Source organism: Eublepharis macularius, chromosome 4 (genome assembly GCF_028583425.1).
Source record: "Eublepharis macularius isolate TG4126 chromosome 4, MPM_Emac_v1.0, whole genome shotgun sequence".
Lineage (NCBI taxonomy): Eukaryota > Metazoa > Chordata > Lepidosauria > Squamata > Eublepharidae > Eublepharis > Eublepharis macularius.
In genome coordinates this window covers 175589790-175720745 of record NC_072793.1, presented here as the reverse complement: position 1 = coordinate 175720745, position 130956 = coordinate 175589790, and the positions used below count along the sequence as shown (strand labels likewise).

At 44.2% G+C, this 130956-nt stretch overlaps 5 protein-coding genes across 5 annotated transcripts; 1 reads left to right on the top strand and 4 right to left on the bottom strand.

Moving 5' to 3' along the window:
• Positions 1-13144: 13144 nt before the first annotated feature.
• On the bottom strand, positions 13145-28242 carry LOC129327199 (zinc finger protein 436-like). The gene is made up of 7 exons (XM_054975684.1): positions 28160-28242; positions 25731-26242; positions 25384-25432; positions 23489-23568; positions 22098-22218; positions 21013-21102; positions 13145-19205 (listed from the first exon to the last, which is right to left on the bottom strand). Exons 2-7 carry the CDS (start codon positions 26163-26165, stop codon positions 18091-18093), a joined length of 1890 nt encoding a protein of 629 aa, XP_054831659.1. The 5' UTR covers positions 26166-26242; positions 28160-28242; the 3' UTR covers positions 13145-18090.
• Positions 28243-30500: 2258 nt separating this feature from the next.
• Positions 30501-47052, bottom strand: LOC129327195 (zinc finger protein ZFP2-like). Its single transcript, XM_054975679.1, has 7 exons — positions 46977-47052; positions 39263-39774; positions 38916-38964; positions 37420-37499; positions 36401-36521; positions 34881-34976; positions 30501-33475 (listed from the first exon to the last, which is right to left on the bottom strand). The coding sequence occupies exons 2-7, from the start codon at positions 39695-39697 to the stop codon at positions 31821-31823; spliced, it is 2436 nt and encodes an 811-aa protein (XP_054831654.1). The 5' UTR covers positions 39698-39774; positions 46977-47052; the 3' UTR covers positions 30501-31820.
• A 15380-nt stretch (positions 47053-62432) lies between these two features.
• On the bottom strand, positions 62433-95070 carry LOC129327899 (zinc finger protein 420-like). The gene is made up of 8 exons (XM_054976647.1): positions 95011-95070; positions 92800-93311; positions 92463-92511; positions 90943-91022; positions 89836-89956; positions 88317-88412; positions 63464-64662; positions 62433-63371 (listed from the first exon to the last, which is right to left on the bottom strand). The coding sequence occupies exons 2-8, from the start codon at positions 93139-93141 to the stop codon at positions 62652-62654; spliced, it is 2607 nt and encodes an 868-aa protein (XP_054832622.1). The 5' UTR covers positions 93142-93311; positions 95011-95070; the 3' UTR covers positions 62433-62651.
• Positions 68809-77531, bottom strand: LOC129327217 (putative SCAN domain-containing protein SCAND2P). Its single transcript, XM_054975706.1, has 4 exons — positions 77449-77531; positions 70774-71110; positions 70244-70292; positions 68809-68826 (listed from the first exon to the last, which is right to left on the bottom strand). The coding sequence occupies exons 2-4, from the start codon at positions 71031-71033 to the stop codon at positions 68815-68817; spliced, it is 321 nt and encodes a 106-aa protein (XP_054831681.1). The 5' UTR covers positions 71034-71110; positions 77449-77531; the 3' UTR covers positions 68809-68814.
• A 24625-nt stretch (positions 95071-119695) lies between the features above and the next one.
• LOC129327898 (zinc finger protein 345-like) lies at positions 119696-128080 on the top strand. The gene is made up of 6 exons (XM_054976646.1): positions 119696-119944; positions 120633-120750; positions 121680-121744; positions 121957-122083; positions 124507-124602; positions 126354-128080. The coding sequence occupies exons 1-6, from the start codon at positions 119696-119698 to the stop codon at positions 128078-128080; spliced, it is 2382 nt and encodes a 793-aa protein (XP_054832621.1).
• Positions 128081-130956: the final 2876 nt, after the last annotated feature.

Below are 130956 nucleotides of genomic sequence, written 5' to 3'. Positions count from 1 at the left end.
TGTTACTGGACTCTTTTTGATTTTGGTTCTAGCAGAGAGTTTGTCTCCTAGTAGACCTGATCGGAGTATATGGTGCTGTGTTTAGCTAATGAGGCTTTAACTCTCCAAGGACTGAATTCAGTGTAGATCTCTAGTTGGGGTACGAATAAAATAATCTTTCAGTATAAATTGCCCAGGACATTTCAGCAAATTGTGATGCCACTGACTCTCAGCATCCCTCTTCTACTGCTTAGCTAGCTCAGAAAGGTACAGTTCAATTTTCCAGTGGTTCCACTCGTTCTTGGAGGGCAGGAACCAGAAAGTCAAAGACGACTACACTTCACTTGGCCTGAATCCTGTTTCTTATGCTGTATAACGTATTCATGGAACTGTTGTGAAGTGGTCAAGATGTTTGGGCTATTAAGTTTCACTAAATGAGTGGTACATACCTCTGTCTCCAAAACAGGCTATGGGTTTGTGAAAGTCATCATTTGGTTGGGTGAAGGCTGAAGAAGGTGTCACTTAGTCCAGACAAGATGGCAGTAGCCCTGGTGGGAGATGTAGGTGATCCAGGAAGTGGCTTGTGTGCAGGCTATTTTGGGAGGGATTGTATGGCTGCAAAAGTTCATATGAGGAGCTGGGGTGTCCTGGGCCTGGCCTTCTCCTGGATTCCCAGGGCTGTTTTGCTCTACGTTGGCACTGCTGATTTCAGTAGCATCTACAGGAGATAGTCCTCTGTTCTGCTTTTCCGTTTCCCCCCCTGCTTTGCTGTGATCTTTCCCAAGCCTGGCTTGGTACCATCTTTTGGTCCCAGGTACAATCCCCAGAATCTCGCAGTTAAAAATCAGATCATAGTTCATGTGAAAGACCTTTGCTGAGACCCTGGAAAGCCGCTACCAGTCTGAGCAGGCAATACTGACTTGGATAGACTGATAGTCAGACTCTGTATAAGGCAACTTCATGTGTTCAAAGATTGCTATCAGCACTTTGGATGCTATCTGAACCTAGTCAATGAGAATTTTGTGGGTTATGTCCACATCTGCATCACTTTATTCGCTTCTGCTTCCAGCTGTCTTTCCTCACCCACCCCACACACTTGGAGGGCATTTTAAAAAATAACCAGAAATTTCTTAATTGCTATAACACTATTGCAACCATGTACTAATTTCCAGCTTTTTTAAAAAAAAAGGCCTCTAGCCCTTTTGATCCCAGATTTATAAGGGGCAAGTTGCAAGCAGCACTATTACAACTCCACAACCAAAAGGCGTAGAGACTTACATTTTTAATGTTGGATTTGATCAATTGTACATTGTTGTAATAATGCTATAGAAGTCCAGCAGTTCCCAACCTCAGCAGAACAGAACGGGGAGGAAATGATAGTCATGAGGGGTGTGTGTGTGTGCGTGTGTGTAAAAAGAAGGGGCTGTGTGGATGTTCTTTTGCCGCTGCAGATGCTTCTGCAATTCCCTGCAGCAACAAGAGCTACAGAGAGTTGTTTCCATGTGGAAGCAGCTCTGGAAGTGGCTGTCGCCACAAGTGCCACTGACCAGCTGTGGTTGATAAAGTACAGTCATTCCTGGAGAAATCTAACCCAATCATGATTATACACATAGAATTATAGAACTGGAAGGAACCCCAAAGGAAATACATACCTCCCCCGCCCCCAGCGACCCCTGCTCTATGCCCAGAGAAAGGCAAAAAACCTCCAGGATTCCTGGCCAATTTGGCCTGGAGGAAAATTGCTTTCTAACTCCAAAGTGGCAACCATCATTATCCTGTGCACATATGAAAAGACCACAAGAGCCTGACACAGGTTGGACGCTTGTCAGCTTCCTTCAAGTTTTGATGGGAAATGTAGGCATCCTGGTCTTGCAGCTTGGCTCTCCATTTAATTGAAGTTTACAGAGGGGCAGTCTATGGGAGGGAGAACATGGGATCAGGAGGGGAGTGCAGGCGTTCGGCTCTCGCTGGACGCCCCCCTTCCCCTCCACTGTGTGTGTGTGTGGGGGGGGGGTTCTGTAAACTTCAATTAAATGGAGAGCTAAGCTGTAAGACCAGGACACCTACATTTCCTGTCAAAACTTGAGGGAAGCTGACAAGTGTCCAACCTGTGTTAGGTGTCACTTGTACTTGGCTCTCTGAGACACCCCCCCTACAATATAGCTATCTGAGTAAAAACCTTTTTGAATAATTTGGTTTTGTATCGTTTGCAGAAAGCCAGGAGAGTAGGGGCTCTCCTGACCTCCTCAGGCAGGCCATTCCACAGGGTGGGGCCACCAGAGAAAGCCCATGTACGGGCTGCTGTTGATTTTGTCCAAATGCAGGCTGGCACCTGCAAGAGACCCTATTCAGATGAGTGAAGCTGCCATAGAGGAACATAGGGAGGGAGGCGGTCCTCTAGCTATGCCGGACCAAGGCTGTGAAGAGTTTTGAATGTAATAACCATAGTCCTGAGCACAGTTACTGATAGGTAGCCAATGGCATGACTGTAGAATGAGAGTGGTGTTCATGCTCCTGCTCGCTCCTGATAACAATCAAGCCACAGCATTTTGCACCAACTGGAGTCTCTTAGTTAACTTAGATGGGAGACCTCTATATAGTGCATTACAATAGTCAAGCCTTGATGTTACCAGCATGGATCCAGGTGGCCAGGTCAGCTGTGTTGAGGTATACCAGAGTCTCAGAGATCATTACGCAGTCAGCTTTGGGACTGAATCTTTCCCTGACCCAGGTCTTGCTGAACTCCTTACTAGTCAGAAGCTCTACCGAGACAGCGCTGCTCATGTATTTTTATTTACTATGTTATAAATGCTGGAGAAAAAAAAGTCCTCTGGGCGGCAGAAAGGAGGAACTGAGCCTCTAATTATGGATCTTCCTCTGTTGAAAGTATATCTGGACACAACTTTCTGGGGGTCAACAACAGGGAAAGATTTGGCCTCTCTGTACCGTTTTGAAGACCATCTGGGAGAATTTGGTTGGTCAGTGGGAATAAGTTGAACTAAACAGGCCTTTGGTCTGATCTCACTGGGTTGTTCTTAAGGCCTTTTGGCACTTTCTTCCATCTCTGCCCTCTGATACAGGACTCTTCTGAGCTATTTCTCACTTGGTATCATTAGGTTTACCCTGACTTGGATGGTTCAGGCTAGTCTATCTTGTCAGCTAAGCAGGGTTGGCCCTGGTTTGTTCTTGACCACCAAGGAAATCCAGAGGTGCTGCACAGAGGTAGGGAATGGCAAACCACCACCTTGGGAGCTAAGTAGGGTCAGCTTTCAATGAAAGCATGCTCCCTTGCTCTAAAGTCTTGCCCACTTTCAGATATCATTTCATCTGCATTTGGACTTTTGCAATCTGCTCTTTTGTCCCTCATTATAAAAAAAAGTCCCCCCTACATTAATGGATTCTCCCTTTCTGGCTATCTTATCTGGTTTCCTATATGAAGCCATGAAAAGAATATGTGTTTATTTACATAATTTTTTTGTATGTTCACTTTTCTCACTACCCTTAGGATCCAAGGTGGATAACAAAAATGTAACACAGTTTGATGAAATAAATATTAAACCAACAGATGTAAAAAACAATTAAAACCAATATAAAACATCCTTTGTCCACATCAACAGGACATTCCTCTTTCACCCAACCTCAAGGTACTCCAAGAGCTCGCTGAAATAACTCTGTCTTACAGTTTTACCAGGAGGGAAAGAGCTGCCACAACTTCTTTCAGGAAATTCTCCAGAGGAAGGGGGCAGCCACAGGAAAAATCCAAGCCCAAAATGTGTCTTAAGACAAAACTCACAATAGTTTACATAGTGTGCTCCCACCCTATGGAATGGCCTACCTGAGGTCAGGAAAGCTCCCACTCTTTCAGCTTTCTGCAAACTGTACAAAAATGAATTAAGCCGGAGGGCCTTTCTACTCAGGAAATAGGACTGTGCCATAAGAAATGGCTCAGAGAGATGCCTTGGTAAAGGAAAGGGACTGTGAACCATTCTACTGGGCAGTCTCTGCTGATGTAGACATGCTCCTGCTGAATATTTCTGAAATCGTTTAAAGATGTTATGTTTAATTACTCACATTTTGTTTCAGAAATGTTTCATCTCCGTGTCTGGATTTACTCGTTTTCAAACTTCTGCAACTCATACCCTACTGTATTTGTTTACCCAATGTCCTAGCTGTTGATCATATTGACTTGCAGTCTGACCTGCCTTGGGTCTCAGTGAGAAAGGTAGCCTATAAATAAATAAATAGAAATAAGAAAATAGAGCTTGTTGAAAAGAACCAAAGTGACACATGATGATGTGCAGCCTATCAAAAATGTGGGACCCAGGCCACAAAAATCCCTTCCTGAAGGCTAGATAATTTAAAGAGGCTAAAGAGTTTAGATCAGTGGTAGTCACTCCGTGGCTCATGGAGAGCCACATTTGCACATACCATCAATTAAAAGAACCACATTTACTTCCACCTCTTCTGGGAATTCAAGGATACCTGCAGTTTATCTCCAGTGGCAGCTGTTTCAAGATGGAAATCACCAACCACAAATGCCACTAGGCAAGGGCATGCACTTTTTCCTGAAACATGGAGCAGGTCCCACATTGGGGAATAGTACTCATAGGAGCTACAGGTATCTCCTGACCCACTGAGTATCAGTGATTTATATGATAAGGGAAGGAGGGACAGTAGAATATTCCATTTTTCTCTTTTGCAACTGATTGACTTTTTTAAGCTTCCCATATGCCCCCCTCCATCCCCTGCCCAAAGGACTCTGCACTTTTGCAAACGGTTGCAGTTAGGCCACGTTTTTCCATTAATTGCATTAGGGTTGCCAGGCCCCCTTATGCAGTGGCGGGGAGAGGAATCTGGCACTCAACTCTTTCTGTTGGAAATTGTATTATTGGGTGGTTGTTTTTAAAAAATGTATATGACTCCACAGTCCAAGTGTTATACAGCATGTCAAAGCTGACTAAAGGTGGCTTTGAACTTTGCTAATTCCCTCACATGATGCCTGGGATCCTAGGGGGGGGGATGCATCCTGGGGGGAAGCCTATTCTTCCCTTTTAAAATTATGACCAGCATAGAGTAAGGGAGGGTTTATTTTTAAGGAGAATATTTTTCTCTCCTTTTCAGGGAATGGTGACCTTTGAGGACGTGGCCATGTCTTTCACTGAAGATGAAGGAGCTTTGCTGAATCCAGGTTAAAGGGCCTTGCACTGAGAAGTCAAGCTGGAGAATTATGCTTTGTTTATCAGGATTGCCTGATAAGAAGGGGGGAGAGGCTGCCGCAAGAAGGCTGAAGCTGAGCCAGTTAACCATTTACTGATGAAATTCATCCGCCTGTGCTCTGTTTGGCCACCCTTGCCTCTGGGCTGTTTGCTCCTTTGTCTGTTTCTCTTTGATGTCACAGTGACAAACCATATAGTCAAAGTCAAAAGAGTTTATTGTCTATAGCCATAGGCCATCACAATTCACCAAACATTGACTAATAAAAAATTAAATCCCTTATCACAGTTTGTATAGGTTACTAAAATTAATTAAAACAATACAGTATGCCAAACTATCCCAGGAGTCCTGAAACAGCCTCATTCAGTACCACCTTAGATCTTTATCTTTTTGGCTGCGAGTGCAAACTGAGAGACTCTATAGGACACATGATTATCAGTGTCAGATAACAAAAACACAATCTTCTCGATTTCAGAGTATGTGTTTGTCACTGATAGGATTCTAGCCAAAAATTTAGCTCTGGGTACACTATATAATGGACAATAAAGTAGGTAGTGGGAAAGGTTCTCCACTGTAGGTAATCCACAAATGCAGGTGCGATGTTCCATAGGGGTGTGAGAATAACGCCCTGCCAAAAGAGCTGTCTGCATCATCTGAAAGCGCAGAGCAGTGAAATGAGAAATACTGGCTAGGTAGGGAGATCTTGAATGGTCAAATTTGATTAGTTTATACCAAGGAACTGCCTTAGATTTTGATAGCTGATCCATCACTGCATCTAACTTATAGATCCACTCCTTAAGTGGGAGGTTGTTGGCTGAGACCCCTAACAGGTCATCCAGGATGGTATACCTTTGGCAAATGGTGGATAGAAAGCCAGACGTGTGGGGTATTTGGATAGTAAGTAATTTACTGATTGTTGTGGGTTTTCCGGGCTGTATTGCCGTGGTCTTGGCATTGTAGTTCCTGACGTTTCGCCAGCAGCTGTGGCTGGCATCTTCAGAGGTGCGGTGCTACACCTCTGAAGATGCCAGCCACAGCTGCTGGCGAAACATCAGGAACTACAATGCCAAGACCACGGCAATACAGCCCGGAAAACCAACAACAACCATTGTTCTCCTGCCGTGAAAGCCTTCGACAATACAATTTACTGATTGGCAACTTAAGGAGTCAGAACTGGAAAATTTGATCCTTTTCCAGTATTTTAAAACTGCAAGGTGTACCCATGCCCTAAGGGAGAAGAGTCCTGTTTCGGCCCTCATCAGAGCGCCAGGAGCGCCTTTGGGTAAAGACAAAATCCGTCTCAAGAACTGGTTTTGGATTACCTCAAGGCTGGTTAGACTGTCTTCCTTCCAACCCCACACTTCAGCTCCATATAGGAGATGAGGGACTACCTTGCTCTTACATAATGTCAGTGCTGAATCTATCAGTCAACCCCCCTTTGTATAAAAGAAATGTATGATTGACTCTGACAAACCATGTAAGAATGACATTATTTTGGACTTGCCTGCTGTTAGCAGTGGAAAATTTGCCTCAAGAATAGGCAAGGACATAGCTGTGGGCGTGGGAAGCAGAAAAATGAATGTCCAGTTTCATTCAGTCTGGATTTTAATCAACTGCAAGCCACATTACTGAAACTCGTCTGTGTAAAAGAACATATGCCTCTGAGCATGAGCTGAATGCATTTCACTAATCGATTAATAATCCCCCCCCCCAAGCTAAATTTAAGGACTGAAGGGAGTCAAGCAAGCTTCATCTCCAGAAGCTCCCGGCCTTAAACTTCTGATTACATAAAAAATTATCAAAATCATTTTCAGTCATGACTAATCCACGTTCTCAGGGCCAAAGCATCAAACACTCTGCACATGTGCCACTTTGACAGTTCTGATGAGGGCAACCTGTAATTCCTAACTAAGATACATAGCTAGACAAAAGGCTCTCTCTCACCCTGACCCTCAACATTTCCCCTCCAAAACCTCTCCTCAAGGCATGGAGGGCAGGATGGAGCGGGTCCTGCATCCTGATTGGCTGGTTCTCTTCTCAGCCAACCTCTCACTGGCTCTCCCTAGTGCCTGTCTTATGGGCATTGATTGCAGTGGATTAGTCTGGGTTGAATCCTGAGATTCATTAGATAGTGTGCAACATTTGAAGTGGGAAGGGGCAGTTTTTATTCTGTTGTACAAACTGACTGTGGACAGGTAACCCTGTTTTACAATAAACAGTTATGCCCTTCTGAGGATGAAAACTGTAAAGGAGGAAGCAAACTCCTCCCCCACCCCCGCCAGTTTTTCCACTAAAACTTCTCCTCAGAGCACAGAAGATGGGACTTAAAGGCTCTTGCTTCCTGATTGGCTCCTGCTCCTCGCAGCGGCTCTCCCATTGGCTTTCCCCAGTGCCAGTCTTATGTGACTGTTGGGCTTGCCCATCTTCAGCATCTTCCGTTTTAGTTTTTTCCTTCATTTTCTGAGGAGATAAAGTATTATAGACAGAGCCTTTTATTTACAAAGGTTTACTTCATTTATACACCATCTTTCTTCCCAGGGGGGACCCAAAGCAGCTTGCGTAATTCTCCTTTTCTCCATTTTATCCTCACAACCATCCTGTGAGGTAGATTCGGCAAGCTTAGTGGGAATTTGAACTTGGGTCTGCTAGATCCGAGTCAGACACTCTAACCAGTATACCTCTTTGTTTTGTGCAGGAGGGAATATTTTCCACACTCCCTCTCTCTGTTGCCTTAATCACCAATATGGACTCCAAGTGGCTTACATCATTTTGAAGCTCTCCTTTTTATACTGACAGCAACAACCTTGCGAGGTAGGTAAGGTTGGGAAAATATGAAACACACTTCTGTGGCACAGGTGGGATTTGAACTCTGGTCTCATTAATCCTAGCCTGACACATTGTCCACTATATGCTGCCTATGATAGGTCGGGGGTACCCTCCTCTTGTAGAGAAGGGGATATTTTACACATTCCCTCTCCGCTGCCTTTGTCCCCAGTGTGGACCCAAAGTGGCTTACATCCTTCCCCACTCCTCCACTTCATCCTGTTAACAACAGCTCTGTGAGGTTGTAGATCCAGAGGAGTTAGCCGTGTTAGTCTGTAGTAGCAAAATCAAAAAGAGTCCAGTAGCACCTTTAAGACTAACCAATTTTATTGTAGCATAAGCTTTCGAGAATCACGTTCTCTTCGTCAGATGCATGGAGGGCAGAAGGAAACTGGCCAAATATAGAGGAGGAGAGGGGGGGAAGGGGGGAAGCAGGAGAGGGGGGATGTCAACATCTCCTTTGATATGGAGATGCAGACAGCTCCTTTTGGTGTGGGGATCAGTTTGCTTGTGTAAAGATTCAAAGGAGTTTGCCGTGTTAGTCTGTAGTAGCAAAATCAAAAAGAGTTCAGCAGCACTGCAGCACAAGCCCTCGATAACCACAGTCCTCCCCGCCAGATGCATCTGACAAATGCATCTTTGTCGTGATTCTCGAAAGCTTATGCTACAATAAAATTGGTTAGTCTTAAAGGTGCTACTGGGCTCTTTTTGATTCTGTGAGGTTGGTTAGGCTGAGAATGTTTGAATGGCCCCTGGTCACCCGCTGAGCTTCTGTGGCAGAGGTGGGATTCTAAAGCTAACCACTGGCTCTGTTAGGTCATGGGCATTCTCCAGGTTTTTTTTTTCTGGGAAAAGAGGTGGTGGAACTCTCAAGAGGGAAATGAGGAAGAAACACACGGGATTCTTTGAAATAATATTATTTTCAAGCACCATTGTTGAGTACTTTCAAGAAGTGCCAGAACTCCGCTCCACCACATTCCCCCTGAAAAAAGCCCTGCTCCTCACACACGCACACTCCCCTTGTTCTGTAATGGAGGGGATTGTTTTCAACCTTTGCTTGCTTTGTTGCTTCCACCTTCAAGACGTCTTATGACTAAGCTTTTGCTTCTGTTGCAAATATCACTGGTGGGAGTCTGGCTATAACCTGGGTCAGAATGTTGTGTTTTCATTCATTTTGGCACTTCATGAGGCTACTGGCTGATTTTGAGGCTCCTAGCTTTATTTCCTGAAGAGTTATGCACCCCACAGATGAACAGAGAGACAGACAGACCCATCTTTTTAGAGAAAATGAGAGAGAGCTTGACTTGGCTCAGAAGGGTAGTGATGGGGAGGAGGGCCCACTGTGTTGGATTTGGACCAGGTGATTCTGGGTTCAGATGTTCCCATTTAGGCACTAAGCTTGTTGAGTGACCTTGGGCCATTCACACACTCTCTCAGCCTAAACTTCCCCTCAGGATTGTTGACAGGATAGAATAGGAGAACCAAAAACTTCTCTTTACAAGGAATATCATAACTGGCAGTCACTGGCAAAATGGGATGCTCAGAAAAATCACTCGCCTTCAAAGGTTCCGGGGAGTAGCCTTTCCTCACAACTCTAAAAATCCTTAGGAACCAAAGATGAAAAGGGCCCACACCAGACAGAGCTTTTTTTGCTCCTATCGTTATCAGAGAGTCCCTCTACACAAGATGCCTCAGCAGCTGTTTGTCAAGTGTAGAGAGATGCAAAGTTAGCCAGGAAGCGTAGTTTAAAAAAACAGAGCTGGCAGAGATTGCTCCTCAGAAGCTTTGTTAATTTCATCTTCGCCTCCCCCAAGGCTTTGTCAATTTCACCTTTCCATTCTAAAACTGTGTGGGATGGCAACCAGAGGGCAGCGAGAAATGGAAGTGGGCTAGAGCTGCCTTCCAGAGCCAGGCTTGGTCCTAGAGAGGTTATAATGGTCTGAAGTTGCCCTCCTGGCATTTCACAGCCCCTTCATATGGCTTCATACGGCAAAGCCTTTGCCCTGATGCTGGCTCTGTCTTTTAAAACTACCCTTCCCGGCTACTATTGCATCACCTGACACATGGGCCGATTCCGCATGGCTTACCTGAAGCTGGAACGTTGCAGGACGTTGCGGAACATGCCGGCAAAAACACGAAAGATCACGTTTTCTCACATGAGTTTTGCACGAGAAAACATGATCCTCTGCATTTTTGCCAGCATGTTCCGCAACGTCCTGGCTTCAGGCAAGCCATGCGGAATCGGCCATGTTCTTCATATGTCAGATGTCTCATGTAGAGAGACTCAAAGTCAGATACATATAAGGAGGGGCTTTTCTTATGTTCAGTAAATGGCCAGTCTTGGTCAACCAGCTTCTCAGCTGCTTCCCAAGCTCTCTCTCCTCTAGAATACAACAGACTCTCCTCAGAAACATTTCAAGGTGTTTCTCCCCTCTATCTCCCCTTTCTTCCCAGTATGACAATTTCCCTCCCTATTACCAGGAAAGTCATGACAGAGACTGTACAGAAATCACCTCCTACTAGCTATTTTATTTCTTCCCCAGGCTGCGGAAGAAATCAAATATTTCTGAAAAGTTTGCATATTCTTAAAGAATAGAATAAATGTGATGTATTAATGTATCCAGTACATAAGAAAGGGAATATATTAAATGAAGATATTCGTGCTACTTTTATGGTGACTGTTTTTATACTGATGTTAAAGTAATTTTTGTCATTCAAAGTCTTGTTTTACATGTAAGCATTCAATGTTATTATTTATTAAGCTTTCCTCCCTGTGAATTTTGGTCTCTGCATCCTCTGGTGCCCAGTAGACTCCCCGAAGAGTCCAACAGGCACGCAAGGAATATATTTCCCCTCTATTTGCACTGATCAATATTACTTTCAAGATAGTAGGTTCAGCCTTAGTTTTGATTGAGAAAAAAAATCTGCAAATATGAAGAAGAGGATAATTAAGGCCTGACAATGAGATCAGCTCATTTTAATTGATTACATGCAGTTGAAGCAACAGAAGGAATTCAGGTTGGCCTGCTGTTAGGGTTAGGTTAGTCTTTAATTGGTTGACCGCCCAACTTCTTATGCAATATGCTCATTCCATGTAATGTTTCTTTCTCAAACACATTCCCTTGCTGAAGGGGAGGTGTACTTCCCTTTAACCTGTATCCCCTTCTCACACGATTTCCTATTGGCAGCCTCTATATGCTCACCTTTCCCTACTTTCTTCTAAGCCCACTGAATTTTTCATCTGCCCTCCATCTTCACCTTTTACCTACATTTCTATACAGCCTTTCTCCACAATGGGGACCCAAAGCAGCTTACATCATTCTCTTTGCCTTCATATTAGACTCAAAAAGGGTTGCCAGCACCAGGCTGAGAGATACTTGGGAATTTGGAGAGTTAAGCCTAGGGAGGGTGGGATTTTGGGGGGTGGCTGGAGCTCTGCTGGTTTTACTGTCATGCTCTAAAGCAACCATTTGCTCCAAGAGAACTGATATCTGTAATCTGGGAGTTGTAATTCTGGGAGATCTCTAGGCCCCATTTGGAGGTTGGCTATCCTGTTCTTACAACAACCCCGAGATGTAAGTTAGGCTGAGAGTGTGTGACTGGATCAAAGTCAACCAATGAGCTTCCATAGCAGAATAGTAGTGATTTGAACCTTGGTCTCCCAGATCTTAGCCACTACAGTACACTGGCTGCTGTTGAACAGTAGCAAGCAGCCAGGCCTGCATAAGCCATGCAAGTCATGTGGTATCAATTAGTCTTGTGGTTGCTTCTGCATCTGGCTCCCATGAGTCCTCCCTCAGAGGTCAAAAAAATCTTGGATAGGCCCTCTCCCTTTTACTGACAGAAACCAAACATGGAACAGTGGCTAAACTGTGATGGATGCCCACTGAGAGCATTTGGTTAAAGCTGCAGGCAGTCCTTTTAACATTCCCCTCCCATTTTTTAATTTTTTTTTTAGATATTTCTGCAAACGTGGGCCATGTTTCAGGTGTGTAGAAAGATTTGCCTTGTCTGTTCATGATTCTAATCTCTGGATTTAAGAATCCAAGGTCAGGGCTTCTAAACTATTAGTATACAAAATATTAATTTTTAATCTGGGACAAGATTAAGAACTGCACATTCTCATTTGAACCTCCCTGCTAACTAAGATCTTTAGCTAAGGCCTTCCTTATGTTGTGGGTGGCAACCAGCGACAAGGGCCTTTTCTGTGGTGCCACCCTATTTGTGGATTCCCCCCCACCCCTGCACTCCAATTTGCCTTTTTGCCTGTGCTTTTAATATATGTCGGGCACAGCTTCTGAAATTTAGAAATGTTTTATCATTTATATGTACTTCTACATTGTAATGGAAAGGCAGGACTAAAAACCCTTAAAATAACCAAATAATAAATGCAACTGGATTTCCTAAAGTATGTGTATGTCAAAAGATGGCAACTATTCTATCCTTTTCCTGCTTACTGGAATTTTGCAATTCATTTATCTTATCTTCTTCCTACCTCCAAGCCTATCACTTAATTAAAACTCATACAATGAATCAAATCAAGATTATATCTGTTTGAAGGAAAAGGTAATTGTTCCCTTGTTTACAGATGGCTCATCGACATATCACACTTTAGAAGAGGAATTCCTGGTAGCTGTTTGGAGGTAGGAAGGACTTAAGGCAGTTATCTGTTGTTGTTCTGTTGATTAGCGCTGCTTATAAATGTGAAGTTCCAGTTCCTCATAAATTGCTGTGTAGTGCTCTGTCCATTTGATGTGTCCAGCCTAATGGAAGACCCCTCACTCCTCCATGAGAGAGAATTGAAAAAGAGTGTTGTCTACAAGAAGGCCACTTGGGCTGCATTTTCTTCTGTTCCATGCCTTCTGCCTGAGATCGTGCCACTGGCTTGTGCTGGAGGCACCATGTCATGGGGGAGGGCCATTCTATCAAGGCCTTAAAGTTGGGGACTAAAGCGGGGGTCCCCTTTTGTGGTTTTTTGTTTCTTGTATCCTGTGGTTCTCATATAAATTCTTAATTATTTGACTAAAGCAAGATACACACTGAAAAAGAAGGGTGGTCTAAATTGAAACAGTTATTAAATCGAGTATTTATATACTGCAGTGTTAAATGAATACCAGAACTGCACAAGAAAGGTTAAACGCTGTTACAATGTTAATAGTACAAAATATCAAGCCATTTTTTTCAACAGAAAGTTGAAATTGTTTTACAAACTTTAATACACAGATGATATTACAAGAAAGGAGACAGAACATATGCTACTGATGCATAATGTAGATAAAACTTTCTGGAACATAGTCAAAGCCATTTAGAATAGTGCAAGAGTATCTTAGTAGTATATTTGCAAAACCCATTAAAGCCCGTGGTACAAGACCAGTATGTCCTCTTTCAGCGCTGTTGTTTGCAATGTACACAGAACCTTTAGCAGGAATAAGTCAGTGGTTAAAGGATTAACCACAGCCCATAATGAGTTTAAAATTTGCCTCTGCACTAACGATATTTTATAAACTTTAGCAAATCCAGTTAATACTGTACCTATTGGCTTACAGTGCATTGAGAGTCATGGCCAGTTATCAAGATATACATTGAATAAAGACAAGTCAGAGATGATTGGGGTTGATGAGAATTCTGAAGCTAAACTAGAAGAAATCACCAAATTGATTTGGTATGGTCAACAGATGCTGGTCGACAGTTGAGCATGTGGTTGTCAACTAGTACAAAGTACAGGAGGGTATAATGTATGGGTGGAAAAAACATCCAGTGAAACCACCTGGAGCCCACTAATAAAAATAATAACTATATGCAAATAATAAAGATGACAATACCATTAATGATAGCTATAAAATTGCACTAAATTGCTACATAGAATATAAATATAGTTTAAAATAGTGAACAAAGAACTAAAGAGTTGACAAATGAATCAGTCTAATATAAATCTGTCAGAAGTCCATAAGGCAAAAGTCCAAAAAGAATTACGGTTTCCTAGTAGGTTGTGTTTTGGCTAGTCTTGTTCAGATAATTTTGATAAAAAGCAGTTTGAAGGCTTCTTGCCTTCCTTTTCTGTACTTCAGGTCAAAAGGGACAGTTGGACTCATCTAACTGTAACTGGGAGAATCAATATAGTAAAAATGATGGTCATTCCAAAGCTACTTTTCCAGTTTGAAAATCTGCCATCAAATTGGCTCAATTAATTATTAGATCTTGGCATGCAGCTCTAATGACATTTATAGGGGCATATTAAAAAACCTAGATTATCTACAGGGATCCTACAAGAGAAAATGCAAAGTGGTTTGGCATGTCCCAATATCTTTAAAACCACAGTTTTGAAAAGCATTTATAAATGGCTGCACACAGAAAAAAATCATGCCATGGTATAAAATCAAACAAGAAAGCTGTAGAATTCCTTTACAACATTGTCTTTAGTATTCACAACATTTAAAAATAACTGTAAAAGATTATCTACCACACATGCTACTGATGCATAATTTTTAGGTGGAGGGTGTAGTATACCTGGAATAGAATTTATGTTTTCATTAATTTCACCTCTACAATTTTTCATAGATCACATGAATTTCAAAAGAATGACTCCTTGATAAAAGATTGTTAGATGTATTACTTGATGGGAATTGTTCTGATTGAGAAATTTAACCAAGAAAAAGTGGTTTCTATATTTTCAATTGAGAAACTTTAGAGACTCCAAAAGAAGACTACATCAGCTAAAAAATATATTAACAAACTTTGGTCACAGTTACAAGGAACCTATTTTAAACATGTGGTTGCTATGCTCAATAGTAAAGAATTTCTGGTATAAAATTATAGAGGAAATAAAACACATAACAGGATATAAGGTATTAGACCTTCAAAAATGTTTCTTCACAAACTGGAAAACTTATTTAGATTGCTAGCATGGGAAGCTGCAATTAACAGTTGATTTATACAACTGAGCAACATTGTTTTAACTCACTCTGGTGTGACTTTAGGATTTGTTATTTAATCTCTATGTGAATTAATATGAATCTTCTGAATTGTGACTATAGTAACTAACAGTATGGAAAAAAATTGTTCCATAGGTGAAATAAGTATGTATGCAATGTAGATTGTGATTTTTGACTGGCTTTTGATAATCTTTTTTTGTATGGACATGGCAGTAAAACAATGAAAGTGTAAAGAAAAGGAGAAGAGAAAGAAGAGGCATTCCTTTCAAAGGAAGGCATTTTTTCTCACCAATAATTAAGTGCAATTCACACAGTCTGTGCATGTCTGCGATTTCCCTTCAGTGTGGATTCCCTGGTCACTATTAAGATTTTCTAGCTGAAACTTTCCTCACCAGCTGGGCATTTGTGCTGCTTCTCTCCCTTGTGGGGGCTCATGGTAAGGAGCAGTGTCCAATTAGGAAGGAGATCAAGTTGAAAATTTTTCCAACGACATAACACTTACAGGCTTTGCCCTCCCCTGTGTAGTCTCTGATGGTTTGTAAATTGGAATTTGTTAATGAAATATTTTCCGGCAGACTGAACCCTTCTGTGATTTCTTCAACGCATGGGTGTTTTCTATTGCAAGTTTTATATTAGATTTGTGTTTAGGTTTCCATAACCCTATTGGAATTATATTTAGGTTTCTTGGTTTGAAACTATAGTTATGTGAAACCTTTTATAGTAACACAGCAGAGTAACAGCAGAGTTATTTAGGCAGAAGCATTTAAACCCCAAGAATGTTCATTAATTAGTCTTCAGACAAAATCAGAGAAAGACTAAGAACCTCAGAGGGGAGCAACCAAGTAAAAAACTGGGCTGGAAGTATCTGAGTCCTTCCAAAGTAATTTGTGGGATAAATGATGCCACTGTTGAACGTAACCTACCCAGGAACTTGAAACATGAACATCCTGCGTTCCATTTTAGTTTACTCAAAAGGGATTCTGGGCCTGACGAGTGGCACCCAGAACTGGTTGCCGCACCTCCTATCATGATTGGGGGCCAACCTGACCATGAAGTAGAACAAATACTGGATTCCAAGTGGAAAAGGGGCATATTGTTTTATTTGATTCAATGGAAGCATTTTGCCAAAAGCCAGGCAGAATGGGTTAAGACCACTGATATTCATGCTGACAAATTAGTTAAAGCTGTTCATAAGAAGTACCTGGATAAGCTCAGGTGTGTGTGTGTGTGTGTGTGTGTGTGAAACTTTGGGCGGGCAGAATGTCTCCTGCCATACTGTACTACTACTCTGCATGACCTCTGTATAATTTGGGTGCTGATCTCTGATGTTAGAAGCACTTTGCTGGGACTGTGTAGGTCTGATGCTAGACGCTGTTCTCAGCTTGGAATGGGCCAGCCTGCTGTTATCTCTCAGCCTGCGAATTATCCTTCACCTGGGAAGCAGGTCTTAAAATCTCTCAATTGCCTTCTCTGCTGTACTTTGCTTTTCATTCATTAAACTTAGCTAACTGTATGCTGAACAGGGGTGGGGCTGGGCTGGGCTTAGAATACTATATATATTGTGTGTTGATAGAGAAACACCATTCCTGACAAGGATTGTAATAGGGAAATAGGAAAATAAAATGCTTTAACTCATGCAGTTCCTGGACTCATGCTGTGAAGTCTTTGAGAGTAACTTGACAAAACTTTACAAATACACTGAGGGATATTAAGTGTCTACTCTGAACAAAGCTCGTTCCAAAGTCCACACATTTATAGTGTTGTCCCCAATATGGATTATGCATACACTGATGGACCGTAAGCTGTGCACTGTCAGGAAAGCTCTTTCCACAGCTCACACATTCATATGGTTTCTTCTGTGAGTGGATGTGTTGAAGGATAGTAAGGTTCTCCACTCTTAGCAAAACTCTTTCCACAGTTCACACTTTTATATGGTTTCTCCTCTGTGTGGATGTGTCGATGGGTAGTAAGTCTGGAACTGTGAGAAAAGTTCTTTCTCCCTTCCACACACTTATAGGATTTCTTCCCAGTACGTGTCACGGACTTCCAACTTAGATCTCAAGTAACTTTAGTGCACGAGTCCAAGGATGCATGAATTAAAGCTTTAATAATAATCTAAGTACAGCACCATAGACTTTTCTTGACCGGAATGCCTGTCCCCTCCCCCGGCTAAGCATTAAACCCTTCAAGCACAACCCACTCTACTTCCTTCCCTCGTACCCAAGCTCTAATTTCTAATTTCCCATCTATGCAGTGAAAGCAGACAAAGTAGAAGTAAACAGGCTTGTTGTGTCTTTCTCTGACCAACTGGCTGCATCTCCATAGCAACGCTATGGACACCTGATAACCACATTCCTTCTGACTGCTTCTCACAGCAACATGTAAGGTTTCTCAGGCAGGTTTACTACACAGGCTCCTATAGCACTCTAAAAACATGGCATCAAAGATCAGGTCTATAGCCCAATCCCCCAAATTATGGCACGGGCCACCCTGACAGTACAGATACATTGATGCTCTATATTCTGAGCATAGCTCTTTCCACATTCTGCACATTCATGTGTTTTCTTCCCTATGTGGATGTGTCAATGGACAGTAAGGCCTGCACTCTTAGCAAAGCTCTTTCCACAATCCACACATTTATAGGGTTTCTCCCTGGTATGGATACATCAATGGAAAGGAAGACTGGAACTGTGAGCAAAGTTCTTACCGTAGTCCACACATTTATAGGGTTTCTCCCTGGTATGGATATGTCGATAGACAATAAGCTGTGAACTCTGAGGGAAGCTCTTTCCACAGTTCGCACATTCATGTGGTTTCTCCTGTGTGTGGATGAGTCGATGGGCAGTAAATCTGGACAAGAAAGCAAAGTATTTTCCACAGTCCACACATTTATAGGGTTTCTCTCTGGTACGGATATGTCAATGAACAGTAAACTGCGCACACTGAGCAAAGCTCTTTCCACACTCTGCACATTCTCCCTGGTATGGATACACTTATGGGTATTAAGATGTCCACACTGAGCAAAGGTCTTTCAACAGTCTGTACAATCATATAGTTTCTTCCCTGTGTGGATGCATCAACAGGCAGTAAGGCATTCACTCTTAGCAAAGCTCTTTTCACAGTCCACACATTTATAGGGTTTCTATCTGGTATGGATACGTCGATGAACAGTAAGATTTGTACTGTGAGGAAAGCTCTTTCCACAGTACACACATTCATATGGTTTCTCCCCTGTGTGGATGCGTCGATGGGCAGTAAGTCCGGAAAAGACAGCAAAGTTCTTTCCACAATCCACACATTTATAGGGTTTCTCCCCGGTATGGATACGTCGATGGACAGTAAACTGAGCACGCTGAGCAAAGCTCTTTCCACAGTCTGCACATTTATATGGTTTCTCCCCGGTATGGATACGTCGATGGACAGTAAGCTCTGTACTCTGAGCAAAGCTCTTTCCACAGTCCACACATACATAAGGTTTCTCCCCTGTGTGGATGCGTTGATGAATAGTAAGGGCTCCTTTCCTAACAAAGCTCTTTCCACAGTCCACACATTTATACGGTTTCTCCTCTAAGTGGGTACGTTGATGGACAGTAAGTACTGAACTCTGAGCAAAGCTCTTTCCACAGTCCGCACATTTATATGGTTTCTCCCCAGTATGGATACGTCGATGGACAGTAAGATCTGTATTCTGAGAAAAGCTCTTTCCACAGTCCCCACATTCATATGGTTTCTTTCCTGTGTGGATGTATTGATGGACAGTAAGACGTACACTCTTAGCAAAGCTCTTTCCACAGTCCACACATTTATACGGTTTCTCCCCCGTGTGGACACCTCGATGGACAGTAAGTTCTGAACTCGTAGCAAAACTTTTTCCACAGTCCATACATTCATATGGTTTCTCCCCTGTGTGGATGCGTCTATGGACAGTAAGTGCTGAACTCCTAGCAAACCTCTTTCCACAGTCCACACATTTATACGGTTTCTCCCCTGTATGGATACGTTGATGGATATTAAGGTTTCCACTCTGAGCAAACCTCTTTCCACACTCCATGCATTTATATGGATTCTCTTCTGTGTGGACATTCCTATGGGAAGTGATTCTTATACTGTACGGTAGGATGTCCTGAGATTCAGCAACTTGAGAAGGAGATGATTCATTCCCCCTTTTCCATCTTCCATTGCCTCTTCTCTGCTGTTCCCTTTCCAATGGGAGCTGTTCTGGCTCTTTCTCAGGCTTTTTATGGGGACCATGAGTCTCTGGAAAGAAGGGGAAAAACTAGTGAAAACACAAAAGCATAATGAAGGAAAAAAGTCTATTGATGGCTGCCGATAATGAGATGGAACAAAAATCACTTGAAAGGGGGAAAATCCTGCTCTGTATTAACTGGTTGTTGCGTTTTCAATTACAACGAACATAAAAACGTATAGCTGAAATAGGCTCCATGGGTCATCTAGTCCAACCCCCAAAACTATGCAGGAAATTTACACCTACGCTGGTCCATTCTCCCAGTGACAACTAAGCAATGCCCTAAGGTAGGCAAAAAAATCTCCCAAGATCTCTGGACAATATGACTGCGAGGAAAATTCCTTTGTGACTCCAAGGGCCAATTGGAATTACCCTAAACACTTAAGAAAGGGCCACGGGAGCCAAATTACAGCTCACGCCAATCTGCTCCTCTTCCAACTATCTACCCAAGTATATACTGAGTCAGGAAGTCCTTCCTGAAGATTTGTCCAAAACTCCTTTGGTTTAAATTTAATCCACTGATTCTGGTCTGACCTTGGAGGTAAGAGAGTACAACTCTGCTCCTTTTTCTATGTGACAGCCCTTCAAATACTTGAAGAGGGCTATTATAGTACCTCTCAGTCGCCTCCTCTCCAGGCTAAACATACCCAGCTCCTTCAACCTCTCCTCATAAGACTTGGTCTCCAGAGCTCTCACCATCTTTGTTGCCCTCCTCTGGACATGTTCCAGCTTGTCAACTTCCTTCTTAAAATGTTGAGCCCAGTTAAAATGTGAGGGCCAGTTTGGTGTAGTGGTTAAGAGTTTGGGACTCTAATCTGGAGAGCCGGGTTTATTCTCCACTTCTCTGCTTGAAGCCAGCTGGGTGACCTTGGGCTAGTCATGGCTCTTTGGAGCTCTCTCAGCCCCACCCACCTCACAGGGTGTTTGTTGTGGGGATAATAATGGCAAACCTTGTAAACCACTCTGAGTGGGCATTAAGTTGTCCCGAAGGGCGGTATATAAATCGAATGTTGTTATTATATTATAAAACTGAACACAGTTGTTCAAGTTTGGTTTAATCAGAGCAAAGTAAAGCCATACCATCACACTGTTTGATCTGGACACTATACTCCTGTTGATGCAGCCTAAAATCAATTTGCCTATTTAGCTACAGAATCACACTGCTGACTCATGTTCAATGTATGATCTACTAAGACTCCTAGATCCTTTTCACATGTACTAATGCCAGGAGAAGTCTCACAGTAAGCAACAATTAAAGGAGTGAGCCTGCTGCTCCACCCAAAATATCACCCACCTGGGACTCATCTCACCCCTGGTCCAAGCCCCTCTCTCTGATGCACCAATACCACTAAGAAGAAAAAATTCTCATCTAGGTGGACCAAGTGGAGCATCTGCAGTGGCCCTGGTTCTACACTTAAGGTCCTAAAGGGGGATGGAGTACTTGAGGGGCTACCTCCTGTCATACTGTGTCTCCCCCCAATTAAGGTCTGCCTCCCAAGCCCTGCTCTCTGTGCCCCTCTGTAAAGAGGTCAATGGTCACCAGAGACAGGGCATTTTCGGTGGTGGCTTCTCCCTTCAAGAAGCTTGCCTGGAGCCTACCTTGTTATCTTTTTAGTTCGACACCAAAACATTTCTTTTTAACAAACCAGGCTTTTAGCTAAAGGGTTTCATTATTTTTAGGTGCTCTGTGGTCTGCTTCTCTCTTGAGGGATATATATAAATGAATGACTGAATGAATGAATGTTGACTACAACTGGGTAGGGTATAGAAATTTCCACCAAGATTAGGCACAAGGGGAGGTTAGAGAACGGTTCATACCTGCTGATCTCTCTCTTCCTCTTGGTTCCTGGAAAGATAGATTTCCATTTCCTTGCAGCATGGAAATACAGTCAGGTCTGGGAAGTCCTCCTTGCGGAGGAAAGAAACAGAACAGATACTTCATAGGAGGGCAAGGCTTTGATCCAGAAAGATCTGTCTGCTGATCCCAGTAGTGACCCACAGCAGAGGAGGGATCAGGGGATTTCAGCACAGGGAAGATCTAGCTCAGACACAGCAATTGGGATACAGTGTCTCAACCCCCTCCAAAGGCAAGAAGGATCCAGCATCGCTTTCTGATACCATCTAATGTGGCCTTGACAAAGGGCCTTGAAGGTCTCTTCTCCCCTTCAAGATTCCCCATACTCCTTGCAGGTGGGAAAAAAGATGTTCATATGTCCCTTATAAATATGATAGCTCCATTTTGGACATTTATTATCCTCACAACAGCATTTTCCTCTAGACTACCTCTTTTCTGGAAGGATGTGCTCCTTTGTTTTTAACAATCTGGTACACACAAATTCAGTAGGCAAGGCTCTCCATGATATAGACAAAACTTACTAAACCTGCTAAAATCCACTTTTTCATAGTCTGTTCTTCAATGCTCTATCATACCCTATTTCTGTGTAGGTTGACCATGCCTAACGGCTGCACTGGTGTAAGTAGAATGAATACCGTGGAATGTCCCCACACTGTTATCTTTCTCATGCAAACAGAGGGCCATAAAGGCCTGGGAGCAAGGAAGTGTTTTATAGTACATTGTATAATACACAGCAAGGTCCCTGTATAAATAGAGGTATTATTATGGGGATTATAGAATGCTTCTTTCCTTGACTGCTCTGAAAGGCTGATGAGACCCCACTGACAACCCATAAGCTGTTCCTTTCAGTTTACAAACTAACATTTTAATTTACAAACTAAGGCTAGGTGAGTCAGCTATATATGCAGAAGATCAACTTCTGCCTGGACACTGACCTGCCACACTCATGTACTGGGAATCTACGCAGAAAGAGCCCTACAGGAGCCCTTCTTAGAAGGAGCCATTTCTGCCTTCAACCACAGTGAATAAAGGGAAAGGGGAGCCTTACCCAGAGAGGCCACAGTCTGACAATTGTCCTCCATGACTTCCCTGTAAAGCCTTCTTTGGTTCAGATCCAGTAGAGCCCACTCCTCCTCAGTAAAATGAACAGACACCTCTGCAAAGGTCACCTGAGCCCAAAAAGAGAAAAAAGAAACTTTTTAGATGGGTATCAAACTGGCTGGATAACTGGACCCAAAGAGCAGTTGTCAATGGCATGACGTCAGATTGGAGGGAGGTGTCCAGTGGAGTGTCACAGGGCTTGGTTCTGGGCCCAGTGACTTTCAATATTTTTATAAATTATCTGGATGAGGGTGTGAAGGGATTCTTCAATAAATTTGCAGAGGAATAGCAAACATCCTTGGAGATAGGGACAGAATTTAACAAGATCTGAATACACTGGAAAAGCCGGCAGATTTGAATAAGATGTGATTTAACATGGATAGGTGCCATGTTCTCCACCTGGGTAACAGAAATGCAAAGCATGCATACTGGATGAGCCATACACTTCTCGGTAGCAGTGTGTGTGAACAAGAGTTTGGAATCTGGTGAATAAGAAGTTAAATATGAGCCATCAGGGCGATGCAGTGGCGAAAACGCGAATACAGTCTTTGGGTGTATCAACAAAGACATAACATCCAAATCACACGATGATACTGTCCTACTACATACCACATTGTTCAGGCCCCACCTGGAGTACTGTGTGCAGTTCTGAAGGCCTCACTTCAAAAAGGATATGGACAAATGGTAACGGATGCTGAAAATAGCAACCAGGATAATTAGTGGCATGGAGAACAAGCCCTACGTAGAAAGATAGAGGGATCTGGGGATGTTCAATCTGCAGAGGAGGCAGCTGAGGGGAGGACTGCACTCTTGAAGTATTTGAAATGATGTCACGTAGGGGAGAGAAGGGTGCTGTTCCTGTCAGTAACACAGCATAGGGCTTGAAGCAATGGGTTTAAACTACAGGAGGGAAGGTTCTAGATGGATGTTAGGAAAAACTTCTTCCCGTTAAGAGCAATCCAGCAGTGGAATTGGTTGTTGTGTGGTGGATTCCCCTTCACCGGCAATCTTCAAGGAGTGGCTGAATACTTGCCGGGGATGCTTTAGGCTCTTCTTTCATTGGGGAAGGGGTTGGACTAGATGGTCTGTTAGACCCCTTCCAACTCTGATTCTCATATGATTCTCTGATTTTCTCTATCCTATCAAATAATGGAATGATTCTTCCTCCTCTAAGCACAATCCAACAAGATTATTATTTGACAGTTGCACACAGGATGCAAACTACCACCAGAGGCATTCCATGTTTCATCTAGTAAACAGTATAGAAAGGAGAAAAGAGAAGTAGAGAAAGAGGTTCAGGGAGGCACCCAGGGTCATGATTTGTAGTTCCACACTTACCCCATCTGACCATACAGAATCTGCTTTCTCTCTGATGGAAAGAGATGATAAGGAATACACCATTGGTTTGAAGGCCTCGCCTGGAGAGATCAAAGGTAATTGGAAAACGTTTTAAACTCTCCAAGAATTTAGCATTTCACTTTTTCTTGTATGGGAGGAGAAGGTTCTCCCTCTCTTGGCTCATGGTCACAACTACACTTGCATCCTTATTTAAGAAAAATGTTTGATTTCAAATGTTTGGAAAGTCTACTCTTGCTATGGTTACATAGACAAAATTATGGCTTGTTTCTCCAGTGGTACAGAATTCACAGGCTGAAGAAGGAAGACCTCTGAAATGCAAGGAAGAGGCAGTCCTAAAACCACTGACAGAATCGCAGCTGCGACACCCCAGAATCTTGTGTCACAAAGCAAGATGAGCTCATAGGGAAAAAGGCAGCCTTGTTATTGACGAAGTACCAAAGCCCACTTTGCACAGAGGCATTCCCTCTCTGTCCGTCTCCCAGCAAGGGTCATCCACCAAGGCGACCAAGGCTGTTTCACTCCTATCAGCAAGCCTAAAAGGAGATTGAAAAGGATCTAAAAATTTGCCTGGCCGTAGAAAGCCTGAAGCTGTCCTGCCACCACCCTTTCAATCACCTTCTTCAAAAAAGAACATTTGAAACAGGTGGAGTGAGACCTCCTGGGTCGGAAACTTCAAGGAACCTGCCCACATCCTAAAAATGAATGAGAAAAATGACAAAGAACCCGACAAGTTGGCATACTGATACAATCTGACCACGGTCACTAGTCACCCAGGGTCAGATTGCGCAGAAGACATTTTATCTGAGAGGTGCTGAGCAAAATATCTGCAGCCCTGCGCAGAGTGTGGGGCCTGTTACTACCTGAGGCACCCCCCTGGTTGTCATGGAGACCAGGAAATCCTGCAGTGCTCTGGACCAGGTAGCCTCGGCATGAATTATGTTACTTTGCCATGTGGTCTCTTCGAGGATTATAATTTTGATCCTTTTCTTTTTGGCTCAATGAATTCCTCTTGCCAATTTTAAAAATTAATTTACATCAATTGTCATTTTTTGAGTTAGGAGGCAGCTTCCTTCTCAATGTCCCTACTGCTGACACCAGAGGTAAGGTGGGCTGGAAACATTTTCCTCATATTTTCTCCCATTCATTTATACTAGGCTCTCATTGTCAAAATGATCATGGTTAAACTATAAATCCCTATCATTTTTCTTTATTTTTTAATAATATTTTTATTGTTTTTTCAACACACATATATACAAACATGAGACAGTTATCATTTTACTTATTGATATTTATTATCTATTTCTTTATCTCTTAGATTCCATTTTATTACTTCAATTGTGAGTTCTATTATGTCATTATACAGTTAATCTTAGTATCATGTTTATGTTTACCGATTATATATGTCATCCATTTGTAGAAGGGATCACATGGTACAGAGATCTCTTCTTCCACTTGCCCTTTCATTAACAATGTTAATTTATCCATTTTCACCATCTCCATTACCTTTGTTATTAATTCTTCATGCTGGGGGATTCTTTGTTGTTTCCAGTAGGTTGCTAATAAGATTCTAGCCGCTGCTACTATAAAATCCCTATCATTTTTCTTTATCCTTAACCACAAGCCTACTGGCATTTTTCGAAAGTAGTTAACTCAATCGGTTAACCATGTGAGCTTGGCACGAATATAATATACTTGGAAATAGGGTATGGCTTAAATCATTCTTCAAGTTATTTAGTCAAGATTATGAATCAATTCTCTTTTTTGTTCTTCTCCAAATGGATTTTTCCCACACTGGACTGGGGGGAGGGGGTAAAAGCAGCCCACCTACACTTAAGGAGGAACTCCACTGGGTACAACAATTCTTTTGATCTTACCCGGAAAAGCTGCTCCCTGGTAAAGCTCCTGCGTGATGTTTTCCAGCATCTGAAAAAGAAGTGGGGATCCCAGAAAGGGGAGACTGCTGAGAAAAGGAGCACGAAAAAGACTGGGAAAAGGGGGTCCTTAAAATGTTGGAGCAATCTGATTGATTGATTGATTGATTCATCTGCTCTCCATGCGAATGGGCTCAGAGCAGATTTATATCAGAATCAATCTGAAACATTGGTAATAACCATAAAACACAGCCATAAACATAAACAGGCAGCTCATATCAGTATGGATTTTGAGGGTATCCCTGATCATATTTTGTCCCCCACTTATTACCCAGATGAGTCCCTCTCACCTGCTGAACCTGATTCTTGGCATCTGCCTGGCTCAGGAGGAAGCCTTCTGCCAGGGCCACTGCCTGGGAACTGGTCTCCGGTCTGCATTCCCTGACCCAGCTCTCTACCTCCGGGGGCAGGACGGCCAGGAACTGCTCTAGGATCACCAGGTCCAGCATCTGCTTCTTGCTGTACCTTTCTGGCTTCAACCACAGGCGGCAAAGATGGTGCAGTCGGCTGCAAGCCTCTCGGGGCCCTTCTACTTCCTCATAGCGGAAGTGCCTGAATTGCTGGCACTGCATATCCGAAGGGGGAAAATCTGTTTCCAGGCTGTTCTGCATGGTGCCTTCCCACAGTTCCCTTTTGCTTCCAGCCTTGGTGCCATCAGAGTCTTTTCTTGCTTCTCGACCAACTGATTCTGGCTCTCCCCTCATCCTCCCTTCCTCTCTGAACATCCTCCACAAGGACCACTGAATCGCCTTCCTCCTCTGTCAGATTCTTCTGTAAAGGCAAGTACCGGATCTGTGCCCTCCTGCAAAGAGATGACATCGAGGTGACCATTGACTCGCGAAAGCTCATGGAACACAATGGAATCAAGGGTGCTCGTAAATAAGGAGCCGGACAAAGCATGTGAAGAGGAGCATCCACTCAGCGAATAGAAAGGCTCTGCTCTGCTTAATAAAAGCTTTGCTAAACTATAGACTCAAGATTGTTGAAGCATTCCAGAGCAAGAGGACATTACACAGTACCAGAGGTGGGGTGCATATTTGCAAAGTGGTTGTTGTGAAATTAGAAAGAATGGCAGAGTGGTGTACCAGAAGCAGAACGGAGCAACTTCCAAGTCCCAGAGATTCTGGATCTCTCTAATCATTCTAAAGGCAACTGAAGATTTCAACAGCAGTTCATGGAAGCCAGCAGAGCCACAGAGGAGCCAGAGAACAGAAAGAGGCCCTAATTTTGATAGGGTGTATTCAGTCTGGAAGCTGTTACTTGTTTTCACTGAAGGATTTTTGTTTTTATACTCCGGCAGGTTTTTTATCCCGGCTTTTCAATTAACAAATTTTGATCTGTTATATTTTCACTATTATGGGCTATTTAAGTCACCTCAGCCAGGATCTCTGGCGAGGCAGAAGAGAAATTCCCTAAAGAAACAAATGTCATTGTCATACAAAAATACAAGGCCAAGCAGAGAACTTTCAGAGCTCTGTGGCTGATTTGAGAAACCCAAGCCTGACTTAGCAGGGTTTGGTCACTCATTCTGAAGGGATCAGGTTGCCCCAGGTTTCCGTGATTTTGAGAGGTGAGGTGGATTTCTAGAAGCCAAAGATCTTACTTTAGGAAATGCAACTGAAGTGCACCAAGAGGCAGAAATCACCCAGTAGATTGAAGAGCTGATGACAAGGAATACTTGGACTGAGCTGGTAGGCAGAATTGTACTTTCAGTAAGACAGAATAGGGAAAGGGAAACTCTCCAAAAATCGAAGTTTGCTATTCCAGAACTGCAAGTCAGAGGCAGAAATGCAGTGTGGGAACACAATGGCAGTACAGCAAATTTAGGCTCATGAAAAAATTATGGAACTGCCTATCTATGCTCCAGCATGGGAGTTTCCCTGACCCAGCTCTCTACCTCCGGGGGCAGGACAGCCAGGAACTGCTCTAGGATCACCAGGTCCAGCATCTGCTTCTTGCTGTGCCTTTCTGGCTTCAACCACTGGTGGCAAAGATGGTGCAGTCGGCTGCAATCCTCTCGGGGCCTCAGAACTGGGTCTTCTGCAGGTACCAGTCTGAAGAGGGGCATGTACACGAGCATTCTCTCTATGGTGGCCCCTGCCCTGTGGAAGGGTGTACCTGAAGAGGACAGGGAAGCCCCCCCCTCTCCTGGCTTTCTGCAAACTGTGCAAAAGTGAATTATTCAGAAGGGATTTCTACTCAGCTAAGAGGCCTGTGTTGTAAGAAATGGCTCACAGAGTTCCTCTCGAAAAGGGACTGAAACTGTAGGCTGTTCTACTGGGTTCTGCATATCGGTCCTCATATGCAACTTCTGTCGATGAAAATGTTCATATCAAATTAGTTTTTTTTTCGGATTTATGCTTTGTTTCAAACGTCTGCAATGCATACCCTGTTGTACTGTGTACTGAATATCCCAGCCACTTATCATATTGACGTACATTGTGTCATTGTCCTTGTATTTCAATGGGAAAGGCAGATTATAAAGAACGTAAATAAAATAAAATAAAAATAAGACCGGAGTTTGCTGATAGCAACACGACCGAGAAAGAATACGGCAGAAGGCGCACTCCTTATTCCAGGAAGAACTCAGCTCCATCTCCGGTGAAGAGGAGCTTCCAGAAAGCAAGCCGAAAAGCCCTTCTGATAAACGGAGCCCTCTGGTTCATAATGTCAAGAGCAGGGAGGGATTCCGCAAAGGAAATATTATTGCATTACTTACCGATTTTGCAAAGAGGCCTCAGGCGCTGCCGATGCAACACTCACGTGGGACACTGGAGCCGGAAATGATTGTCCTAGATCAGGTGACCTCTCGGCGCTCTCTAGGAATAATAAGTCCATCCCTTTAACCCTTAGGTGCACTCCAGAAAGTAAGAAGACCCACTTCTGGTTTCGCCCCGCCAGAGGGTGCGTTTGTGCATTGAAGCAAACAAAAGCACGGTCAGGCTGTGGATCGTTTTTCATTCTGTATGCAGCACCCACCGTTTTAGAGCGCTGTCCCGGTGCAGAAACATGAATGCAAGGCACGGATCCTCATGATTTTTATATGGGGTCCCCCGAACTCACCATCAAGCCCATTGCTCTGAAATGGGGCTCTGAAGCAAGGGGTTCTCACATTTCTTGTGTTCAGCCCCCACAAACCCACGCGGCCTTGGATGTGTTGAGTGGCATAAGGATGACTTCGGAGGAACACCATGTAAGAATCCCGAGGAAAAGATTCTCCATGTCTTGGATCCCGGTGTTTGCTCGCTCCAAGGTGGTGCCAGAAAGGAAATGCTCAAGCTGTTTAGGGACCCTTCTTTGACCTCTTTTGAACACACCATCTGCATTCTGTTGAGTCCCCATGAAACACCAAGGATAATCTTTCTGGCTTCATGCAAAGAACATGGTGGTTGATTGAACAACATTCCAGTGCACTGGCATGTTACCCGGGGCCTTTTCTTTTAATTTGCCAGGCTGTAATACTAAGGGTTTTGCCAAAGACAGAGGAGGCCCCTAAGATTTACAATTTGGAGGGGTGTGTAGAGGAGAATCCAGGGTGACTGTTCCCTTCAGCCCTTTGCTTCCTTTGAACGTGTCCTTAACAAATGCCCCAGATCTTGAAAATTCTGGTTTCCTGGAACCCCTCTGCGAGCAGTTCCCTCTCTGTGTGCTTTGGCAGGGTACAATTTCAATTGATTCCCCAAATGTGACACCTCCCTCACCCCATCATATGCCATCTTGGGAAATGCCCTGAGCATTCAGGAAAAGGGGACTGGGAGGGGGATGTCAGCTGTTGCCGACTGACATTCCCCCTCCTATGTTGCTGCTGCCTGTGATGTACTCGCTCTCTCTCTCTCTCTCACACACATACTTTGTGGTGGTCCTTCCGCCATCTGCCATTCAATGCTGGCTCTCTATCGGGACAAGAATGTTTATTCTCTCAATCACTAGCCCAAAAGGCCCGGGGAAGTTCTGCCCTGATTTGAACCCAGGCCGCCTCTAATACTTCACTTCCTGAACTTAACCAATTACTATTAGCCAAATCTCCTGAACCCGAATCTTACCGACTCCTGATAATTCCAATTTTATAGCAGACAAAAGAAGTGTTCTCAGAAATTGTGTCCTATTGATGTGTTTTTCTCTATGTATTCTAATGATCTTTTTTCTCCCGCTCTGGCTCATGAGGCCCAGAGGCTCCCGGTCCCACAACTGGAAATTCATTTTACCAATGGGCCAAGAAACTTTGTGCTTCTTGCAGAAGGGGGGAGATGAACTCTAGATAACTGGGATTTCATAGTCTGACAGACTAAGAACCTCAGAGGGGAGCAACCAAATAAAAAACTGGGTTGGAAGTATTTGGGTCCTTTCAAAGTAATTCGTTGGATGATGTCATTGTTGAACGTAACCTACCCAGGAACTTGAAACATGAACATCCTGTGTTCCATTTTAGTTTACTCAAAAGGGATTCTTGGCCTGACGTGGCACCCAGAACTGGTTGCCCTGCCTCCTATCATGATTGGGAGCCAACCTCACCATGAAGTAGAACAAATACTGGATTCCAAGTGGAAAAGGGGCATATTGTTTTATTTGATTCAATGGAAGCATTTTGCCAAAAGCCAGGCAGAATGGGTTAAGACCACTGATATTCATGCTGACAAATTAGTTACAGTCGTTCATAAGAAGTTCCTGGGTAAGCTCAGGTGTGTGTGTGTATGTGTGAAGCTTTGGGAGGGCAGAATGTCAGAATGTCCTGTACTTCTACTCTGCAGGGCCTCTGTATAATTTGGGTGCTGATCTCTGATGTTAGAAGCACTTTGCTGGGGCTGTGTAGGTCTGATGCTAGAAGCTGATCTCAGCTTGGAATGGGCCACCCTGCTGTTATCTCTCAGTGTGCAGATTATCCTTTACCTGGGAAGCAGGCCTTCAAATATCTCAATCGCCTTCTCTGCTGTACTTTTTCATTCATTAAACTTAGCTAACTGTCTGCTGAACAGGGGTGGGGCTGGGCTTAGAATACTATATATATTGTGTGTTGGTAGAGAAACACCATTCCTGACAAGGATTGTAACAGGGAAACATAGGACAATGAAATGCTTTAACTTATGCAGTTCCTGGACTCATGCTGTGAAGTCTTTGAGAGTAACTTGACAAAATCTTACAAATACAGTGAGGGATATTAAGTGTCTACTCAGAACAAAGCTGTTTCCACACTTCACACATTTATAGTGTTGTCCCCAATATGGATACGTCGATGGACCGTAAACTGTGCACTGTCAGCAAAGCTATTTCCGCAGTCCACATTCATATGGTTTCTCCTCTTTGTGGATGCATTGATGGACAGTAAAGTTCTCCACTCTCAGCAAAGCTCTTTACACAGTCCACACATTTATATGGTTTCTCCTCTGTGTGGATGTGCCAATGGGTAGTAAGTCTGGAATCATGAGAAAAGTTCTTTCTCTTGTCCACACACTTCCCAGTATGTGTTTACTGCATGAGTCTAATGACGCATGAACGAAAGCTTTAACAATTACAGCTCCATAGACATTTCTTGACCAGAATGCCTGTCCCCTCCCCTACTAAGCATTAAACCATTCAAACACAACCCACTTTACTTCCCTTCCCCATACCCAAGTGCTAATTTCTAATTTCTCATCTATGCAGTGAAAACAGGTAAAGTAGAAGTAAACAGGCTTGTTGTGTCTTTCTCTGACCAGCTGGCCGCACCTCCATAGCAACGCTACGGACACCTGATAACCACATTCCTTCTGACTGCGTCTCACAAAATAGTGTAAGGTTTCTCAGGCAGGTTTACTACACAAGCTTCTATGGCACTCTTAAAACATGGCATCAGAGATCAGGTCTGTAGCCTGACAGTGAACCCCTAATCTCCCAAAGTATGGCAGGGGCCAGCCTGACAGGATGAATACATCGATTGACAGTAAGGTCTATACTCTGAGCATAGCTGTTTCCATAGTCCTCACATTTATATGGTTTCCCCCGTGTGGTTGTGTTGATGGATATTAAGACGTCCACTCTGAGCAAAGATCTTTCCACAGTCCACATATTCATGTGGTTTCTTTCCTATGTGGATGCGTCAATGGGCAGTAAGGCATACACTCTTAGCAAAACTCTTTCTACAGTCTACACATTTATAGAGTTTCTCTCTGGTATGAATAGATTGATGGATAGTAAGACTGGAACTGTGAGCAAAGTTCCTTTCACAGTTCACACATTTATAGGGTTTCTCTCCGGTATGGATACGTCAATGAACACCAAGCTGTGAATTCTGCGAGAAGCTCTTTCCACAGTCTGCACATTTATATTGTTTCTCCCCTGTGTGGATGCATTGATGGATAGTAAGGCCTGCTCTCTTAACAAAGCTCTTTCCACAGTCCACACATTTATACGGTTTCTCCCGTGTGGATGCGTTGATGGATAGTAAGGTCTCCTCTCTTAACAAAGCTCTTTCCACAATCTGCACATTTATATGGTTTCTCCCCAGTATGGATACGTTGATGGCCAGTAAGTACTGAACTCTTAGCAAAGCTCTTTCCACAATCTGCACATTTATATGGTTTCTCCCCAGTATGGATACGTCGATGGACAGTAAGATCTGTATTCCGAGCAAATCTCTTTCCACAGTCCCCACATTCATATGGTTTCTTTCCTGTGTGGACACGTTGATGGATAGTAAGTTTTGAACTTGTAACAAAGCTCTTTCCACAGTCTACACATTTATAGGGTTTCTCCCCAGTATGGATACGTCGATGAACAGTAAACTGTGCATGATGAGCAAAGCTCTTTTCACAGTCTGTACATTTATATGGTTTCTCCCCAGTATGGACACGCCAATGAACACTAAGCTGTGAATTCACCGAGAAACTCTTTCCACAGTGTGCACATTTATATGGTTTTTCCCCTGTGTGGATGCGTCGATGGGCAGTAAGTTTGTAACAAACAGCAAAGTTCTTTCCACAATCGGCACATTTATAAGGTTTCTCCCCAGTATGGAAACGTCGATGAACAGTAAACTGTGCACGCTGAGCAAAGCTCTTTTCACAGTCTGTACATTTATATGGTTTCTCCCCAGTATGGATACGTCGATGAACAGTAAGCTCTGTAAACTGAGCAAAGCTCTTTCCACAGTCCACACATTCATACGGTTTCTCCCGTGTGTGGATGCGTTGATGGATAGTAAGGCCTGCTCTCTTAACAAAGCTCTTTCCACAGTCCACACATTTATACGGTTTCTCCCCTGTGTGGATGCGTTGATGGATAGTAAGGTCTGATTTCTTAATAAAGCTCTTTCCACAATGTGCACATTTATATGGTTTCTCCCCAGTATGGATACGTTGATGGGCAGTACGTTCTGAACTTGTAGCAAAGCTCTTTCCACAATCTGCACATTTATATGGTTTCTCCCCAGTATGAATACGTCGATGGACAGTAAGATCTGTGTTCCGAGCAAATCTCTTTCCACAGTCCCCACATCCATACGGTTTCTCCCCTGTGTGGATGCGCTGATGGATAGTAAGGCCTGCTCTCTTAATAAAGCTCTTTCCACAGTCCACACATTCATATGGTTTCTCCCCTGTGTGGATACGTCGATGGACAGTAAGTGCTGAACTCCTAGTAAACTTCTTTCCACAGTCCACACATTTATACGGTTTCTCCTGTGTATGGATATGTTGATGGCTATTAAGGTTTCCACTCTGAGCAAACCTCTTTCCACACTCCATGCATTTATATGGATTCTCTTCTGTGTGGATTTTCCTATGGGAAATAATGTTTGTACACTGGTCAAAGGTCTTTCCACAGTCCACACATTTGCATTTTTCCCACTGCTTATCAAACACAGATTGAGAAATGATTTTTTCCCCACACACGGGGTAAGTGATCCTTATACTGTATGGTAGGATATCCTGGGTTTCAGCAACTTGAGAAGGAGAAGATTTATTCCCCCTTTCCCATCTTCCATCGTTTCTTCTCTGCTCTTCCCTTTCCAATGGGAGCAGTTCTGGCTCTTTCTCAGGCTTTTTATGGGGACCTTGGGCCTCTGGAAAGAAGAGAAAAAACTAGTGAAACATTAACACAAAAGCATAATGAAGGAAAAAAGTGTATTAATGGCTGTTGATGATGGAACAAAAATCACTTGAAGGGGGGAAAGTCCTGCTCTGTGTTAACCAGTTGTTTTCTTTTCAGTTACAGCAAAGATAAAAATGTATAGCTGAAGTAGGCTACATGGGTCATCTAGTCCAACCCCAAAAACTATGCAGGAAATGTATAGGTACGCTGGTCCACTCTCCCAAGGACATCTAAGCAATGCCCGAAGGTAGGCACATAATCTCTGAAGATCTCTGGACAAATTGACTGTGAGGAAAATTCCTTCCTGACTCCAAATTCCAATTGGAATTACATAATTCCAATTACACATACGAAAGGGCCATGGGAGCTGAATTCCAGTTCATTCCAATCTGCTTCTCCTCCAACTATCTGCCCAAGTACATACTGAGTCAGGAAATCCTTCCTGAAGTTTAGCCCAAAACTGCTTTGGTTTAAATTTAATCCACTGACTCTGGTCTGACCTTAGAGGTAACAGAGTACAACTCTGCTCCATCTACTATGTGACAGCCCTTCAAATACTTGAAGAGGGCTATTAAAGCACCTCTCAGTCACCTTCTCTTCAGGCTACACATACCCAGCTCCTTCAACCTTTCCTCATAAGACTTGGTCTCCAGACCCCTCATCATCTTCGTTGCCCTCCTCTGGACACGTTCCAGCTTGTCAACTTGCTTCTTAAAATGTCGAGCCCAAAATTGAACACAGTACTTTAAGTTTGGTCTAATCAGAGCAGAGTAAAGCCATACCATCACATTTTGTGATCAGGACACTATACTCCGGTTAATGCAGCCTAAAATCGCAGTTGCCTTTTTAGCTACAGAATCACACTGCTGACTCATGTTCCATATATGATCTACTAAGGCCCCCAGATCCTCCCAACACATCCCCTGCCCGGGACTCATTACACCCCTGGTCCAAGCCCCTCTCTCTGATGCACCAATGCCGCTCAGAAGAAGAAATTCTCATCTAGGTGGACCAAGTGGAGCAGCTGCAATGGTCCTTGTTCTACACTTAAGGCCCTAAAGGGGGATGGAGTACTTGAGGGGCTACCTCCAGTCATACTGTGTCTCCACCCGATTAAGGTCTGCCTCCGAAGCCCTACTCTCTGTGCCCCTTTGTAAAGGGGTCAATGGTCACCAGAGGCAGGGCATTTTCTGTGGAGACTTCTCCCTTCGAGAAGCTTGCCTGGAGCCTACTTTGTTATATTTTTAATTTGACATAGTGGTCTGCTTCTCTGTTGAGGCATATAAATGAATGAATGAATGTTGACTACAACCGGGTAGGGTATAGAAATTTCCTCCAAGATTAGGTACAAGGAGAGGTTAGAAATTGGTTCATACCTGGTGATCTCTCTCTTGCTCTTGTTTCCTGGAAAGATAGATTTCCATTTCCTTGCAGCACGGAAATACAGTCAGGTCTGGAAACTAGAAGTCCTCCTTGCGAGGAAAGAAACAGAACAGATACTTCACAGGGCGGCAGAAGGCTAAGTCTTTGATCCAGAAGAGTCTGTCTGCAGATCGCAGTAGTGACCCACAGCAGAGGAGGGATCAGGGGAGTTCAGCATAGGGAAGATCTAGCTCACACACAGCAATTGGGATATAGTGTCTCAACCCCCTCCAAAGGCAAGAAGGATCCAGCATCCCTTTCTGATACCATCTAATGTGGCCTTGACAAAGGGCCGTGAAGGTCTCTTCTCCCCTTCAAGATTCCCCATACTCCTTGCAGGTGGGAAAAAAGATGTTCATGTGTCCCTTATAAATATGATAGTTCCATTTTGGACATTTATTATCCTCACAACAGCTTTTTCCTCTAGACTACCTCTTTTCTGGAAGGATGTGCAACTTTGATTTTACTAGCAATCTGGTACACACAAATTCTGTAGGCAAGGCTCTCCGTGATATAGACAAAACTTACTAAACCTGCTAAAATCCACTTTTTCATAGTCTGTTCTTCAATGCTCTATCATACCCTATTTCTGTGTAGGTTGACCATGCTTATGCCTACACTGGTGTACGTAGATTGAAAAAGAATGCAAACAAAGAGTAAATAACAGGGAGTAAACCTAATAGCTATTATTCACTGAAATTATTCATTGAAGAAATTGTTTATGGACTGGCACCGCAATGTATGATCTTGAAGCTTTCACACCACTTCTACCTCATTGCTCCAAGGGAAGATATTTACAAAGTGTTTTTTGGACTATGACTATATGATTTCTCTTGTATTTATTGTATATGAAGAAGTACCTGGATATTTGTTGCTTTTGTACCAGCTTTTGTATATATTTATTGCATATTTTTGATGTTTTTATTTTGAATGTATTGATGTTTTCAAGATCATTGTCTATACAGAGAGCACTTTTTGCACTTAGAATATATTGATATTGAATGATTGGTTATTGACAGTATGCTTTAGCCCCACTGGGGAGTTCAGATTAGTAAGTAGACTGAATACAGTGGAATGTCCCCACTCATGCAAACAGAGGACCATAAAGGCCTGGGAGCAAGGAAGTATTTTTTCATACTTTGTAAAATGCACAGCAAGGTCCCTATATAAATAAAGGGATTATTATGGGGTTTTTAAAATGCTTCCTTCCTTGGCTGCTCTGAAAGGCCGATGAGAACCCACTGACAACCCATAAGATGTTTCTTTTCAATTTACAAACCAACATTTTAATTTACAAACTAAACTATGACTAAAACTAGGTGAGTCAGCTATATACATAGAAGAACAACGTCTGCCTGCACACGGACCTGCCCCACTCGCCTACTGAGAGTCTACGTGGAAAGAATCCTACAGGAGCCCTTCTTAGAAGGAGCTATTTCTGCCTTCAACCACAGTGAATAAAGGGGTGCCTTACCCAGAGAGGCCACTGTCTGACAATTGTCCTCCGTGACTTCCCTGTAAAGCCTTCTTTGGTTCAGATCCAGAAGAGCCCACTCCTCCGTAGTAAAATCAACAGACACCTCCGCAAAGGTCACCTGAGCCCGAAAAGTGAAAAAAGAAAGCGTTATAGATGGATCACAAACTGGCTGGATAATCACACCCAAAGAGCAGTTGTCAATGGCTTCACGTCAGATTGGAAGGAGGTGTCCAGTGGAGTGTTACAGGGCTTGGTTCTGGGCCCAGTGACTTTCAAAATTATCTGGATGAGCGTGTGAAGGGATTCTTCAATAAATTTGTAGATGACGCCAAACTGGGAGGAGTAGCAAACATACTTGGAGACATGGACAGAATTTAACAAGATCTGAATACACTGGAAAAGCAGGCAGATTTGTATAAGATGTGATTTAACATGGATAGGTGCCATGTTCTCCACCTGGGTAACAGAAATGCAAAGCATGCATACTGGATGAGCCATACACTTCTCGGTAGCAGTGTGTGTGAACAAGAGTTTGGAATCTGGTGGATAAGAAGTTAAATATGAGCCATCAGGGTGATGCAGTGGCAAAAACACAGACACAGTCTTCGGGTGTATCAACAAAGACATAACATCCAACCAGTGGAACTGGTTGTTGTGTGGTGGGTTCCCTTTCACTGGCAAACTTCAAGGAGCGGCTGGATGAATACTTGCCGGGGATGCTTTACGCTTTTCTTCCATTGGGAAAGGGGTTGGACTAGATGGTCTGTTAGACCCCTTCCAACTCTGATTCTCATATGATTCTATGATTTTCTCACTCCTATCAAATAATGGAATGATTCTTTCTCCTTTAAGCACAATCCAACAAGATTATTATTTGATGGTTGCACACAGGATGCTAACTATCACCAGAGCCGTTCCATGTTTCATCCAGTGAACAGCATAAAAAGGAGAAAAGAGAAGTAGAGAAAGAGGTTCAGGGAGGCACCCAGGGTCATGATTTGTAGTTCCACACTTACCCCATCTGACCATACAGAATCTGCTTTCTCTCTGATGGAAAGAGATGATAAGGAATACACCATTGGTTTGAAGTCCTCGCCTGGAGAGATCAAAGGTAATTGGAAAACGTTTTAAACTCTCCAAGAATTTAGCATTTCACTTTTTCTTGTATGGGAGGAGAAGGTTCTCCCTCTCTTGGCTCATGGTCACAACTACACTTGCATCCTTATTTAAGAAAAATGTTTGATTTCAAATGTTTGGAAAGTCTACTCTTGCTATGGTTACATAGACAAAATTATGGCTTGTTTCTCCAGTGGTACAGAATTCACAGGCTGAAGAAGGAAGACCTCTGAAATGCAAGGAAGAGGCAGTCCTAAAACCACCGACAGAATCGCAGCTGCGACACCCCAGAATCTTGTGTCACAAAGCAAGATGAGCTCATAGGGAAAAAGGCAGCCTTATTATTGATGAAGTACCAAAGCCCACTTTGCACAGAGGCATTCCCTCTCTGTCCGTCTCCCAGCAAGGGTCATCCACCAAGGCGACCAAGGCTGTTTCACTCCTATCAGCAAGCCTAAAAGGAGATTGAAAAGGATCTAAAAATTTGCCTGGCCGTAGAAAGCCTGAAGCTGTCCTGCCACCACCCTTTCAATCACCTTCTTCAAAAAAGAACATTTGAAACAGGTGGAGTGAGACCTCCTGGGTCGGAAACTTCAAGGAACCTGCCCACATCCTAAAAATGAATGAGAAGAATGACAAAGAACCCGACAAGTTGGCATACTGATACAATCTGACCACTGTCACTAGTCCCCCAGGGTCAGATTGCGCAGAAGACATTTTATCTGAGAGGTGCTGAGCAAAATATCTGCAGCCCTGCGCAGAGTGTGGGGCCTGTTACTACCTGAGGCACCCCCCTGGTTGTCATGGAGACCAGGAAATCCTGCAGTGCTCTGGACCAGGTAGCTTCGGCATGAATTATGTTACTTTTCCATGTGGTCTCTTCAAGGATTGTAATTTTGATCCTTTTCTTTTTGGCTCAATGCATTCCTCTTGCCCATTTAAAAAATTAATTTATATCTGTCGTCATTTTTTGAGTTAGGAGGCAGCTTTCTTCTCAACACTCCTACTGCTGACACCAGAGGTGAAGTCAGCTGGAAACATTCCCTCATATTTTCTCCCATTCATTTATACTAGACTCTCACTGTCAAAATGATCATGGCTAAACTATAAATCCCTATCATTTTTCTTTATCCTTAACCACAAGCCTACTGGCATTTTTAGAAAGGAGTTACTCCATTGGTTAACCATGTGACCTTTTCATGAATATAATATGCTTGGAAATAGGGTATGGCCTAAATCATTCTTCAAGTTATTTAGTCAAGTTTATAAATTAATTCTCTTTTTTGTTCTTCTCCAAATGGACATTTCCCACACTGGACTGGGGGGAGGGGGTAAAAGCAGCCCACCTACACTTAAGGAGGAACTCCACTGGGTACAACAATTCTTTTGATCTTACCCGGAAAAGCTGCTCCCTGGTAAAGCTCCTGCGTGATGTTTTCCAGCACCTGAAAAAGAAGTGGGGATCCCAGAAAGGGGAGACTGCTGAGAAAAGGAGCACGAAAAAGACTGGGAAAAGGGGGTCCTTAAAATGTTGGAGCAATCTGATTGATTGATTGATTGATTCATCTGCTCTCCATGCGAATGGGCTCAGAGCAGATTTATATCAGAATCAATCTGAAACATTGGTAATAACCATAAAACACAGCCATAAACATAAACAGGCAGCTCATATCAGTATGGATTTTGAGGGTATCCCTGATCATATTTTGTCCCCCACTTATTACCCAGATGAGTCCCTCTCACCTGCTGGACCTGATTCTTGGCATCTGCCTGGCTCAGGAGGAAGCCTTCTGCCAGGGCCACTGCCTGGGAACTGGTCTCCGGTCTGCATTCCCTGACCCAGCTCTCTACCTCCGGGGGCAGGACAGCCAGGAACTGCTCTAGGATCACCAGGTCCAGCATCTGCTTCTTGCTGTACCTTTCTGGCTTCAACCACAGGCGGCAAAGATGGTGCAGTCGGCTGCAAGCCTCTCGGGGCCCTTCTACTTCCTCATAGCGGAAGTGCCTGAATTGCTGGCACTGCATATCCGAAGGGGGAAAATCTGTTTCCAGGCTGTTCTGCATGGTGCCTTCCCACAGTTCCCTTTTGCTTCCAGCCTTGGTGCCATCAGAGTCTTTTCTTGCTTCTCGACCAACTGATTCTGGCTCTCCCCTCATCCTCCCTTCCTCTCTGAACATCCTCCACAAAGACCAGTGAATCGCCTTCCTCCTCTGCCAGATTCTTCTGTAAAGGCAAGTACCGGATCTGTGCCCTCCTGCAAAGAGATGACATCGAGGTGACCATTGACTCGCGAAAGCTCATGGAACACAATGGAATCAAGGGTGCTCGCAAATAAGGAGCCGGACAAAGCATGTGAAGAGGAGCATCCACTCAGTGAATAGAAAGGCTCTGCTCTGCTTAATAAAAGCTTTGCTAAACTATAGACTCAAGATTGTTGAAGCATTCCAGAGCCAGAGGACATTACACAGTACCAGAGGTGGGGTGCATATTTGCAAAGTGGTTGTTATGAAATTAGAAAGAGTGGAAGAATGGTGTACCAGAAGCGGAATGGAGCAACTTCGAGTCCCAGAGATTCTGGATCTTTCTAATCATTCTAAGGGCAACTGAAGATTTCAATAGCAGTTCATGGAAGCCAGCAGAGCCACAGAGGAGCCAGAGAACAGAAAGAGGCCCTAAGTTGATACGGTGTATTCAGTCTGGAAGCCTTTCTAGACGCCAAAGATCTTACATTAGGAAATGCAACTGAAGTGCACCAAGAGGCAGAAATCACCCAGTAGACTGAAGAGCTGATGACAAGGAATACTTGGACTGAGCTGGTAGGCAGAATTGTACTTTCAGTAAGACAGAATAGGGAAAGGGAAACCCTCCAAAAATCGAAGTTTGCGGAAAAGGCATACCAAAGAATTGAGTTGTTTAATTTGAGGCTTGAGAGTGAGAAAAAGCTAAAAAGAGCAAAGAAAGAATATTGTTTTGCATACCTGTGGTTGGGGAGATAGCGACGTGGAGGGCGGATCGTGGGAATCGGAAGAAGCGCCGCGAGGCAGGAAGTGGAGGATAATAGAAGGAGAGGAGACAGAGACAGAGCGGTGAGGGAGAGGTCAGGAAGAGCCGGAAGGAAAACAACACTGGAAGAGGGGGTGAAGCGCCCATCATTGAAAGTAAGGGAGAGGAAGCGGAAGTAAAGTGCCCACCATTGAAAGTAAGGGAAGATCATTGTGGTGACATCATCACCATAGAGAAAGATCGCCCGACATTTTATACCATAGAAAAACATCGCCCGACATTTTAAGGGTAAGGGAAGCCTTAACCGCCATTTTAACAGAGGGCAGACGCTTAAAACTTTGATATATAAGAATAGAGACTTGAATTAAAAAGAAGACGGAGTTAAGAAAGAGAGCAGATTCGTGGGGGCCCAAAGCAAGCCTGATGGCTTCCAAAAAAGGAAAGGACTGGCAAGCTGCTATGGAGAATTTGGATAAAAAAATAACGGAGGGAAATAAAGAGATTCGGGAAATGGTACGACAACTACAGCAAAATTTAATGACGGAAATTAAAGAAGTGATTAAGTCAGAAATAACGGAGGTTAAAAAAGAGATGGGGGCAATAAAAACAGATCTACAGAATACCCAACAAAAAGTGCAAGAAACACAACAGATGGTGCAGGATGGGGAGAAAAAAACAGAGGCTATATAGACAGAGACTCTGGGTAGAATTGTGATGATAGAATGTAAAGCAATGGACAGACAAATTTGTATGAGGGCTGTGCCAGAGAAAATGGGCGGATGTGCTCTGAAACAAGTAGCTGAAATATTGGCAAAATTTTTGGGACAAACAGAGGAGGAAATGATGACACATCTGGATATTGTGTACAGAGTCAACTCAAAGTATGCAGAACAAAAGAATTTACCAAGAGATATTATTGTCCAATTGACCACAAGGAGAATGAAGGAGGAAATTATTAGAAGGCATTTTGAAACTCCACTGGAAATAGCTGGGACACGGGTTCGAATGATGAAAGAAGTACCAAGAAAAGTGCTCCAGGATCGGAAAAAATATAGAGATTTGATACAAAAGCTGAAGGCAGCTGAAATTAGATATAGATGGGAGTTGCCGGAAGGAGTGACTTTTGAATTCCAATCAGGGAGACAAGTGATTAAGTCAAAATATGCAATGGATGTCTTTCTGATGGAGAATGGAAAAGACTTTCCCAGCTCAAGTAGATTACAATTATGGAGCACAAATTAATTTCATGGAATGTTAATGGACTCAATTCACCCTCCAAACGAAAAGCTGTGTTACATTGGTTATCTAAACAAAGAAGTAATATGATTTGCCTACAAGAGATTCATATTAGAGATCAAGATGTTAAATATCTATTTAATAAGAAGTTAGGAAAACAATTTGTTTCGGCAACAAAACAAAAGAAGAGGGGAATTGTTATATATATTAAGGAAGAATTGCAACCCAAATTAATAGTGTCTGATAAAAATGGAAGATACTTGGCTGTGGAATTTTTATGCAATGCTAAAAAAATGTTGATACTTGGAGTATATGCACCGAATGGCTCTAAGGATTTATTTTTTTAAAGATTTAAGAGAACAAATGGAACAATGGACTTATGATCAAGTAATTATAGCTGGAGATTTGAATGGAGTGGTGGATTTACAGTAGGATAAAAGTTCATCATCAAGTAAAGTAAGGGCGGGGAAATTACCGAAGTCATTTTTTGAAATTCAGGAACAAGAAAATTTAGAAGATATTTGGAGAAAATATAACCCGAAATCGAAGCAATATACTTTTTTCTCAACTAGCCATCAATCCTTTTCTAGAATAGATATGATCTGGGCGTCTAAAGAACTGGCAGTATTTACTAAAGAGATTGATATTTTACCGAAAATTAGCTCAGATCATAATCCTGTGATGTGGAGATTTGGAATGAGAAATAAGAAACGGAGATGGAGAATTAATGAGGATCTTTTGGGAGACCCAGAATGTGTGGAGGTGCTTAAAAAAGAAACAAAGTTTTTTATTCAGTGTAATGTTGATAAAGGTGTGTCAACACATAAGGTCTGGGATACATATAAAGCAGTAATTAGAGGTGTGTTGATGGACTTAAATGGTAGAGACAAAAAGAAAAAAGAAATGAAGTTAAAAGAGATTCCGGAAAAAATTATTCAAGTAGAACAGCAATTGAAAAAGAGACCAGGTAAAAAGAAATTGTTATATGAAATAAAGTTATTGCAAGAACAAACCAGGGTTATGGAAAATAAGGAAGTGGAGTGGGAATTGAAGAAAATGAAGCAAAAATCATTTGAAGGAGCTAACAAACCAGGGAGATATTTGGCATGGCAATTGAAGAAAAAGAGAGAGAAAAGAACAATTAGTAAAATTACGGAAGAGGGGAAGGAATTATATGATCAAGGACTGATTGAGAGAGCATTCTATAAATATTATGCAAGATTATACCAGAAAAAAACAGTGGACTATGAAAAGATAAGAGACTATTTTGACACGATGGATTTGCCTAAGGTGCCGGAGAAGCTGAAAAGGAAGCTTGGTGCTGAAATAACAACATTGGAAGTGGTGCAAGCAATACAAGCTACTACATTTGGTAAAGCTCTGGGACCGGATGGAATTACAGCAAAATTTTATAAAGTGATGGTAGAGGATTTAAAACAACTGATGCAAAAAGTGATGAATGAGATATTGGAGGGGGCAGAGATGCCAGATACATGGAATGAGGCTAATATTACATTGATACCGAAGGAGACATTAGATTTAAGTAATGTTAAGAATTATAGACCAATATCTCTAACTAATAATGACTATAAAATATTTAGTAAGATATTAGAAGAAAGACTTAAGGTGTGGTTAGTGGAATTTACAGAAAAAGACCAAGCTGGTTTTTTACCAGAAAGGCAAATAAAAAATAACTGACGAGTGTTGCTGAATGCCATTGAGTACTATGATAAAAATCCAGTGAAGCAGGTTGGGGTTTTTTTTGTGGATGCGGAGAAAGCGTTTGACAATTTGAACTGGGATTTTATGTTTGCAACAATGGAGAAGATGCAGTTGGGAGAGAAATTTATACAAGCAATAAAGGCAATATATAAAAATCAATCTGCAAATATAATTGTTAACTCGGATGTAACAAAAAAGCTGGAAATAAGAAAAGGAACAAGACAAGGGTTTCCGCTTTTCCCACTTCTATTTGTAATGGTATTGGAGATTTTACTCAGGCAAATAAGAGAAGACAATTCAATAAGAGGACTGAGGACAAAAGGATTTGAATATAAAGTGAGAGCTTTTGTCGATGATATAATGGTGATAGTGGAGGATCCAATAGAGTGCATGGCTAAATTGATGAAGAAAATGAAAGATTTTGGAGATTTAGTGGGATTTGTTATAAATAAGGTGAAGTCCAAAATATTGTGCAAAAATATGACTAAACAACAACAAAAGGAGTTGATGGACAAGGTAGAATGTGAAGTAGTGAACAAAGTTAAATATTTAGGAGTGGAAGTGACAGCGAAAAATATTGATCTATATAAGAATAACTATGACAAGTTATGGCAACAAATAGACAAAGATGTGATTAAATGGAATAAAAAGAATTTGTCATGGTTAGGTCGTATTGCAGTAATCAAGATGAATGTTCTTCCAAGAATGATGTTTCTACTACAGACAATACCTATTGTTAAAGATAGTAAACAATTTGAAAAGTGGCAGAGAATGATACTAAACTTTGTTTGGGCTGGGAAGAAATCCAGAGTCAAAATGTACTATATGATGCAAAAGAAAGAGGAGGTCTACAACTACCAAATTTTAAATTATATCATGAAGCGGTATGTTTGGATTGGATAAAGGAATGGGTGACATTGAAACATTTGATGTTGTTAGCATTGGAAGGATATAATAAACTATTTGGATGGCATGCATATCTATGACAAAGTAAAAGCAGAATCTATGTTTTTACATCATTATGTAAGAAGAAGCTTGTTTGCTGTTTGGATCAAATACAAGAAATATATGGAAGAGACTATACCAATGTGGATTATACCTGCGGAACTAGTAAATCCAAGAACAGAATATGCAGGGGAAGAGTGGTTGACATATAAAGAAATTCTTGAGATAAAACAGAACAATTATTTGCTTAAAGACAGTGATGAATTGCCATTCCAATATGGATGGTTTCAATACATGCAGATAAAAGACTTGTATGAGAAGGACAAAAGAAAAAATGGTTTTAGGCTACAAAATTCCGAGATTGAGAACTGTTTGCTTCAGTGGGGGGAAGAAAATGATTTCTAAAATATATATTATTGAAATGGTTTACAGAGGAGGAGGTTGTTAAAGTTCAGATGGTTAAATGGGCAATAAACTGTAATAGGGAAATCTCAATGGAAGCTTGGGAAAAGGTACGGAAAAATACAGTTAAAATTTCAGCATGTACCACAGTGCGTGAAAATGTTTATAAGATGATGTATAGACGGTATTTAACACCAAAGAAGTTGGCCAATGGTAATAGTCAGATGTCTGATAAATGTTGGAAATGTAAACAACATGAAGGTTCATTTTATCATATGTGGTGGTCCTGTGAAAAAGCAAAACAGTTCTGGGGGGATATAGTAAAGGTTATGTCAGATATTTTACAAAGGAATATAATTAAAACCCCGGAATTGTTGTTATTATGTATGAATCTAGAAGACTTTGATAAAATGGACAGAGTTATGGTATTTTATATGATTACGGCGGCCAGAATGTGTTATGCACAGTTGTGGAAGACTCAGGAGATACCATCTCTGGAAGACTGGATTTTGAAAGTTTTGAACATGGCAGAAATGGACAAATTAACAAGGAATCTGAAAGAGCAAGAAGTATTGGAATATACATTAAGTTGGGAAAAATTCAAGAAATATGTGGAGAAAAAGTGGGACATGAAGGGGAAATTGTGGTCTTTGGATAGTTGTTAAGGGGGAGATAGAAACTTACTTAAAGTTAAAAGGGGGTATATTTTACTATATTTTATTGGATTAGTATAGAGTTATAGTATTATAGTATTATAAAGTTAGGAGTAAGATAGAATATCTATATGGGAAGTAGTAAGGTTGAATAATAAGGTTCTATAGGTAATGGGGAGTGAATATGATATTTTAGTGATGTAACAGAAGTAGTAGAAGTCTTTTAGTTAGTATATATACCTAGTATACACTTATATTTTTATACTCTTAATTTAGATAAGTATTAAGATAGTTAATACAATCACATAGATTAGATTAGTATATATTATATAGTTATATATTATATATACTATTATAGACTTTAAGAATTTATAGTATATATTCTTTAGGTTAAGTTGGGTGTGGAAAACTGTTGGGAATCACTAGAAAAGGAAGGGGGGAAATGCAGTGGGATGGAAAATGATAATGATTATTATGTTTATGTTTGTAAACCCATCCAATAAAAACCCTTTAAAAAACAAAAATCGAAGTTTGCTATTCCAGAACTGCAAGTCAGAGGCAGAAATGCAGTGCGGGAACACAATGGCAGTACAGCAAATTTAGGCTCATGAAAAAATTATGGAACTGCCTATCTATGCTCCAGCATGGGAGTTTCCCTGACCCAGCTCTCTACCTCCGGGGGCAGGACAGCCAGGAACTGCTCTAGGATCACCAGGTCCAGCATCTGCTTCTTGCTGTGCCTTTCTGGCTTCAACCACTGGTGGCAAAGATGGTGCAGTCGGCTGCAATCCTCTCGGGGCCTCAGAACTGGGTCTTCTGCAGGTACCAGTCTGAAGAGGGGCATGTACACGAGCATTCTCTCTATGGTGGCCCCTGCCCTGTGGAAGGGTGTACCTGAAGAGGACAGGGAAGCCCCCCCCTCTCCTGGCTTTCTGCAAACTGTGCAAAAGTGAATTATTCAGAAGGGATTTCTACTCAGCTAAGAGGCCTGTGTTGTAAGAAACGGCTCACAGAGTTCCTCTCGAAAAGGGACTGGAACTGTAGGCTGTTCTACTGGGTTCTGCATATCGGTCCTGATATGCAACTTCTGTCGATGAAAATGTTCATATCAAATTATTTAGGGTTTTTTTTCGGATTTATGCTTTGTTTCAAACGTCTGCAATGCATACCCTGTTGTACTGTGTACTGAATATCCCAGCCACTTATCATATTGACGTACATTGTGTCATTGTCCTTGTATTTCAATGGGAAAGGCAGATGAGAAAGAACGTAAATAAAATAAAAATAAGACCGGAGTTTGCTGATAGCAACACGACCGAGAAAGAATACGGCAGAAGGCGCACTCCTTATTCCAGGAAGAACTCAGCTCCATCTCCGGTGAAGAGGAGCTTCCAGAAAGCAAGCCGAAAAGCCCTTCTGATAAACGGAGCCCTCTGGTTCATAATGTCAAGAGCAGGGAGGGATTCCGCAAAGGAAATATTATTGCATTACTTACCGATTTTGCAAAGAGGCCTCAGGCGCTGCCGATGCAACACTCACGTGGGACACTGGAGCCGGAAATGATTGTCCTAGATCAGGTGACCTCTCGGCGCTCTCTAGGAATAATAAGTCCATCCCTTTAACCCTTAGGTGCACTCCAGAAAGTAAGAAGACCCACTTCTGGTTTCGCCCCGCCAGAGGGTGCGTTTGTGCATTGAAGCAAATAAAAGCACGGTCAGGCTGTGGATCGTTTTTCATTCTGTATGCAGCACCCGCTGTTTTAGAGCGCTGTCACAGTGCAGAAACATGAATGCAAGGCACGGAGCCTCATGATTTGTATATGGGGTCCCCCGAACTCACCATCAAGCCCATTGCTCTGAAATGGGGCTCTGAAGCAAGGGGTTCTCACATTTCTTGTGTTCAGCCCCCACAAACCCACGCGGCCTTGGATGTGTTGAGTGGCATAAGGATGACTTCGGAGGAACACCATGTAAGAATCCCGAGGAAAAGATTCTCCATGTCTTGGATCCCGGTGTTTGCTCGCTCCAAGGTGGTGCCAGAAAGGAAATGCTCAAGCTGTTTAGGGACCCTTCTTTGACCTCTTTTGAACACACCATCTGCATTCTGTTGAGTCCCCATGAAACACCAGGGATAATCTTTCTGGCTTCATGCAAAGAACATGGGAGTTGATTGAACAACATTCCAGTGCACTGGCATGTTACCCGGGGCCTTTTCTTTTAATTTGCCAGGCTGTAATACTAAGGGTTTTGCCAAAGACAGAGGAGGCCCCTAAGATTTACAATTTGGAGGGGTGTGTAGAGGAGAATCCAGGGTGACTGTTCCCTTCAGCCCTTTGCTTCCTTTGAACGTGACCTTAAGAAATTCCCCAGATCTTGAAAAATCTGGTTTCCTGGATCCCCTGTGTGAGTAGTTCCCTCTCTCTGTGCTTTGGCAGGGTACAATTTCCATTGATTCCCCAAATGTGACACCTCCCTCACCCCATCATATGCCATCCTGGGAAATGCCCTGAGCATTCAGGAAAAGGGGACTGGGAGGGGGAATGTCAGCTGTTGCCGACTGACATTCCCCCTCCTATGTTGCTGCTGCTTGTGATGTATTCTCTCTCTCACACACACACACTCACACACTCACTCACTCTCTCTCTCACACACACACACTTGGCGGTGGTCCTCCCACCATCTGCCATTCAATGCTGGCTCTCTATAGGGCAAGAATGTTTATTCTCTCAATCACCTGCCCAAAAGGCCCGGGGAAGGTCTGCTCTGATTTGAACTCAGGCCACCTCTAATACTTCACTTCCTGAACTTAACCAATTACTATTAGCCAAATCTCTTGAACCCAAATCTTACTGACTCCTCATGACGCCAATTTTAGAGCAGACAAAAAAAAAAGCATTCTTAGAAATTGTGTCTTATTGATGTGTTTTTCTCTACGTATTCTAATGATCTTTTTTCTCCCCCTCTGGCTCATGAGGCCCAGGGGCTCCCAGTCCCACAACTGGAAATTCATTTTACCAACGGGCCACATGTCCTTTCCATTTCTTGAAGATGTTCATTGAAGGCATAGAAATCACGGGGACCAAGGGAGAAAAGGAGATGGACAGACCACCCCCTGCTCTGCAGTGCTCACCCCTACCAGAGAGAGCCAGTTTGGTGTAGTGGTTAAGAGCACGGGACTCTAATCTGGAGAGCCGGGTTTGATTCCCCACTCCTCCGCAAAGCCAGCTGGGTGACCTTGGGCGAGTCACAGTTCTCTTGAGCTCTCTTAGCCTTGATTGTTGTGGGGTAATAATAACACTTTGTAAACCGCTCTGAGTGGGCATTAAGTTGTCCTGAAGGGTGGTATATAAATCGAATGTTATTGTTATTATTATTATTACCAATACCTTAGCCTTTGCCTCTTCTGGGGGGAGGAATACTCTGATGCCTACTCGAAGTATTCCTGGATTTCTGTCCAGATGCAGAAATGGGGTGGTGGTGGGACTAAAGCAGGTTTAAAACAAGGGGCATCTTCTAGTAAAAGGCTTGCTTCATTGTTAAAGAAATAGGCACATTGAGTGATGCTTTGGGAGGTCTTTTCCAACTGAACTCTTTAACCAGGGTCTGGCAACCTCTCTGTAGGGACTTTTGCCCCACCCTTTCCTTCAAGGAGCTCTGGGAGATGTCAGGCTGCATTCCCCCTCTTGCCCTGATTTATCCCTAAACAAACCCTGAGTACCAATATCACACCAGAGAATCATCCAACCCAAAATGACGCAAGGGTGATGGGGAAACAGTCTTTCATCTTGAAATACAGTTCAGTAGGTTTAGGCAAAGTGTTAATCAACCCCAACTACCTACATCATGACAATTTTCAGTCTAATTTATTTCAAGAGAAAAGATGCAAAACAGGCTTATATCTATCACTGAAAACAATGTCTAAAAGAGCTAAACTTGGCTGGATAGAGCCTTGAGCTTTTAAAATAAACATGTTATTCCACATGGTACAAAAGAGAAAGGCAAAAAATTCTAGCTAGATTTCGGAAGAGAAAAAGAAGGTCTTATAAATAAGCATTTGCTGACTTCAAAATAGATCTAGAAAGATAAGATGGGCTATTGTTTAGTAACCTTACCATTACTATTCTAATTTTCTGTTATTTATTTGAAGTGTTCCTCTTGCATCAGTTTGGTTTGGGGTGTGCGTGTCCATTTCCTTGCTTGAGTTTGCTTCTAGTTGCAAGACTGTCCTTTGCTTCAGTTTGATTTGGGTGATTCTCTGATGTGATGTTGGTTCTCATAGGGAACAATAGAGAGTGGCTGGTCAGCCTGCTCAGAGGGATGGGTTTTTTTTGTGTGGGGGCTTCAGTTTGTTTCTGTTAGGCTGTCTGGTTTGTAGACTAATTGGGAGTGTGCCTCTGGCCATGGCAACCATGATCCATGTGCTTCTGCAATGGGAATAAGTTTTTCCCCACAATAGAAACAAATGGGGTGGCTGGGGGCACCTTCTTTGTGGAGCCATAGAATGCACCCCCAGGGTCCAATCTCCCTGAGACTTGGAGTGTCTTTAGAGGATAGTTAGGAATAGGTTCCCTGCAAATTTGGTGAACTTTTCTGGCAAAATGTCACTCCAGCCCCCTACATAGCTCCCTTAGTTTTTCCCATAGATAATAATGAAGATTGGAGGTGGCTGGGGGCACCTTCTTTGGGGGACCATAAAATGGCCCCTTCTGTGGAGGTAGCTTATATGAGCCAGTATGTCTGGGATATTGTAAAGTGGTATTGAGAGCAAGTCAATGGCAACAGAGATGGTAAGCTGTTGTACCCCATGGTTCCATCCATGAGCCTTATAGGAATACCTCCTGCTCTTATCATTAGACCAAGCCCTGGCTGAATGAGTGGTCCCTTTCGTGACCAGGCCATGTGCTGATGTGATGGTCAACACGTTGTATTCTGAGGGAAGTTATAGCCACCACACAGAACCCTGTGGCTCACATAGTGGGCCTAGTTCTGCCCACTCATCCCCCTTCCTCATAGTTCCAGAACCAAAGACCAAGAATGGCAGTTCTATGTGCTTATGGCACCTGTGGTAGCATGTGGCCAATGGTCCATGGACCTACAGGAAATCTTGGAGCTCCTGCTCCAGTTAGCCATAGTGATGTCCCACGTGGCTCAGCTCCTCAGGGTGCAACCAGAAGATGACTTAGCACAAAAGAAGCAAAATTCCATTGGGAAAGGATTTCAGACACAGCCCAAATACTACTGAATTATTTTATTTCAGACGTAAAATGATGAAGCAAACAAGATTCATTGGTTCATTGCAACTTATTACAGCGTCCCCTCAACCCAACAAGATAAATTCTCCAAAACAAATTCCAAAAGATAAATTCCCCACTAGTCCCTCAACCAAGAGAACTAGCCCCCTCCCACAATAAATTCTAGCATGCCTTACCTCAATGCAAAGTCTTTGCAATCCCAGATTGTAATAATCTCACCGGTTTCCAAGAACAATGTAATAATAGAACAAGTTGGCCAGCTCTCATCTAATTTGTGCTATGGGACTGAGGGATTTTACACCAGCATTCTTTAGACTTACTTGGGAGAGGAGGCAGATGATAGCCTGGAAGAGAACAGAGAGTGAGAGAGGCCAGAAGTCTTCTCCGCTACACACTGGAGCCCTTCTATTTTTTTTACCTTATTCTCGATCCCCTCCCCCATTCTCGCCTCTTGGATCTGATGTCCAAAAATGTAATTCTGTCCCCCAAATACAACATCTTTGGCCATGTGGTTTTATACCCAATTCTGGATTTTTACCAACTTGTTGAGATCTTCCAAGTGTTAAAGGTCTTTCAGCCTGGTGTTTCACTATAGAGAATCATTAATTGCCCATCCTGTGACTTCTAATTTGGCCATGGATCTTGGCTCGGGCACCAACCATACACATTCCGGGCAGCCCTTTCTTTGCTCGGGTGGCTCGCACTATGGCCGGGGTCTCTTCACCACAGTCATCATATCAGGCTCAGCAAGGGTATAAAGGAAGATCTAAGGGTGTGGCTGGCCTTCCTCACCCAATATAATGGGGTGAGGAAGACAGTTGGGAGGTATCCTTTGAGCTGCAGGTGCATTCTGATACGGCAGGCAGCGCCGGCTTTGGAGTTTATCTCCGGGGCCAATTAGGAGAATTCTCCTAATCAGCATCTTATTGTTCTTAATTCTGGGTCTCACTGTCCTTTTTGGCTCTGTTAGGTCATGGGCATTCTCTCTCACACACACACTCCCATTGTTCTGCAATGGAGGGGATTATTTTCAACCTTTGCTTGCTTTGTTGCTTCCACCTTCAAGAAGTCTTATGACTAAGCTTTTGCTTCTGTTGCAAATATCACTGGTGAGAGTCAGGCAATTACCTGGGTCAAAATGTTGTGTTTCCATTCATTTCGGCACTGCAGCTCTCACAATCTTCCTGAGGCTACTGGCTGATTTTGAGGCTCCTAGCTTTATTTCCTGAAGAGTTATGCACCCAACAGATGGACAGAGAGACAGAGAGACCCATCCTTTTATTATTGGAGGAGAGAGAGCTTGACTTGGCTCAGAAGGGGGTGTTGGGGAGGGGGGCACTTTTTACAGCTGCATGTAGAGTATTCCATTTACCGTTGACAAAAAGCCATAGTATGGATCACTGTGTTGGATTTGGACCAGGTAATTCCGAGTTCAGATGTTCCCGTTTAGGCACTAAGTATGTTGAGTGACCTTGAGCCATTCACACTCTCTCTCAACCTAAACTTCCCCTCAGGATTGTTGCCAGGATAGAATATGAGAACCAAAAACTTCTGTTTATAAGTAATGTCATAACTGGCAGTCACTGGCAAGGTGGGATGCTCAGAAAAATCACTCACCTTCAAAGATTCCAAGGAAGAACCAAAGATGAAAAGGGCCCACACCAGAGAAAGCTTTTTCGGCTCCTATCGTTATCAGAGAGTCCCTCTACACAAGATGCCTCGGCAGCGATTTGTCAAATGTAGAGAGAGATGCAAAGTTAGCCGGGAAGCGTAGTTTAAAAAAACAGAGCTGGCAGAGATTGCTCCTCAGAGGCTTTGTTAATTTCATCTTCACCTCCCGCAAAGCTTTGTCAATTTCACCACTCCAGGCTAAAGGTGTGGGATTGCAACCAGAGGGCAGTGAGAAATGGAAATGGGCTAGAGCTGCCTTCCAGAGCCAGGCTTGGTCCTAGAGAGGTTATAATGGTCTGAAGTTTCCCTTCTGGTATTTCACAGCCCCTTCATACGGCTTCAGTGTATAGCAAAGCTTTTGCCCTGATGCTGCTTCTGCCTTTTAAAACTAACCTTCCCGGCTACTATTGCATCTCCTGACACATGTTCTTCATGTGTCAAATGTCTTATGTAGAGAGACTCAAAGTCAAGAACATACAAGGAGGGGCTTTTCTTATGTCCAATAAATGGCCAGTCTTGGTCAACCAGCTTCTCAGCTGCTTCCCAAGCTCCCTCTTCTCTAGAATACAACAGACCCTCTTCAGAAACACTTCAGGTGCTCTCTTTATCTCCTCTCTTTCTTCCTGGCATGACAATTTCTCTCCCTATTTCCAGGAAACTCATAGCAGAGACTCTACAGAAATCACCTCCTACTTGCTATTTTATTTCTTCCCCAGGCTGTGGAAGAAATCAAATATTTCTGAAAAGTTTGCATATTCCTGAAGAATAGAAGTAATGTGATTTATTAATGTAGTCAGTACATAAGAAAGGGAATATATTAAATGAAGATATTCGTGCTACTTTTATGATGGCTGTATTTATACAGATTTTAAGGTAATTTTTGTCATTAAAGAAGTTGTTTTACATGTGAGCATTCAATGTTATTATTTATTGTTTGAAGCTTTCCTCCCTGTGAACTTTGGTCTCTGCATCCTCTGGTGCCCAATAGACTTACTGAAGAGTCCAGCAGGTACACAAGGAATATATTTCCCCTCTATTTGCACTATTCAATGTCACTTTCAAGATTGTAGGTCCAACCTTAGTTTTGATTGAGAAAAAAAATCTGTGCAAATATAAAGAACAGGATAATTAAGGCCTGGCAATGAGATCAGCTCATTTTTAATTGATTACATGCAGAAAGAATTCAGGTTGGCCTGCTGTTAGGGTTAGGTTAAACTTTAATTGGTTGACCGACCAACTTCTTATTCAATATGCTCATTCCATGCAATGTTTCTGTCTCAAACACATTCCCTTGCTGAAGGGGAGGTGTACTTCACTTACCCTGTATCCCCTTCCTATCCCGATTTCCTATTGGCAGCCTCTATATGCTCACCTTTCTCTACATTCTTCTCTTTCAAGCCCACTGAATTTTTCATCTGCCCTTTTACCTGTTCATTTATATACAGCCTTTCTCCACAATGGGGACCCAAAGTAGCTTACATCATTCTCTTTGCCTTCAGATTCAAAAAGGGTTGCCAGCTCCAGGTTGAGAGATACTTGGAAATTTTGGCAGTTAAGCCTAGGGACTGGTTTTACTGACATGCAGTCCACCCTCTAAAGCCACCATTTGTTCCAGGGGGACTGATATCTGTCATCTGGGAGATGTAATTCTGGGAGATCTCTAGGCTCCACTTGGAGGTTGGCAATCCTATGCTTACAACAACCCTGAGATGTAAGTTAGGCTGAGCGTGTGTGACTGGATCAAAGTCAACCAATGAGCTTCCATAGCAGGGTAGTAGTGATTTGAACCTTGGTCTCCCACATCTTAGCCACTACAGTACTCTGGCTGCTGTTGAACAGTAGCAAGCAGCCAGGCCTGCATAAGCCATGCAAGTCATGTGGTATCAATTAGTCTTATGGTTGCTTCTGGATCTGGCTCCAATGAGTCCTCCCTCAGAGGTCGAAAAAATCTTGGACAGGCCCTCTTCCTTTTACTGACAGAAACCAAACATGGAATAGTGGCTAAACTGTGATGGATGCCCACTGAGAGCATCTGGTTATAGCTGCTGGCAATCCTTTTATCATTCCCCTCTTTTTTTTAAGACATTTTTGCAAACCTGGGCATGTTTCAGGTGTGTAGAAAGATCCGTCTTGTCTGTTCATGATTCTAATCTCTGGATTTAAGAATCCAAGATCAGGGCTACTAAACTAGTAGTATATAAAATATTAATTTTTAATCTGGGATAAGATTAAGAACTGCACATTCTCATTTGAACCTCCCTGCTAACTAAGCTATTTAGCTAAGGCCTTCCTTATGTTGTGGGTGGCAACCAGCGACAAGGGCCTTTTCTGTGGTGCCACCCTATTTGTGGATTCCCCCCCACCCCTGCACTCCAATTTGCCTTTTTGCCTGTGCTTTTAATATATAAGTCGGGCGCAGCTTCTGAAATTTAGAAATGTTTTATCATTTATATGTACTTCTACATTGTAATGGAAAGGCAGGACTAAAAACCCTTAAAATAACCAAATAATAAATGCAACTGGATTTCCTAAAGTGTGTGTATGTCAAAAGATGGCAACTATTCAATCCTCTTCCTGGTCACTGGAATTTTGCAATTCATTTATCTTATCTTCTTCCTACCTCCAAGCCTATCACTTCATTAAAACTCAAACTACGAATCAAATCAAGATTATATCTGTTTGAAGAAAAAAGTAATTGTTCCTTTGTTTACAGATGGCTCATCAACATATCACACTTTAGAAGAGGAATTCCTAGTAGCTGTTTGAAGGTGAGATGGACTTAAGGTGTCTGTTGCTGTCCTCTTGATTGGGGCTGCTTATATATGCAAAGTTCTAGTTCCTGATAAATTGCAGTGTGATGCTCTGTCCATTTGATCTGTGACCAGCCTAATGGAAGATCCCTCACTCCTTTGTGAGAGAGGAATGAAAAAGTGTTGGCTACAAGAAGGCCACTTGGGCTGCATTTTGTTCTGTTCATCTTCTTCTGTGCTTCCACACATGGGGGACTGCGCAGGCGCAGGCTAGCCGCCGGAGAATTTTCTACAGCTTCTATAGCTCCAAAGGGGCTGTTTGTCGTGCGCCTCAGCGACCGTTTTCCTGCCCAAACGGTCACATGCTCCTCCTGCGACCAACGGCCCCTTCCCTCAGTTCTCTTCTTGCCGCCGCTTGGAGAGAACGTGAGCTTCGTTGCTCTGTCTTTGTTGTGTGCTTCTTGAACTTCTTGATTGATCTTTTGGCGTGACTGGAATTCGGACTCTTGACTATGGACTGTTACTGATTTGGACGTTGTTTGACCTCGGTAATTACGACTCGGACTGTTTAACCCCTCTTTAGCCTGCCCCTGGAGATGGCCTCAAAGGCGCTCTTCAAGCACTGTGTGAAGTGCCACATGAAGATGGCACAAACTGATGGCCATGATCTGTGCCTCTTTTGCCTGGGGGAGACCCATAACGTGACCGCCTGTAAGGTCTGCCAGGGGTTCACCCACAAGGCCCGGCAGGATCGCCAAGCCCGGCTGAACTCCGCCTTGTGGAAGTCCGTTATGTCGGAGGCCACCCCGATGCCCTCACCCAGGGCCAGCCCTAGCCCCTCTGCCGAACGGCGATCTAGAGCGGGTTCAGTGGCCTCAGCGAGGTCGGGGTCGAAATCGCGGCCCCCAAGTGCCTCGGCGTCGAGAGCGGCCTCACCGGCGCAGGGTTTGGTAAGGCCGCCCCGAAGCGCGTCTTCTACCCGCTCGGATCCGAGAGCTCCCACTTCGGAACCAAGAATCGTGGTGCCGAGCCCCTGGTCGGAGCCGACGTCCGGCTCGATTCCGATCAGCGCGATGGGGTCGAAGCCGAGCTCCACTTCGAGGCCTTCAAAGGGCCCCTTGGTTCCGAGGTCCTCGTCGGAGCCACCGGCCAAGAAGAAAAAAACTAAGCATCGCCACCGATCGCCGCGTCCGGTTCCGGCAGAGGACATCTTTGTAATCCATTGCACGCCTTCTCCTCACCTGGGTTCTCCGACCCCGGAGGAGGTACCGGAACCGGTAGCTTTCGAGGTCGTGCTGGGCGAGCTTTCTCCTGTGGCGGACCCGAGCCCCTCGGTGAGTAGGAGCCGACCATCGCCTGCATGTCGTTCCCCAACTGTTCCCAGCCGTGAACGGCATCAGTCTGCGGGGAGTGTCGGTTCCGAACGCTCCATTGCATCTTGTCATCGCCAGGCTTCCTATCTCCCCCTGACGTACCACTGTCAGTGGGAAGGGGCACCTGCCAGCTTCTCCTACCCAGAACCGAGGCCTTCCACATCAAGGCAAGCGTGGCTCCCTCCGCCGGTCCCAGGAGAGGAATCACAACACAGTTCCGAGGGGGAAGAAGTTGAGAGCATGGGGGACGACCGTTCCGAGTCCTGGTCCGAGCTGTCACCGGATGACAGCGTGGCGCCGAGCACCAGCTCACCATACGAGGATCTGAGAATCTACTCAGATCAGATGGCCCGGATGGCTCAGGCGCTAGAGATGGACATCTCGTCGGCGACCCCCCAGACCAAGGACAAGCTCCTAAAGAGGATCTACGGGGACAACCCAGCATCCATCGGCTTCCCCATGTTAGAAGGAATTGAGGAAATTGTGGAGAGGGTCTGGAAGGTGCCCTGTGACCAGCCTGCGACTTCCAAGAGGATCAAACAGCTTTATAAGATCAAACAGGGCACCTGGCAAGCGCTGGCGAAACACCCTCCACCCTCCTCACTGGTCACGGAGGAATTCCATCCTCGGTGTTCAGGCCCGCCTTCTGCACCACCTGACAAGGAGGGCAGGAGGCTTGACGCACTTGGCAGGCGCCATTACTCAATCGCTTCTCTGAGCCTCAGGATTGCCAACTACCAGACAATCATGGCTGGTTATCAACTTTATCTCTGGGAAAAGTTGGCATCCTATGTTGGGGACCTCCCACCTGACAAGAAGGCTGTGGTCTCCCTTCTACAAACCGAGGCTGTGCGGCTCTCCAAGCAGCGGATGAACGCGGGGAGCCACGCTGCCGACACTGCTGCGCGAGGGATGGCTTCAGCAGTGGTCCTCAGGCGCCACTCCTGGTTAAGATCGACCGCCCTCTCACAGGAGGTGAGGTCCAGGGTTGAGGGCCTGCCCTTCGAAGGGGACTTGCTGTTTTCCACTTCTACCGACGAGGCCCTAAAGAAAAAGAAGGACAGGCAGACGGTGCGGTCCTTGGGGCTGGCCCCGGAGGACAAGCCCAACTCCAATCCACGGTACGCTCCCCGGTACACCCCGTACCACTACCAGGCCAGGTACCAGCATCAGCGGCCGGGCTTCCAGCAATATCCTGCCTACCTGCAGCGGCACTACCCTCCCGCACAACAACCGAGGAGGCGTAGACCCTTCAAGCCTCGCCCGTCACAGCCACCAGCCCAGCAGAGGGATCAGCAGGGTCCCGGGAGGCAGTACTGACGGGGCATGCCAGCCGTATCCCCAAATTTTTCAGACAGACTGAGGCCTTTCCTCTTCAAGTGGGAGTCAATAACATCTGACTCATGGGTCTTAACTATTGTTGATAAGGGATACGGGCTGGAATTCATTGAGCTGCCTAGGTGCAGTTCTCCCCTGACAGCTGTGAATAACACTATGGCCGAGCTGGATGCGGAGATTGTGTCGCTCTTGGCCAAGGCTGCTGTGGAAGAGGTGGCCTATGAGGAATCAGTGAAAGGGTTCTTCTCTAGGTTCTTTCTGGTACCCAAGAAGGATGAGGGTTTACGTCCCATTTTAGATTTGAGGGGCCTTAATGCCTTTCTCAAGGTTACCAAATTCAGGATGGTCACGCTGGCAACTGTGATCACCTTGCTGAAGAAGGGGGATTGGTTTGCAGTCCTTGACTTGAAGGACACCTATTTTCACGTGGGGATACGGGAGGAGCACAGGAAATACCTGAGCTTCGTTTATCGGCGAAGGGTTTTCCGGTATAAGGTGCTTCCCTTTGGCCTATCCACTGCCCCACGAGCGTTCACAAAATGTGTGGCTCCTGTCGTCTCCTTCCTTCGGGAGGAGGGCTGTACCATCTTTCCATACCTCGATGACTGGCTCATCGTGGCTGAGTCGGAGGCTAGGCTGGTGCGGGACATTGGCTTAGTGCTTAGCACTTGTAAACGCTTGGGGCTCTTGGTAAACTTTGAGAAATCCAAGCTGGTGCCCACCTGCAAGGTTTCCTACATTGGTGCACTGTTAGACTCCGTGGAGGGTAAGGCTCTACTCCCCCTGGAGAGGGCTAGGTCCCTAAGGGGTCTTGTGTCCATGTTTAAGAGGAACCGTTTCCAATCTGTGCGCACTATCCAGTGCCTATTAGGTCATATGGCAGTGGCCACCACTGTGGTCCCCTTCGCTAGGCTGCATATGCGCCCTCTCCAAAACTGGTTTGTACGGAGGTACGATGCCATGCAGCACCCTCCGTCCCTCAAGCTCTCCATCCCACGGGTCATCCTGTCTTCCTTGGACTGGTGGCTGTCTGATGGTAGTTTATTTAAAGGGACCCCTTTTGGCTATCAGCATCCTGACATCACGGTGACCACTGATGCCTCTCTGCTGGGATGGGGGGCTTATTGTGGTGATGTATGTGTGCAAGATGTCTGGTCTGAGAAGGAAAAAACCCTCCATATTTATGTGCTTGAACTAAGAGCCATTCGTTTCGCACTTGTGTCCCTTACAGCACTGCTGAAAAATCGCCGGGTGTTGGTACAGACAGACAACACGACGGCCATGTACTACATAAATCAGCAAGGGGGCACAGTGTCCCTGGCTCTCTGCTGGGAAGCCACGCTCACTTGGCAGTGGGCAGTCAGGAATGGCGTGATGCTTTGAGCTATACACGTGGCAGGTTCAGACAACACTCGGGCAGATGCCCTGAGCTGGGTCCTCTTGTTGGACCACGAGTGTGAACTGAACGTAGAGTACGTTGGGCCGATCTTTCAGATGTGGGGCCATCCGGACATAGATGTGTTCGCAACTACGGGCAACACCAAGGCCCAGAGGTTCTGTTCGAGGGCTGGGACTGACCCCCTCTCTACTGGGGATGCGTTCCAATTTATGTGGACTCAGGGATTGCATTACATGTTTCCACCGTTCCCCTTGATTCCCAGGGTCCTGTGCAAAATAGAGGAGGACAGGACGAACTGCATCCTGGTGGCCCCTTTTTGGCAGAGGCAGGTTTGGTTTCCGAAGCTCCTGCGGATGTCCCAACGGACATATGTGAGTCTGCCCCCTCGGCAGGACCTTCTCCTGAACGGGAGCTTAGTCCATCATGACCCCGGGCAGCTGCACCTAACGGCTTGGCAGATCGTTCCTCCCCTGTAGGTTTTTTGGATCAGGTGGAAAGGGTCCTCCTGAATGCTCACAGACCGTCCACTAGGCGCTCCTATGAGGCCAAGTGGTGCAGATTTGAGGTATGGGCACTTGCTGAAGGGGTGGTGCCTGCCAGCAGCCCCCTGGGGGTTATATTCGACTATTTGTGCCACCTGAGGGACCAGGGCTTGAAGGTTACCTCTCTCAAGGTCCACCTTGCAGCTATCTCTGCTGCCCATACTCGAGTTGATGGTGGTACAGTATTTTCTCACCCTAAGTCCCGCCAGTTCCTTAACGGGATGTTCAACCTTTACCCACCAGTGTCGGCACCGGTGCCTCAGTGGTCGCTGTCCCTGGTGCTTTCATGTCTAATGTTGCCTCCGTTCGAGCCTCTGGCAACCTGCCCCTTGGACCTGTTATCGTACAAGGTGGCATTCCTGGTGGCTGTAACTTCTGCCAGGAGGGTCAGTGAGCTGTCAGCGTTGAGATCTGACCCCCCGTTCCTCTTATTCCATCCGAACAGGGTGGTCCTGCGTCCCTGCCTAGGCTTCCTGCCTAAGGTGGTGTCCGCTTTCCACCTCTCGCAGGATATATTGCTGCCTGCATTTTTTCCTCTCCCTTCTTCGAAAGGGGAGAAGGCCCTCCATACACTGGACCTAAAAAGAGCCCTGGCCTACTATTTGGATAGGACAAAGGGCTTCCGATCAAGTCCTCACCTGTTTGTGTGCTTTGGGGCCAAGGACAAGGGTAACAGGGCTTCTTCACAGACTCTGTCTAGGTGAATTGTGATGGCCATTAGCAAGGCCTATTCCCTAGCTGGGGTGGCTTGCCCACTTCATGTCAGGGCCCATTCTACGCAGTCCCAAGCATCCTCCTCGGCACTCCTCAGGGGTGTGCCTCTGGTTAACAACTGCAAGGCGGCCACATGGTCCTCTGCAGACACTTTTGTGAGGCATTATGCTGTGGATGTCAATGCAGAGCAGGATGTTTCTGTGGCCAAGGCTGTCCTACACTCCCTTTTTTCCTAAGGGAGTCTTGGGTGGTGTTCTTTACATACCTGTCAAGTACCCTTGGGTAGAACTGTATATACGTTATCTGTATATATGTATATATTGAATATATATATTTATTGCACATGTTGAATATATATATATCTGTGTATATAGTTGTCATAGTGTTTGTTACACATGTGGAGTGTTATTGGTGTTGTATAATAATAAAATTGTGGTGGACTTCACCCCACCTTCCTTATTGTGTGAAGCTTGGTACTCTCCCATGTGTGGAAGCACAGAAGAACGAAGATGAAAACAGGGTTGACATACCTGTAACTTATGTTCATCGAGTTCTTCTGTGCTGACACACAACCCTCCCTCCTACCCCACTGTGAATTCCAATGCACGATGCTGTGATGACTATAACGAAAATTGGTGTCTTTGAAGGTTTATGGCTCTGTGTATTGGTTAAGCGGCGGCAAGGGAGAACTGAGGGAAGGGGCCGTTGGTCGCTGGAGGAGCATGTGACCGTTTGGGCGGGAAAACGGTCGCTGAGGCGCGACAAACGGCCCCTTCAGAGCTATAGAAGCTGTAGAAAATTCTCCGGCGGCTGGCCTGCGCCTGCGCAGTCCCCCATGTGTGTCAGCACAGAAGAACTCGATGAACAGAAGTTACAGGTATGTCAACCCTGTTTTCCATGCCTTCTGCCTGAGATCGCGCCACTGGGTTGTGCTGCAGGCACCATGTCACGGGGGAGGGCCATTCTATCAAGACCTTAAAGCTGGGAACTAAGGAGGGGGTCCCCTTTTGTGTTTTTTCCTTTGTTTCTTGTATCTTGTGGTTCTCATATAAATTTTTAAATATTTGGCTAAAGCAAGATACACACTGAAAAAGAAGGATGATCTAAATTGAAAGTTATTAAATCGAGTATTTATATACTGCAATGTTAAATGAATACCAGAAGTGCACAAGAAAGGTTAAACACTATTACAATGTCAATAGTGCAAAATATCAAACATTTTTTTTCAACAAAGTTCTAGAGAAGAGAGAGCTTGGGAATCAGCTGAGAAGTTAGTTGACCAAGACTGGCCATTTATTGGACATAAGCCTGTGGTTTATCCTTCACCTGGGAAGCAGGCCTTAAAATATCTCAATCTCCTTCTCTGCTTAGCTAATTGTCTGCTGAACAGGGGTGGGGCTCGGCTGGACTTAGAATACTATATATATTGTGTGTTGGTAGAGAAACACCATTCCTGACAAGGATTGTAATAGGGAAATATAGGACAATAAAATGCTTTAACTCATGAAGTTCCTGGACTCATGCTGTGAAGTCTTTGAGAGTAACTTGACAAAACCTTACAAATACGCTGAGGGATATTGTGTCCACTCAGAACAAAGATCTTTCCATACTCCACACATTTATAGTGTTGTCCCCAATATGGATACGTTGATGGACCGAAAAAAGGCACTGTCAGCAAAGCTATTTCCACAGTCCACACATTCATATGGTTTCTCCCCTTTGTGGATGCATTGATGGACAGTAAAGTTCTCCACTCTTAGCAAAGCTCTTTACACAGTCCACACATTTATGTTTCTCTTCTGTGTGCATTTGTTAATGGGTAGTAAGTCTGGAATCATGAGAAAAGTTCTTTCTCTTGTCCACACACTTACAGGATTTCTTCCCAGTACTGATTTACTGCAGGAGTCTAATGATGCATGAATTAAAGCTTTAATAATACTTTAAGTACAGCTCTGTTGACATTTCTTGACCAGAATGCCTGTCCCCTCCCTTACTTAGCATTAAACCATTCAAACAACCCACTTTACTTACCTTCCTCATACCCAAGCTCTAATTTCTTATCTATGCAGCGAAAGCATGCAAAGTAGAAGTAAACAGGGTTGTTGTGACTTTCTCTGACCAATGTGGATATGTCAATGGGCAGTAAGGCATGCACTGTTAGCAAAACTCTTTCCACAGTCCACACATTTATAGGGTTTCTCTCTGGTATGGATAAATTGATGGATAGTAAGACTGGAACTGTGAGCAAAGTTCTTTTCACAATCCACACATTTATAGGGTTTCTCCCCGGTATGGATACGCCGATGAACACTAAGCTGTGAATTCTGCGAGAAGCTCTTTCCACAGTCTGCACATTTATATGGTTTCTCCCCTGTGTGGATGCGTCGATGGGCAGTAAGTCTGGAACAGACAGCAAAGTTCTTTCCACAATCTACACATTTATAGGGTTTCTCCCCAGTATGGATACGTCGATGAACAGTAAACTGTGCGCGCTGAGCAAAGCTCTGTCCACAGTCTGCACATTTATATGGTTTCTCCCCAGTACGGATACATCGATGAACAGTAAGCTCTGTACTCTGAGCAAAGCTCTTTCCACAGTCCCCACATTCATATGGTTTCTCCCCTGTGTGGATGCGTTGATGGATAGTAAGGCCTGCTCTCTTAACAAAGCTCTTTCCACAGTCCACACATTTATACGGTTTCTCCTCTGAGTGAATACGTTGATGGACAGTAAGTACTGAACTCTTAGCAAAGCTCTTTCCACGGTCCACACATTCATATGGTTTCTCCCCTTTGCAGATGCATTGATGGACGGTAAAGTTCTTCCCTTCCTCATACCCAAGCTCTAATTTCTAATTTCTTATCTATGTAGAGAAAGCATGTGAAGTAGAAGTAAACAAGGTTGTTGTGTCTTTCTCTGACCAATGTGGATATGTCAATGGGCAGTAAGGCATGCACTCTTAGCAAAACTCTTTCCACAGTCCACACATTTATAGGGTTTCTCTCTGGTATGGATAGATTGATGGATAGCAAGACTGGAACTGTGAGCAAAGTTCTTTTCACAATCCACACATTTATAGGGTTTCTCCCCGGTATGGATACGCCGATGAACACTAAGCTGTGAATTCTCCGAGAAGCTCTTTCCACAGTCTGCACATTTATATGGTTTCTCCCCTGTGTGGATGCGTCGATGGGCAGTAAGTCTGGAACAGACAGCAAAGTTCTTTCCACAATCCACACATTTATAGGGTTTCTCCCCAGTATGGATACGTCGATGAACAGTAAACTGTGCGCGCTGAGCAAAGCTCTTTCCACAGTCTGCACATTTATATGGTTTCTCCCCAGTATGGATACGTCGATGAACAGTAAGCGCTGTACTCTGACCAAAGCTCTTTCCACAGTCCCCACATTCATATGGTTTCTCCCCTGTGTGGATGCGTTGATGGATAGTAAGGCCTGCTCTCTTAACAAAGCTCTTTCCACAGTCCACACATTTATACGGTTTCTCCTCTGAGTGAATACGTTGATGGACAGTAAGTAATGAACTCTTAGCAAAGCTCTTTCCACAATCTGCACATTTATATGGTTTCTCCCCAGTATGGATACGTCGATGGATAGTAAAATCTGTGTTCCGAGCAAATCTCTTTCCACAGTCCCCACATTCATACGGTTTCTCCCCTGTGTGGATACGTCGATGGATAGTAAGTGGTGAACTCCTAGCAAACTTCTTTCCACAGTCCACACATTTATATGGTTTCTCCTGTGTATGGATATGTTGATGGCTATTAAGATTTCCACTCTGAGCAAACCTCTTTCCACACTCCATGCTTTTATATGGATTCTCTTCTGTGTGGATATTCCTATGGGAAATAATGTTTGTACACTGGTCAAAGCTCTTTCCACAGTCCACACATTTGCATTTTTCCCACTGCTTATCAAACACAGATTGAGAAATGAATTTTTTCCCACACACGGGGTAAGTGATCCTTATACTGTATGGTAGGATATCCTGGGTTTCAGCAACTTGAGAAGGAGAAGATTTATTCCCCCTTTCCCATCTTCCATCGTCTCTTCTCTGCTCTTCCCTTTCCAATGGGAGCTGTTCTGGCTCTTTCATAGGCTTTTTATGGGGACCTTGTGCCTCTGGAAAGAAGAGAAAAAACTAGTGAAACATTAACACAAAAGCATAATGAAGGAAAAAAATGTATTAATGGCTGTTGATAATGATGGAACAAAAATCACTTGAAGGGGGGAAAATCCTGCTCTGTGTTAACCGGTTGTTTTGTTTTCAGTTACAGCAAAGATAAAAATGTATAGCGGAAGTAGGCTACATGGGTCATCTAGTCCAACCCCAAAAACTATGCAGGAAATTTATAGGTACGCTGGTCCACTCTCCCAAGGACATATAAGCAGTGCCCTAAGGTAGGCACAAAATCTCTGAAATTCTCTGGACAATTTGACTGTGAGGAAAATTGCTTCTGGACTCCAAATGCCAATTGGCATTACATAATTCCAATTTCAATTACACATAAGAAAGGGCCATGGGAGCTGAATTCCAGTTCACTCCAATCTGCTTCTCCTCCACCTATCTGCCCAAGTACATACTGAGTCAGGAAATCCTTCCTGAAGTTTAGCCCAAAACTCCTTTGGTTTAAATTTAATCCACTGACTCTGGTCTGACCTTGGAGGTAACAGAGTACAACTCTGCTCCATCTACTATGTGACAGCCCTTCAAATACTTGAAGAGGGCTATTAAAGCACCTCTCAGTCACCTCCTCTTCAGGCAACACATACCCAGCTCCTTCAACCTTTCCTCATAAGACTTGGTCTCCAGACCTCTCATCATCTTCGTTGCCCTCCTCTGGACACGTTCCAGCTTGTCAACTTGCTTCTTAAAATGTCGAGACCAAAACTGAACACAGTACTTCAAGTTTGGTCTAATCAGAGCAGAGTAAAGCCATACCATCACATTTTGTGATCTGGACACTATACTCCGGTTGATGCAGCCTAAAATCGCAGTTGCCTTTTTAGCTACAGAATCACACTGCTGACTCATGTTCCATATATGATCTACTAAGGCCCCCAGATCCTCCCAACACATCCCCTGCCCGGGACTCATCACACCCCTGGTCCAAGCCCCTCTCTCTGATGCACCAATGCCGCTCAGAAGAAATTCTCATCTAGGTGGACCAAGTGGAGCAGCTGCAGTGGTCCTGGTTCTACACTTAAGGCCCTAAAGGGGGATGGAGTACTTGAGGGGCTACCTCCAGTCATACTGTGTCTCCACCCGATTAAGGTCTGCCTCCGAAGCCCTACTCTCTGTGCCCCTTTGTAAAGGGGTCAATGGTCACCAGAGGCAGGGCATTTTCTGTGGAGACTTCTCCCTTCGAGAAGCTTGCCTGGAGCCTACTTTCCCTACGGGGAAAGAAACAGAACAGATACTTCACAGGGGGGCAAGGCTTTGATCCAGAAAGATCTGTCTGCTGATCACAGTAGTGACCCACAGCAGAGGAGGGATCAGGGGAGTTCAGCATAGGGAAGATCTAGCTCACACACAGCAATTGGGATACAGTATCTCAACCCCCTCCAAAGGCAAGAAGGATCCAGCATCCCTTTCTGATACCATCTAATGTGGCCTTGACAAAGGGCCGTGAAGGTCTCTTCTCCCCTTCAAGATTCCCCATACTCCTTGTAGGTGGGAAAAATATGTTCATGTGTCCCTTATAAATATGATAGCTCCATTTTGGACATTTATTATCCTCACAACAGCATTTTCCTCTAGACTACATCTTTTCGGGAAGGATGTGCAACTTTGATTTTACTAGCAATCTGGTACACACAAATTCAGTAGGCAAGGCTCTCCATGATATAGACAAAACTTACTAAACCTGCTAAAATCCACTTTTTCATAGTCTGTTCTTCAATGCTCTATCATACCCTATTTCTGTGTAGGTTGACCATGCTTATGCCTACACTGGTGTAAGTAGATTGAAAAAGAATGCAAACAAAGAGTAAATAACAGGGAGTAAACCTAATAGCTATTATTCATTGAAATTATTCATTGAAGAAATTGTTTATGGACTGGCACCGCAATGTATGATCTTGAAGCTTTCACACCACTTCTACCTCATTGCTCCAAGGGAAGATATTTACAGTGTTTTTTGGACTATGACTATATGATTCCTCTTGTATTTATTGTATATGAAGAAGTACCTGGATATTTGTTGCTTTTGTACCAGCTTTTGTATATTTTTATTGCGTATTTATGAAGATTTTATTTTGAATGTATCGATGTTTTCAAGATCATTGTCTATATAGAGAGCACCTTTTGCACTTAAAATATATTGATATTGAATGATTGGTTATTGACAGTATGCTTTAGCCCCACTGGGGAGTTCAGATTAGTAAGTAGACTGAATACAGTGGAATGTCCCCACTCATGCAAACAGAGGCCCATAAAGGCCTGGGAGCAAGGAAGTATTTTTTCGTACTTTGTAAAATGCACAGCAAGGTCCCTATATAAATAAAGGGATTATTATGGGTTTTTAAAAATGCTTCCTTCCTTGGCTGCTCTGAAAGGCCGATGAGAACCCACTGACAACCCATAAGCTGTTCCTTTTCAATTTACAAACCAACATTTTAATTTACAAACTAAACTATGACTAAAACTAGGTGAGTCAGCTATATACATAGAAGAACAACGTCTGCCTGCACACGGACCTGCCCCACTCACCTACTAAGAGTCTGTGGAAAGAATCCTACAGGAGCCCTTCTTAGAAGGAGCCATTTCTGCCTTCAACCACAGTGAATAAAGGGGTGCCTTACCCAGAGAGGCCACTTTCTGACAATTGTCCTCCATGACTTCCCTGTAAAGCCTTCTTTGGTTCAGATCCAGTAGAGCCCACTCCTCCGTAGTAAAATCAACAGACACCTCCGCAAAGGTCACCTGAGCCCAAAAAGAGAAAAAAGAAAGCTTTTTAGATGGATAGTGAACTGGCTGGATAATCACACCCAAAGAGCAGTTGTCAATGGCTTCATGTCAGATTGGAAGGAGGTGTCCAGTGGAGTGTTACAGGGCTTGGTTCTGGGCCGAGTGACTTTCAAAATTATCTGGATGAGGGTGTGAAGGGATTCTTCAATAAATTTGTAGATGACGCCAAACTGCGAGGAGCAGCAAACATCCTTGGAGACAGGGACAGAATTTAAAAGATCTGAATACACTGGAAAAGCAGGCAGATTTGAATAAGATGTGATTTAACATGGATAGGTGCCATGTTCTCCACCTGGGTAACAGAAATGCAAAGCATGCATACTGGATGAGCCATACACTTCTCGGTAGCAGTGTGTGTGTGAATGAGATTTTGGAATCTGGTGGATAAGAAGTTAAATATGAGCCGTCAGGGTGATGCAGTGGCAAAAACGCGGACACAGTCTTCGGGTGTATCAACAAAGACATAACATCCAAATCAAAGGATATCATTGTACCACTATATACCAGATTAGTCAGGCCCCACCTGGAGTACTGTGTGCAGTTCTGGAGGCCTTATTACAAAAGGTTGTGGTCAAATTGGAATGAATGCAAAGGAGAGCAACCAGGATGATCAGGGGCCTGAAGACCAAGCCCTACAAAGAAATACGGAGGGATCTGTCAATGTTCAGTATGGAGGGGAGGAGGTTGAGGGGAGAACTGCACTCTCGAAGTATTTGAAATGCTGTCACGTAGGGGAGAGAAGGGAGCTGTTCTTGTCAATAACACAGTATGGGGCTTGAAACAATGGGTTTAAACTACAGGAGGGAAGGTACTGGCTGGATGCTAGGAAAAACTTCTTCCTGTTAAGAGCAATCCAGCAGTGGAACTGGTTGTTGTGTGGTGGGTTCCCTTTCACTGGTAATCTTCAAGGAGCGGCTGGATGAATACTTGCCGGGGATGCTTTAGGCTCTTCTTCCATTGGGAAAGGGGTTGGACTAGATGGTCTGTTAGACCCCTTCTAACTCTGATTCTCATATAATTCTCAGATTTTCTCACTCCTATCAAATAATGGAATAATTCTTCCTCTTCTAAGCACAATCCAACAAGATTATTATTTGATGGTTGCACACAGGATGCAAACTACCACCAGAGCCGTTCCACGTTTCATCCAGTGAACAGCATAGAAAGGAGAAAAGAGAAGTAGAGAAAGAGGTTCAGGGAGGCACCCAGGGTCATGATTTGTAGTTCCACACTTACCCCATCTGACCATACAGAATCTGCTTTTTCTCTGATGGAAAGAGATGATAAGGAATACACAACCGGTTTCAAGGACTCGCCTGGAGAGATCAAAGGTAATTGGAAAACGTTTTAAACTCTCCAAGAATTTAGCATTTCACTTTTTCTTGTATGGGAGGAGAAGGTTCTCCCTCTCTTGGCTCATGGTCACAACTACACTTGCATCCTTATTTAAGAAAAATGTTTGATTTCAAATGTTTGGAAAGTCTACTCTTGCTATGGTTACATAGACAAAATTATGGCTTGTTTCTCCAGTGGTACAGAATTCACAGGCTGAAGAAGGAAGACCTCTGAAATGCAAGGAAGAGGCAGTCCTAAAACCACCGACAGAATCGCAGCTGCGACACCCCAGAATCTTGTTTCACAAAGCAAGATGAGCTCATAGGGAAAAAGGCAGCCTTATTATTGACGAAGTACCAAAGCCCACTTTGCACAGAGGCATTCCCTCTCTGTCCGTCTCCCAGCAAGGGTCATCCACCAAGGCGACCAAGGCTGTTTCACTCCTATCAGCAAGCCCAAAAGGAGATTGAAAAGGATCTAAAAATTTGCCTGGCCGTAGAAAGCCTGAAGCTGTCCTGCCACCACCCTTTCAATCACCTTCTTCAAAAAAGAACATTTGAAACTGGTGGAGTGAGACCTCCTGGGTCGGAAACTTCAAGGAACCTGCCCACATCCTAAAAATGAATGAGAAAAATGACAAAGAACCCGACAAGTTGGCATACTGATACAATCTGACCACGGTCACTAGTCACCCAGGGTCAGATTGCGCAGAAGACATTTTATCTGAGAGGTGCTGAGCAAAATATCTGCAGCCCTGCGCAGAGTGTGGGGCCTGTTACTACCTGAGGCACCCCCCTGGTTGTCATGGAGACCAGGAAATCCTGCAGTGCTCTGGACCAGGTAGCCTCGGCATGAATTATGTTACTTTGCCATGTGGTCTCTTCAAGGATTATAATTTTGATCCTTTTCTTTTTGGCTCAATGCATTCCTCTTGCCCATTTTAAAAATTAATTTATATCTGTCGTCATTTTTTGAGTTAGGAGGCAGCTTTCTTCTCAACGCTCCTACTGCTGACACCAGAGGTGAAGTGAGCTGGAAACATTCCCTCATATTTTCTCCCATTCATTTATACTAGACTCTCACTGTCAAAATGATCATGGCTGAACTATAAATCCCTATCATTTTTCTTTATCCTTAACCACAAGCCTACTTGCATTTTTCGAATGTAGTTAACTCAGTTGGTTAACCATGTGAGCTTGGCACGAATATAATATACTTGGAAATAGGGTATGGCCTAAATCATTCTTCAAGTTATTTAGTCAAGATTATGAATCAATTCTCTTTTTTGTTCTTCTCCAAATGGACATTTCCCACAGTGGACTGGGGGGAGGGGGTAAAAGCAGCCCACCTACACTTAAGGAGGAACTCCACTGGGTACAACAATTCTTTTGATCTTACCCGGAAAAGCTGCTCCCTGGTAAAGCTCCTGCGTGATGTTTTCCAGCACCTGAAAAAGAAGTGGGGATCCCAGAAAGGGGAGACTGCTAAGAAAAGGAGCATGAGAAAGACTGGGGAAAGGGGGTCCTTAAAATGTTGGGGCAATCTGATTGATTGATTAATTGATTGATTGAATCATCTGCTCTCCATGAGAATGGGCTCAGAGCAGATTTATATCAGAATCAATCTGAAACATTGGTAATAACCATAAAACACAGCCATAAACATAAACAGGCAGCTCATATCAGTATGGATTTTGAGGGTATCCCTGATCATATTTTGTCCCCCACTTATTACCCAGATGAGTCCCTCTCACCTGCTGAACCTGATTCTTGGCATCTGCCTGGCTCAGGAGGAAGCCTTCTGCCAGGGCCACTGCCTGGGAACTGGTCTCCGGTCTGCATTCCCTGACCCAGCTCTCTACCTCCGGGGGCAGGACAGCCAGGAACTGCTCTAGGATCACCAGGTCCAGCATCTGCTTCTTGCTGTACCTTTCTGGCTTCAACCACTGGCGGCAAAGATGGTGCAGTCGGCTGCAAGCCTCTCGGGGCCCTTCTACTTCCTCATAGCGGAAGTGCCTGAATTGCTGGCACTGCATATCCGAAGGGGGAAAATCTGTTTCCAGGCTGTTCTGCATGGTGCCTTCCCACAGTTCCCTTTTGCTTCCAGCCTTGGTGCCATCAGAGTCTTTTCTTGCTTCTCGACCAACTGATTCTGGCTCTCCCCTCATCCTCCCTTCCTCTCTGAACATCCTCCACAAAAACCAGTGAATCGCCTTCCTCCTCTGCCAGATTCTTCTGTAAAGGCAAGTACCGGATCTGTGCCCTCCTGCAAAGAGATGACATCGAGGTGACCATTGACTCGCGAAAGCTCATGGAACACAATGGAATCAAGGGTGCTCGCAAATAAGGAGCCGGACAAAGCATGTGAAGAGGAGCATCCACTCAGTGAATAGAAAGGCTCTGCTCTGCTTAATAAAAGCTTTGCTAAACTATAGACTCAAGATTGTTGAAGCATTCCAGAGCCAGAGGACATTACACAGTACCAGAGGTGGGGTGCATATTTGCAAAGTGGTTGTTATGAAATTAGAAAGAGTGGAAGAATGGTGTACCAGAAGCGGAATGGAGCAACTTCGAGTCCCAGAGATTCTGGATCTTTCTAATCATTCTAAGGGCAACTGAAGATTTCAATAGCAGTTCATGGAAGCCAGCAGAGCCACAGAGGAGCCAGAGAACAGAAAGAGGCCCTAAGTTGATACGGTGTATTCAGTCTGGAAGCCTTTCTAGACGCCAAAGATCTTACATTAGGAAATGCAACTGAAGTGCACCAAGAGGCAGAAATCACCCAGTAGACTGAAGAGCTGATGACAAGGAATACTTGGACTGAGCTGGTAGGCAGAATTGTACTTTCAGTAAGACAGAATAGGGAAAGGGAAACCCTCCAAAAATCGAAGTTTGCGGAAAAGGCATACCAAAGAATTGAGTTGTTTAATTTGAGGCTTGAGAGTGAGAAAAAGCTAAAAAGAGCAAAGAAAGAATATTGTTTTGCATACCTGTGGTTGGGGAGATAGCGACGTGGAGGGCGGATCGTGGGAATCGGAAGAAGCGCCGCGAGGCAGGAAGTGGAGGATAATAGAAGGAGAGGAGACAGAGACAGAGCGGTGAGGGAGAGGTCAGGAAGAGCCGGAAGGAAAACAACACTGGAAGAGGGGGTGAAGCGCCCATCATTGAAAGTAAGGGAGAGGAAGCGGAAGTAAAGTGCCCACCATTGAAAGTAAGGGAAGATCATTGTGGTGACATCATCACCATAGAGAAAGATCGCCCGACATTTTATACCATAGAAAAACATCGCCCGACATTTTAAGGGTAAGGGAAGCCTTAACCGCCATTTTAACAGAGGGCAGACGCTTAAAACTTTGATATATAAGAATAGAGACTTGAATTAAAAAGAAGACGGAGTTAAGAAAGAGAGCAGATTCGTGGGGGCCCAAAGCAAGCCTGATGGCTTCCAAAAAAGGAAAGGACTGGCAAGCTGCTATGGAGAATTTGGATAAAAAAATAACGGAGGGAAATAAAGAGATTCGGGAAATGGTACGACAACTACAGCAAAATTTAATGACGGAAATTAAAGAAGTGATTAAGTCAGAAATAACGGAGGTTAAAAAAGAGATGGGGGCAATAAAAACAGATCTACAGAATACCCAACAAAAAGTGCAAGAAACACAACAGATGGTGCAGGATGGGGAGAAAAAAACAGAGGCTATATAGACAGAGACTCTGGGTAGAATTGTGATGATAGAATGTAAAGCAATGGACAGACAAATTTGTATGAGGGCTGTGCCAGAGAAAATGGGCGGATGTGCTCTGAAACAAGTAGCTGAAATATTGGCAAAATTTTTGGGACAAACAGAGGAGGAAATGATGACACATCTGGATATTGTGTACAGAGTCAACTCAAAGTATGCAGAACAAAAGAATTTACCAAGAGATATTATTGTCCAATTGACCACAAGGAGAATGAAGGAGGAAATTATTAGAAGGCATTTTGAAACTCCACTGGAAATAGCTGGGACACGGGTTCGAATGATGAAAGAAGTACCAAGAAAAGTGCTCCAGGATCGGAAAAAATATAGAGATTTGATACAAAAGCTGAAGGCAGCTGAAATTAGATATAGATGGGAGTTGCCGGAAGGAGTGACTTTTGAATTCCAATCAGGGAGACAAGTGATTAAGTCAAAATATGCAATGGATGTCTTTCTGATGGAGAATGGAAAAGACTTTCCCAGCTCAAGTAGATTACAATTATGGAGCACAAATTAATTTCATGGAATGTTAATGGACTCAATTCACCCTCCAAACGAAAAGCTGTGTTACATTGGTTATCTAAACAAAGAAGTAATATGATTTGCCTACAAGAGATTCATATTAGAGATCAAGATGTTAAATATCTATTTAATAAGAAGTTAGGAAAACAATTTGTTTCGGCAACAAAACAAAAGAAGAGGGGAATTGTTATATATATTAAGGAAGAATTGCAACCCAAATTAATAGTGTCTGATAAAAATGGAAGATACTTGGCTGTGGAATTTTTATGCAATGCTAAAAAAATGTTGATACTTGGAGTATATGCACCGAATGGCTCTAAGGATTTATTTTTTTAAAGATTTAAGAGAACAAATGGAACAATGGACTTATGATCAAGTAATTATAGCTGGAGATTTGAATGGAGTGGTGGATTTACAGTAGGATAAAAGTTCATCATCAAGTAAAGTAAGGGCGGGGAAATTACCGAAGTCATTTTTTGAAATTCAGGAACAAGAAAATTTAGAAGATATTTGGAGAAAATATAACCCGAAATCGAAGCAATATACTTTTTTCTCAACTAGCCATCAATCCTTTTCTAGAATAGATATGATCTGGGCGTCTAAAGAACTGGCAGTATTTACTAAAGAGATTGATATTTTACCGAAAATTAGCTCAGATCATAATCCTGTGATGTGGAGATTTGGAATGAGAAATAAGAAACGGAGATGGAGAATTAATGAGGATCTTTTGGGAGACCCAGAATGTGTGGAGGTGCTTAAAAAAGAAACAAAGTTTTTTATTCAGTGTAATGTTGATAAAGGTGTGTCAACACATAAGGTCTGGGATACATATAAAGCAGTAATTAGAGGTGTGTTGATGGACTTAAATGGTAGAGACAAAAAGAAAAAAGAAATGAAGTTAAAAGAGATTCAGGAAAAAATTATTCAAGGAGAACAGCAATTGAAAAAGAGACCAGGTAAAAAGAAATTGTTATATGAAATAAAGTTATTGCAAGAACAAATCAGGGTTATGGAAAATAAGGAAGTGGAGTGGGAATTGAAGAAAATGAAGCAAAAATCATTTGAAGGAGCTAACAAACCAGGGAGATATTTGGCATGGCAATTGAAGAAAAAGAGAGAGAAAAGAACAATTAGTAAAATTACGGAAGAGGGGAAGGAATTATATGATCAAGGACTGATTGAGAGAGCATTCTATAAATATTATGCAAGATTATACCAGAAAAAAACAGTGGACTATGAAAAGATAAGAGACTATTTTGACACGATGGATTTGCCTAAGGTGCCGGAGAAGCTGAAAAGGAAGCTTGGTGCTGAAATAACAACATTGGAAGTGGTGCAAGCAATACAAGCTACTACATTTGGTAAAGCTCTGGGACCGGATGGAATTACAGCAAAATTTTATAAAGTGATGGTAGAGGATTTAAAACAACTGATGCAAAAAGTGATGAATGAGATATTGGAGGGGGCAGAGATGCCAGATACATGGAATGAGGCTAATATTACATTGATACCGAAGGAGACATTAGATTTAAGTAATGTTAAGAATTATAGACCAATATCTCTAACTAATAATGACTATAAAATATTTGCTAAGATATTAGCAGAAAGACTTAAGGTGTGGTTAGTGGAATTTATAGAAGACGACCAAGCTGGTTTTTTACCGGAAAGGCAAATAAAAAATAATCGATGAGTGTTGCTGAATGCCATTGAGTACTATGATAAAAATCCAGGGAAGCAGGTTGGGGGTTTTTTTTTGTGGATGCGGAGAAAGCGTTTGACAATTTGAACTGGGATTTTATGTTTGCAACAATGGAGAAGATGCAGTGGGGAGAGAAATTTATTCAAGCAATAAAGGCAATATATAAAAACCAATCTGCAAATATAATTGTTAACTCGGATGTAACAAAAAAGCTGGAAATAAGAAAAGGAACAAGACAAGGGTGTCCGCTTTTCCCACTTCTATTTGTAATGGTATTGGAGATTTTACTCAGGCAAATAAGAGAAGACAATTCAATAAGAGGACTGAGGAGAAAAGAAATTCTTGAGATAAAACAGAACAATTATTTTCTTAAAGACAATGATGAATTGCCATTCCAATATGGATGGTTTCAATACATGCAGATAAAAGACTTGTATGAGAAGGACAAAAGAAAAAATGGTTTTAGGCTACAAAATTCCAAGATTGAGAACTGTTTGCTTCAGGGGGGAAAGAAAATGATTTCTAAAATATATAAGATATTATTGAAATGGTTTACAGAGGAGGAGGTTGTTAAAGTTCAGATCGTTAAATGGGCAATAAACTGTAATAGGGAAATCTCAATGGAAGCTTGGGAAAAGGTAAGGAAAAATACAGTTAAAATTTCAGCATGTACCACAGTGCGTGAAAATGTTTATAAGATGTATAGATGGTATTTAACACCAAAGAAGTTGGCCAATGGTAATAGTCAGATGTCTGGTAAATGTTGGAAATGTAAACAACATGAAGGTTCATTTTATCATATGTGGTGGTCCTGTGAAAAGGCAAAACAGTTCTGGGGGATATAGTAAAGGTTATGTCGGATATTTTACAAAGGAATATAATTAAAACCCCAGAATTGTTGTTATTATGTATGAATCTAGAAGACTTTGATAAAATGGACAGAGTTATGGTATTTTATATGATTACGGCGGCCAGAATGTGTTATGCACAGTTGTGGAAGACTCAGGAGATACCATCTCTGGAAGACTGGATTTTGAAAGTTTTGAACATGGCAGAAATGGACAAATTAACAAGGAAACTGAAAGAGCAAGAAGTATTGGAATATACATTAAGTTGGGAAAAATTCAAGAAATATGTGGAGAAAAAGTGGGACATGAAGGGGAAACTGTGGTCTTTGGATAGTTGTTAAGGGGGAGATAGAAACCTACTTAAAGTTAAAAGGGGGTATATTTTACTATAGTATTATACAGTTAAGAGTAAGATAGAATATCTATATGGGAAGTAGTAAGGTTGAATAATAATGTTCTATAGGTAATGGGGAGTGAATATGATATTTTAGTGATGTAACAGAAGTAGTAGAAGTCTTTTAGTTAGTATATATACCTAGTATACACTTATATTTTTATACTCTTAATTTAGATAAGTATTATATTAAGATAGTTAATACAATTACATAGATTAGATTAGTATATATTATATAGTTATATATTATATATACTATTATAGACTTTAAGAATTTATAGTATATATTCTTTAGGTTAAGTTGGGTGTGGAAAACTGTTGGGAGTCACTAGAAAAGGAAGGGGGGAAATGCAGTGGGATGGAAAATGATAATGATTATTATGTTTATGTTTGTAAACCCATCCAATAAAAACCCTTTAAAAAACAAAAATCGAAGTTTGCTATTCCAGAACTGCAAGTCAGAGGCAGAAATGCAGTGCGGGAACACAATGGCAGTACAGCAAATTTAGGCTCATGAAAAAATTATGGAACTGCCTATCTATGCTCCAGCATGGGAGTTTCCCTGACCCAGCTCTCTACCTCCGGGGGCAGGACAGCCAGGAACTGCTCTAGGATCACCAGGTCCAGCATCTGCTTCTTGCTGTGCCTTTCTGGCTTCAACCACTGGCGGCAAAGATGGTGCAGTCGGCTGCAAGCCTCTCGGGGCCTCAGAACTGGGTCTTCTGCAGGTACCAGTCTGAAAAGGGGCATGTACACGAGCACTCTCTCTACGGTGGCCCCTGCCCTGTGGAAGGGTGTACCCGAAGAGGACAGGGAAGCCCCCCCCTCTCCTGGCTTTCTGCAAACTGTGCAAAAGTGAATTATTCAGAAGGGATTTCTACTCAGCTAAGAGGCCTGTGTTGTAAGAAACGGCTCACAGAGTTCCTCTCGAAAAGGGACTGGAACTGTAGGCTGTTCTACTGGGTTCTGCATATCGGTCCTGATATGCAACTTCTGTCGATGAAAATGTTCATATCAAATTATTTAGGGTTTTTTTTCGGATTTATGCTTTGTTTCAAACGTCTGCAATGCATACCCTGTTGTACTGTGTACTGAATATCCCAGCCACTTATCATATTGACGTACATTGTGTCATTGTCCTTGTATTTCAATGGGAAAGGCAGATGAGAAAGAACGTAAATAAAATAAAAATAAGACCGGAGTTTGCTGATAGCAACACGACCGAGAAAGAATACGGCAGAAGGCGCACTCCTTATTCCAGGAAGAACTCAGCTCCATCTCCGGTGAAGAGGAGCTTCCAGAAAGCAAGCCGAAAAGCCCTTCTGATAAACGGAGCCCTCTGGTTCATAATGTCAAGAGCAGGGAGGGATTCCGCAAAGGAAATATTATTGCATTACTTACCGATTTTGCAAAGAGGCCTCAGGCGCTGCCGATGCAACACTCACGTGGGACACTGGAGCCGGAAATGATTGTCCTAGATCAGGTGACCTCTCGGCGCTCTCTAGGAATAATAAGTCCATCCCTTTAACCCTTAGGTGCACTCCAGAAAGTAAGAAGACCCACTTCTGGTTTCGCCCCGCCAGAGGGTGCGTTTGTGCATTGAAGCAAACAAAAGCACGGTCAGGCTGTGGATCGTTTTTCATTCTGTATGCAGCACCCACCGTTTTAGAGCGCTGTCCCGGTGCAGAAACATGAATGCAAGGCACAGATCCTCATGATTTTTATATGGGGTCCCCCGAACTCACCATCAAGCCCATTGCTCTGAAATGGGGCTCTGAAGCAAGGGGTTCTCACATTTCTTGTGTTCAGCCCCCACAAACCCACGCGGCCTTGGATGTGTTGAGTGGCATAAGGATGACTTCGGAGGAACACCATGTAAGAATCCCGAGGAAAAGATTCTCCATGTCTTGGATCCCGGTGTTTGCTCGCTCCAAGGTGGTGCCAGAAAGGAAATGCTCAAGCTGTTTAGGGACCCTTCTTTGACCTCTTTTGAACACACCATCTGCATTCTGTTGAGTCCCCATGAAACACCAGGGATAATCTTTCTGGCTTCATGCAAAGAACATGGGAGTTGATTGAACAACATTCCAGTGCACTGGCATGTTACCCGGGGCCTTTTCTTTTAATTTGCCAGGCTGTAATACTAAGGGTTTTGCCAAAGACAGAGGAGGCCCCTAAGATTTACAATTTGGAGGGGTGTGTAGAGGAGGATCCAGGGTGATTGTTCCCTTCAGCCCTTTGCTTCCTTTGAACGTGACCTTAAGAAATTCCCCAGATCTTGAAAAATCTGGTTTCCTGGATCCCCTGTGTGAGCAGTTCCCTCTCTCTGTGCTTTGGCAGGGTACAATTTCCATTGATTCCCCAAATGTGACACCTCCCTCACCCCATCATATGCCATCCTGGGAAATGCCCTGAGCATTCAGGAAAAGGGGACTGGGAGGGGGAATGTCAGCTGTTGCCGACTGACATTCCCCCTCCTATGTTGCTGCTGCTTGTGATGTACTCGCTCTCTCTCTCTCTCTCTCTCTCTCTCTCTCTCTCTCTCTCTCACACACACACACACACACATTTGGCAGTGGTCCTCCCACCATCTGCCATTCAATGCTGGCTCTCTATAGGGACAAGAATGTTTATTCTCTCAATTGCCTGCCCAAAAGGCCCCGGGGAAGGTCTGCTCTGATTTGAACCCAGGCCACCTCTAATACTTCACTTCCTGAACTTAACCAATTACTATTAGCCAAATCTCTTGAACCCGAATCTTACTGACTCCTCATGATGCCAATTTTAAAGCAGACCAAAAAAAAGCATTCTTAGAAATTGTGTCCTATTGACACAATTCCCTGCAAATTTGGTGAACTTTTCTGGCAAAATGTCACTCCAGCCCCCTACATAGCTCCCTTAGTTTTTCCCATAGATAATAATGAAGATTGGAGGTGGCTGGGGGCACCTTCTTTGGGGGACCATAAAATGGCCCCTTCTGTGGAGGTAGCTTATTTGAGCCAGTATGTCTGGGATATTGTAAAGTGGTATTGAGAGCAAGTCAATGGCAACAGAGATGGTAAGCTGTTGTACCCCATGGTTCCGTCTATGAGCCTTATAGGAATACCTCCTGCTCTTATCATTAGACCAAGCCCTTGCTGATTGAGTTGTCCCTTTCGTGGCCAGGCCATGTGCTGATGTGATGGTCAACACGTTGTATTCTGAGGGAAGTTATGGCCACCACACAGAACCCTGTGGCTCACATAGTGGGCCTAGTTCTGCCCACTCATCCTCCTTCCTCATAGTTCCAGAACCAAAGACCAAGAATGGCAGTTCTATGTGCTTATGGCACCTGTGGTAGCATGTGGCCAATGGTCCATGGACCTACAGGAAATCTTGGAGCTCCTGCTCCAGTTAGCCATAGTGATGTCCCACGTGGCTCAGCTCCTCAGGGTGCATCCAGGAGATGACTTAGCACAAAAGAAGCAAAATTCCATTGGGAAAGGATTTCAGACACAGCCCAAATACTACTGAATTATTTTATTTCAGACGTAAAATGATGAAGCAAACAAGATTCATTGGTTCATTGCAACTTATTACAGCGTCCCCTCAACCCAACAAGATAAATTCTCCAAAACAAATTCCAAAAGATAAATTCCCCACTAGTCCCTCAACCAAGAGAACTAGCCCCCTCCCACAATAAATTCTAGCATGCCTTACCTCAATGCAAAGTCTTTGCAATCCCAGATTGTAATAATCTCACCAGTTTCCAAGAACAATGTAATAATAGAACAAGTTGGCCAGCTCTCATCTAATTTGTGCTATGGGACTGAGGGATTTTACACCAGGATTCTTTAGACTTACTTGGGAGAGGAGGCAGATGATAGCCTGGAAGAGAACAGAGAGTGAGAGAGGCCAGAAGTCTTCTCCGCTACACACTGGAGCCCTTCTATTTTTTTTTACCTTATTCTCGATTCCCTCCCCCATTCTCACCTCTTGGATCTGATGTCCAAAAATGTAATTCTGTCCCCCAAATACAACATCTTTGGCCAAGTGGTTTTATACCCAATTCTGGATTTTTACCAACTTGTTGAGATCTTCCAAGTGTTAAAGGTCTTTCAGCCTGGTGTTTCACTATAGAGAATCATTAATTGCCCATCCTGTGACTTCTAATTTGGCCATGGATCTTGGCACGGGCACCAACCATACACATTCCGGGCCGCCCTTTCTTTGCTCGGGTGGCTCGCACTATGGCCGGGGTCTCTTCACCACAGTCATCATATCAGGCTCAGCAAGGGTATAAAGGAAGATCTAAGGGTGTGGCTGGCCTTCCTCACCCAATATAATGGGGTGTCATTCTGGCAAGACAGTTGGGAGGTATCCTTTGAGCTGCAGGTGCATTCTGATACGGCAGGCAGCGCCGGCTTTGGAGTTTATCTCCGGGGCCAATTAGGAGAATTCTCCTAATCAGCATCTTATTGTTCTTAATTCTGGGTCTCACTGTCCTTTTTGGCTCTGTTAGGTCACGGGCATTCTCTCTCACACACACACTCCCATTGTTCTGCAATGGAGGGGATTATTTTCAACCTTTGCTTGCTTTGTTGCTTCCACCTTCAAGAAGTCTTATGACTAAGCTTTTGCTTCTGTTGCAAATATCACTGGTGAGAGTCAGGCAATTACCTGGGTCAGAATGTTGTGTTTCCATTCATTTTGGCACTGCAGCTCTCACAATCTTCCTGAGGCTACTGGCTGATTTTGAGGCTCCTAGCTTTATTTCCTGAAGAGTTATGCACCCAACAGATGGACAGAGAGACAGAGAGACCCATCCTTTTACTATTGGAGGAGAGAGAGCTTGACTTGGCTCAGAAGGGGGTGTTGGGGAGGGGGGCACTTTTTACAGCTGCATGTAGAGTATTCCATTTACCGTTGACAAAAAGCCATAGTATGGATCACTGTGTTGGATTTGGACCAGGTAATTCCGAGTTCAGATGTTCCCGTTTAGGCACTAAGTGTGTTGAGTGACCTTGAGCCATTCACACTCTCTCTCAACCTAAACTTCCCCTCAGGATTGTTGCCAGGATAGAATATGAGAACCAAAAACTTCTGTTTATAAGTAATGTCATAACTGGCAGTCACTGGCAAGGTGGGATGCTCAGAAAAATCACTCACCTTCAAAGATTCCAAGGAAGAACCAAAGATGAAAAGGGCCCACACCAGAGAAAGCTTTTTCGGCTTCTATCGTTATCAGAGAGTCCCTCTACACAAGATGCCTCGGCAGCGATTTGTCAAATGTAGAGAGAGATGCAAAGTTAGCCGGGAAGCGTAGTTTAAAAAAACAGAGCTGGCAGAGATTGCTCCTCAGAGGCTTTGTTAATTTCATCTTCACCTCCCGCAAAGCTTTGTCAATTTCACCACTCCAGGCTAAAGGTGTGGGATTGCAACCAGAGGGCAGTGAGAAATGGAAATGGGCTAGAGCTGCCTTCCAGAGCCAGGCTTGGTCCTAGAGAGGTTATAATGGTCTGAAGTTTCCCTTCTGGCATTTCACACCCCCTTCATACGGCTTCAGTGTATAGCAAAGCCTTTGCCCTGATGCTGCCTCTGCCTTTTAAAACTAACCTTCCCGGCTACTATTGCATCTCCTGACACATGTTCTTCATGTGTCAAATGTCTTATGTAGAGAGACTCAAAGTCAGGAACATACAAGGAGGGGCTTTTCTTATGTCCAATAAATGGCCAGTCTTGGTCAACCAGCTTCTCAGCTGCTTCCCAAGCTCCCTCTTCTCTAGAATACAACAGACCCTCTTCAGAAACACTTCAGGTGCTCTCTTTATCTCCCCTCTTTCTTGCTGGCATGACAATTTCTCTCCCTATTTCCAGGAAACTCATAGCAGAGACTCTACAGAAATCACCTCCTACTTGCTATTTTATTTCTTCCCCAGGCTGTGGAAGAAATCAAATATTTCTGAAAAGTTTGCATATTCCTGAAGAATAGAAGTAATGTGATTTATTAATGCAGTCAGTACATAAGAAAGGGAATATATTAAATGAAGATATTCGTGCTACTTTTATGATGGCTGTATTTATACTGATTTTAAGGTAATTTTTGTCATTAAAGAAGTCGTTTTACATGTGAGCATTCAATGTTATTATTTATTGTTTGAAGCTTTCCTCCCTGTGAACTTTGGTCTCTGCATCCTCTGGTGCCCAATAGACTTACCGAAGAGTCCAGCAGGTACACAAGGAATATATTTCCCCTCTATTTGCACTGTTCAATATCACTTTCAAGATTGTAGGTTGAACCTTAGTTTTGATTGAGAAAAAAAATCTGTGCAAATATAAAGAACAGGATAATTAAGGCCTGGCAATGAGATCAGCTCATTTTTAATTGATTACATGCAGAAAGAATTCAGGTTGGCCTGCTGTTAGGGTTAGGTTAAACTTTAATTGGTTGACCGCCTAACTTCTTATTCAATATGCTCATTCCATGCAATGTTTCTGTCTCAAACACATACCCTTGCTGAAGGGGAGGTGTACTTCACTTACCCTGTATCCCCTTCCTATCCCGATTTCCTATTGGCAGCCTCTATATGCTCACCTTTCTCTACATTCTTCTCTTTCAAGCCCACTGAATTTTTCATCTGCCCTTTTACCTATTCATTTATATACAGCCTTTCTCCACAATGGGGACCCAAAGTAGCTTACATCATTCTCTTTGCCTTCAGACTCAAAAAGGGTTGCCAGCTCCAGGTTGAGAGATACTTGGAAATTTTGGAAGTTAAGCCTAGGAAGGGTGGGATTTGGGGAGTGGCTGGAGCTCAGCTGGTTTTACTGTCATGCAGTCCACCCTCTAAAGCAACCATTTGTTCCAGGGGGACTGATATCTGTAATCTGGGAGATGTAATTCTGGGAGATCTCTAGGCCCCACTTGGAGGTTGGCAATCCTATGCTTACAATAACCCTGAGATGTAAGTTAGGCTGAGCGTGTGTGATTGGATCAAAGTCAACCAATGAGCTTCCATAGCAGGGTAGTAGTGATTTGAACCTTGGTCTCCCACATCTTAGCCACTACAGTACTCTGGCTGCTGTTGAACAGTAGCAAGCAGCCAGGCCTGCATAAGCCAGGCAAGTCATGTGGTATCAATTAGTCTTATGGTTGCTTCTGGATCTGGCTCCAATGATTCCTCCCTCAGAGGTCGAAAAAATCTTGGATAGGCCCTCTTCCTTTTACTGACAGAAACCAAACATGGAATAGTGGCTAAACTGTGATGGATGCCCACTGAGAGCATCTGATTAAAGCTGCTGGCACTCCTTTTATCATCCCCCCTTTTTTTTAGACATTTCTGCAAACCTGGGCATGTTTCAGGTGTGTAGAAAGAGCCGTCTTGTCTGTTCATGATTCTAATCTCTGGATTTAAGAATCCAAGATCAGGGCTACTAAACTAGTAGTATATAAAATATTAATTTTTAATCTGGGATAAGATTAAGAACTGCACATTCTCATTTGAACCTCCCTGCTAACTAAGATCTTTAGCTAAGGCCTTTCTTATGTTGTGGGTGGCAACCAGCGACAAGAGCCTTTTCTGTGGTGCCACCCTATTTGTGGATTCCCCCCCACCCCTGCACTCCAATTTGCCTTTTTGCCTGTGCTTTTAATATATAAATCGGGCACAGCTTCTGAAATTTAGAAATGTTTTATCATTTATATGTACTTCTACATTGTAATGGAAAGGCAGGACTAAAAATCCTTAAAATAACCAAATAATAAATGCAACTGGATTTCCTAAAGTGTGTGTATGTCAAAAGATGGCAACTATTCAATCCTCTTCCTGGTCACTGGAATTTTGCAATTCATTTATCTTATCTTCTTCCTACCTCTAAGCCTATCAATTCATTAAAACTCAAACTAAGAATCAAATCAAGATTATATCTGTTTGAAGAAAAAAGTAATTGTTCCTTTGTTTACAGATGGCTCATCAACATATCACACTTTAGAAGAGGAATTCCTAGTAGCTGTTTGGAGGTGAGATGGACTTAAGGCGTCTGTTGCTGTCCTCTTGATTGGGGCTGCTTATATATGCAAAGTTCTAGTTCCTGATAAATTGCAGTGTGGTGCTCTGTCCATTTGATCTGTGACCAGCCTAATGGAAGATCCCTCACTCCTCTGTGAGAGAGGAATGAAAAAGTGTTGGCTACAAGAAGGCCACTTGGACTGCATTTTGTTCTGTTCCATGCCTTCTGCCTGAGATCGTGCCACTGGGTTGTGCTGCAGGCACCATGTCATGGGGGAGGGCCATTCTATCAAGACCTTAAAGTTGGGAACTAAGGAGGGGGTCCCCTTTTGTGTTTTTTCCTTTGTTTCTTGTATCTTGTGGTTCTCATATAAATTTTTATATATTTGGCTAAAGCAAGATACACACTGAAAAAGAAGGATGATCTAAATTGAAACAGTTATTAAATTGAGTATTTATATACTGCAATGTTAAATGAATACCAGAAGTGCACAAGAAAGATTAAACACTATTACAATGTCAATAGTGCAAAACATCAAACATTTTTTTTCAACAAAGTTCTAGAGAAGAGAGAGCTTGGGAAGCAGCTGAGAAGTTAGTTGACCAAGACTGGCCATTTATTGGACATAAGCCTGCGGTTTATCCTTCACCTGGGAAGCAGGCCTTAAAATATCTCAATCTCCTTCTCTGCTGTACGTTTTTATTCATTAACCTTAGCTAATTGTCTGCTGAACAGGGGTGGGGCTCGGCTGGACTTAGAATACTATATATATTGTGTGTTGGTAGAGAAACACCATTCCTGACAAGGATTGTAATAGGGAAATATAGGACAATAAAATGCTTTAACTCATGCAGTTCCTGGACTCATGCTGTGAAGTCTTTGAGAGTAACTTGACAAAACCTTACAAATACGCTGAGGGATATTAAGTGTCCACTCAGAACAAATCTATTTCCATACTCCACACATTTATAGTGTTGTCCCCAATATGGATACGTTGATGGACCGTAAACAATGCACTGTCAGCAAAGCTATTTCCACAGTCCACACATTCATATGGTTTCTCCCCTTTGTGGATGCATTGATGGACAGTAAAGTTCTCCACTCTTAGCAAAGCTCTTTACACAGTCCACACATTTATATGTTTCTCCTCTGTGTGCATGTGTCAATGGGTAGTAAGTCTGGAATCATGAGAAAAGTTCTTTCTCTTGTCCACACACTTACAGGATTTCTTCCCAGTACGGATTTACTGCATGAGTCTAATGATGCATGAATTAAAGCTTTAATAATACTTTAAGTACAGCTCTGTTGACATTTCTTGACCAGAATGCCTGTCCCCTCCCTTACTTAGCATTAAACCATTCAAACAAGCCACTTTCTCGTACCCAAGCTTTCTCGTACCCAAGCTCCTATTTCTAATTTCTTATCTATGCAGCGAAAGTATGCGAAGTAGAAGTAAACAGGATTATTGTGACTTTCTCTGACCAATGTGGATATGTCAATGGGCAGTAAGGCATGCACTCTTAGCAAAACTCTTTCCACAGTCCACACATTTATAGGGTTTCTCTCTGGTATGGATAGATTGATGGATAGTAAGACTGGAACTGTGAGCAAAGTTCTTTTCACAATCCACACATTTATAGGGTTTCTCCCCAGTATGGATACGCCGATGAACACTAAGCTGTGAATTCTGCGAGAAGCTCTTTCCACAGTCTGCACATTTATATGGTTTCTCCCCTGTGTGGATGCGTCGATGGGCAGTAAGTCTGGAACAGACAGCAAAGTTCTTTCCACAATCCACACATTTATAGGGTTTCTCCCCAGTATGGATACGTCGATGAACAGTAAACTGTGCACGCTGAGCAAAGCTCTTTCCACAGTCTGCACATTTATATGGTTTCTCCCCAGTATGGATACGTCGATGAACAGTAAGCTCTGTACTCTGAGCAAAGCTCTTTCCACAGTCCCCACATTCATATGGTTTCTCCCCTGTGTGGATGCGTTGATGGATAGTAAGGCCTGCTCTCTTAACAAAGCTCTTTCCACAGTCCACACATTTATACGGTTTCTCCTCTGAGTGAATACGTTGATGGACAGTAAGTACTGAACTCTTAGCAAAGCTCTTTCCACAATCTGCACATTTATATGGTCTCTCCCCAGTATGGATACGTCGATGGATAGTAAGATCTGTATTCTGAGCAAAGCTCTTTCCACAGTCCCCACATTCATATGGTTTCTTTCCTGTGTGGATGTATTGATGGACAGTAAGATGTGCACTCTTAGCAAAGCTCTTTCCACAGTCCACACATTTATATCGTTTCTCCCCTGTGTGGACACGTCGATGGACAGTAAGTTCTGAACCTGTAGCAAAACTCTTTCCACAGTCCACACATTCATATGGTCTCTCCCCTGTGTGGATGCGTCGATGGGCAGTAAGTGCTGAACTCCTAGCAAACTTCTTTCCACAGTCCACACATTTATATGGTTTCTCCTGTGTATGGATATGTTGATGGCTATTAATGTTTCCACTCTGAGCAAACCTCTTTCCACACTCCATGCATTTATATGGATTCTGTTCTGTGTGGATATTCCTTTGGGAAATAATGTTTGTACACTGGTCAAAGCCCTTTCCACAGTCCACACATTTGCATTTTTCCCACTGCTTATCAAACACAGATTGAGAAATGAATTTTTTCCCACACACGGGGTAAGTGATCCTTATACTGTATGGTAGGATATCCTGGGTTTCAGCAACTTGAGAAGGAGAAGATTTATTCCCCGTTTCCCATCTTCTATCGTCTCTTCTCTGCTGTTCCCTTTCCAATGGCAGCTGTTCTGGCTCTTTCTCAGGCTTTTTATGGGGACCTTGGGCCTCTGGAAAGAAGAGGAAAAAACTAGTGAAACATTAACACAAAAGCATAATGAAGGAAAAAGGTGTATTAATGGATGTTGATAATGACGGAACAAAAAATCACTTGAAGGGAGGAAAATCCTGCTCTGTATTAACTGGTTGTTGTGTTTTCAGTTACAGCAAAGATAAAAATGTATAGCTGAAGTAGGCCACACGGGTCATCTAGTCCAACCCCGAAAACTATGCAGGAAATTTATAGGTACGCTGGTCCACTCTCCCAAGGACATCTAAGCAGTGCCCTAAGGTAGGCACAAAATCTCTGAAGATCTCTGGACAATTTGACTGTGAGGAAAATTGCTTCTTGACTCCAAATGCCAATTGGCATTACATAATTCCAATTCCAATTACACATAAGCAAGGGCCATGGGAGCTGTATTCCAGTTCACTCCAATCTGCTTCTCCTCCAACTATCTGCCCAAGTACATACTGAGTCAGGAAATCCTTCCTGAAGTTTAGCCCAAAACTGCTTTGGTTTAAATTTAATCCACTAACTCTGGTCTGACCTTGGAGGTAACAGACTACAACTTTGCTCCATCTACTATGTGACAGCCCTTCAAATACTTGAAGAGGGCTATTAAAGCACCTCTCAGTCACCTCCTCTTCAGGCTACACATACCCAGCTCCTTCAACCTTTCCTCATAAGACTTGGTCTCCAGACCCCTCATCATCTTCGTTGCCCTCCTCTGGACACGTTCCAGCTTGTCAACTTGCTTCTTAAAATGTCGAGACCAAAATTGAACACAGTACTTCAAGTTTGGTCTAATCAGAGCAGAGTAAAGCCATACCATCACATTTTGTGATCAGGACACTATACTCCGGTTGATGCAGCCTAAAATCGCAGTTGCCTTTTTAGCTACAGAATCACACTGCTGACTCATGTTCCATATATGATCTACTAAGGCCCCCAGATCCTCCCAACACATCCCCTGCCCGGGACTCATCACACCCCTGGTCCAAGCCCCTCTCTCTGATGCACCAATGCCGCTCAGAAGAAATTCTCATCTAGGTGGAGCAAGTGGAGCAGCTGCAATGGTCCTTGTTCTACACTTAAGGCCCTAAAGGGGGATGGAGTACTTGAGGGGCTACCTCCAGTCATACTGTGTCTCCACCCGATTAAGGTCTGCCTCCGAAGCCCTGCTCTCTATGCCTCTTTGTAAAGGGGTCAATGGTCACTAGAGGCAGGGCATTTTCTGTGGAGACTTCGCCCTTCGAGAAGCTTGCCTGGAGCCTACTTTGTTATATTTTTAATTTGACATAGTGGTCTCCTTCTCTGTTGAGGCATATAAATGAATGAATGTTGACTACAACCGGGTAGGGTATAGAAATTTCCTCCAAGATTAGGTACAAGGAGAGGTTAGAAAATGGTTCATACCTGGTGATCTCTCTCTTGCTCTTGGTTCCTGGAAAGATAGATTTCCATTTACTTGCAGCACGGAAACACAGTCAGGTCTGGGAACTAGAAGTCCTCCTTGTGGGGAAAGAAACAGAACAGATACTTCACAGGGGGGCAGAAGGCTAAGGCTTTGATCCAGAAGAGTCTGTCTGCAGATCGCAGTAGTGACCCACAGCAGAGGAGGGATCAGGGGAGTTCAGCATAGGGAAGATCTAGCTCACACACAGCAATTGGGATATAGTGTCTCAACCCCCTCCAAAGGCAAGAAGGATCCAGCATCCCTTTCTGATACCATCTAATGTGGCCTTGACAAAGGGCCGTGAAGGTCTCTTCTCCCCTTCAAGATTCCCCATACTCCTTGCAGGTGGGAAAAAATATGTTCATGTGCCCCTTTTAAATATGATAGTTCCATTTTGGACATTTATTATCCTCACAACAGCATTTTCCTCTGGACTACCTCTTTTCTGGAAGGATGTGCTCCTTTGCTTTTACTAGCAATCTGGTACACACAAATTCAGTAGGCAAGGCTCTCCATGATATAGACAAAATTTACTAAACCTGCTAAAATCCACTTTTTCATAGTCTGTTCTTCAATGCTCTATCATACCCTATTTCTGTGTAGGTTGACCATGCTTATGCCTACACTGGTGTACGTAGATTGAGAAAGAATGCAAACAAAGAGTAAATAACAGGGAGTAAACCTAATAGCTATTATTCATTGAAATTATTCATTGAAGAAATTGTTTATGGACTGGCACCGCAATGTATGAACTTGAAGCTTTCACACCACTTCTACCTCATTGCTCCAAGGAAAGATATTTACAAAGTGTTTTTGGACTATGACTATATGATGCCTCTTTTATTTATTGTATATGAAGAAGTACCTGGATATTTGTTGCTTTTGTACCAGCTTTTGTATATATTTATTGCATATTTATGAAGATTTTATTTTGAATGTATCGATGTTTTCAAGACCATTGTCTATGTAGAGAGCACCTTTTGCACTTACAATATATTGATATTGAATGATTGGTTATTGACAGTATGCTTTAGCCCCACTGGGGAGTTCAGATTAGTAAGTAGACTGAATACAGTGGAATGTCCCCACTCATGCAAACAGAGGACCATAAAGGCCTGGGAGCAAGGAAGTATTTTTTCGTACTTTGTAAAATGCACAACAAGGTCCCTATATAAAAAAAGGGATTATTATGGGTTTTTTAAAATGCTTCCTTCCTTGGCTGCTCTGAAAGGCCGATGAGAACCCACTGACAACCCATAAGCTGTTCCTTTTCAATTTACAAACCAACATTTTAATTTACAAACTAAACTATGACTAAAACTAGGTGAGTCAGCTATATACGTAGAAGAACAACGTCTGCCTGCACAGGGACCTGCCCCACTCACCTACTGAGAGTCTACGTGGAAAGAATCCTACAGGAGCCCTTCTTAGAAGGAGCCATTTCTGCCTTCAACCACAGTGAATAAAGGGGAGCCTTACCCAGAGAGGCCACTGTCTGACAATTGTCCTCCATGACTTCCCTGTAAAGCCTTCTTTGGTTCAGATCCAGAAGAGCCCACTCCTCCGTAGTAAAATCAACAGACACCTCCGCAAAGGTCACCTGAGCCCGAAAAGAGAAAAAAGAAAGCTTTTTAGATGGATCGCAAACTGGCTGGATAATCACACCCAAAGAGCAGTTGTCAATGGCTTCATGTCAGATTGGAAGGAGGTGTCCAGTGGAGTGTTACAGGGCTTGTTTCTGGGCCCAGTGACTTTCAAAATTATCTGGATGAGCGTGTGAAGGGATTCAGTCTTCGGGTGTATCAACAAAGCCATAACATCCAAAACAAAGGATATCGTTGTACCACTATATACCAGATTGTTCAGGCCCCTCCTGGAGTATTGTGTGCAGTTCTGGAAGTCTCACTACAAAAGGTTGTGGTCAAATTGGAATGAATGCAAAGGACAGCAACCAGGATGATCAGGGGCCTGAAGACCAAGCCCTACAAAGAAATATGGAGGGACCTGTCAATGTTCAGTATGGAGGGGAGGAGGTTGAGGGGAGGACTGCACTCTCGAAGTATTTGAAATGCTGTCACGTAGGGGAGAGAAGGGAGCTGTTCTTGTCAATAACACAGTATGGGGATTGAAACAATGGGTTTAAACTACAGGAGGGAAGGTACTGGCTGGATGTTAGGAAAAACTTCTTCCTGTTAAGAGCAATCCAGCAGTGGAACTGGTTGTTGTGTGGTGGGTTCCCTTTCACTGGTAATCTTCAAGGAGCGGCTGGATGAATACTTGCCGGGGATGCTTTAGGCTCTTCTTCCATTGGGAAAGGGGTTGGACTAGATGGTCTGTTAGACCCCTTCTAACTCTGATTCTCATATAATTCTCAGATTTTCTCACTCCTATCAAATAATGGAATAATTCTTCCTCTTCTAAGCACAATCCAACAAGATTATTATTTGATGGTTGCACACAGGATGCAAACTACCACCAGAGCCGTTCCATGTTTCATCCAGTGAACAGCATAAAAAGGAGAAAAGAGAAGTAGAGAAAGAGGTTCAGGGAGGCACCCAGGGTCATGACTTGTAGTTCCACACTTACCCCATCTGACCATACAGAATCTGCTTTCTCTCTGATGGAAAGAGATGGTAAAGAATACATCATTGGTTTCAAGGCCTCGCCTGAAGAGATCAAAGGTAATTGGAAAACATTTTAAACTCTCCAAGAATTTAGCATTTCACTTTTTCTTGTATGGGAGGAGAAGGTTCTCCCTCTTTTGGCTCATGGTCACAACTACACTTGCATCCTTATTTAAGAAAAATGTTTGATTTCAAATGTTTGGAAAGTCTACTCTTGCTATGGTTACATAGACAAAATTATGGCTTGTTTCTCCAGTGGTACAGAATTCACAGGCTGAAGAAGGAAGACCTCTGAAATGCAAGGAAGAGGCAGTCCTAAAACCACCGACAGAATCGCAGCTGCGACACCCCAGAATCTTGTGTCACAAAGCAAGATGAGCTCATAGGGAAAAAGGCAGCCTTATTATTGATGAAGTACCAAAGCCCACTTTGCACAGAGGCATTCCCTCTCTGTCCGTCTCCCAGCAAGGGTCATCCACCAAGGCGACCAAGGCTGTTTCACTCCTATCAGCAAGCCTAAAAGGAGATTGAAAAGGAACTAAACATTTGCCTGGCCGTAGAAAGCCTGAAGCTGTCCTGCCACCACCCTTTCAATCACCTTCTTCAAAAAAGAACATTTGAAACTGGTGGAGTGAGACCTCCTGGGTCGGAAACTTCAAGGAACCTGCCCACATCCTAAAAATGAATGAGAAGAATGACAAAGAACCAGACAAGTTGGCATACTGATACAATCTGACCACTGTCACTAGTCACCCAGGGTCAGATTCCGCAGAAGACATTTTATCTGAGAGGTGCTGAGCAAAATAGCTGAAGCCCTGCGCAGAGTGTGGGGCCTGTTACTACCTGAGGCACCCCCCTGGTTGTCATGGAGACCAGGAAATCCTGCAGTGCTCTGGACCAGGTAGCCTCGGCATGAATTATGTTACTTTTCCATGTGGTCTCTTCAAGGATTGTAATTTTGATCCTTTTCTTTTTGGCTCAATGCATTCCTCTTGCCCATTTAAAAAATTAATTTATATCTGTCGTCATTTTTTGAGTTAGGAGGCAGCTTTCTTCTCAACGCTCCTACTGCTGACACCAGAGGTGAAGTGAGCTGGAAACATTCCCTCATATTTTCTCCCATTCATTTATACTAGGCTCTCATTGTCAAAATGATCATGGCTAAACTATAAATCTCTATCATTTTTCTTTATCCTTAACCACAAGCCTACTGGCATTTTTCGAAAGTAGTTAACTTAATTGGTTAACTATGTGATCTTGGCACGAATATAATATACTTGGAAATAGGGTATGGCCTAAATCATTCTTCAAGTTATTTAGTCAAGATTATGAATCAATTCTCTTTTTTGTTCTTCTCCAAATGGATATTTTCAAAGTTGGAAGCTGGAATGGAGCATTATTTGCACACTGGAATGGGGGAAGGGGATAAAAGCAGCCCACCAACACTCAAGGAGGAACTCCAGTAGGCTCTTTTGATCTTACCCAGAAATGCTGCTCCCTGGTAAAGCTCCTGCGTGATGTTTTCCGGTATCTGAAAAAGAAGTGGGGATCTCAGAAAGATGCTAAGAAAAGGAGCATGAGAAAGACTGGGAAGAGGGGGTGCTTAAAATGTTGGCGCAATCTGATTGATTGATTGATTCATCTGCTCTCCATGCGAATGGGCTCAGAGCAGATTTACATCAGAATCAATCTGAAACATTGGTAATAACCATAAAACACAGCCATAAACATAAACAGGCATCTCATATCAGTATGGATTTTGAGGGTATCCCTGATCATATTTTGTGCTCCACTTATTACCCAGATGAGTCCCTCTCACCTGCTGAACCTGCTTCTTGGCATCTGCCTGGCTCAGGAGGAAGCCTTCGGCCAGGGCCACTGCCTGAGAACTTGTCTTTGGTCCGCATTCCCTGACCCAGCTCTCTACCTCCGGAGGCAGGATGGCCAGGAACTGCTCCAAGACCACCAGGTCCAGGATCTCTTTCTTGCTGTATCTTTCTGGCTTCAACCACTGGCGGCAAAGATGGTGCAGTCGGCTGCAAGCCTCTCGGGGCCCTTCTACTTTCTTGTACTGGAAGTGCCTGAATTGCTGGCACTGCACATCTGAAGGGGGAAAATCCTCTTCCAGGCTCTTCTGCGTGGTGCCTTTCCCCAGTTCCATTCTGCTCCCAACCTTGGTACCATCAGAGCCTTATCTTGTTTCTTGACCAACTGATTCTTGCTCCTCCATTATCCGCCCTTCCTCTCCAGACATCCTCCACCAAGACCAACGGATTGCCTTCCTCCTGTGCTGGATTTTTCTATAAAGGCAAGTACCAGATTTATGACCTCCTGCAAAGAGATGACTGATTTGTTGGAAATATATATATGGACACCTGCATCTAAAGAGGTGACCCTTGACTCCCGAAATCTCATGGAACACAATGGAATCAAGGGTGTTTGTAAATAAGGAGCCAAATGGAGCATGTGAAGAGAAGCATCCACTCAGGAAACAGACTCTTCGCTGCTTAATAAAAGCTTTGCTAAACTATAAACTAAAGTTTCTTGAAGTGTTCCAGAGCCAGAGGACATTATACAGTACCAGAAGTGGGATGCATATTTGCAAAGTGGTTATTGTAAAGTTAGAAAGAGGGAGAGAGTGGTGTAGCAGAAGCTAAATGGAGCTAAAAAGAGGCCCTAATTTGATAGGGTGTGTTCTGTCTGGAAACTGTTAACTCATTTTCATTGAAGGATTTTTGTTTTTATATTCTGGCTAGGGTTTTTATGCTGGATTTTTAATTAACATATTTCAATTTTTATGTTTTCAATACTATGGTTTTTTAAAGCCACCTCAGCCAGGTTCTCTGGCAAGGCAGCGGAAAAATACTCTAAAGAAACAAATGTCATTGTCATACACGAACACAAGGCCAAGCAGAGATCTTTCAGAGCTCTGTGGCTGATCTGAGGAACCCAAGTCTGTCTTGGTAGCGTTTGGTCACTCATTCTGAAGGGATCAGGTTGCCCCCGGTTTCCGTGATTTTTAAGAGGTGAGGTGGATTTCTAGAAGCCAAAAATCTTACATTAGCCAATGCAACTGAAGCGCACCAAGAGGCAGAAATCACCCAGTAGACTGAAGAGCTGATGACAAAGAATACTTGGACTGAGCTGGTAGGCAGAATTGTACTTTCAGTAAGACAGAATAGGGAAAGGGAAACCCTCCAAAAATCGAAGTTTGCTATTCCAGAACTGCAAGTCAGAGGCCGAAATGCAGTGTGGGAACACAATGGCAGTACAGCAAATTTAGGCTCATGAAAAAATTATGGAACTGCCTATCTATGCTCCAGCATGGGAGATTCACTCCTCCGAACTGGGTCTTCTGCAGGTACCAGTCTGAAAAGGGGCATGTACACGAGCATTCTCTCTACGGTGGCCCCTGCCCTGTGGAAGGGTGTACCTGAAGAGGACAGGGAAGCCCCCCCTCTCCTGGCTTTCTGCAAACTACGCAAAAGTGAATTATTCAGAAGGGATTTCTACTCAGCTAAGAGGCCTGTGTTGTAAGAAATGGCTCACAGAGTTCCTCTCGAAAAGGGACTGGAACTGTAGGCTGTTCTACTGGGTTCTGTATATCAGTCCTGATATGCAACTTCTGTCGATGAAAATGTTCATATCAAATTATTTAGGGTTTCCCCCCCAGATTTATGCTTTGTTTCAAACGTCCGCAATGCATACCCTGTTGTACTGTGTACTGAATATCCCAGCCACTTATCATATTGACGTACATTGTGTCGTTGTCCTTGAATTTCAATGGGAAAGGCAGATTATAAAGAACATAAATAAAATAAAAACAAGACAGGAAAAGACAGACCTTTTGCTGGAGTCTGCTGACAGCAAGATGACAGAAAAAATAGGGCAGAAGGTGCATGTCTTATTCCAGGAAGAACTTAGCTCCATCTCAAGGGCTGAAAAGCCCTTCTGGTAAACGGAGCCCACTGGTTCATAATGTTAAGAGCAGGGAGGGATTTCGCAAAGGAAATATTATTGTATTACTTACCGATTTTGCAAAGAGGCCTCAGGCGCTGCCGATGCAACACTCACGTGGTACACTGGAGCTGGAAGTGATTGTCCTAGATCAGGTGACCTCTCTGCCCTCTCTAGGAATAGAGACTTCTTCCCTTTAACCCTTAGGTGGACTCTTCAGAAAGCACCACTTCTGGCTTTGCCTTGCCAGAGGGTGCATTTACGCATAAAGCCACCGTCAAACTCTGGATTTTTTTTTGAGTTAGGAGCCTCGGGGTGATCCTCGATGCCTCCTTGACTATGGAGGCCCAGGTCACTGCAGTTGCCAGGTCTTCTTTTTTTTATCTTCAACAGACCAGGCAGCTTGCCCCTTATCTTTCTTCTGGCAGCTTGGCTACAGTGATCCAGGCAATGGTCACCTCTAAGCTTGACTACACACTCTACGTTGGGCTTTCCCTGAACCTGATCCGGTGGCTACAGCTTGCACAGAATGCAGCGGCGCAGGTCATCACTGGAACATCAAGGTGTGAGCACATAACGCTGGTATTGTGTCAGCTGCACTGGTTACCAGTAGAGTACTGAATCAGGTTCAAGGTTCTGGTATTAACCTATAAAACCCTATGCAGACTGGGACTGGTGTATCTGCGGGACCGCCTCTCCCCATATGAGCCTCAGAGGACTCTTTGCTCTAATGGCAAACATCTGTTGAAGGTCCCTGGCCCCAGGGAGGCCCGCCTGGCATCGACCAGGGCCAGGGCTTTTTGGTCCTGGCCCCAGCCTGGTGGAACACTCTGTCTAATGAGATCAGGACCCGGCAGGATTTATTTGGGCCTACACGACAGAGCTGTTCTGCCAGGCGTATGGTTGATGCTAGGCGGAGCCCCCCCCCTCCGTTCAGTCAAGCCTGGGTTGTGCCCTTCCCACTAGCGACATCCCCCATCTGTATTTTAAATCTTAGGATGTTTATACATTCATGATTTTAAACTCTGTAAATTGTTAGATGTTTTAAATGTATCTAAATCGTAATCCGCCCTGAGCCTGCTGGTGTGGGGAGGGTGGAATATAAACTAAACTAAACTAAACTATTTACGCACCAGCCTTTGCAGGCATAGTAGCAAGCTTGTATCATGCTGCACTTGAGTTTTGAAATTTGTTAACTGGTTTCAAAAGGGATCTCTGAGGTAATCCCTTGGGCTTTGTCAAGAAAACTGAATCACCATGATTTAGATCAATTATAAGGGGAGGAATCACTGGCCACCTGTTGGCTCCATGTGGAGCTCCCAGATAAAAAGAAAACATGTTTGCACGGATTCATCAGTGTGGTTCTGTGCTCTGAGGTAGGTCAACTGAAGGTCAGGTGAAGCTGTCCTGAAGACAGTACTTTTGGAAGAATGTTATAAGATTGGGCAGGATGACACAACCCAACCCACTCTTCTGAGTAGATATAAATCACCTGCAAACATCTCCTCCACACTGTGACACTGAGAGATCTCTGTCTTTCGGTGCTACACCTCTGAAGATGCCAGTCACAGCTGCTGGCGAAACGTCAGGAACTACAATGCCAAGACCATGGCAGTACAGCCCAGAAAACCCACAACAACCAACCTTTTTTGACCCAGGTAACAAAAGGCTGCCACATTCACCTGCCAAGAGGTTGTTATACCAGCAATCAAAAGGGGGCAAGCAAGAGAAGAAGATGGCACTCAGACAGACACACCAAACAAGAAATGTAATAGGAGCCATGTTGGATCAAACCAATGGGCCATCTAATCCAGTGACATGTCTGATACGGTGGCCAACCTATTACTCCTGAGCGCCAGCAACAAGGCATAGAAGCTGAGGTCTTCCCATGATGATGCCTACTGGCATTGGGATTCAGAGGTTGAGTGCCTCTGGATGTGGAGGTTCTTTTTAGTTGCCTTGACTGATAGCCACTGATAGATCTATCCTTCATGAATCAGTCTAATCCTGTTTTAAAGCTTTCTGTGCCTGTAGTCATCACAACATCCTCTGACAGATCACATTTTAATCACTTGTATAAAGTAGTAGTTCCTTTCGTCCATCCTGTATCTACTACCCATCAACTTCATTGGATGCTCTCAAATTGTAGTATTTTGCGAGAGGGAGAAAAAGCTATCTCTCCCTGCTCTCTCTACCTCATGCATAATTTCATAAACCTCTGTCACTCTCACACACAACCCCTTAGTTACATCTCTTCTAAACTGAAAAGTCCCAGACTCTTCAGCCTATTGTCATAGGAAAGGAGCTGCAACCCCATAATCATCTTAGTTGCCCTCTTTTGTACTTTTTCCAGCTCTGCAATGGCCTTTTTGAAGTTTTCCACAGGCATGATAGACCCCTTTTCTTCATTGTTGGTTTGCAAGAATTGAATTCTGTTTGGGATGTCTCCTGTGCCGTTTCTTCTGCACCTCTGTTTTTCTCCCCATGCGGAGGTGGCATGCAGATGGTTTTTTTTGTCCAGACACATCTAGATAATGAGAACATTTTGGTAGATGTGCTGACATCATGATTGGAGTCATTTGTGGTGTAGTACCTCAATCTCTTTTTATTTTTTGTGCATATGCTATTTCAAACTTATGATAGAAGTTGATTTGCCCAAGGGATAATCCATGCAAACCTATAAATCATAGAATCACAGAACCACAGAGTTGGAAGGGGCCATACAGAACTTCTAGTTCAACCCCCTGCCCAATGCAGGATGAGCCTAAAGCATCTCTGACAAATATTCATCCAGCCTCTTCTTGAAAACTGCCAGTGAAGGAGAGACCACCTCCCTAGGCAGCTGATTCTACCTTTGAACTACTCTGACCATGAAAAAGTTTTTCCTAATATCCAGCTGGTACCTTTCTGTATGTAATTTAAGCCCATTGCTTCGAGTCCTGTTCTCTGCTGCTGACTGGAACAGCTCCTTGCCCTCCTTCAAATAACAGCCTTTCATATATTTAGAGAGAGCAATCATGTCCCCCCTCAATCTCCTCTTCTCCAAACTAAACATTCCCAAGGCCCTCAGCCTTTTCTTGTAGGTCTCAGTTATCCAGACCCCTGATCATTCTCATTGCTCTCTTCTGCACCCTGTCAATTTTGTTCACATCCTTTTTGAAGTGAGGCCTCTAGAACTGCACACAGTACTCCAGGTGTGGCCTGACCAAGGCAGTATAGAGAGGGGCTATGACCTCCTGCAATTTTGATGCAATGGCCCTTTTGATACAACCCAAGACTGCCTTTTTTGCTACCTCATCACATTGACTGCTCATATTTAGTTTACAGTCCACTCTTACCCCAAGATCTCTTTCACATACACTACTACCCAGAAGTGTATCCCCCATCCTGTATTTGTGCTTTACATTTTTGTGGCCCAGATGTAATACTGTGCACTTATCTATGTTGAATTGCATCCTGTTCACAACCACCCACTTCTCCACAGTATTCATGTCTTGTTGAATTTTAACTTTGTCTTGGCAATTTGCCACTCCTCCCAATTTGGTATCATTAGCAAATTTAATGAGTAGCCCGTTTACCCTTTCATCCAGATCATTGATATATGGGCAACGCTTCTAGACTGCCACCTAGTGGCCTTTTCTGAACTTAGAAATAGACTTTATTCAATTACCGGAAGCTATGTTGCATGAATTGTCTTTTTAGTGGGTGGATCAAAGCATACCCCTACAGAAAGCCAAATGATGTGACAGTGGCCAAATGACTCCTCCATGATTTTGTGCCTCACTGGGGTCTCTCACAATCCATAGATTCTGAGCATATTTCACTGGGATAATGACACGGCAAATACTAAAATCACGGAACATCCAGCAGAAACTACACTGCCCTTACCACTTCCAGTCATCATGAGCAATAGGAAGAAGGGATGTTGAAAAAAAAGTTTTTGCAAAACTGTGTGATCAAACAGGACTGAAATGATTGGAAATGTTGCTAAAGGCTCTCTTGAGCATGAAGAGCCATGCCAACTGAGACTGTCACATAATCATGGAGTAATCTCTGTGAATTCTGGGAACCGCCCTCGATCCTGCTTCTCTATGTCGCATTCTTTTGTTGTACAATACAGCAAGGTCTCTAAATCCTAGTCTGATAATCTAACTTCCCTTCTATACCAGTTCTTCCCGGGTCACCAAAAAACATGGCAATACACTCTTCATTGCATTGCAGTGTGATCTGTCCAGGCTGAGAGTGCATGTCAGACTCTGGGAGACCAAAATGAACAGTGGGACAAGAAGTGACAATGGAGTTGGGCAAATGCTTCCCCAGCCATTTCCTCATCCTGTTTCTTTGCTGGGGTGTGCAATTTTTATTTTGTCGTTTAGATTCAGATCCAGGGTTTCGGAATGAAACCACTCCTGTTATTGGTTTGTCTTCAGTGGCCCCAGTGCTGTTTCAGATTATGTCTGCTTCTTTACCATTATAGATCATCAACTTCAGCAGTGCTTTGTTGTTTCCCTGAGTGTTCTTGCTGGGGGGGGAGTGGTGCTCTGGCGCAGCTGGCATTGCTTAGAATGGCCCCATAATGGCACTGAATGCACTCCTCCTTCTATCCACCCACTAAGTTTTGTGCACTGCACAATTACTTTTGCATCCTGCTGTGCATTTTCCTGTTACTGCCTGGGAGGGATTCCTGCTTGCTGTACTGGGGGTCTATCCTCCCTCTCTACCCCCCCAACCCCCCCCAATTTACTTTGTCCCCTCCCCTCCAAATTGATGGAGTAAAGTAGCAGTTCCCCTCTGAGTTTCCATTGGCTGAAAGAAAATGCTGTTCCCTTGGAACTGGAAAAAAATCCCCAAAGGTTCACCTTCCCCCCTCCCCTCCAATGGACCACTTTGTTTTCTGTTGGCTCATTCCTCTCCCTCCACAATGCTGCTGTTTTTTAAAAATTCAGGAAAAAAAACTGAACCAAAGAGTACAGACTCCAGCACCCTAAATATCTTGTGTGATTGAGAAGATGATTTACTTCATATGGCCGAGGTTAGTGTGCCCATACAATACATTACAAACAATGATGGCATTTTATTTGTTTAAAGGATGAGGGCTAAGAGTGGTGGGGAGAGGAAGGGGGAAAGCATGTGGTCATATACTGCTGTTCAACCAATCAGGGTGCAGAAGGGCAGGGCCAGGGCTTACAGTAAAGAAAACACACTACATTTCAACAAAAGCTGTCTTTTAACTGAGCTATATAAAACAAACTATTGGGGTATATGCACAGGGACAAAAATCTCAGAAACCGGGGGTGGGGGTAGGGATTAATTCTGCAGCAGATACAGCCTTTCACCATGCATAACCTAACAGTGTATGGGAAGCAATTTGAAAATAGAACTGATGTATTTTGATCATGCATTCAGAACTCAGGGGATACATCAAACCTATATGGTGCCAGAACGAATGAAAAAACCCCTGTGTGGAAAGTGCTTTGAAGGGTCTTGCTACATTTACTGAGCACGGGAGAAGACAGAAGTTCCTATGGGAGGAGTGTGAATTGCCATTTGCATTTTTGGTGTCCGCCAACATAAAGGGAGGAGGGGAGCATTAGGAGGACAAAAATGGTTTTAATTCAAAATGGGGCGATCACATCGCAAAAATTTCAGAAATACTGTCATAGAGGATGAACTTGTGTTACCAAAACACAGGAGACTACAAACAATAAAACCACCGTAACCGGTCACTTGTTGCAATGATCTGCCTCTGGAGAGAAGAGTGACTTCAGCATCCCGTAGATCTTATTCATATCCACAGTACTGAGTATTTCATTAGATTCCACAAAACCTACTAATCAGGGTGAGTAGGTTATTTTCATTTTTAATATGTAAATTTAAAATACCCCCGCCTTCTCTTTTTGGACTCAAGGCAGCTAAGAATGCAACAAGTTGCTATAATACAAAAACCTAAGCCCATTGTCCAGATTAAAAAAAAACCAGACAAGGTAAGGGACACAGATTAAAAACCAAACACACATGAATTAAAGTGAACTGCACAAACACAAAACAATAAGATGTTAAAGCAACAAGGTAAGAATTATCATAATAATACAACCATGAAACTATGAGAGGACTAGGTGCGACTTCTGCCACCGACAGGAGGAAGGAGTCTGCCTGAGGCTGTGTTTGGGCACCAGTTAAACACATAGACAGGATGGAGAGTCAGTGAGAGAAAGCCAAACAAAACAGAAGGCTCTTTGCCTTCTAAAAAGAATAATAGAAGCATTTCCAAGAAGCACCTTTCTTGGGTGCCATTTCCAAGAAGCACCTTTCTTGGGTTGCCGCCCAACTGATCTCCAGACTACAGAGATCAGTTCCTCTTGCAAATGGGACTGGAGTGATCTGGTCTCTATAAAAACTGGGGTGTGGGAACTAGTGATGTCTCCCATGGCACTTGTGTGATATGCAGCCCTAGTTTTTGGAATCTGCAAAGAAGGAATGAAAATAAGATTGCTAAAATCTGCAAAGAAGTTCTAAACTAGGTGGCATACAACTTCCCTATAACAGAAAGCAAACCTTATAACAGGTAATAGGATCCTTTTTACTGTCTTCGTAATGGATTGGGAAAATTACGGCTTCAGGCCAGGTAGTAAGAATGCTACCTGAGTTATACTTGCATATACATCAGGATATAGCAAGAATCCCATCCCCATGTTCACACTGTACATTCAATTTAAATGGTTCGCTTTTGTCATTAGATGCTCCTTGGTGTTCAGATCAGGCCTCATTACAATAATGTAGCATTTGGGGATAAAGATGCAGCCCAGCAAGCCAGCACTGGAGGCCAAGATGGAGAAGACCTGCACGGCCACCATGTATTTCCCCTTCGTGCTCAGGTAGGTGGGCACAAAGGACACCCAAACAAAAGACCAGCATGCTGAAGGTGATCAGCTTGGCTTCGTTGAAGGCCCCGGGCAGCTTCCTGGCCAGGAAAGCCACAGTGAAAGAGATGGCAGCCAGGAGACCCATCTAGCCCAGGGTGACATAAAACATGGCAACAGACCCTTCATTGCATTGTAGGGTGATCTGTCCAGGCTGGGAGTGAAGATCAGAATCTGGAAAGGGAGGCAATATGCTTAGCCAGATGATGCAAATGCTGACTTGGACAGTAGAACAAGAAATAACAATGAAGTTGGCCAAACGCTTCCCCAGCCATTTCCTCATCCTGTTCCCTGGCTTGGTGGCCATGAAGGCCACCACTACAGTGATGGTTTTGGCCAACACAGAAGAGACGGCAACTGAGAAGATGATGCTGAAGGTGGTTTGTCGGAGAAGGCAGGTCACCTTTCTTGGCTGGCCAATGAATAGAAAGCAGGATAGAAAGAAAAGCAGGAGGGAGACCAGGAGAATGTAAGTGAGGTCCCAAGTGAGGTCACTTTGACGACTGGGGTATCAAGATATTTGATGAGAATTCCCAAAACAAGACGCGAGATGAGTAACAGGAAGAGGGTAAAGAAAACTAGGGTGGTCCCCACAGGTTCTTCATAGAGCAAGAATGTTATAAATTTTTGAATACATTGTGTTTGGTCCTTGTTTGGATACTGATCTTCAGGGCACTTGGTGTATTGATCTGCATCTGGAAAGAAGTGCAACTTAAGAATCACATCTACCTTACATCCATAATTACATGTCTTCTATTAGATTCAATAAAAATCTGAATTCACTCTCCAGTCCAAGCCAAACACTCTTAACAAGTTTACAAACTGGATATTTGCAAGGGGCCTCATGAGATCCTCAAATGTCAGGAGGAGAAATCAGTCTTTTCAATCTCATTTTAGCTTAGAGGTTCCAGAAGGGTTTTGTTAAAGGAATAACAGTGCAACCCTGAGGGGGGGATGGAAGGGCAAAGAAGCACTGCAAAGGAGGTACGTTTCTCTGACAAACACTCCAAGGGGGGGAAACAGCCACATAGGGAGGACAGGCCATTGTAAATTCGCTTTCCTCCCCCTGGAGAGCACCCCATGCTGCTACACTGGGCGCCTCACCCATCCAGCCACCAGGAGTCATCAATTATATTTGTACGCCTTTAGTTCCTCTCAGGAAGAAACGATCAAGCCCTCCCAATCCTATTGTCCCACTTCAGGGAAACAGCCATCAAGCTATTTTGTCATTGGGAGCGAGATGTCAGTTTTACGTCAAGATACGCTGTGATCTATAATTGGGCTGTCCTGCCATGTGCTCAGTGTGTCCTGGGATCTCCCACCCTTGTCTGAGTCTTGTCTCTCCATCTTCGCTCTCAAATCACTCCTGGAACTGGTAAATATAATCCAACCCTTGATCTTCTATTCCCATCTTCCACACTGTTTCTCTAGTTAACTTGGTGTGTGTGCTGTGTGTGTATTTGCTGTGTGTATTTTATGCCATTGATCTTTGTTATTTTATAAATTAAAAAAACCCTTTTGGTGGAACATCTGCCTATTTATTGAAAGAGATCTCTAGAGGAAGGGATCCTCGTATAAATCGGTGCAAAAGATCCCTAAGTTACCCCTCCTCTTGCAAGCTTCTCCTTGTTGCTAATTCCCCCAATTTACAAAGAGACCTCATTGGGTAACAATACATGGACTTGCAGCAATGACCAGCAGCCAGGAACACACACAAACACACTCCCCCTGAATGAGTGGTGAATGCAACTCCATCCCATGCATGTGGCCAAAAATGCTATGTGGGAGATTATATACAGGAAAGAAAGAAAAGACCCAAGTAGTAATATGGTTTTGAAAAACTCAAAAGGAAACATTATAGCTGCCTACTCCAGGTTAGAAAATTTCTGGATGTTTTGGGGGTGGAGCCTGGGGAGGACAGGGTTTGGGAAGGACAGGGACCTCCGTGGAGTATAACGGCATGGAGTCCAGCCTTTAAAGCAGCCATTTTCTCCAGAGGATCCGGTCTCTGTTATCTGGGGATCAACTGTAATTCCAGGTCCAACCTGGAGGCTGACAAGCCTAGGAAACATCCAAATGAATCTTGGCTCCCTTTCCCTTGCAGTGCCCATTCTTCTGGAGCCACTCACCTTCCTGACTGGAGATGGCCCCTTCTGCACAGCGACTGCAGCAGTAGCAGCAAACTGGCTCTCTTTCCTGAACCACTTTCACATGTCCAGCGGGACAGATATCAGTACACCTGGAAGGAGGCGGGGTCTACACAGAAAGACAAGGAGCTGCATCAGGCAGCTAGATAAGGATAGGTTGGTTTCAATGGGGGAGGATAAGACAAGACACAGGTCAATGAATGATTCACGATGTCTGTTCCAACCTGGTCACCTTATATTCCTGAGATGTCTAAACAATATGTAATTTTACAGGTTTCTGTTTATATATTCAGATCATTTTTCAGTAACAATGTGAGAACATAAAAGTTCAGGGAAGTGATGTCATCACATAGGTGCAGAGGCACATGGCGCTTCATATGCATGCGAGAAGCACGATGGGAGCAGTGGACATAACCACTAGGTTCCCCCCACTCCCGCCAGGAGGGTAAGGGGACCTAGCAACACTACCTGAGGGGGCTATGGGCCCAGGTTTGCATCCTACCCAGCAGAGGACTACTGGCTATCTCCAGGGCTGGTGGAAAGGTCTTCCTTGTAGACTCCGGCAGGGTGGCCTCTGGCACTGCCGGCAGCATCAGGCCCTCCCTGATCCCTCTAGTCCTCCTGGATCCCTGGCCTTGGCTCCTCAGGCTTTTCTCCTGAGCACTCCAAGTAAGATTAACTGGGTCAGTCAGAAAGGGTCTTAATTCGGCACATTTACTAAATACCCATATTTTGACTGTGAACAAATTGGAGAGGAATCGTATCATTTTTTGCACAGCGTCTAAGAGAAGTTAAAAGATGAAAATAACGCTTTCCCCTACCTGATTCCTTTGGTCAGGCCACACGGCAGTCTCGGGAGGCCCACCTTTCTATACTTCCCACTTTAATTCTGAAGATGGATTTATTGGAAAATGCCATCAAGTTCATAATATCCAAGCCAGATAGCTCTCTGTTCTCGTGCATGTACATCCCATCCATGGCACTGTTGTAAAACCAGGCATTTCTCAAGAAAGGGTGAAGCTGGAATCACACACACGGGGGAAAAAGAACCCACCATCAGGAAGGGTGCCTGTGTTAGTCTGTGCAGCATTTTAAAGACTTGACACATTTTCAGAGCCAGAGCTTGATTCACCAGATGCAGCACTTTACCAGCATGTAGAAGACAGGAAAGCAGACTGTAAGTGAAAAGAGTCTCATACCATGTAAATATTTATTGATTTATTTACATGACTTATAGTCCACCTTTCTCATTGAGACTCAAAGAGGATTACATAGTATAAGTCAGTACTATAGTCAACTTCAAAGACATTTCAATAAACAATCTCATGGGGTATATAAATGCAAATTTGCAAAGACCCTAACAATACAGCCCTCCTACCTGTGTAAAAACCCTTGTGAAATATTCAGTTTTGCACCATATGGGGAATGCCAGGAGACTGAAACTTTCCTAATCTCTTCAGGTAGGCTGTTCCATAGGGTGGGGCCACCATAGAGAAAACGTGTGTACAGGAAGCTGTTGATTTTGCCCATGTGCAAGGTGGCACCTGCACAAGGCCCTGTTCAGATGAACAAAGCTGCCAGGTTGGAATATAGGAAGAGGGGTGGTACCATAGATATGCCATACCAAGGCCATGAAGAACTTTGTATCTGATAGCCAATACCTTGAATTGAAAACAAACAACGATACCGGGAATCAGCAATTAATAGCAATTCATTTTCTTTTTATGGTGCAAAAGTGCAATAGTGCAAAGTGCAAAAATGATATACAATAAATATAATGAATACAATAAATACAATAAGATCTTTTGTCATAGATCCAGAGGAGTTAGCCGTGTTAGTCTGTAGTAGCAAAATCAAAAAGAGTCCAGTAGCACCTTTAAGACTAACCAATTTTATTATAGCATAAGCTTTCGAGAATCAAGTTCTCTTCATCAGATGCCTGATCAGGCATCTGATGAAGAGAACTTGATTCTTGAAAGCTTATGCTATAATAAAATTGGTTAGTCTTAAAGGTGCTACTGGACTCTTTTTGAATAAGATCTTTTGTTTCTTATGTCCAAATAGTCATACAATAATAACGATGTCCAAAGGGAAATAACATGAAAACCCACAATGGGGACCAAGCAGAGAGTCACAATGCTAAATGGGCGGTGACCCCAGTCCAAATTGAAGCAAAATCCAAATGTGCCGACGGGATTATGCGAGCATCCTATACAATTCCCGTTTCGTATAGATCATACTTCTTCCTGGGCACAATTAATTCAGGACTCGCTTCCGTCTGACACGCGGAGAATGCCGGGAAAAGTAGTTCCAAAGCGTTATCGACCCTTGAGCCTTGACTCCGGCATTTATGGATATGTTCCTTGGAGAGAAAAAGTTGTTCAGTTGAATTTGTGATATATTGTGGCCTGAAGAAAGATTTTTTCAAGTCTGAAACGAGAAAAAAGAAATATCTGGCCGGCTCATGCTTGTTGCCTTATCTCTATCCGCCTTGCAGCGGCTTCTACAAGTGCCTGCTTTGTTCCCCGCGCCTTAATCTTCGTCCGCCTTGCAGCGGCTTCCACAAGCGCTTGCCTTGTTTTCCGCCCGCCTTGCAGCGGCTTCTACAAGTGCTTACAACTCTTCTCGTCATAACATTGGGAACCTTATCGGCTACAGCTGGTTAATGGTCATACCAGCGGCTTTGTTTTTGTATCTCAAAGGACTTTGGAATAATTGGTCTGATATGTAATGATTGATTTTGCATGTATTTTTTGCAACGTGTTACTTCCTTTGCAATACTGTACTCCCATTTTTTTACAACGATTGGGTAATTCTATTACAACTATTGGGTAAATCGGTTCCGTCTTGGGCGTGCTTTTTTTGCTGTGTTGTTGGTATCCTTGTGAAGCTATTTACCCCTTGATTGGTTACCACCTCAACCACCCCTGGCCCTCCACCTGAATGTCACAGAGCAGCCCAGCCACTCATCACACATGGCCCACTTCCCTCCACAGGCAGGCCTGGTGTCGACACAGAAGCCAGGGAGGAAGATCACTGAAGTCTTCCATGCGGTCCCTTGCCCACAGCCAAGGGTGAACCATGGATCGGCCCGCTGAGTTGTCAGGTTGCCACCTCATCCATGTAAGGGCCGTCTGGCAATCGGTTTCTGGTACCCCATCTGCTGTGTGAGCAGGCTCCCTATGGCCTCATGGTTGATGAACAGTGGCAAGATGTGCTAGCAGACATCCCTCTCTTCTGCTGCAAAACAATAAAAAAGTGTTGGACTGCAGCTTGACTCCAGATCATTCGTTGGATGTTGGGGGTGGGGCCTAAGGCTGGAGTTTACCTCGCACACATGGCAAAGATAGACAAATGTCCAGGGGGGGGGTGGAACACCAAAGGCACCAAGTGCTCCTGTGCCCGGACACCACCCTGCTGCTGGAGGGGGCGCCCTGCCACAGGCAGCAGTGCGATCCCACAGCCACCTAGGAAACCATGGCTGATGGGTTTGGGTTCCAGATCATGTCTGGTTGGGTTGCCTGGAGCTAACACTGTCCAAAGGACAAAGTGCTGGCGCCTGATTAGGAAAGAGGGATGGCAGGGGGTTGGGGCCCGGGGCCCGGGGCCCATGCAGTGGCACTGGTGGGGATTGTCAGGGGCCTCCCATGTGGTGGCTGGTCCACTCATCCCTCAGTGAAAGGGATGGCACTGGGGAAGCTGGCACAGCAGGAGGTTACACCCGCATGTCCTTTGCGAGCCACTGATGCAGTGGTATCGGTCCAGCAACCCTGAGAATGTCACTGGGCAGCTGCCACCCCCCTCAAACCAAATGGCCCTGCATGGTTACACCTCACCAATGGCAAAGCCAAAAGTACGGGCCCACCACTGCTCGCCCCAATGGTGCTGACCTGAGGGTTCCTGGAGCCTTCCAGCTGTGCCAATGGCTGTGGATTGGGCCATTGCTGGCCCCTCCAGTCTTACTGTGTTCCCTTCCCAGAGGGGGGAAGGCCATTCTGTGCTAGGGGGATGGGCCAGGGCACTCCACAAGCTGGGTCCATATCGGCATTAGGAAGGGGCTGAGTGGGAGAGCAAGGGGCCCAGCTGCGGCTGGTGGCCCCTTGGCTGGCCCTGGCCCTCCCTGGGGCAGCTGAGTGTGTGGGGCTGCTGCCAGGTGACCATGGTGCCCTCTGTACCAGGCACCACTGCGGCTCACAGTGCAGGAGGGGGTGCACATTGTTGTGGCCCAGGAGCTTGAAAGGGTGTCTGTGCAGTGGGATGGGCCCATGCCAAGCTCACTGGCCCCTGGGATTGCGGCCCAGCCATTGGCTACACTGTCCTTTGCCCCTCCCCTGGCTGTCAGGGGGCCATTGCATCCATTGGCTGACCAAGCCAGGGAACGCCTCCTGGCCCATTTCCTGGAACGGCACATCACTCCTTTCTGGCCTCTGCCACCAGTGCCGCTCACGTACCAATGTCCCCTGGGAGTGGATGGGTGCCGCCGTAGCCACACTGATGCCTGGCTGCTGCAGCGGACCTGGCCCTTTGGATGGGGTTGTTAGCAAACTAGCTTTCTTTTTTTAGTTCTGTATGATCTCCGATATATGTTTGGCTGTTGTTTTGGCTATCGTTCGTCTGCCATTTTGTCTGAATAAACTTTGTAACTGATTTTCTTTACAAAGTGAGTGTCCTGTTTACTTGTGTACTCATACCCCAGGGGAACCAGTACTTTGTGACAATTTAGGTTGCTTCACACTCATTCAGGCTCTAAGAGAGACCCTTCCTTTGTGTTTTTTCTTTGCTGCATTCCTGTTTGTACTTTGACAGGGACACTTTTAGAGAGCTCCCAGCTTCTTTAGAAGCACCTCTGGCTGAATGTCAATGAAACACTAAGCATCTGTTGGGAAGGTGGACCTCCATAGTCTCTTTCTTTGAGAGTTTCACATCCACCTCCTTCAGTGCATGAATTTGCTACTCTCTCAATGTGGGACCGCACAGAAGCCCCAAAGATGAAAACAGGGTTGCATTTCCAACAGAACCTGTATTCCTTTTTTAAAAGTTTTTATTTATTTCAAATAATAAACTCAAACATAAAATCATAAAATCTTAACTACATCAAACAATAATCTGAATCATATATCTACAATCATCCACTGCTTCAGTCATCAATAATCATCTAGGTCATATATAAACCTAAACAGAGCATCTAAATTGTATAAAAAATATAATGAATAAACTTCTATCATTTAAATCATATTATCATCAATTCAGTCATATATCTATATAAAACTTGTTTATATATATTCTTAGTTTTTCACTTCTATTTAAACATCTTTCAGTCTACATATTTAATAATAAATGTCCGTAATTATCCTTAATTTTTAGCTACATAAACAAAAAATACTTTCCATTTTTCTTGGAATTCTAAAATCGGCCAGTTAGGTATATAAGATGTTGATTTTGCCATATTCATATATTTTTCCATTACATCAAATCTGGACATCATTCTGCCTTTCATATTGCTGGAAATACTACTCTTGCCATGGTCACCATATATTTAAATAGTTCACTTTGTATTTTTGTAATATTACTTGGTAAAAATTTTAATAACTTATTTGGGTGGTTCATCACAAACTTAAAGATTCGGTTTCGTTTTCCCAGCCATGTCGGACGCTCCTCTCCGCAGGTCCGGGAGGAAACATCCGAGCAGCCTGACCGGGCGGTTGACCCGCGAGGGTTAACCCCCAGGACTCCCAGTGAGGGAGTCAGGGTCCGGGGCGCCGCGGGAAGAACCCCCTGAAAGCAATGCAGGGGGTAAATTGCCCGTTTGCTCCAATGGAGGCCGGCAGACTTGCGCAGCACATTGTGTGCAGCCGGGTCACGGAGAACGGCAAAGAGCAGAACTAGGCAAAAGCCTGTAAGTAAGTGAATCCCTTCTGTTACTACAAGCGTACGTGAAGGATTGGTGGGATCTGAAGCTAAGAAGGCTCGGGTTTCTCCCCCCTCACTGAGTTTCAGAACTTGGTCGGCGGTCTCCCCCCCCTAAAATGGCGACGAAAAAGCAGAGTCCCGCTTTGGGCAAGTCAATCTCGGCTGCCCTGCAGGGAAAAAAAGAGTCTCTTGAGGATCTGGTGAAGCGGTCGGTGATTGAAGCCATAAAGCCCTTTGTTGACAAGCTATATGAAACGGATCAAAGGGTTGGCTTAATTGAGAGCGAAGTGAAAACCATTAAGGAAACAGCGGGGGGGGGCAGAGAAGTCTGCTTGGGAAAAAGCGTCACTCATGAGGGCAACAAACAAAGAACTAAAGCTGGTGGAGAACCAGCTGATTGGGCTACAAATGGAACGAGCACAAACAATTTTGCGTCTCCAGAACATGAAAGAGGAGGAAAATGAGAATTTAAAGGATCTGGTCTCGGAACTTTTGGCGACACCCGCGAGGGCAACTAAAGAAGAGTTAAAAAGCGCCATTTTGGAAGTCCGTCGGGCTTCTTCAAAATATGCAATGAAGCGTCAGCTGCCTCGCGAGATCATCATTGACTTCTCATCTAAGAGGATTCGGGACGCTATCCTATATAATTCATACAATGCGGATCTGGACTTTCTGGGTAATAAGGTTAAGATATTGAAGGACGTTCCATTCTTAGCTCGGAAAAGAAGATTTAAATACAAACGGTTTGCAGCTCTTCTGAGGAAACGAATAAAGTTCAAATGGTTATTTCCGGAAGGCATTTGGTTTAGTTACAAAGACCAAGCTTACAAGATAACATCAGAAGATCAGCTAAGGGACTTTGAGGGTCAGCATCAAGAGTTCCAGCAAGATGCTAAACAAGAGGAAAAGGATTCCAAGTTTGAAGGGGGAGGGGAGGAGGGAACGAGCACGGCGACTGCAGCTGTTCAGAGAGAACTGCGTCCGAGGCCCAGGGGGGGGGGGGGAGGAAGACCTAATCTTGATTATAATCTGTATTTTGCAAGGTCTGCCAATCTAACAGTAATTTACAAAGTTTTGATTTTAAACAATGGCAGTATGAAGGGAAAGCATTATTTGTAGATGTAGTGTCTGTGTTGTTATGTGCTGTTTTTTTCTTTCCTTCCCTCTGCCCCCCTTCTTTCCTTTTGTATTGTTAGTAATTAAAATAAATAAATAAAAAAAACAAACTTAAAACTTGTATCTTTGGCATTCCTTCATGTATTTCTACCCAATATTTCCTTGCTTTCTTGCACGTCCGCCACATTTGATAAAATATTGTATCTGTGTTTTGGTATTTCCAGCACTTTCTATTATATTCTTTTTTAGCTTTTGCAATGTCCTTGCGAATAATATACCATCTGAAGTACATTTTATATCAATTCTCTCTTAAGATTTGACATTCTGTAAATTTGATTTCTTTGGTCCACAAGTTTTCCCACTGGCTCATACACATATTTTCTCCAAAGTTTTGCATCCATTTTATCATACAATCTTACTTGCTCTGATTTTGTATCATATTGCAATAATATTTTATATCCTTTTCTTAATAGGTGTTTTGAATCTCCAATGATTAATTGTTCAAAAATTGTTTTCTTTCTTAACTGGCCTCCTTCTTTCATTATTTGTTCTTTTAATTTAGACACCATTTGATAATACAACAACCATGGAATATTTTTTCCTTCAGCTTGTATTTCATGCCATTTATTCATAATTCAAGTAATCAATCAGAACTTGAATTTCTGACCCCTTCCCTTTCCACTAAGAACTTTTTTAAAGGGAAGACAGAAATAACATTTGGGTCACCGCTTGGACCCCATGATTTATCCGCCTTCAATATGCATCAAGAAAGAAAAGTTCTTTACTAAAGAAAATGAATTTCCACATGTAGGACCTGGAGTCATCAGGAGTAACTGATGAGCCCTGTCAACAAAAAGGGGGATGAAGTGAAAAAGTCCCATAAATCAATCAACACTGTTCTTTGCTTTCTTTACAGGCGTTCTCCCATGTGTGTGTATTTCTGAAGAGCACAAGATATTCCAAGGTAAGTGTTCCATCAAAGTTTCCAAAGAAGAAGAGATGGATAGAGACAAAGTGAATTCTCACGAGGTCCCTCTCTTCCGAGGGGTGCTGATTAGAGATGGGCATGAACAGAAAAAAAAAACACGAACATGATGTTCGTTGTTCGTTGCCATCCACAAACAGGGACTCACGAACAACCACGAACATGGCCCTGTTCACGAACATGTTCGTGGTTGGCTGTTCATGGGGGCCAGCAGGCTCTCCTCCAGCCATCATCCAAATTTGGTCAGGATCCCTACTGCACCCCTCCCAGAAACCTGACCTGAGCAGGCAGCAGGAAAGGTACCAATAATAATAGCTTGGCCCACAGCCTGGCAGCAGCCCTGGAACTTGAAGGGGTAGATCCCTATCCCACCACACACAAAGAAAATTCAAGCTCCAATGCACTCTATCAAAATGTCAACAGCAGCTGTCTCTCCACTGTCTGCAAAGTCAGAGCTGGGAACCCTCCTCCCCCCTGCTCTTTGCTCCCTTGTAACAAATTTAGAGCTCCACACTTGAAAGGAAGACCTGCCTATCAAGCTACATTGGGCTTAGATTGGGGTTTCCAGGGCAACAGCAGGAGTTCAGACAATCCCTGCCTAAGTTGCCAAGGGAATTGATTGTAGGTGCCAGACTGTGTGGCTTGATGAACAGCAACAAACGAGGCTTGCAATGACCACCTGTTCATTTAGAATGGGACCTCACAAACAGCTTGTTCGAGAACAGCAGATTGGGCTGTTCATGGCTTTTTTTTGTTCGTATTGCTGTTCGTGCCCATCTCTAGTGCTGATGCTAGACCCCTGATCCGTGCCCAATGGTGGAAACCACGCATTTCACTGAATCTTTATCAAGGGCATAGAGGCACAGGTCCTACATCAATTTGTGTCATACAAAGAGTCTCATTTCTACATGCTTCTCATGGAGAGTGTTCAAACAGAGCGGCAAACATATTACAAGTAATTGATGGAATATTTACCTTGAAATATCTTGTCCTCTTCAGAAATACACATGGGAGAACACCTGTAAAGAAAGCAAAGAACAGTATTGATTAATTTATGAGACTTTTTCATTTCCTACAGAATGGCTATTGAATTTCTTATCATGTTGTAAATATTTATGGAATGTCCTATATATTGTCTATTGCTTCTTATGAATGTGAATGGTAAGTTTCCTACTTAAATATGCAGAAAGTCACTTTATATTTATGACACTTCATCTTAATATATTTGAACAGATTCTCTTGATAACTGTATAGAGCGAGATCACTGTTTTCTTACCCACAGTTAATATATTTGAACAGATTCTCTTGATAACTGTATAGAGCGGGATCACTGTTTTCTACTCACAGTTCAGCATTCTTGAGACTTGCACTTTCAAATCCACAGTGTCCTTTGGAAGTTCTAGGCACCTCGGGGGCCCATTTTTAACATTGTCCAGATCGATGTGAACTCATTTTGGGACCCTCCCAATCTCGTTCCTATTGTAAATGGTTTCCATTTTCTCACGTACGGCTGTTGCTTTTCTTAGTGGCTACTCCTCAGTTAGGTACCCATTAATGATATAATGTATTTTCTCTGTGTAAATTGTGTGGGCAGCATCATTATGACAATTTGCTCATTTTTCGACCCAGCGCTGTCTATGGTTTTCAGGTAAGTTCAGCATTCTGGGCCTTGTAAATGGTATTGGGAGGGGGTTGTGCTGGAAATGGAATTGGGAGCACTGATTGTGCTGACAGCATCTGACTGCTTTGCTATAAGGATTTTGAGGAAGGCAGGTGAGCCGGGAGAGAGCATGTGAGTTGCACATTGTATTGGATAGGGGAGATCCCACAGGCCCTGGAGTCAGGGCTAAGAGACTGGGCTACAAAGTGGGAAGGCCCAAGTTTGAGTCCTGCCTCTGCCTTGAGCTTAGCAGGTAGCCCAAGAGAAGGCTCTCAACCACATTCTCCATCTGCATTGTGTGTGTGTGTGTGGGTGGTGGTGGGGAAACAATACTGACTGGCCCATCTCTAAGGACTGCTGCAAAGATCACAGATATAATGCACAGACTAGTTTTGAATGCACACAAGTTAACAGCAAGAAAACTTGCTGTTTCCTATCACTGGCTTTGTATTGTCGTTTTAACTCAGGTCAGTTCCTAGTGGGGAGATTCCTGGTCAGCGGGAAGGCAGTGTGCAGTCCCCTCAGTAGCCTTAAATCCTCTCCCTACTTTGTTTGTTTAACTATTTATACCTCACCTTTCCACAAAGTTCAAGGCAGCTTACAAAAAGTTCCCTCGCTCACCGGCCATCCACCCCCACCACATTTCCTTTCCTATTTTTCAGGTAGAGGGAGAGTCCCACGGCCCCAAGGGCACCCCCAGAATGGGTCATGTCATGCCCACACTTTGCTCTTGGCACAGTCCGATGCGCATGGCTCAGTGGAGACAGAAGGAGCCTCAGGGGAGAAGGATCGGGGCCAGAACTGGCTTCTCGGCCTCTTGAGTTTTTGAAGGGGGATTCAGTTCACATTCTACACACAGGCAGCACCCGCAGGTCTCAGAGATGAGGCTGGGCTGGGAGATCTGCTCGGCTGGATTCCCACCCAGATCCTGCCCCCCCCCCCATCCAGGGAATGGGGGAAAGGGACACCATTCCCAGGACATTTTCTGTGGTTCCAGTACTTGAGTGAAGCACTAAGGTAGGAGAAAAGGAAGATGTCACTTGAGTTACAAGTGAATGATAATTAAGGGGAAAGCCTAGAGTGGAGGGACAAGAGGCTTCCTGCTCAAAACGGAGATGCAGGCAATACTTTGCAGCCTGTTGGGAGATGTTTGGACCAGCTGCACATTGCCTGTGGATGAAGAGAGGGCCTGCGGTGGCCCGAAGTGCCTCTGACTCCAGAGGCCTTTACAGGGCTGGGGGCGGGGGCGGGTTTCTCCTGCATTTTGAGCCCGTCAGAGTTGACACAGGCCCTTGGAACTCCCATCCACTTGGAGGGATTGTGTGTCCATAGAAAAGGGGAAAGGGGAAAGCTCTCTAGTCTTATCCCTCTGCATGGTGATCCCCCGTTAGGCTGCTGTGCTCCACCTGGCAGACGTAGAGCCAAGCTACAAGTGAGGAATTACACTTGCCTGGCAAGTGAACAGACTCACGTGTATTCCTCCCTGTTCACTTGCCATTCACTTGCTCTGGCAAGTGAACAGGGAGGAATACACGTGAGTCTGTTCACTTGCCAGGCAAGTGTAATTCCTCACTTGTAGCTTGGCTCGTAGACATCTCCAAGCTTGGGCACTGCCTCCAGCGTCACTTGGTCTGGTAGGTCCAGGCTCCGTTCTGGAATTCATTTGCATATGTCACTCCTTCTGTGCTCCTGCCCATTGTTCAGGCATTTGATCTTAACCTCTGAGGGGTAGTAACCATTGTAATGCGGATCAGGGAGGTGTGGCGGGACAGGCGATTTATAGCATGACATCCCTGTGGAGGACCTTTCTTTTTTCAAACTCTGCCTTCTCCTGGCTGCCCTCACAAATCACCAGGAATGTCCCAATCTGGAGTTGGCAACCCCAGGTGGGCCAGTGATTAGTCAGGGGCTGAGGTTACATCTGGCTTAGTGGATCTGGAAGGAGAGTTTCCTTGGAAACACTGGGTGCGGCTTTTTCTCTGCCTAGAGGGAGATATCTCCTTTTCTCCCAGGGAGAGAATCAGTCTCAGGCTTAGAGGCACAGTTGGAACTGAAGGAAAGCAACTAGGAGCAGCCACTTCCTAGTATCACAACCCTGCAAGGTAGTCCAGCTCCGATCGCATGGCGTTGATTTGGAGGCCGAGGGAAAGAAAATGGCTGATAACCATCTAATTGTACTAGTGCTATTGCTAGGGTTGCCAACTACAGGGAAGTTCTTGGAGATTTGCCCTTACCTCGGAGGGTTGCCAACCTCCAGGCGGTGGCTGACGATCTCCCGGAATTACACGACCTGGAGAGGGGGCCACGGATCCGTTCTGTACTCCTGATTACTTAATCCAGAGTAAAAAAAAAAAACAGGAGTCCGCTGGCACCTTAAAGGCGAACCAGCTGGCAGCAAAGTAAGACTTTCTAGTGGAGAGGGAGATATAAAAGATTGCAGGGACGATGCGTGAGAAAACCAAACGCCATGTTCCCACGGCAGAGGCGGGGGCAGGAAGCAGCCCCTTCCCCAGCCGCCAGCAATGCCTCTCTAGGAAGCCGCTTCCTTGCCTTTTCGCGTTCAGACGGTTCCGGGGGTCGGGGGGGGGGGTGGCGAGGAGAAGGAGGCGATGCCGGGCTAGTCTGGCGCCATTGTGCTAAATCCTGCGCCGCAGCAGCCTCAGATCCCTACACAGAACGGCCGGGGGAAGGAACGGAACGCGGAGGGGGAGAGCTCCGTTCGTTCATTCATCCATTCATTACGTCAATCCATTCATTCATTCGACGCGCCTAGACTCGCCCTCCTCCCAGCCGAACAAAGAGCCTCGCCTGCCTTCCTAAAGAGGTAGCAAACCCGCAACTATTTGCACCCCGCCCCCACCGGAACAATCGTAGCTTTACCCATGTGGAGAGCACCAGCGCCCACCCACCCCCGGGTTGCCAACTCTGGATTGGAAAATTCCTGGAGATTTTGGGGTAGGAGCCTGGAGAGGGCAGGGTTTGGGGAGGGGAGAGATCTCAGTTGGGGTATAATGCCATACAGTCCATCCTCCAAAGCAGCCATCTTATCCAGGTGGACTGATTTCTGTCATCTGGAGATCAGTTGTAATTCCGGGAGATCTCCAGCCACCACCTGGAGGCTGGCAACCCTAGGTGAGGCTTGCGTGTATCTTGGATGGGAGGTCAGAGAAGGCGATGTGGGAGTGGAAAGACCCCCTTCCCTGTGGGGAGAAGGGGATGGAGATAAGCGTGTGAGTGTTGGCGGGGGGGGGGGGGAGAGGATGGAGGGCTCGACCCTCTCCGCTGCCCCAGAAGTTCCTGCCACCTCTGATTCTGATCAAAGCTACTTGGAAAACCGTTTTGGGGGTGATGAGAAGGAGAAGGGGGGGCTGGATGGGTTTTGGGTTGCCAGCTGTGGGTTAGGAAATTACTGCAGATTTGGGGGGAAGATGGAGCCTGGGGGAGGGCAAGGTTTGGGGAGGGGAGGGACCCCAGCTGGGTCTGATGCCAAAGAACCCACCTTCCAAGACAGCCATTTTCTCCAGGGGTTCTGCTCTCTTTTGCCTGGAGATCAGTTGTAATTCCAGGAGCTCCCCAGGCACAACCTGGAGGTTGGCAACCACAGGAGAGGCAAGGGGGCAGGCTTAGCTGCAGGTGTCAAGCTTGGGTTGGTGCTGGGAAGAAGGAGTTCCCTGGGGCACATGAACACATGGAGCTGCCTCCAGCTGAATCAGACAGACGTTGCTCCATCTGCCATGCTGGGCTGTGATTCTCTAGGGCCTTTGGCAGGAGGGGTTTCACCTGATCCTTGTAGCTGGAGATGCTGAGGAGTGAACTAGAGACCGTCTCCGCAGCTGAGTTGTGGCTCCTCCTGGAGACTGGGCACTCTTCTGCCTGTCTTATATGGAGATGTCTCTATAGTATCTTCACAGATCTATGGTATCAACACAAGATAATCTGCTCCGAGTTCAGTGCTTTTGGGAAGCCGGTGTGCCCCCACCCCACCCCTGCTTTCCCACAGCATTGTGGTACAGTTGTGCTCCTTGGGGGGGGGGGCGGTCCCTGGCTTTTCTCTAATCTTTCCCAAACCTGCTTGCTCTAAAGTTTTGGGGGAGAATCACAGTAAAGCTCGAGTGACTGCTGTGTGGGTGGGTGGGAGAATTCAGATTTTGCAGCTCATACGGCAGTCATTTCCTCCAACCGGCCCTTTTCTTCCCCCATCATCAAGTGGTTTTTTTAAAAAAAATGGCCCCAGAACATTGTTACATCAATAAAATGTTGTAACTGTAAGCGCACCAGGTTCTCTGAATTCCCAGCTTTCATTTTTTTAAAAAAAATTCTCTAGCCTCTTCCCTTGTGGCGATAGAAGGGAAAAGGCATATCCGCAAGGGAAAGGGCTAGAGACTTACTTGACAGTTTTTAAAATGAAAGCTGGGAATTCGAAGAACCTGCTAACCTTATATTGATTTAACAATTTTCTAGTGCCAGTTTTCCTCGAGTCTCAGTGAGAAAGGCAGACTATAAACAAAGTAAATAAATAAATATGGTGGTCCAAAGAAGGGGATGTGGGCATTTCTGTGGGATTAGGGCAGGGAAGCTGTGGGGAAACCTGCCATGTAGAAGCTCTGTTGCTGGTGTGCTCAATTTGCAGCCATGTCGGTAATGGGAAAACCACCAGATCCTGTCCCTGTGTGGAAGACACCAATGACAAGCCGTTGAAGAATCCAGACCTCAGCCTGAGGGCGCATGTGCATCGCTGTGTTCGGTTGCTAAGGGACAGGGACACACCCTCCTTTCTGACATCATCCCCTGCTGGTTCTCTGGGCAGTTGGTCAGTTGTGGGGAAGGAGAGGTCAGTGGTAGTTGTATGTGTAGTGGTTAACTGGTTCGGCTGCGGGTCAGCACTCTACTGGTTCGAATCCCACAGCTGCCCTGAGCTCAGTAGGGGGCCTTGGGTAAGCCACTCCTCTTAGCCCCAGCTGTATTGTGGGGATAATAATAACACTAACTTGTTCACCGCACTATGTGAGGCACTAATGTAGAGAAGTATATATATAAGTATATATGTAGAGAAGTATATAAGTACAGTTGTTGTTGTTGTTGTTGTTGTTGTTGTTAATGAATTAATGGCAGAATGCCAGCAATAAGGGGACTAACCAGAATCACAGGAGAGTTCCAGAGTCTTAATAGGATTACTTTGTATGAGTTCCTAGCAAATATCAATCTGTCGTGAGGTTTGTCACGTGTTTGATTGCTGCACAAAGGAGAGAAAGTCTGATCTAGCAATTGTTCAGGCTCTGCCCCATTGCTAAGAGCGCCATTGAGAGTGTGTATGGGGGGGGACATCCTTGGCTTTTGCCTAGGTCCTAGAGCTGGGGGTGTGGCAGCAGGGACCAGGAGGTGACCAAGTGTTGGAGGAGAGGCTGGGTTTATAGGGATTGCTCTTCCTGGTGGATTCACTGCCTATTTAAGTGTTAAGCCAAAGCCATTTTATACCATGAAACCTATAGAAGACACCTATCGCTTGCTGGGATTGTCCGGTTCCATTTCTAAAGTACCTAGGTTGGTTCTTGAGAGATAGCTATGCAGTAAAAAACGAACAGGCGCATCCTTTCAAGACAAATGCATTTTATTCCAGTGGAAGCTTTTGTAGGCTAGAACCCACATCTTATCATACCGTGAGCGGATCCTTGATAGGCAGGCCTTATGAAACGATAGGGATAAAACAGTGAAAATTGTGGTTAAGTAAATAAATAAAATAAACAGCAGTGTTTGCCCAGTGTGACTGCAGTCATAGCATTTGTCAAAGTGGGCTCTGGTCCACAGTAGGTTATGCTGGAATAAAACGGGGTGTCACAAAAGTCTTGGTTACATATATCCCTTCTGCTGTAACGGTATGATATTTTGTCCCATGTTGCTTTTGCTGTCCAGGACTTAGAACCCTTCCGGTTAGGAATGTCCTTGTCATGAGCAAGAAGCAGACGTAAGAAAAAGGGAAATCCTTCCGGCTTGTTGGAAGCAAGGTTGAGCTGGATTCCGTGATGGAAGACCCAGATTCTGCTGTCCCTGAAGAACTGAGAGAAACTCACGCCCTCCAAGCTGGGAAGGATGAGGGATGGGAAAGGAATCTGCCAAATGGTGAGGACACCACCAGATCTGACGTCCAGTACCAGTGCTTCAGGCAGTTCCGCTCCCAGGAGGCTGAGGGTCCCTCAAAGGTTTGCAACCACCATCTTTGCCAGCAATGGCTGAAGCCGGAGTGGCATACCAAGGAGCAAATCCTGGACCTGGTGACCCTGGAGCAGTTCCTGGCCATCCTGCCCCCGGAGATGGAGAGCTGGGTCAGGGAATGCGGGCCAGAGACCAGTTCCCAGGCAGTGGCCCTGGCGGAAGGCTTCCTCCTCAGCCAGGCAGAGGATGTGAAGCAGGAACGGCAGGTGAGAATCTTTCATCCAGGTAGTGGGAAGGGGCTGAAAGTGTATGCTTGGATAAAGCATCCCTACAGAACTGGAAGGTACTCAGGGAGCAGACGTCACTCCCACCTTGGGCATCCTCTTACGTTTGGAAACGGCTGATTTCCTGCCCGGCCTCCGCAGAATGTGTCAAATGGAATTGTTCAGGAGGGCAGTTATATAATAGGGAATCAGGTTGTTTAAGATCTGTGGATTTGAGGCTGCCTTCTTTGCTTTGTACTTTGTTTATGCTGTCTTTATTGTGGCCGTTTGCTAGTTTTGTCATTCATTTCTTACACGATTTGTATGTATCGTACAGTGTTCAGTGTATCATTTTCTTGATTTTTTTGTCCACTGTTGTACGTTTTATATTGGTGTGGCTGCTTCGCTTTTCAGTCTGGCTTGGGCAGGCAGGATTCTGCTACCCCAGCTGCCTGATGAGCTTTTGGGGGAGGGGAAGGGGGACAAATCATTTCCTTTTCTTATCTCTCCCCCGTCTCCGTTGTGGGGCTCTCTGCTCTTTCAGGTCCCAGGGTTCTTCACAGAAGTGGCCACCAAGGCAGAGGAGGCGGCAGCAGACCCCATTCAGAGAGTGGTGATCAGGGGAATTGCTTGGGCAGGAGATGGAGATGCGACCTTAGGGGGTAAGGATCAGTGCACATTTCAAGTGGCCTCTCCCTCTTGAGTGTTCCTGAAATTCCTGGGCTGCTTTTTGTTTAATTTTTTAAATTAGATTTTTCAAAATAAAACCTTCCTAGGTTAAGGGCAGTCACAAAATGCCTCCTGTCTAACCTCTGTTTCTCAGGCAGACAGCCCTAACCCAAATCCCCTCTCTCCTCTACCAGAGGCTCCTCCAGACAGGCAGCCAGTTGCCAATATCCAGTTCCCCTCACCCAGCTTCCGCCCAGGGCTATTGGGGAAAGGGAGCTCAGAGTTAATTTTCCCCAGTACTCTGCCATCATTTAAACTTGGCCCATTGGTCATGACCAGAGTGTTTGAGATTTGTTGACAGGGGGAAGCATTCATCTTCCATGTGGTTCAACATACAGAATGGATGCTGCGCAGGGAGAGAGCCTAGGGTGGGTGTTCAAAAGTAGGGACTTAACTTAGATCCATAATGGACAAGGAGGTTCACATGGAAGAAAACCATTTCTGGTGTAAGGACATCCCAGGCAGTTTAGGGTTCAGTCTTCCCTCCCTTGTTTAAAAATGTGTCCCAAAGGGCCCACCTTGGGTAGCATCTTTTATGGTTGCCAAAACGTTCTGCCCTAGGAGCAGGGCCTTTTGGGTAGCTGCCCCAAAGCTATGGAATGCCTTTTGTTGCTTGACTTAATGAGGAAATTGTCAGTGACTTTGCTGCTCCACTGATTTTCAGAGGGAGGCCTCTGTTTTGCTACTACTTTTATATTTATAAAACTGGTATCATTTGATAAAGCTGTTGTATAGACCACTTTGATGTAAATGACGGGACAAAAATTTAGAAAACAAATAAAAACTCTGACCAGCCCTGCAAGCTTAAATAGTGACAGGCAAGAGGGCATAAGATCTTCCCATCTCTTAATGTTTTGCTCAGGCGACCGAAGGATCCAAGAGATTCATTATGGTCCTCAGGAGACGTTTACCAACCAGCAAAATAAGGTAGGAGAAAAATTGCTGCAGAGGTGGGTGGGTGAGCAGCCTGGGTGACTGTTTCTTGCATGGATTGCTGGGCCTGAAAAAAAATCTCCTCTTTGGTCCTGGCTTACATCAAACTTACCCACTGGGAGGGCTATGAGAGCCCCCGATGCAGCTCTACTTCAATATCTTTTTGGATTCTCGAAGGGCAATAATGTTCCTTTTTTCCCTTTCAGGGTCTGGTGACATTAAAGGAGGTCTCTGTTTATTTCACCCAGGAGGAATGGGCTCTGCTGGATCCGGCCCAAAGGGCTTTACATACAGAAGTTATGATGGAGAATTGCCAGAATCTGGCCTCCCTTGGTACGGCTCCCTCTTCCCTCTTGCAGGATAGAATCTGGAGACAGGAATGGCTGCCCAGGTTGTCCATCTGTGGGGAAGCCGATGAGGAAATCAGCGGCTCGTTCCATTTATCCCCTTGGTTAAATGTTTTGGCTGCCATTTCACCAGATCCTAAACAGAACTGTACCCCAAGCCTCAGTCATGATGAGCGCACTGCCATAAACCTGTTTGCAAGCGTGTGCATGGGTGGGGGGTGGGGGAATACACACCTCTTTTATTCTCCTTGCATTTTAGTGTATTGTGGGTCGACAGGCTGTCTGCTTGCGAGTTCCTTCTTGCCCCTCAAGATAAAAGAAGGCAATATTCAATTCCTCCACAATTACGTATGGGCCGATGTTCAAGGAAGTGGAGCCCTTGCTTGACTGCCTTTGCTTCATTGGATGGCTTCCCGCTTGGGTGTCCGAAGCTGCCTCCTGGCTCCCCTTGGGACGAAATGGGATAGTCAAAGGGGAGTTTCCCCCTAAGTTGAGGGTTTCCTTCCTGCTCCTGATTTATGGCTGCATTCTGGCCGCCCGCTGGCGCTCTCTCTTCTAGGGGGCAACTGCACCAGTGGCCTTGCAAGGACCTACATCTGGTTAGAAAGCATATGATGCACCACCTTCGCTCTAGGATAAGCCGGTCTGGATCTGCTTAATGAGCGGATGGGAGACCTCATGGGAAATCCACCTCTCTACACCACCTTCCGTTTCAGGATGGGAGGAAGGCAGCGTCCCCACAGAAATCCAGTGTGTGAGGCTGGGAGTTCTTCTGGCCGACATTGATTCTGGCTTAATGTCGCCATTGCAGAGGCTTGTCAGTAGAAAAACAGGAAACAGCCTGGGAAAAACAGGAAGCATTCCTCCAGGTTGGGACTTTCCTTCCGTACCCTATCTGAGTTATGGCTGAGAAATATATTTCCACTTTGTTCAAGGGATTTCAAACTACTCTAGGCAAACCGAAGCTGCATTCTGGCATAACACTGGTACTTCCTTTTCCAGATAGTATCCCCACTTCCTGCTCCTTCCCTGCTGAATACCTACCTGCAGGAATTAAGATTTGGTCAACCATTACTTCCCCTGGAAGGGAAGAGGTGGAACCTTCATATTGGGTGGTTTCAGTCCCTGGGGATTTGCTAGTCTGAACTCCCAGAGATAATCTGTGTAGGTTCCCCCCCCCCCCTCCCGAAATAGGAATTAGAGGGAGATCTTGAAAATAAGGCGACTAAAGTGGAAAAAATTGCAGTTCTGGATGACTTTAATAGTTCTCAGATTGACCGAGCAAATGTGTGCTTTGGTCATGCCATAGAAACAAGGTTTGTAGACATCATAAATGACTCTGCCTTGGAGTTGTAGGGTTATGAGTTGAATTAGAAATAGTGTGATTCTGGCCTTGGTTCTGAGCAGGGTTCGAAACTTGTAGCTGCCATTCCACCAGTTGGAAGTATTAACCACAAGGCTATTAAGTCCAGCATTCATAGCAATAGAGAATTGACCCCAAAGTCCAAAACAGTCACATTTGGTTTAAGAAGAGGAAACTTTGCTGAAATGAAGTGAACTAGTCAGAAGAAAGTTAAAATGGAGAATTAAGACAGAGAAATGCCTCCTAGGATGCCTGGAAATGAGTCCCAGATAGAATGCATACATTGAATAGGGGTGTATGCATGTGCGCATGCATGCACATGTGCACACACGCACACACACACATGGGTGATCTGGATCCAAGTTTCTAGGATACAAAAAACATTCAGTATCCCATAAATCTGGGTCAGATTCTCTGATCTACTTAGAGAATCCTGAATTTACTCAGCCATTATTTCCTATGGGAAAAACTACCTGGGGGGCTGAGGAGTGTGTGTGTCATTTTTCAAGCAAATTTCTCCAAATTTGGTTTTAAGAGGGAACTGGATTCACAGAGGCGACATCCATCAGTGGCCACTAGCTGTGGTGACTAATGGAAACCACCATATTTAGAGGTAGAAAAATTCTAAATACCAGCACTAGGTGACAGCATCAAGGAAAAGGCACTGGCCACTGCGGCGTGTTTGTTAGCCCTCAGGACAACTGGTTGGCTGCTGTGTGAAACAGTGCTTGACTATAGGTGGATGCAGGGCTTTTTTTCTGGGAAAAGAGGTGGTGGAACTCAGTGGGTTGCCCTCAGAGAAAATGGTCACATGGCTGGTGGCCCCGCCCCCTTATCTCCAGACAGAGGGGAGTTGAGATTGCCCTCTGCACTGCTGAGCTGTGTGGAGGGCAATCTAAACTCCCCTCTGTCTGGAGATCAGGGGGCGGGGCCACCAGCCATGTGACCATTTTCAAGAGGTTCCGGAACTCCGTTCCACCGCGTTCCTCCTGAAAAAAAGCCCTGGGTGGATGACTGGTTCTTCCTTTGCTCTTATGTTCTTAAAGTAAAGCTTCTGGTTCTCAAATCTGACCTTGCGTCATGGCTGGAAGAAGGGGAAGTTCCATTTGTGCAGACCCCCGAAGGAGGAGAGACACCATCAGGTAAGAGCTGGGAGTGAGGTGGGAATGTACATTTGGTTAGAAAGTGTAGGAGGCAGCATCTTTGCTTGAGGCTAAGTAGGTCTGGGTCTGGTCAGTGTCTGAGCGGGACCCTTTATGGGAAGCTCCTTTCTGTCACATTGCCCTTAGCTGTACAGTAGCAGAAAGGTGAGGTAAAAATGTCACAATATCTTCTCCATATTGGCCTCTAGTGGTGGCTTGTAAATCTGGCATGTGAGGCTGGGAGTTCTCCTAGAGGACACCGATTCTGTCTAAATTTCACCCACCTCAGGGACTTTTCAGTGAGACTGGATGGCTCTATTAACTAGGAAAAGCAAGGTCATAATGGATCATCCGTGTCCCAAATGTTAGGTTTTCAGTTTTCAGAGGCCTTTCTGCTCAGTCTGGCAGTAACTCTCCAAGGTCTCAGGTGGAGGTTTTCCATGAAATATATTACCTGATCCTGTGAGCCGGAGATGCCGGGGCTTGAACCTGGAAACTTTTGCATGCCAAGCAGATGCTCTACCTCTGAGCCACATCCCCTCTCCCTGTACTCTTATTTAGCATTGCACTGCATTTCTGACAATCTGTCCCACCGTAATCCCAGGTAGAACTCTTTCCAGCCCTGCTGGTTGAGATCCTTGGAGAGGAAAAGTCAGGAGATGAATCTGGGACCACGTGAAGGTGTTGTAGTTGCTCTGGAAGACTTGATACTTGCACAGTAGCTCAGGAGCCAGATATGGCTTTTTGGAACACTTCCAAAAAGAGCTTCCCCCTATCCTCCTCTATTTCCAGAAACTGGGCAAAATCATTGCCCATTGAGGTTTGCGATTGACAGGTGGTTTCCACCTTGAAGCAACCACCGCTGGAGGAACTGGAGGACTGGTAAGCTCCAAGCTTCCTGGAAGTATCCTGGCTGTTAGTGAAGGGCCTCTCTCTAACAACCCCACCCCTCTCCATTCAGCCTTCTCTGCAGCACCTGTGCAGCTGCCAGGAGGGCAGGAAGCTGGCTGCAGAGGAGAGGAAATAGAACTGCTGCAGCAGCAGCCCTTAAGGAAAAGAACACAGTGGGATGGTGGTGATTTGCTCTCTTCCAAGGGGTCTCGGCAATCTCCCTCTCTGGCCTGAGTTTCTGTGCCTCGTGCCAGAGAGCGAGTGAGGAGGCAGTGAAAGAAATAAAATGGTGCCTGGGCTTCCTGCTTGGCTTCCCTCCCTCCCTCCTTGTTCTCTTCCTTGCACGAGGCGGAATATTCTTGGCCCGCTTGCTGTTTTCTGAACTGCAGCTCAGGAGTCCCGGGAAGGAACAAGATGACAGAGAAGCAAATGGCTTGCAAGTTCAACTGTGGTTGGGAGAGGCAGCTCAAATTGCTCTGATTAATTACAAAGGCCATTGGTGTATGTTTAATATGCACAGTGATATATTAGTGTGTGTGGTTGTTGGGGTGGTGCACAGGGCATGTGTGGAAATGCACATGTGGCTTTCTGCAAGCCGTGGAGTGAGGACCACTCTAGGATTTAGCTCAGCCCACATCTCTGTGGTTTGGGTTCAAAACCCTTATGTTCAGCCCTACCATTAATGCAACTCAGTGGAGGTTATGAAGATCATGGCTAGATTTACACACACACACACAGACACACACACACATCCTGTAAATTTTTTTTCTGTTCTTGTTCATGACCAGAGATTACTGGGTTTGGTCCTGGAATAGGTTTGTTCCCTGCTTCATTTTCTTTCTTTTGTTTTATTTATACAGGGCAGGCGGTCAAGAGAGGGGGAGAAGAGCCAAGAAGGGAAACTAACGCAAGACAGAATTGGAGGGAAGGTGTCGGTTATTCAGAAATCCCAGACCCAGAAGAAAGCCACAAAGGGAGTAATCTCCCTCAGTGTGTGAACCTTGTACCTGACATTGCACACCTGAGCACTTATCAAAACATGTACTATGATGAGAAAAGATGCTCAGAAGAGGGAGAAAGCTTCACTCAGCCCCCCAGCCTTACCTTATGCCACATGATACCCTCTGAGGAAAACCTGCGGAGATGTTCCAAATATGGAAAGAGCTTCCGGAAGACAGGCCAGTTCATTAATCAGCGAAGAGTGCAGAGAATGCACCTTATTTCCCCTTCCAGAGGGGCGAAACCATATAAATGCTATGAATGTGGAAAGAGCTTCAGTCACAGCATAAACCTTAGCAATCATCAGAGAATCCACACAGGGGAGAAACCGTATCAGTGCTCCGAGTGTGGGAAGTGCTTTGGTCAGAGCTCACACCTGACAAGGCATCGAAAATTACATGTAGGTCTGAAACCATATGAATGCTCAGGATGTGGGAAGCGTTTTGGGCGGAGATCACACCTTACCAGACATGAAAAACTGCATGTAGGCCTCAAGCCGCATGAATGCTCAGAATGTGGGGAAGGTTTCTGGCGGAGCTCACACCTTATTCGACATCACAAATTACATATAGGACTAAAGCCGTATCCATGCTCAGTGTGTGGAAAGAGCTTCAGTAGGAGCTCAAGCCTTGCTTGCCATCAAAGGATCCACACGGGAGAGAAACCTTACAAATGCTCAGAGTGTGGAAAGAGCTTTGGCCAGAGCAGCTACCTTTCTAGACATCGAAAATTGCATGTAGGACTGAAGCCATATAAATGTCTGGAATGTGGAAAGAGTTTTAGTCGCAGCTCACACCTTACTGTACATCAAAGAACCCACACAGGGGAGAAACCATATGAATGCTCAATGTGTGGGAAGAGCTTCAGTCATAACTCAGGCCTTGCTTGCCATGAAAGAATTCATACCGGGGAGAAACCATACCAGTGCTCAGAGTGCGGGAGGACTTTCCGTGAGAACTCAAACCTTGCTTCCCATCAAAGAGTCCATACTGGAGAGAAACCATATCAGTGCTTAGAGTGTGGGAAGTGCTTCACTCAGAATGCGAGTCTTACTTCCCACCAGAGAATCCACACAAGAGAGAAACCATACATATGCTCAGATTGTGGAAAGAGCTTCAATCACAAAGGAAACCTTGTTAACCATCAAAGATTACACACAGGTGAGAAGCCATATGAATGCTCAGAATGTGGGAAGAGCTTCACCCAGAAAGGAAGCCTTATTGGCCACCAAAGAATCCACACAGGGGAGAAACCATATAAATGCTCTGAGTGTGGAAAGACCTTCAGACTCGGCTCAAGCTTCACTTCCCACCTGAGAGTCCACACAGCGGAGAAACCATATAAATGCTCAGTGTGTGGAAAGAGCTTCAGCCAGTGCTCACACCTTGCTAGACATAAAAAATTGCATACAGGACTGAGACCATATACTTGCTTGGTTTGTGGAAAGGGCTTCATTGAGAGATCAAGGTTTGTTTCCCATCAAAAAGTGCATACTGGGGAGAAACCATACCAGTGCTCAAGAGAGTGGAAAGAGCTTCCTTATGGGTTACAACCCATAGAGAATCCACACAAGGGAGTGACCATATAAATGTTCAAAATGTGGAAGGAGCTTCAGTCAGAGCACCCACCTGACTAGACATCAGAGTGCATATTGCAGAGAAACCATATCACTGTTCAGTGTGGGAAGAGCTTCTGTCAAAATTACAAAACTTACATCTTATCAGAGAATCTACAGAAGAGGGAAGCTATGTAAATGCTTGTGACGTGGGAAGAACTGTCTTCTTGTCAAAGAAAGCACACAGGTGGAAAGAGCCTGCTGACATAAAGGGAACCTTATTAGCCATCAAAGGCTGCATACTAAAAAAATTAAATGAATTCTAAGACAATGGAAAGAGCTTCCATTGGAACTGAAGCCTTGCTTACCTCAAAGCATAAACATAGGGGTGGAATCCCATGAAATGCTCCACCCTAGTTTGTGTTCTGCATTCAGTCAGAGAAGCCACATAAATTCTAGATATGAATTGGTTGGTTTTTGCTCTTTTAAAGTATTTGATGCTTTCAAGTTGATGTGGAGAGTTAGCCTTAAATCTTTATTTTGGGACAAGGGCAGCCTACCGATGTTATAAAGAAGCAAACAGAAGTGTTGAAAGAGCTTCTTTGTTGGCACACTTTTTAGAGAACATCATAAGCTCTTCAAGCAGAGTAGTGACTGACAAGAAGAATTATAAGCAAATGTTATGGGGAAGGAGAATCCTCTTTTGTTAGAACATCTGCTGACTGTTTTGGTTGGACAACATCCCTGTCTGGCATGAATCTGCTTAGTTACCTTTTCTCCTCCCTTTGTCCAGAAAACTGAAACCAGAGAGAAAGGGGATAGGGTTTCTGTTGGATCCCAAGATTTCTACCAATATTAGTCTAGATGTCTTAGTTAAAGTAACAAATTATAAGGAATGTGTGCCATCAAGGTCAAATGTGTAATTTGACTGTGAATGTGTTGTCAATTGGATTGTCTGCAAATCATGAAGGAATGCTGTGCATTGGGACCCGCTAGCAATTCCCAGTTTAGATTAGATCAGGATTAAAGCATAACTGCAGAGACAGAAGAGAGAGAATGTACAGGTGATTCTTAGGCAAGGATAGTGCTCAGGGACATATTGAACACCATCAAGGATATGCAAGTCCAGTTCCATAAGTCAGCACTGTCATAGCCAAACAGTACTCTGTGAGCTCAGAGGCATTGTTCCCTTATGTTCAAAAATAAGGGCAGGGGAATGAAACCAATGTTTTGTGATACTGTGGTTGGGTCCTGTTATAAAAAATGTACTCTGCTGGGTTCTGAAACATCATTCCTCCCCCACACCAACACACCCTTTGTAGTTACTATCCAGCCAGTTGAAGGTACTGCTGTTGGCAACTGGTATTTGCACTTTGCTTTCCTTTTGGGCTGTTCCATCACAAGCGAAAATATTTTGTCTTGGATTGGAATACTTTCCCTACTGTGCGTAGGTATGGAAGAAGAGAGTTGAAGCCAGTAAGGGCAAATGGCTACAATGGAAGAGAATGAGTGAGGTTTTCCACTTCAGGAGCTTATTTACAGTACTGCAAATTTTTCATAGTATGACTTATTGTGACTTCTCCTTTTAGAAGTCTCTCCCCTTGATCAGGTGGGTGCAATACAGTATAGATTTATTTTCACAATATTTTTATAGTGTAGATAAATCTGATACCAGTTGTGGGTTGTGAAAGATCAAAGAGCTTCAGCTGCAGAACGCTATTTTAAGTGTTCTGTCTCTAACCATCACCAGAAATATTATGGTTTTACTATAGAGTTTCCAGCAATTCCTAGATATGAGTGGCATTATTTTGAGATTTACCCAAAGTGATGTCACACTGCCACTTAGTCTCCATCAGGTTGCTAGATTGCTGGCAGGCAAGGCCCACTGGGGGTGGGAAATGCCCCACCCCTAGTGGGCACCTGGCAACCTTAATTCCTGAGGTTGTGAGACCCATGTAGTCATGCAGGTTGGGAGTCTGTGCTGGGGGAGCTCCAAGAATATTCAGACAATTTCCCCACCTGCAAAGTGAAGTGGTATAGTCCCCTACCATAGAGTTACCTATACCACCTCATTCTGTTGCCTGTGGTTTGACAGCATCCAGAAACTCACTATCAGAACAGTCCCTCAGCCAAATTTTTCACAGCTGGATCATTTCAATGGTGATGAAGCTTAGTTCCCTCTTTGAAGAGAAAAAACCCTCTTCCTACGCATACCAATGTGACCTTTTCTGAAATCTCCTCTGCAGTTTTTCTGTCTCTAGCAATCACCAGAAATGCAATGGTTTTACTATAGAGTTTCCAGCAATTCCTAGATACGACTGACATTATTTTGAGGTTTTCCTGAAGTGGTGTCGCTCCTTCTCTGCAGTTTGGAGGATATCCTGCACCTGAAGCACCCCTATCCCAGACCAGTGGGTGGGGCCGGATGCCTAGAGAAGAGACTTTCCTGCCATTAAAATGGAGCATCTGCCTTTGGCAGACGATGGAGAACTACGCCTCTTAACAATGGCCAACGTTGCCCATTTTGTCCCCCTTGCAATAGTCAGTGTAGTGCCGTATAAGCCAAGTTGGCGGGGCATGGAAGCTCTGGTCTGCTGGGATTACACTGGCTTCTTTCCGTGGGAGATCAATGCTAGTTGGAAGGGAGATCTGGGAGCTGGAGACTGTCTCTGGAAATCTCTTGCCCAGCTAAGATAGGATCTGTCCCATCTGATTCAGTATACTCAAAGGATGGTCTGATACTCCTATGATGCGGGACTTAATGCTAATGATGATAACAGATTTTGCAATGAGTGTATTCAACAGTTAGGCACGGGTCTTTTCTGCATGGGGCTTTTTCATTGGTTCTGACTCAATACTGCATCGATTTGTGCATACACGATCAAAATACCCCGATTCAGTTTCCACAT

Bases quoted from the DNA above. Each gene is read 5' to 3' on its own strand.
- LOC129327898 (XM_054976646.1), top strand. From the start codon at position 119,696: ATGGAAGACCCAGATTCTGCTGTCCCTGAAGAACTGAGAGAAACTCAC. The intron at 120,751-121,679 runs GTAAGGATCAGT...TGTTTTGCTCAG, and splicing joins TGGAGATGCGACCTTAGGGG to GCGACCGAAGGATCCAAGAG. The intron at 121,745-121,956 runs GTAGGAGAAAAA...TTTCCCTTTCAG, and splicing joins TTACCAACCAGCAAAATAAG to GGTCTGGTGACATTAAAGGA.
- LOC129327217 (XM_054975706.1), bottom strand. From the start codon at position 71,033: ATGTTCAGAGAGGAAGGGAGGATGAGGGGAGAGCCAGAATCAGTTGGT. The intron at 70,293-70,773 runs GTACAGCAAGAA...CTTCTTTTTCAG, and splicing joins CAGTGGTTGAAGCCAGAAAG to GTGCTGGAAAACATCACGCA.
- LOC129327899 (XM_054976647.1), bottom strand. From the start codon at position 93,141: ATGGAACTGGGGAAAGGCACCACGCAGAAGAGCCTGGAAGAGGATTTT. The intron at 88,413-89,835 runs GTAAGGCTCCCC...TTTCCCCACAAG, and splicing joins TCAGACAGTGGCCTCTCTGG to GAGGACTTCTAGTTCCCAGA. The intron at 63,372-63,463 runs GCCCATTGACAT...ATAAGAAATTAG, and splicing joins CTAAGAGTGCATGCCTTACT to AAATTAGAGCTTGGGTATGA.
- LOC129327199 (XM_054975684.1), bottom strand. From the start codon at position 26,165: ATGTTCAGAGAGGAAGGGAGGATGAGGGGAGAGCCAGAATCAGTTGGT. The intron at 23,569-25,383 runs GTAAGATCAAAA...TGATCTCTCCAG, and splicing joins CCAGGGAGCAGCTTTTCCGG to GCGAGGCCTTCAAACCAATG. The intron at 21,103-22,097 runs GTAAGGCTCCCC...TTCCTCCGCAAG, and splicing joins TCAGACTGTGGCCTCTCTGG to GAGGACTTCCCAGACCTGAC.
- LOC129327195 (XM_054975679.1), bottom strand. From the start codon at position 39,697: ATGTTCAGAGAGGAAGGGAGGATGAGGGGAGAGCCAGAATCAGTTGGT. The intron at 38,965-39,262 runs GTGAGAGGGACT...CTTCTTTTTCAG, and splicing joins CCAAGAATCAGGTCCAGCAG to GTGCTGGAAAACATCACGCA. The intron at 36,522-37,419 runs GTAAGTGTGGAA...TTTCGGGCTCAG, and splicing joins ATTCTGTATGGTCAGATGGG to GTGACCTTTGCGGAGGTGTC.